This window comes from Pleurodeles waltl, chromosome 7, assembly GCF_031143425.1.
Source record: "Pleurodeles waltl isolate 20211129_DDA chromosome 7, aPleWal1.hap1.20221129, whole genome shotgun sequence".
Classification (NCBI taxonomy): domain Eukaryota; kingdom Metazoa; phylum Chordata; class Amphibia; order Caudata; family Salamandridae; genus Pleurodeles; species Pleurodeles waltl.
Window position 1 is genome coordinate 1,331,249,616 of NC_090446.1, and position 144,179 is coordinate 1,331,393,794.

Consider the following 144,179-nt stretch of genomic DNA (forward strand, 5'->3'; position numbering starts at 1 on the left):
TGTGTTACAGTAAGCAGAGACATGGCATAGTCTTAAGAGGTAGGTTAGCCTATTGAGCCATGTTACAGTGGTTTTGGAATATTTCACATGACATGTGTGAAGCTTGCCTGTACTATTGGATTCAAGCTGCTCATTAGATGTGCTGATCAGTTGCACTTTGGATGAGGGAATTAAAATGACATCTTGCCAACAGTAAAGCCAACATAGTGGAAAGACAAAATGTGCATTTGACCATTCAGAGGCATAATTGAGAATGGTACAGGTAAATACACTACTTTGTTGTATCTGTATCTGCAGTCATCATGTGTGCAATGCTGTGTCAATGTGTTTGCCGCTACTACCAATCTGCTGATGCAGCTTATGACTTTAGGAATACTTGGTGTACACTCTTGATAATGTGTCATTCCTGTCCTCAATGGTTTAATCTTGGGATACCAGGTAAATATGGAACTAGGTAGATAGGCACGTCTCGGAGTTGAGCATGATCTGTATATTGCTCACTCCCAGGTGAGTAGACTTCATTTGAGAATTCACAAACAGGTGTATTTTGGGCAAGTGAACCCTGGGCTGGTGTCTGGCGTTACAGAAACAGAGCCTCCTGGGAGTTGCAGTCAGGTCACTCCCTCTACTTCCCTACGCTTGATAAATGGTATACTTTCGGTGAGTAAACTTCATTGGAGAGTTCATAAACAGATGTATTTGGGCAAGTGAACACTACACTGGTGGTTGGAGTTACAGAAACAGGGCCTCTTGGGAGTTGCAGTCACATCACTCCCTCTACTTCCCAACACTTGATGCATGGTATACTCCCAGGAGAGTGAAGACCATTTGTGACTTCACAAACGGATGTGTTTGGGCAAGTGAACAGTGTGCTGGTGTTTGGAGTTACATAAACAGGGCCTATTGGGCTTTTCAGTCAGATCTCTCCCTCTACGTCCCACTTTGACAAATGGCATACTTCCCACTTGACAAGTGGTATACTTCAAGGTGAGTAAACTTAATTTGAGAGTTCATTGACAGGTGTATTTGGGCAAGTGGACACTGGACTGGAATTTGGAGATATAGAAACAGGGCTTCCTGGGAGTTGCAGTCAGATCACTCCCTCTACTTCCCAACACTTGACAAATGGCATACTGTCAGGTGGGTGAAGAGGTTTTGTGAGTTCACAAACAGAGGTATTTGGGCAAGTGAACACTTGGCTTGTGTTTGGAGTTACAGAAACATGGCCTATTGGGCTTTGCAGTCAGGCACTCCCACTACTTCCCCACACTTGACAAATGGTATACTCCCAGGTGAGTGAATGCCATTTGAGAGTTCACTAACTGGTGTATTTGGGCAAGTGGATACTGGGCTGGTATTTAGAGTCACAGAAACAGGGCCTCCTGGGAGTTGCAGTCAGGTCACTCCCTCCACTTCACACACTGGAGAAATGTTGGGTATTACATATCTGTTACCAGACTGCATTTAGGTTGGAGCATGCATTCACATGTTGAGATATACCATGAGTCCAGGGATGAATTTTTGATATTTGAAACACTTACAGGCATAATTCCAACTTATGCCATGTGATGGCCTTTGTAGCTACAATGTGAAGTCCAACAATACACATTGACAGTCTTACATCGCAGATAGTATCAGATAGTCTGGGTTTTGAATGTTGTTAAATTCAACACAGCAGCAAGAACTGAGCTGTGAGTATGGATGGCATTGCGGTTTTGCAACAATTTTTGTGGTGTTACCTACTAAACTCCGCTCCCCCAGGCATTCCTGTCAAGCCCAAAAGGAAGCACGATGGCCAAGACCTTCTTTTCCCAGGGAAAGAGTTGTAATGGGGCAATGGAAGGGCTACTGTCAGTCTTGTTGACCTCCATCTGCTGCCCGGAGGCCAGGGAGCACACCTTGCCCCTCAGGTCATTCCACCTCTTTCTAATGTCCTCCTTTGTGCATAGGGTGGTGCCTACAGCATCCACTGTATTGAGGATCCTTTGCCACAGATCCATTTTCCTACTGAGAGAATGTGATGGAATTGGGCCCCAAGCAATTGTGGCTCTACTCTTATGATTTCATCCACCATGACTCTCAACTCATCCTCTGAGAAATGTTTTTTTTTCAAACGTGACATGGTGGGGAATTAAAGTGAGTGACAGGGAGTTAGTTACATAAGCAAAGTGATGTGGTGGGGAAATGGAACAAAATGTGTATGATAGGGGTTTTAGGGATGGTGAAAACAGGGTTGCCTTGTCTCTCTGATCAAATTTAATCTTGGTTGCAGCGGAGATTCAACGGATCATGGTCTGTGAAGGGGGCGTGTTTTATAGTGTGATTTACAAATGTGTCCACTGGGCCCATGATTGTCAGCTGTGTTGTTTTTGAATTCATTGAATGGGCACTTGTCTGTTGCTTTGCTGAACACATATTGCTGTGGTTGACCACTGTTACTATCCACAGCAAGGGGACCCCCAAGTAGAATGTGTGTTTGTAAGCGCCTCTGCAGTTGGCCGCAGCTCTGATGGCTCCAGAGTACAGACCGACAAGATAACAGACCGCTGGTAGTCAGGACTTTGGCTTGTTGGGCGGCAGTTCTGCCTGCATACATCATAATGCAGAGGTCTGGGGACTGCTGCTGCAGCAGTCTTTTTACCACCACTACCGCAGGGAACGGCGGTCTGACTGCCAAATTCATGATCAGGCCCTAAGTCCTATATATTCTATCTGTTTTGGGTGGGAATTTAATATTTTATTGTTCATGCAAATATTATATGATTGTTATTTGGAAATGTGTGGTTTACATGTTGTATTTATTTTATGTGACAGATTGAGTTTGTTCTTTGAGCTTTTTGGTTGAAGCGGTTTATATTTTTCATGTGAACAATGCACACAATATTTTATTATCTCAGTCTGATTAAACATTGGAGTTTATTATGTTTAATATTATATACAAAATGATTTTTGAAGTTGGTTTAGATTTTGTGACAATGTTAGGGACTTTTGTAATTTACTTTTTATGTTATAATTTGCTTTTGGCTATATTTTCTAAGTAATCTGTTGCTTATGAAGATTTTGACTTTACATTGTGGTATCCTGTACGTTCTTTTGATTTGTTTGCTACGTTTTGCTGCAATTTGGGTAAGGGATTTCACCATTTGTAGTTGTTGGTATCTTTGCTTTTTTGTAATGCTTCTAATAATGTATAGATTGTAGGTTGTGTTCTGGCTAGTGTGAATTGGAAAGCATTGTGCCATCCTTACACTGCATTATGGGTTTTGGCTTCTTGTGCTGTCATAGACATTTTAAAATGGTAGTTGGAATTTAGGTTGATGACTGTGCCCACAGCGATGCATAAGAGTTCATAGTAAGTGTTGCTTTGTTTATTTGGTAGTGGATCATATTTAAAAGATGGTCATATCTGAGTGAATGGTTTGGAACACATTTTGGAGGTCCCACCCATCATTTATGTTCGATAACGGCTTAGTTTAAGTAAGTTATCCTCTGTAGGAAGTATTAGGATTTATTTATCATTGCTTAGGTTCTCATATAACAGGGAAGGTTCCTCATTATGTGTCATTTTAAATGTTGAGGTGTTTCTATGTCTTGGTATCTTCTAGATACTGGTAGCTTTTTCAGTTCATGCAATTAGAAGTTTTAAAGTAGGTATGGGTGGTAATTGGAATGTGATGTGTTCAGGGACTTTGTGAAGTATATCTTTTAGGAATCTGGTTGTCGGTTCCTGGAAATCAGCCCTCCTTTATTTATATTTCTGTAAGATTTGGGGGGAGATTGTGTTCCCTTACAATAGTTACATCATATTTTGTAGTGGCCCTCCCATAGCATCCATTAGAAAATATTTGGTATATTTCCAATTCACATTTTCTGCCAATGTACTTTCTTGGTTTAAGGTGTAGCACATGTGACTTAGTAACTATTTTTCCTTTCTGGGATGTTATATATTTAGCTCTCTCTGTCATTATATTTGGAAGTAGTATAATAATATAAATACATTCAATTTATTAAAGTTTAAGCAATTCTTAATTACATATAAAGTTATGCAACTAATTCTATTATTAATAATTACATATATGTTCTTTTTTAGATGTTTCAGACTGTTTTCCAGCTTTTCTGTTGGGGGTGTTGTAACGTGGAGAAAGGGCTTTCTTTCCTGTAGAAAAAAAACATCAGTTCCATTTTAAATGTTTGTTTGTTAGTAGTTTGTAGAGCTTTAGGTTGTTAGGATTGATTTCTATGCGCTTTTGAGGTGAGTTTCTAATTTTTAAATAATTTTGGTATACTTACTTTGTTACATATTTTTGCTGGTTTGTGATTGGTGTTTTTTTCCAGCAGGTTAACACTTTTTGAACTTGTAGTGATATCTTTTAGGAAGTAAATGTAAAGAGGTAGTAGTTAGAGAGTGTTTTTGGTAATTATTTGCTATTTTACATTTTTTATTTTACTTGGTTAAGTAGTTGTCGAGATGTATATATTTCTTCTTTAAGGGTCTAGTCAGAGAATCTGGCAAAGTTTCTTTGTCTTGCAGTAGTTGTTGATTTTGAAGTATACAGTTGATACAATTAGTGTGCCTTTTATATTGTTGATTTTGTTGTTTGCCTAATTTTATTAGTTAAAGTTGTTTATAGTTTGATTTTATTGGTTAGTTTAGTTTTAGTTTGAATTTTCTTATCAGCGATGTCTTTCTAATGTAAATGCTAATTTAGGTTTTCTTTATAATGTTTGATAAATATTTAGATAGTTTTGAATACAATTATACAGTATATATATATATATATGAATACATATATATATATATATATTATTGTACAAATGTTTGTAGGGAATGCAATTTTTTTGTTATATTGCTATGAATTTAAATATAGATGTTATTGGGGTGAATTATAAATATTTTAGTATTTTTTATATAAACATTTGTAACAATGTTTTATGTTTATTTTAAATAACCATTGTTTGTAAAAATAACTTTTTTAAATGTATTATTTGTAAATGAATTATTTTAGTGATTTTATTGTAGTAGATATTTTGTGAATTGATATTTTTGATATATTATATGTTTATTTAAATGTGACAATATTTTGGTTTCTGATATTTGTGTTTTAGATATAAGTAAAAATCAATATTTTTAACATAATAATATGTGTCCTCGAACAGATATTTTTGAATTATTATATGTTTATTTAAATGTGCCAAAAGTTTGGTTTCCGATATTTGTGTTTTCAATATAAGTAAAAATCACTATTTTAAACATTGATATTTGTGTTCTCGATAATAGTATCGTTATTTGTAAAGAACAGAAAGGCAATAATTTTCTAAATGATATTTATTTTCCAATATTTTTGTGTTTTGATATTGTATGCATCAACATTATGTAACTGATCCGTCGCGCATAACGTAGAACACAATTAAATAATTGGCAATCAATAACACTAATCCCAGACAAATAGCTGCAGGTACCTTGAATGACTGATCACCCAAACAATGCAAAAGTTTAGCATTGACCATCATTAATATGTCCACCACAAGTTGACAACCACTTAAGGTTTGCCACTCGAACTACAAGTCTGCACTATTTTAAATACACCACCCCTTTCCATTTCCAGTCCACAGAATCCTCTTGTTTTCCATAGAAGTATAGGCATTGGTTCTTCTTCTACACATTGTTGTTGAAACTTGCAGATTGTATTTCTTCCAATAGGAGGTGGACCCATTGAACAAGAAAATCAAAAGAATGTTAGTCTAGAAAAGTTAAGATTTTTTAGAAAAACAAATGATGCTGGTGTGCAAATTACCAAAATGCTAATCAAGTAAAACTTCCAGCTTTCATCTTGAATCAAATATTCATCCAGTATAAAATACAAAGCGGCATATTTATACTTGTTTTGCGTGAATTTGCGTCATTTTCTTAATGCAAATTCAGTACAAAACTAACTCCATATTTATACTTTGGCGCTAGACCCGTCTAGCACCAAATTTATGGAGTTAAAGTCATTTTTTGGACATGGAAACCTACTTTGCGTCAATGAGATGCAAAGTAGGTGTTCCTGTGCAAAAAATGACTCTATGGCCTTAGCGACATATTTATCCCCTGTGCTAAAATCATGCATGGGGGATAGGGTCAAATAAGGATGCAAAGCTTGCTTTGCACCATTATTTACCGCCTGGTCAGGTCAGGCGTTAGGGGACCTGTGGGCTATTTCCATGGTGGAGCACCATGGAATAAGCCCGCAGGTGCCCTCCCCAGACCCCAAGGACACCCGCATCCACACCAGAGGGACAGCAGAGGATGGGGGACCCCATTCCAAGGAAGTATAAGTAAGTACAGGTACGTATTTTGCAATGGGCTCCCCTACATGGCACTGGGTGCAATGGTCATACCCAGGGGACCCTGGTCCCCTGTGCTGGCCATTGGGAAGGTGGACATGACTCCTGTCTTTCTAAGACAGGAGTCATGTGGTATGAATGGTTTTGCGTCAGAAAATGACGCTAGGCTGGTTAGAGTCATTTTTTTTTACTCTGACCTGCCTAATGTCATTTTTTGGTGCAAAACCCCCTTCTTCCATACTTTCAGCCCCACCCGGCTAATGTTATTTTTTTTTTTAAGTTAGCCTACCCTTTGCACCGGCTTGCACCATTCTATCAATAAGGTGCCGGGCTGGTGTTCAGAAATGGTGCAAGCCAGTGCTAAACTTTTTGGTGCAAAACTGCGTTAGTGCAGTTTTGCACCAAAAAGTATAAATCAGGACCAAAGTTTAGCTAAACTAAGCCAATCATATCATCATATGTTTAATCATTTGTCATTCATTAGAGGACGTTACTGTTCTAAGTGTGGCATCCATGTACCTATCTATGCTGCATTTTTTTCCCATGGAAGTGACTAACATAAGCTGAGTAGTGCAGTCCTTTGCATCGTCACTTACAGCTGAGCATAGGAATGCAGGTGTAGGCACGGGAAGCAGGCATCTTGTTTTTTTCAAAATATGGTCTGTAGGCATCCATTGTTGTCTTAGATACCATTGATTGCTCACTGCAAAACTCACAGTTGACTTCAAGATTACATCCCTTTTCTTTTTTGTCACTGCTCAACACTCACTCACTAAGCCAAATGGCTGCATCCTATATGATTGCTTATTTGTGCCATGCACACTGATCCATTTAAGCTTTTTTATATTAGCAGCACACCAAATCTAAAAATAAACATTTTTCATGTTATTTTTTAATAGTGCACATTTCAGATGTGTTATTGCTTCTTTTTTTCTCTGGAAAGTAGCGATCATCCCCATATTCAGGAGGTCCTCTGGAGGATGATCACTCACCGTACTTCTGATGCCATCGAAACTTCCTTCTTCAATAGTTGTGCCTTCTAGAGCCTTATCATTTTTTAGCATGAAATGTTATATGTTTTAATCATTGTCAATCTCTCCATGTTTTGGGGAGAGAGACTGGTCGTGCTGAGATAATTGCAGCATTTGCACTGAACATGCGATCTGAAGATACACTGCTATAGGACATACTACATTCTTCGGGCCAAATTTATCAAGGTTTTAAGTCACCCTTGCGTTCACAGTGTCTTAAAACCTAGAGTGAGATTTACGACCCTGCATGGGTCAGTAAATCTGGAGTAATGCATGGTAGCATAAGTCACTGCCTTGCATTATTCTGCCCTGGGAAGGCAATCCATGGGTGGAGTTAGGGTGTTCTCATGCATCTACCCATGGATTTTAGTGCATTCTCAGCTTTATCAAGACAGGTAAACCTGGGATGCGTCAAAATGCTACTCCTTCCCAGGGGAGGACTGACAAGTAGAAATATTTGTATTTCTGTTTGTTGTTTCTTCTTTCCAAGTGCGCTGCATTCTGCACTTAAAAAGAGGAAATTGCCTCTGAGACACCTTCCTGCACAGAGACAATCCTGCCTACAATGCAGGCACCCTTGCATCATGATGGGAGAATGCCTGTGTTGGCACAAGGCAGCACATTGGGGGTTCATAGGTCAATGGGTATTGATCCAGTTAGACCTCTGTTGGGCCATCCGAATAGTCCTTCACCATCTTCTCAAGTGTCATTGTTGTTGATGAAGGTTGTGTCTGCATTGCATGTACTTGTGCATTGCAGATGTTGGAATTGAAATGGTTAGTGCAGTAGGTTTAGTAGAGGACAGTGGTGTTACTACTGGTGAATGCTGCTGCTTCTTGATTCTTGGCCAGGACTGTGCTCTTTGGAGTATGAAGGCAGCGCTTCACTTCTACTAAGGCTTGGAACTTGCAATTTTTCATTTTCTGGGCCACCCTCTTTCTTGATAATACAATTCTTGTAAATTGTGTCATTGACTTTTGAAAAAATTGAAGCGTGCAGCACTTTCTCATACCCTGGATCCAGTATTGTGGCACAGATGTACTCTTTGGAGACCGAAATACCTTTTTACATGAGGAATTAAGCTGTTGACCAAACCAGCTGCTTCTTCTTTGACTTTGGTGAGTATTTGCTCCAACTTTTGTAAATGTTACTGCACCATGTAAAACTATGGTATCATGGCTCATGGTACTTTCCTTGTTGCTGATTACCTGTGTCAAAACCTAAAAAAGGGAACTTACTTATGGATTAGGCACTCCACTAATCCCCATTTGCCAATCCCTATCACCATTGCTCTGGCAGTTGCATTTCCTCTCCTTTGCAGTATATAACCATTGATAGACCTTTTATGCTCAAGCATGTCAAAGGTGGAGGTCCAACAGTTTGGTACCACCTGTATAAGGGATTTTACATAGACTCCATTAGCTGAACAATCCTATATTGCCTCCGGGCTATGAAAGAATGACTGAAATTAGTGCAAAGGTGACAAGAATGTTGTTGATGTTGTCTTTTTCTAAGGCATGCACAATAAGGTTGATGCAATGAGTTAAACATAGAACTCCTCTGTGTCCTCCATCATGCATGGCTTTTTCCTAGATAATATTACTTCCATTGTCAAAAAATCAATTTCTGGGACCTCTGAGTTGAAATAATTTCCAGACTTTGCTATTAAATCCTTCCAGGATGTTGGCAGCTGCATATGATTTCTTCATGTAGCACATTGCAAGGTTTGCATGGCGCTGAAACTGTGAAAAGCATCTTCAATCGTGAGGCCAGTGACTAGCCTTTGCTTAACCCTCTTAAAGAGACCCGTGTAAAGTGATGTACGTGTAGTCTATTGCTTGACAACTGGTCCACATGTTATTAGTGAGGTCAATGCCCTGAACTGCTTTCTCCTTCAGTGCTTATCCAACTAATTGCAGCCCTTGAAGGTGCAGTGCTGGCACAGCGACAATGGTAAAATATTTCCTTTTTGGAACCTTGGCTTTGGACAGAGGCTTTCCACAAATTCCATAAACGCACTCCTTTTACCAATGATGAAAGGTAAGAGATCAATTGCTAACATTTTGGCCAGATTCTCATTGTAATAATGGGCACTTTCGTGGGTTCAGTGAAACAGCACCTCCTTGTTGAATATGAACTTGATAGAGGGTTGTTGTGACTGTTTTTGTTTCTGAGGATACCTCCACAAGTAACCTATGGGTAGCAAGTAAGCGGCTTGGACTCTTTGGAGTGACTGTAACTCTATTTTCCTTGTGCTGTGCAAATCTGAGGTTGCTTTGGCCGATGACTGCACACTACCGGCAAAAGTCACAGGGCTGCGTCACATGACCTTTTCTTCTTCCTCACCACTCACCTCTTATATCAGTTCACCTGCTACTTTTCTCTCACCAGCCACTATCTTTCTGAGGTGTTTTCCCACATGATTGTGGGTCAATTGTGTTCATTTTCAGATGTGCTATTTGGCCTCCAGTACCATTATGCCCACATTGCTTCCCACGATGCAATAGTTAACAGTAAAGTGAGCATATATGGTGTAAGAGTAAAGAAGTATCAATCTGGCGATAAGCTGTTTCTTATCAAGCCAATGTATAAAGAATTTGTTGAGGTGGAGCTAGGTGGTAGTATTTGCCTTTCTCTAGAGATGACTGTGACTGAGGTAGGGGTGGCGGTACTACATGACTCCAAGCATGCTGAATAGAGGGGATATGCACATTTCTGTACCGCCCTCCACATCGACAATCACTAGTTCATCAATGTCCTCTCTTCCACAGCTCTCAGGAACCTTCATTTTCCCTTCTCTCTCATGGCTAGATTCAGTCAGGGTCCAATCTGGTATTCTGCCAGGGCCTGTGGGGCTACAGTGGGATGCAGGCAAAAATCAAATAAATTAGTTAAAAACAACAACTATGTATTATAAACTACTACAATCCGCCACAAAAACAAATAAATATAGCAGGAGAAATATATTAGGAAAAAACAAAAAAAAACAAAAATGGCAAGAATTTCTTCTACTATCAATGATTCTAGAACATGAAATTTAAAAGTGGAATAAAATGATTCAGATTCATAATCGGAAACATACACTGGCTACACAAAATAATGGTCAATCACCACATTACTAGCAAATAAGGATCACATAAAAGGAAACATAAAATGGCCACACACACACTCACACACTGTCTCTACAAAATGGCTGTCACCACATGGCCTGCAAAGGCAGAAGTATGGAAAACAAAGTGAGCATGGATGACCTCCGCTATTGTTTGGTGAAATTTTTCTAACTGTGTCTTCATACTGTGATGTGTTTTATCTTTTGGGACGTAGTCTGCTGTAGGCCTTGGATGTTTTTTAAATGCATTTTTCACATTCTCACTGCTTCTGTGTATGAGATATTTTTATGATGTTATGGACTTGTGGGTGGCCTTGTATTCATGCCAAATTTAGGTATTTTTATGTGTATGTTCCTGTTGGTAACTAAGATCCTGGTTGCATCAATCAATCAATCAAGTGGATTTATGTAGTGCGGCTATTCATTCAAGAGGGTATCCAGGTCCTTGAGGGTCATGATCGTGCATATGACTCAGTTGAACAGCCAGGTCTTAAGTGATGTCAGGACAGGAATTCCAGTAGAAAGGTGGGGTTTGTAGCTGCAGATGGAGGCCGTTCCAGGATTTTGAGTGAGATTGGAGAAGGAGCGTCCTCCGCTGTTGCTTTGGTGGATGTGGGGACTATGGTTGAGTAAGAGGGAGGCACAGTGTAGTTGTCTGGTAGGGTGGTTGAAGTTCAGGATATAGTTGATGTAGGCTGGTTCTTGATTATGCAGTGTTTTGTAGGCATAGATCATCAGCTTGAATTTGCACCTTTGTATGGGGAGCAAGTGGTGTTTATTGAGGCAGGGTGATGTGGGTCTGAGGAGGTTGAGGATGAGTCTGGCAATGGAGTTCTATATGGTCTGCAGTCTCTGCTGAAGGAGTGTGGTGATCCGAGTGTAGTGTGTGTTGCTAATTAATCTAATTAGCTGGTGGTTAGGTTCTGGGTGACAGTACATCTAGTGTTCAGGGGGAGCCATTTGAAGACTTTTCGTAACATGGGAAGTGTGTGAAAACAGGCAAAGATGACTGCATTGATGTAGAACGTCATGATCAGTTTCCTGTCCAGGATTATGCTGAGGTGCCTAGTATGGTCAGTCAGTTTGGGTGATGGTCCTAGTCTCAAGGGCCACCAGCAGTCGTTCTAAGGAGTGGTGGTGTTGCCAAAGATCAGCATTTCCATTTTGTCTGTGTTGAGCTTCAGGCAGGTGTCCTTCAGCCAGTTGGTGATGCTCGTCATGCACCAGTGGAAGTTTGTTCTTGTGCTGGTGGGATCTTTCTGAGAGTGAAAGGATGAGCTGGGTATTGTCTGCATAGGATATGATGTTTAGTCCATGGGATATGACAATCTTGGCCAAGGCAGTTAAGAAGGTGGGTTTGAGGGACGATCCTTCAGGGACACCGCAGATGATGTCCTTTAGTTTCGGTTCAGAGGTGAAAGGGGGTAGGCCAACCTTCTGCGTTCTTCTGGTGAGGAAGGAGGCAATCCACTTGAAGGTGTTTCCTTAGATACTGATTTGATGTAGTCTTCTTATCAGGACATTTTCCTCGTTCTTCCTCAGGTGCTTTGCCACCATTTTGTGTATCTGAATGCATGTTTGTGTGAGTTGGTTGTTTTAATGTTTTACTTCACCATGTAGAGGTATGTTTCTTGGATAATTATAGCCATTTGCTGTTTGTGTTTGGGACATCTTTAAAGCTTATTTTGATTGTTTTCTCATTGTGTCCATTTTGATATGTTGTTCAATTTTCTTTTACATTGTTGTTGCTGTTTTTCTGGAGGTACTTTATGGCCCACGCATAGGCCCAGTTACACTTAGGCTGTATATTTATCCAATCCTTTCCCTGAAATCCTGCAAGTTTCACATTTTTCAAACCCTTTATTTTGGACTTAGAATTACTATAGATTCACGATACCTCCGAGAAAGAGGAGGAGGTCAAATATTAACATTTTGGCTAGCTTCCCAATGTGTAAATGGACAATTTCATAAGTTGTGTGGTATAGCGACTCCTTGCTGAGCATAGCCTTGTGGTGGGTAATTGTGGCAGTTGTTTTGTACGTGAGGATATCACCACTTCAAGGTAGACTTCTTTGACACTTTGGGGTAACTACTACATCTTTATTCTGCTTGCGCCATGCTGAGGTTGCTGCAAGTCATGACTTCACACTAAGAGTGACAGGGCTTCTTCACGTGACTGTGTTATTCCTTCCATCACCTCTTTCAAACTGTTTGTCAAATTATTCTGTCTCTGCAGCAGCCTATGTTTAAGGTGCCCATCCCATAGAATTCCCAGTTGGCTTTTGAGATGGCCCATCAGTACTTAATACCAATCTGGCTTTCCGCAATAGTAAGTGGAAAATCTTGCAATCTGAAATGTAGTCCTCATGTGGCCTAAACCTAAATAAGCCCCAAAGCCAGAGGAAAGTCTTGTAATGGAGCTAGGCAATTGTTTTTGCCTTTCCATATGGTGAACTGTGGTAGGAATGGTGGTTGTTACAGGTCTTTGGGCTCTTGAAAAGATGAGCTGATAGCACATGATGGGAGCAGGGCCGGATTAAGACTTTTAGAGGCTGTAAGCACTTTTTAGTGCCCCCAATGTATATCATTAACCTCTGTTATTACTATTGTATTAGTATTTTTATTAATGTGAGTATATGTGTGTTATTATTTAATTTATTGTGGGAGCCCCTCTTTGTGGATCCTGATTCACCTGCACCATTTACAGTTTTGCATCATTTGGTCCATGGTAAATCCAGCAATGGAACATTTCTGTGGCGCCCCTCCCTGCCTCCCCTTGATGTCCTAAGCACGTGCTTATTTTGCGTAATGGTTAATCCAGCCTTGGGTGGGTGATACCCCTGTGCAGTGTGGGTTTCCAGCTCATATTTGGAGGCTGGACACTTGATGTTAACAGTGAGTTTTGTAAACTCCCCAAGACACTAGCAGCAGCCTCGAAAGCTTTAGTTTTGTGATAGGGACAAGAGTCAGTTCCTGGAACAAAACCTGTCCACACCTCTTGACTAAACGCCATGCCTCGAAATAGCACAGCCCCCTCAACAAACCCCACCCCTCAACTCCTCTGAGGAGTGTGAATTAGCAGCCCTATTATCTACTGCATATAGCGCATTCCCCCAATTTATTTGCTTCACGTGTTTATGGAAAGTTGTAAAACACTCAAATGTCTCATTGGCAAAGTCTGTGCTGTAGAAAACCATATATAAACAACTAAATATATTACACCTTTTGTGCTGCATATCCTCACTCCCAATAATCCATCTCACCAGATGCTGTTGGCTCAGAGCTCCTTCTAGACAATTTGGCCCATATTTATACTTTCTTTGCGCCGCATTTGGGCCGCTTTTTGATGCAAAAGCGGCGCAAACTTACAAAATACATGTGCCAGGTATTATTCTGCCAGCACAGCTTGAAGCTAAGCCAGTCCCTGATCCACCACCATGTCTATGAAAAGTCTGGGCTTGGCAGGAGCTGGGGTGCCAAGCGAATGGGCCAGGAAGTCACTAACAGCCTGCTGTGAAGGGCTGTCAACTGATAAACCATTGGTTGAGGAAGGAGACAGAGGTGGCACTGATACAGTTATACTGAAATTCCGCATTCGGAACTGAAGAAAGTGTATCTTCCTTTTCAAAGAGACAACAACTTCAAAAACTAGAGCATGTGGTATCATGATGTTGCTTTGGCACAACGGATATAAGTAAAGCGCGTGGGAGACAGAGACCAGAGGAAGGAGATAGTTTCCCATAAGACCAATAAACGGATCGCGTAATCATTTTCCAATTTTTCAGCCAAAAATTAATAACTTAGTCCTAAAAACGAAGAGATGATTTATGAGATCTACAATAGTCTCCTTTACATTTCCGGATGGCTCTGTGATGAATGTTCTTTTCATCAGCATTGTTATTGGCGCGGAAGCATCTATTAATCCTTGTGCTGGGCCTTCTACAAACCTTAGCTCGCTGTCTTTTCGTGTGTCACGTCAGTGCAACTATGTCACACGTATAAACACACACACACACAGTCAGTGAAATTCAGTCATGTCCTGCGCACTTTTGATACTCTATTAACTGACCCACATACACGGTCCTGCAGACAGTGATGTGATTTTTACAGCAGAAACCAAGATGTACAGAAAATGGGAACTATACAAAAGAAGGGCATTAGAAAGGGTAAAAGACAGTGGCAGAAAGGCATGGTATTGGAGCTCTGTACACTTATCCACAGAAGGAATTGTCATTAAGTAACCCTGTAGGGAGAATACACCAGGGGCGGCGCCTCCGTTAGGGCGGATTAGTGTCACTCCACCCCCCCTCCCCACAGCAGAGGCTGCAAAACTTTCACAACCAGGGGATAATAAATCTTGTTTATTATCCCCTCGTTGTGAAAGGGGCTGGGCATCTGGGATGAGGAGCAGTGGCATTCCCCATCACTGTGCATGTATGTTTGGCCGGCTGTTTCAGGCCAGCCAAACACACATGAGCTGTAGGCTCTCTCCAGCCCAGCAACATAGTTGCCGGGCTGGAGAGAGCCTGCACAGGCTCCCAATCTGCCTGGGCACTCCCAGCCAATCCTGACGCCGCTTTGAGCAGCGTCAGGATTGGCCGCAGGGCAGGCTGGGAGCCTGTGCCTGTGGGCAACCTGCAGGGAAGAGGAGTGTGGTGTGGGACGGCGTCGAAAAAAAGGTAAGTGTTCATGTTCTTTTTAATTTCATTTTATTCAATTTTAGATTCCACTCCCACCCTCCACTCCACCCTCGTGCTCCGCACCCTCCCTGCTCCTTATGAGCGAAGCAAGCCGTGACTGGAAAGCACCCAAAAAGGGCAAGGACATTCCAGCTTCTCTGTCCCAAAAGCATGTACTGCTGCTGTCTCACAATGTTGTTTCTCTCTGATTTTTAACTGCCAGACGCATGTTCAGCAAAATCCATGTCAATTACTCTAGATGTTTCCCGGTTCTTGCATGTCCTGTGTGCTTTGGCACCCATGGGTGTGTACATGAGGGCTCATCTGTGCCTTCATGTTTGTGTACCATTACTTATGCACCATTTTGAATGTATCTGTGGTGGTGTGGGCATACATACCTTTCTGTGAGTCTGCATAGGCCTGTCATTCTGGGGAGTATGAAAATGTACATGGAAGTTTGTGCTTTCTGTGCTGTTGCAGGCTAGGGTAAAGCACTAAAATTCAAGGCAATATGTACTTTCAAAATAGCACCACTTTAGAAACTGGCATGTCATTGATTCGTTCTATACTATGGCCAATGGCATTCTAAAATCTAGACCAGTAAAAAAGAGTAATGCAAGAGCAGTGCTTTACATATGGAGAAATGGGGAAAGTGGCATGTAGTGTGTGATTTACATACCCTGGATGTGGGAAAGCTGCTGCAGGATCTGCTCTTAAAGGACATCCGGTTGCAGGAAGTTGTCTACAGAAATGTCCTAGTACCTATCAGTAATCTTCATTACTCCTCGTCCTGTAGTTCTCATCCAATTGATTACAAATGGAGATATCTCCCTCAGCGACGGTAAAAAGAACACAAGGAATACTATAAACTCCCTACCGCACCCCACTTAAGGGGAGTATTTAATACATACCTTCCAGCATTCATTCTGAAATACAAAACACAGGAAAGTGGTTTTGCCTCCATAGGTTGCCGAGCCTGAGAGTGAGGTGGGGCTTAGATTGGTCCTTGTTGGATGCTAGGCACGCTTTGCTGGTGTATTTGAAATGGACGAGATCTTTCAGGAAGTCCGATTCTTTTTTTGTTTCCTTTGGCGCCTCCTCCAAGGGTAACAAGCACTTCTCCTTGTCTATCAGTAGATGGATCAAGCAGCTGATTGAGTTTGGGTATTCTTTGGCACAGGTTCCTCCTCCAGCAGGGGTGCAAGCAGTGCTGAATTTGTGCTTGTTGTTTCCGGCGCTGAGCACTTATTTTTGAGGGCCGGGGCTTATTCTTCTGCCTCAAGCATTTGTTGCGAGCAAAAGACACGTGGGAAAGACAGAGGTAGACAAAAATGAAAAAGCGTCACTAAGGTAGAAAGCAGAAAGCTTCAGAGTGAGCTGAAGGGGCAGGGAGTGGCTTTATGTGTATTGAAGAGGCCAGGGATGGCTTCAGGATTACACTGCCTCAGTATTCCGTGCTCGTACATTTAAATGCAGCAGCTGCATGTTTAAGAGGAAAGCTTTGGGCACCGGCACGTTTTTATTTACAAATTAAGCACTGTACAGGAGTGTCAGGGATTTAATGGGCAGTTTGTGTCTTCCGACTGCGGGGAACACCATAAACAGTATCATGACTATTCCGGCCCTAGTCTTAGACACACAAGCAGTGCGGAGTTACTCCCAGCTGTGAAGGGCACAGTCCAATCCTTCTGACCATCTGAAGCACAAAGCAATTTCTCGACCACTCCAGTCCCGTGCACCAGTACGGATCAGCGACAGAGTGAGGGACACCACACAACCCCCTAAACTGCTCAGGTCCACAGTTACAGACTCGGGTGGGGGGAAGGGCAAGGTGGGGGAACACTTTCAGTACCTTTTTGGTGTGGGACAAGATAGATCATGAGCTCCCTGTGCTGGCTGGCACCATTGGTGGTGTTCTCGGGCCCCAGGACATGGTGTTGGTCCTCGGATGGAGTGGGAAAGCAGAGTCCGGCCTGCCGAGATTGGGTGCACTGGTGGAAGGGAGGGTGGGCAGCGCTGAGGGGGATTTTGTGGTGTGATGCCAAAAAAGGATGGCTGTTGCTAGGGAGGCACTCGGCGCTTGGTGCTTGTTGATAGAGATGTACGTGAGGAGGCCCCAGCAAATATCTCCCCATGCTCACAGTTCAGCAGTGCCTGTTTTTCCCTAGCACGTCCTCATGAGGCAGAATGCTGATGGAGTTGAACGAGGTAGGGAAAGGCTGGCACTTACAACGTCTTTGCTGTCCCAAGCAAGTGATGAGCAGGGGCAAACGAGCAATTCGTTGGAGTCACTCTGGAGGGGATCTTAGGTTTCTGTTTGCAGAATAGAGGGCAGCAGGCAGCAGGGCAGCACAGCAGGACAGCTGTTCCTGGGAACAGTCAGTCACAGCAGAGTGTCAATCCTTCTGCTGCAGCAGTCTTTACTCCAGCAGAGATTCTTCTTAGTTCAGTACTGGGCTGATTTGATAGGCCAGAGCCCTCATACTTCTACTCCAAAATGCCTTTGGTGTAGGGGTGACCCCAAAGGGGCGTTCAGGAGTGTGCAAGGGTCCCTTCCAGCCCAATCCTGGCCCCAGACTACTGGTGGGGGGGTAGATTAGCCCTTTGTGGCAGAGCAGGACACAGCCTATTCAAGTGTAGGTGTGAACCACCTCTCCCTCTCCCAGCCCAGGAAGACTATCAGTATGCAGATGAATGCAGATGTATCCCCTGGCACCCAATCCTTCCTGTGTTTGTGGCTGTCTAGAGAGTATACACAGAAGTGTAGCGGTCACGCCGACCAGACATGGATTGGAGGCAGGCTGCAGGCACTCAGAGCAAAGTGAAGAGCAGAGAAACGTCCACTCTCTAAAAGTGGCATTTCTAAAATAGTCATGTAAAATCAGGAATTACCACTTGCACATATATAAGGAAATTCCCAATGCAGACCTATGACAGGAGCAGCATTCACAGTAGTAAGAAACAAAATAGGCTGTTTGGCACTATTAGGACATGTCACACATAAAGGTATATGTCCTACCTTTTACATACACAGCACCCTCCCCGTTGGGCTATCTAGAGCCTACCTTATGGGTGACTTAGGGTAGTAAAAAGGGAGTTTAGGCCTTGACAATTAGTTTGAATTGCCCAGTCAGTGTGGCAGTAAACTGCACATGCAACACTGCAATGGCAGGCCTGAGACAAGTTTGAAAGGCTACATCGGGTGGCGCAATCAACGCTGCAGACCCACTAGTAGCATTTAATTTACAGCCCTGGGTATATGGTATACCACTCTACAAGGGACTTCCATAAAAATTAAAGAAGCCAAACAGGTGAAAGTCAATTATACCAAGTTTTTAGGGGAGAAAGCCCATGCACTTTAGCACTGTTTAGCAGTGGTAAAGTGTCCTGAGTATCTAAAAGCCAACAAAAAGAGGTTCAGAAAAATAGAAGGATAAAGGCAAAAAAAAGTTTGGGAGAACCCTGCAGAAAGGGCCATTTCCAATATGCAATCTCATCCTCCTTGTGCTTTTCAGATCGGGGAGAAGGAGGAGGGGAAGAGGCTGAGAAAGTAGAGGCGGCAAAAGAAGAAACTTCTGCATGTTTCCTCCTATAACACCCAGGAATATACCAGAACACAGGCAATGGACAGCACAATTCTCCTAACTTTTCGGACCAAGAAAGAAGAATCTGCAATGCTGTACTCACCCCAGGGTCTCTGAGTTATAAAGCTGCCGCAAAACCACTGGAAGGGCTGCAAATGCTGAAGCGGCATCACTGATGCAGGCCCAATCCGCCTTGTTCCTGCGTCACACCCGGAAGTCAGGCAATGCGAGTCCAAGCCGGTCCTACTCAGTGCACTCCCCACTCCGCCGTGGGGGAGTGGAAAGGACTGCCACTCAGACAATGCACCTCGAAATCTCCAGGCACTCAGCACACGGGTCCCCATCAGGTCGCCCTACTGCAGCCTTAGGGGCGCACACTGTAAGATCCCAGAAGCAATCCCATGAGCCGAAAACAAAGAACCCGCCCCGCGGCTGTCAGGCTCTTCCACATGCAAGTAAATTCCTGCCAGATCAACATGTAGGAAAAGCGCCACCAGCAACACAGCCCTCACCACCAGGCTGGAAGAGGGACAACAGAATCCTTCAGCCGCCCCACAACGGCAGCTCTACACCAATCCTTGTGCCAACCTGACGCAAACAGAAAAAGAACAGAATGAATTGTCGGAAGGTAAGTATTAAATGCTCCCAGTGGAAGAGGGTGTGGTAGAGGTTTACAGCATTCCTTGTGTTCGTTTTTGTGCCTCGGAGAGAGGGATCTCCATTATTAATGAATGGGACCAGGACTAGTGGGACCTGGGGGTAATGACAATGACTGAGCAGTGACAGTGCACCGTCGGCGCTGGAAACTTCAACTCGGATACATCTGGAGCATTTAGTCGGGAGACGTCATGCAACTTCACCTGGGCAAAAGTCAGGGCGTCACAAGCGAAGTAAATGCTTCCCTGCCCTGTCTTCTATGGGGCACATGCATTTCTCATGGAGCACATATGATTTTCTTTTGAGGAAAAATAATTCCTTGGGTCTCTAATACAGAAGGACAGAAACATTTCATTACTTCTTCAGAGCCTCCTATAATACCTATTGTTTGCAAATTTACTTACCAAATTTTGTTGCAAATGAACTATTTAGTACATTTTTTAATTCTAATTTGTTTTGAGTTTAAAACGCCACTCACTCTCACCCCAAACCTTGGACAGAATTATGTTGTCTGTTCTTAACTACAGTCACTTGCTATGGTACATGGCAGCTATTTCAATATTTTCCAGGGCCTCTGTTAGCTCTCACTATTAACCTGGTGCTAAGCTACTCTGCCATATTTTTGGGGGACATCTTTGTCCTTGAGCATGGATGTCAAATACACAGATTTGCCCATGAACCTCAACCAGCATCTGCATGTTGGGATTCACTCACAGCTCCGCTTATGCATTGATGACGCAGAAAAAGAAGGTCCGACATATATTCATGTATACCGTGTGATCAATACGTGTAATGTAGTGTGATTTTAGTAAAAGAAATAATGTACGAGGGGAATTGTGCCCTCAGGTTAGTTCGCCATCATTATAAACGAGCTTTATTAATCACGAAGTATTCAAATTGTAGTAATCCGTCATAATCGCAAATGTATGCCATGATTTCTTGTTTGAAAACTGTTTTGCTTAGCTTAAATTTAGTACAGGCTTTGGCCTAGTTGCCTGGCTTCAAATTCTAACTGCGTGATTCTTTTTTTCCTTGAACTAATGAAACATATATTCTTGCTTGTAGTTGTATTTTTCTAGTAGAAACTGGCTGGTACACTTATCTCCAAGGTTTCGTGCTAGGCCGGTTACATCCCCTTTGATACAAGGTCAGTCTCTGCAGGTGCGGACAATGAAGGTACAGATACCAAAAATAATTGGCAAACCATGATACAACTTGTGTTCCAAGGCTCCAAGGCTAATGTATGCACAAATAAGTTCTAGTAAAAGACAATTTTCATTGGACAATTTGAAGCCAACCTATGAACCCTCCAATGGAGGACCCTGCAGAATTCGGAATGTTTCTTACTTAAACCCACCGGACAAAGAGAAGTCAGCCATTTTCCTCGATGCCAGTTTGAAGCCTGATGCCAGACTCCATTTTGGGACGACACCCTGACGCCCTTTTCTCTATCCGAGAGAAAGAGACTTTAAGAATTCTCACCCTAGAGACTTTAACTTTGAATTGCCCCCGTCTTGCCCATGCAGTAACTTTGCCCTATTCTCCTTGCCGTTGCAAGGAAGCTTGCCTTAACTTTGCCCCTTTGAACTTGCCCCATGCTGATCGAACCGGTACCTGAAGGACGAAGACTTTTCTTGAATGCTGATTGTATTTGGTAAATATGAAAGGATAAATGTATTATGCATTGTGTTTTTCCCTTTAGGTACCAACTGCTATTTTGATAGGGTCCTAGCTAGAACTTTTCCAAATTTGTGTTGACTAAATTCGTTTTGCATGAAGTCCCACATGCCAATGCTAATTAGAGGTTAGTCAAGGTATTCATTCAATGTATCATGAAGAATTGAAATCTTGTTATGCTGACCGAATGTATGCAATTAGTCAAATACAGTTAGTCACATTGGTGATTTGCATTGCTATAACAGAGTGTATCATCATCCAGATTTTGCGTAGATTGCGTTTCTTCCGCCGTTATGGACAGCTAGTAATGTTCATATACATATATCAATTGGTTTTGAGACACATATATATCGTGCTAGCTTTGTTAATATAGGGAAATAAATTCACTAACTTTTAATAAACTGGTGTGGTTATTCATGACTGAAAGGTCATGGTGCGCCGAAATACCAACTGTTATTGATTTCTGATGTGCTATATTGACCTATTAATTGAGTATTGATTACCGATTACAATAGTCATTGATTATTGATCTGAGTGACTCGACTATTGAGGATGAGGAGAGCCCGACTCGGTTAAAAGATTCACCGACCTCCAACGTGTCCAAATACAGGTAATTTTATAAGGGCTGGACGCGTTATCAGTAGATGGTAGCAGAGATTGATGGTTTAGCCCTTTGGGACCCCATCCGAACAATAGACAGAGTCAGGTTAGAATTTTCTTTGATAAAACAAGTTGGAGGGATGATGATGCCCTAAGTCCCCAATGACTTTCCCGGGATCTCGGAGCTTGCGAATGAGGAATATAGAGGTATGAGAATGGTCTCAGCATTTCTAGTGACGGTATGAGTGAAGTTAGGGTTTCGCGCTTGCACAGCTTATCGCCGCAGATTAATTGAGAAGTTTGTGAGGATTTAAGGGGTTAAAAGATATTAGAGGACTGTTCCTCCAAAGGTGTGAGAGTAGGGAAGTCGTCGAACTTCACGTGTGTGTAGCGCTTTGAGCAGAAAAAAATTGTCCACGTGGTTGTTGATGTTGAGACGGGCCCTGCGAGGTCAAGAGTCTCCGGAGTATGTTGAAAAGTGTATGTGACACTTGTTTGATGTTGTGATCTGGTCGGTTTAATAGGTTGATCGGGCGTGGTCAACAAGTCGGTATGAATGTTGCAGACTGAAAGAAAATTTCGATTTTGAGATTTGACGAATTCTAAAGTGCACTAGAATAGTTCATTGATCAGTCGAGAGTAAAGTTTGCAGGTCAAATTTTGCTTGCGAAAGTGGGAAACCGAGAAAGATGGAATAACTGCCGAGGCTAGTGAAAAATCCCTAAGGTTTCTGAAGCGATTGTATTACCTTTCCTGTAGTAAACCGACAGATCTGTTTTATTCTTTTGGTTAAGTGCTCGCGTTATATTGCAGAAATTAGTTTATGAGTGAAGCCGAATGAAAAGAGGACAAGCCGCAGGACTTTGTCAGCCGCAGTGTGTGAGTGTGACATCACTAGGAGCCGCGCTGGGATAGGTCGGTTGGTGAGAAGGGTCGCGCACGGATTGGACGCAGTCCGTGAAGCGCAATTGGAAGGGGGAAAGGCAAGCGAAGAGTATCCCGGGAATTAAAGTCACTTATTGATTATATATTTTTTAGAAAAACAAAAGACGGAAAGATGAAATTTTTCAAAGCATTTAAGAGTGCCATGAGGGGAGATGTTTATATTAAAACAAATGTAGGAGAAGAAACACCGCCTGAGGGTACACCAGCTTACATCGTCATTGAAGAAAAGGGTGTAGCGCCATGTCTTTGGCTAAAGCAATGGTGCAATTTAACAGAAAAACATGGAAGTGTAGCGTTCCCTATCCACGGGTCGTTTAACCTAAGGGTTTTAGAAAATCTGAGGTTTGCGCTATACGACATGAAAGTACCCCCAAGGCCAGCACAGTTTGAGGCATTGGCAATTTGGGAGCTAATAGCTAGAAACCAACAACAAAAGAAATTTGAGACAAGAATAAGAAAAGTAGAAAAGACACTAGCGGATGCTAGATGGGACAGCACACAAAAGGTTTGGAGATCAGACGTATTGGAGGGAATTAAATTGTTTCCAGCGATTGCCGAGGAAGCGGAGACGGAAGGAAGGAAAGCCACCTGTAAGACAAACAGGAGTCAGTCCAGAGAGGGAGAGAGCAATAGAAACTCGAAAAGGGGAGACGAGTCAGATGATGAGGAGTTCATTATACAATTGCTGAATGATCGCCCACCGCCATATGTGGAAAGCGAAAAAGGCTCAAGCATTAGTACTGCCATTCCAGAACCAATACAGGGTAATGTAACGCCAAATTTGAGAAGATCTCAGAGGCCGAGCAGTTCTGACATGCCTTTCTCACCACGAATACCACGGGTTCAGAGGATGTACCCAGACATGCCAACATTGAAACCTGCTGATAACTATCAGCCACAGGTTCAAAGGCACTGTTGTGATGAGCATAATGTGGGAATGACTTCCGATTCAATGGCGCAGGGAGGACAAAACTATCAGAGACCGACATTGATTCAAGCTGAATCAACACAGTTCTCGATGCCCCAAAAGCAGACACAAGAAGTGCGAGTAGTAGAAAGCCAGTTAGGTATGCCAGCAATGATGAACCACAATGTGGGGATTAACATGCCACAGAATTCGGGGAACAGACAGAATCCAGACGCGATATCCCTACCTATCACTGTAGGTCCACCAGTACCACTGTACATACAGGCAAATCCAAGCACCAGCGACCAAGGGTTAATGATACAGAATGGGACAGGGAGAAGATGCATAGAAACCACTCCAGAGACAACTCCGATAGCGGCACTGCCAAATGGATCTGGGTCCTTGTCGGAATTTAGTCCAATTCCAATTTGTGCTCCGTCAACCGTGGTAAGGTCACATCCACCACTATTAGTACCGTTAACCTCACAGACTGAAACATTACAGAAACCGTCAGTGGCAGTTGATGTAACTGCTACACTGATGGGACTGAACGCGCAACAGCTAACACAATGGTTCAACAGCCTGAACTCCCCACAGAGTGTATCTAGCGGGAAGGGAGAAGAATACCTGAATAAAATAAGGTTGGGTATGGAGGCAGATGAACTGGTTGAGGGAACAATGGGTTTGAACAGATTAGAATCATACACGGAGGAAGAACTAAGATACATGTGCCCTAGGATTACAAGAGAAGTGAGCAGCATACATAAGAAATTACAAGAAATTGCAGACAGACACGAGATTGATATAGGTAAGACTAAACACCTGAGTAGAAGTTACAGGTTAGATTTCGACACAAAAGACTTCGAACACATGAGATCCGCAGGGATGAAAACACACCTTAAAGAGATACTGCAGAGTGCACAGGTCTGGAGATGTTTAGATAAGTGGGAAAGCAGGTGGGTCAAGAAAAAGGATAAAAAGAAGGAAAATACTTCAGAACGAAGTGAGAAAAAACAACAGAATGACGATCTGATAACCATGTTACCAATGAGAGAGACAGCAGGGGGAAAACTTGTGCATGTACCATGGCACAGGTGCGATATTCAATCCTTTACGGACGACTTTCCCAAATTGAGAGAAAAACCGATCGAGTGGTATCAACAAACAGATAGATTTGTGAAACTCGCGAAGTGTCTCTGGGAAGACCTGAATACCTTATTTGAGATTGTGGTTCCGGCTGATTTGTGGGAAGATTGTAAAAGGGCTGTAGGTTGGCCGACGAGTGAACCAGAGAGAGATAGGGACACAGGTGCGCCATCACCTACGGTAATGAGTTTGTACCACAAGGTGATCGAGCACTTGAAAACCAAGGTTGCGTCGAAAAATGTGGATTGGCAAAGGATTGACAGGACCGCCCAAGAGATTAAAGAATCTATACACGGATATTATGAGAGGTTGTTGAAAGCGTTTAAAAATTACAGTGGCACGGAAAAGATTGAGCCAAAGGACATGCTTCATTTTGTGTTCAGGTTTGTGGAAGGGCTGAGACCTGAAATTAGCCAGATGATTAAATCGCATTTGATTTGTTGGCAGTCAAAGTCGATCGATGAAGTGTTGAATTATGCAAAATACTGCAGTGATGAGATTGAGACAAAGCAGAAAAGATTGAAGGAAAAGGTGATGGTGATGCAGCTCAGAGCAGCTCAGACAGGTTTACAAGGTTTGCAAGGTTTTCAACAACAGATGCCGCAGCAGCAGCAACAGGGAAATGCTATGTTTCAGCCGCAGATGAGAGGCAGAGGCCGAGGAGGTTTTGTGAATAATGGTCCTGATTTGAATACCGTTATGATTCCAAATGGTATACAGGCAATGAAGAAGGTGATGCCATGTCACACGTGCGGAATTGTCGGGCATTGGAAACGGGAGTGCCCAATGATGGTGCAGGAAGGTGTAGGTCAGCAAAACAATGATGTCAATGCATTTCAAACTATGAGAGGACCGAAACTGAGAGGTCCGAACCCAAATTTTCAAAACAATATGAACCAGATGCAGGGTCTACAACCCATGCAATCGCAGCAGGTGCAAATGCCCCGTGTGCAAATGACACAATTGCAGCCAATGCAACAGCAGTTTCCCATGGTACCTAATCAGCAAATGCAAATACCCTTAGCACCAATGAATCAGCAGCAAGCAATGCTTCCTCAACAGGTCACGGGTCAGGGAATGAGTCAAAATGACACAGTACACCAATTCCCACTACACAGCGAGAACGGAATAAACGATGTATGGGAGAGTGGAAGTTCAGATGAGGAGGGAAATTGTGTGCTTGCAGCATCTTTGGAAGTTGATCAAAAGGGTCCGTATGTGGAGGGAAGAGTTATGGGTCATGGCGTTTCATTCTTGGTTGACACAGGAGCTACACGTTCCACTGTTAGGAGCATTGAAGTGCCAAATCTGCCACTTTCAGGGAGAACAGTTCAAGTAGTGGGAGTAGCAAACAGGTACCTGACAAACCCAATCACAGATCCAGTACAAGTCAGAATTGTTAACTATCAAGGGTCACATAATTTTGTGGTATGTGACTCAAGCCCGATATCACTGTTAGGGAGAGACCTATTGTGCAAATTGGGATGTTCGATCATGTGTTCGAACAATGGAATTAGAATTCAGACGAGCAGTGATGGGGAAGAAGAGGACAGTGTAGAAGGGGATGAGATGGAGACTGTCGATGAAGAGTATCCTCTGATTACCCTTTTTCCGATGATCACTGAAGCAGATATTCCAGCTGAGTTACAGGAAACGGTCGGAAAAGAAGTGTGGGATATGACAGGAAAAGAGGTGGGACTGGTGAAAGGAGTGGAACCAGTGAAAGTGACTGTAAAACCCAATGTAACCTTTCCTCAGACCCCACAGTACCATATGGCACAAGACACCCTCATGAAAGTCGCCCAACTCATTGATGAGTTTGTAAAGCAGGGAGTACTGAAAGAAGTGTTAAGCAGTCCATGTAATTCACCAATTATGGGACTAATAAAGCCAAGTGGAAAGGTCCGAATTGTGCAGGACTTGAGGAAAATAAATTACATAATAATTAAATGCTGCCCTGTAGTACCAAATCCAGCTGTGATAATGTTTCAAGTCCCTTGCGATGCCGAGTGGTTCTCAGTCATCGACTTGTCACAAGCATTCTTTTCGGTGCCTCTTCATGAGGACAGCCAATTTCTCTTTTGTTTCAAATTCTTAGACAGAGTTTACAGTTGGTGTCGAATTCCTCAAGGGTTTTCGGAGTCACCGTCAATTTTCAATCAGATTCTAAAGAAAGATTTGGAAGCGTTGGAATTACCTTTCGAGTCAACCCTAGTACAGTACATTGATGACTTACTGATTGCATCCAAGACAGAAAGTGACTGCACAGCTGACACCATTGCCCTATTGAACAATTTGGGAAGAAATGGACACAAGGTGTCTCCTTCAAAATTACAATTCTGCCAGAAGAAAGTGAAATATTTGGGTCACCAAATAGAGAAAGGGTCACGGAGAATAATGAAGGAAAGAATAACAAGTGTACTTCAAATGAGTCCCCCAAAGACGAGGAGGGAAGTGAGGAAGTTTTTGGGAATGGTGAGCTACTGTCGCCAATGGATTCCCAACTTCTCAACTCTAGCAAAATCTTTGCTGAAATTAACCCAGAAAGATGCGTTGGATGAGATTGAGCTGAAAGGAGATGAGATGGATGCTTTTATTGAATTAAAGGAATGCATGTGCAGGGCTCCAGCTTTGGGTATGCCTGACTACACAAAACCTTTCACATTGTTTTGTCATGAACGTGATGCATGTTCCTTGTCTGTCTTGACCCAAGCCCATGGTGGCGTAAACAGACCAGTAGCATATTTTTCAGCTACTTTGGATCCGGTCGCAGCAGCACTGACAGGGTGCTTGCGCGCCGAAGCCGCAGTTGGTATCAGCCTCACTCAGAGTGAAGGAATAGTGATGGGACACCCTTTAACAGTCATGGTCCCTCACTCAGTCGAGATACTTTTGACACGTTCCCGAACACAGCACATGACTGGTGCTAGACTCACAAGGTACGAAACAATAATTCTGGGATCACCTAATGTGCAGCTGAAAAGGTGCACTACGTTGAATCCAGCAACCTTGTTTCCCAGTGAAAATGCTGAAATTGAGAACGCTGAAGACATCGAGCATGACTGTCTTCAGGTGACTGAATTTTGCACCAAACCAAGGCCTGATATCAAAGATACCAGATTAGAAGAAAATGATCAAATCATTTTTGTTGATGGTTCATGTTTAAGAGATGCACTGGGTGTATTGAAAGCAGGGTACGCTGTATGTACTGTAACAGGTGTTCTGGAAGCCTCTTGGCTTCAAGGGGTTTACTCAGCACAGGTAGCAGAATTGGTAGCCCTTACTAGAGCTTGCCAACTTTCTGCATTGATGAAAGTTACTATTTACACTGACAGCCAATACGGGTTTGGAATAGTGCATGATTTTGGACAATTGTGGTCACAGAGAGGCTTCATGACCTCTTCAGGATCACCAGTGAAAAATGGTGAAAGAATAGGAGAATTGTTACACGCCATTCAGTTACCAGGGGAAGTAGCAGTGGTGAAATGCAGTGCACACTCGAAGGGACAAGACTATGTTTCCCTAGGAAATGGATATGCGGATCAAGTCGCAAGGTTTTGCGCATTGAACTGTATATTGCTCAGGGATGAATGGAATTTGATAAGTGAACCAGAACTTGAACAAAGCGAAATATTTGCTCTAAAGGTTATAGATACAATGGACAAATTGAAATCCCTACAGAATGATGTCAGTGAGGATGAAAAACTCTCGTGGACTAAATCACAATGTGTAAAGAGACTAGATGAATTATGGGTTTCAAGTAAAGGGAAATTCGTTCTTCCAAATAGCCTTTTGACACAGATAGCCAGATTTTACCATGGACAAGCTCATCTTGGGAGGGATGCCATGATTAGGTTATTTAAAACTGATTGGTTTAACCCCAAATTCCGTCAAGTTGCTGAAGCAGTTTGCCACCGTTGCGTCATTTGCCAACAGATGAACGCAGGGAAGGGAACCGTAGTAAACTTGAGCCACATTGGAAGAGCAGGGGGTCCATTCAGCAGGATGCAAATGGATTTCATTGAGATGCCTGTGCATGGAGGCTTGAAGTATGTGTTGGTGGTTGTGTGCATTTTTAGTCACTGGATTGAAGCATACCCTACACGCAGAAATGACAGTCTCACAGTTGCAAAACTACTCTTGAGAGAGTTAATACCACGTTTCGGATTCCCGATCTCTTTAGAATCAGATAGGGGAAGTCACTTCAATAATGAAGTAATAAAATTGCTTTGTGCAGCACTGAACATTGAGCAAAAGCTGCATTGTAGCTACCGCCCTGAAGCATCAGGTTTAGTGGAGCAAATGAATGGCACATTGAAATCAAGAATGGCGAAAATATGCGCATCAACAAACTTGAAATGGCCCGATGCATTGCCTTTGGTGTTAATGTCAATGAGAAACACCCCTGACCGAAAGACTGGACTGTCTCCACACAAGATTCTCATGGGCAGAGCTATGAGACTTCCAGCAGTTCCTGCAAATGCACTTTTGAATATTACAGATGATATGGTGTTAGACTACTGCAAAGGTCTAGCTGATGTGGTTCGCTCTTTCTCTCACCAGGTGGAGGCAACCACCTTGCCACCGATCCAAGGTCCAGGACACACCCTAAAAGCAGGTGACTGGGTCGTGATAAAGAAGCACGTGAGGAAGTCGTGTTTGGAACCCCGTTGGAAAGGACCTTTCCAAGTGATTCTGACGACTACCACTGCTGTGAAGTGTGCGGGAGTTCCCAATTGGATTCACGCAAGTCACACAAAGAGGGTATTGTGTCCCACAGACGAGGAAGTTGAAGCGCTGAAATTACCAGTACCTGATAACAAAGTGCCAAGCGCTGAGACAGAGCGAAAAAGGACTAGAAGCGAACAGGCAGAAATAGAGGAGGGAGAAATATTCTCTGAGGACGAAGCAACTGATTCACTTGGGGAATACCAAGGAGAAGCCTCAGACAGCGACGAAGCAGCTGAAGGTAACAAAGAGCCTGAAGCAGCTGAGAGTGACAAAGAGCCTGAAGAAAGTAACGGTGACAAAGGGCTCGAAAGAGGTGAAGGAGCAGGAAAGTCTGATCAGAGGAGGGCTTTCCCAGAAGCAGACGATACAGGAAGGGAACAAGAAAACCTGATTGATTTCCCAGAGGGAGAAGACGAAAACAGACAGACTGAAACTGTTCAAACTCCTTCGGAAGAGGTTGCAGGTCCGTCAAGTGGACCCAGTGCAAAACGTAGACAAAGCATATCACCAGTAAAACTAAGAACTAGAGAAACGTTGAATGACAGTGAAGGGCCAAGAGTGAAAGAGAAAAGAAAGGAAGTGTCTGTCGTAGTACCAACACCAAGTGAAGAAAAAGACTTGGCCAAAGAGGAAAGTACGAGTGAGAAAGAATCAAAGAGAGATGCAAAATTGAAAAGAAAAAGGATACTGAGCAGAAGGTATTCCGGTCCGGAGTGGGCATACATAGCCAATAACGACTGGTCAGACGAATTCGTATCCCTCAGTCTCGAGAACGAAGAAGCAGAGCTACACTTTGGAAACAAAAGTTCTATGGACTCTGTTGATTGAAAACATTGATAACCTGATTGATTTTTCAACCGGCTAAGACATTTCTAACTTGATTGACTTTGAAACCGATTTTGAGACAACGCTGCTAACCGATAAGAGACTGAGCTGCTAAAGCAAACTGTGTGAACATTGAACTCGTTCAGCTTTGTAAATATCTGTAAAACCGCTTTGATAGAGTGCCTTCAACTTTCTGATTCTATACAGATCATGACTAGTTTCACTACACAAGGGCGTAAAATGAAGTATTGTAAATACATGTGTATAGGCTTGATAACCGCATGCGTACTAATAATTGTAGCAATAATTCTTGGAATGCATGGTAAAAGTGAGAGTGAGACGAATGATGCTTCTACTTCTAAACCTATTATCGTTACTGAACTAACAGCTCTCAAGAGACTCGAGCAAGACGAGAGACACTTACATGATAAGAAGGAACTTTCATCTAACGTTTTCTATCGCTTACTGAGTGAGTATGTTGAGACCATGGATGCGAAAGATTGTTATGTGTGTACACAAATACCTACCTCAGTAGTGGAAGGGGTAACGTATCACAGCATGCCTCTTACGTATGGAATAACATGTAGTATAGTAGCTTCCAGATTTTATGCTCAAAAGGACATTCATTATTTCTATACTAATTACGATGTTACATTTGCATATGTCCCCATAATAGGGCATTTAAGTAAGATAGCTCGAGATTATTATGCCAAATTAATGAGGGAATTCTTCGAACCGATGTCACCTTTTCACACAGCTCACGCACATAGAGAGAACATTACATGCTTGCTTTCACCAGTAGAAATAGAATTTTTAGATGGCACTGATGATAGGAAGAATGAAATGAAGGAGAAATTAGAGAGGGAATTACACGAAAGGACGTCTGTGGATAATTATGCTTTTGCTGCAATAAAGACACAAGGGAAAATAGCTTTAGATACATTGCATGTAGGCAGATTTTGTATACATAGATTTCCATCATATTATGACACAGTTTTTGTGGGAACGAGTGAATGTAAACATACGTATGCATTTCAATCTAAGTGGACGTTCATGCTGAATGGACAAGATCCAGTTATTCCTGGAGTATATTATATTTGTGGACTCAACGCCTATTATCGTCTTCCCAAAGGATGGTATGGGAGGTGTTATTTGGGAATAGTGTTCCCAAAAGTTTACCAACTAGATGACTTAAAGAAATTTCCAAAGCTGTCTGAATCACATCGTGTTCAGAAAAGGGAGACAGCTTCTGGTGTGGTAGGAGACATATTTGGAGCATTGATTCCTTCAGTAGGAGTCATATTGAATTCAATCAAAATACGAAAGTTGTCTACTATTGTGGATAACATGCTGACAAAGTTTTCAGGAGCTATAATCCTGATGGATGCTGAACTTGCTGCAGAAAGAGCTATGACTCTTCAAAATCGGCTTGCCTTAGACATTCTTTTAGCAAAGGATGGCGGCGTTTGCAAAATGCTTGGTACACGTCACTGCTGTACCTATATACCAGATAATAGTGGAAAGATTAGAACAATGCTTACGAACCTAACAAAAGAAAGCGTAGATTTGAAGGAATTGAAAGAGCCCGGAGTTTGGGAGAAGGTTGGAAAGGGATTTGCTTCCGTGGGAAATTGGCTCAGCAACGTTTGGAACGGATTGTTATTAAAGATAATAAAGGGAATATTAATAGTGTTAATTTGTTTATTAGGTCCTTGGGGAATATGGAAAACTATTAAAATAATAAAAGCAAGGAACAAAAGAAAGAGAGAGGAGAAAATAGAAAACAAAATGGTGGAGATCTATAGAGAAAAATCAAAAGGGACTAAAAGAAAAAGGGAATTGACTGAAGTGCCAAATTACTATACAGAATTTTAATGGAATAAAATTTGTGGGTGGATTTGATGTGATGACATAATTAGTTATCAGAGGAGGGATTGATGACGCAGAAAAAGAAGGTCCGACATATATTCATGTATACCGTGTGATCAATACGTGTAATGTAGTGTGATTTTAGTAAAAGAAATAATGTACGAGGGGAATTGTGCCCTCAGGTTAGTTCGCCATCACTATAAACAAGCTTTATTAATCACGAAGTATTAAAATTGTAGTAATCCGTCATAATCGCAAATGTATGCCATGATTTCTTGTTTGAAAACTGTTTTGCTTAGCTTAAATTTAGTACAGGCTTTGGCCTAGTTGCCTGGCTTCAAATTCTAACTGCATGATTCTTTTTTTCCTTGAACTAATGAAACATATATTCTTGCTTGAAGTTGTATTTTTCTAGTAGAAACTGGCTGGTACACTTATCTCCAAGGTTTCGTGCTATGCCGGTTACATCCCCTTTGATACAAGGTCAGTCTCTGCAGGTGTGGACAATGAAGGTACAGATACCAAAAATAATTGGCAAACCATGATACAGCTTGTGTTCCAAGGCTCCAAGGCTAATGTATGCACAAATAAGTTCTAGTAAAAGACAATTTTCATTGGACAATTTGAAGCCAACCTATGAACCCTCCAATGGAGGACCCTGCAGAATTCGGAATGTTTCTTACTTAAACCCACCGGACAAAGAGAAGTCAGCCATTTTCCTCAATGCCAGTTTGAAGCCTGATGCCAGACTCCATTTTTGGACGACACCCTGACGCCCTTTGCTCTATCCGAGAGAAAGAGACTTTAAGAATTCTCACCCTAGAGACTTTAACTTTGATTTGCCCCCGTCTTGCCCATGCAGTAACTTTGCCCTATTCTCCTTGCCGTTGCAAGGAAGCTTGCCCTTAACTTTGACCCTTTGAACTTGCCCCATGCTGATCGAACCGGTACCTGAAGGACGAAGACTTTTCTTGAATGCTGATTGTATTTGGTAAATATGAAAGGATAAATGTATTATGCATTGTGTTTTTCCTTTTAGGTACCAACTGCTATTTTGATAGGGTCCTAGCTAGAACTTTTCCAAATTTGTGTTGACTAAATTCGTTTTGCATGAAGTCCCACATGCCAATGCTAATTAGAGGTTAGTCAAGGTATTCATTCAATGTATCATGAAGAATTGAAATCTTGTTATGCTGACCAAATGTATGCAATTAGTCAAATACAGTTAGTCACATTGGTGATTTGCATTGCTATAACAGAGTGTATCATCATCCAGATTTTGCGTAGATTGCGTTTCTTCCGCCGTTATGGACAGCTAGTAATGTTCATATACATATATCAATTGGTTTTCAGACATATATATCGTGCTAGCTTTGTTAACATAGGGAAATAAATTCACTAACTTTTAATAAACTGGTGTGGTTATTCATGACTGAAAGGTCATGGTGCGCCGAAATACCAACTGTTATTGATTTCTGATGTGCTATATTGACCTATTAATTGAGTATTGATTACCGATTACAATAGTCATTGATTATTGATCTGAGTGACTCGACTATTGAGGATGAGGAGAGCCCGACTCGGTTAAAAGATTCACCGACCTCCAACGTGTCCAAATACAGGTAATTTTATAAGGGCTGGACGCGTTATCAGCATCTCATCCGTAGCCTGTGGCACACACCGCAAGGCCAGTATTGGCACCAACATACAGCGCTGCAGGTGCACCTCATATGTGACTTGCAGACAGCACCCACTATTTTTCCAGTCCTGGCTTTCTAATGCACTTGTCAGTGCACCACAACTGTTTCAGCATCCCTACTTGTCCAGCAACGGGACACGCAAACTGCACTTTCCGTGCTCTGGTACCACGCCTATATTTGAAATATGAGCGTAATTTAGAGTTTGACAGACGGGGTACTCTGCTGCAAATGTCGTGGAGTATCCTCTTTGACAACCTAACGGTCTGACCACTCTCTTGAGAGTCGGGTAGACTGTTCTGTTTCAGAAAGATGTGCTCCTACTGGCTTCTCCGTAGAAGCCCAACATTGACAGACCAACAAATTTGGGGCTGTTGCTGTAGGTACATCAGACTACCCACCCTATTTGGGCTAAAGATAAGCTTTAGGGAAAGCCTGTAGCCTCGAACACAAAAAAACATTTAAATTACCCCATTACCCTGCGAGAAAAATCCCAGTTTCATGGGCCACTAGCTATTTTCAGTAAAAACCTGGAACTATGAGAGTTTGTTGGAAAACATCCAAAATATGGCGGCCACTCACCCAAACCTTCAGAGAAGCCAACGTGTCAGCATCTCCTCTGAAGGCACAGAGATCTTCACAGGACAGGCAGAGATCTCAAATATGGCAGACGTTAATCCAGCCAGGATGGAGGAGAAAATGACTCCGGCTACCTCGAAGGGCCCTTGGTCTGCAGTATCAATTGTTACTTAAGCACTAGCACATGTAGGCCTGCACAACAATGCTACTGCACATCAGTCTTCATCCACATCACAAACACATGAACAAACACACACCTCCGCTAACGCAGCTCAGTCATAAGTGAGTAACATTCTTGGCCGGGACAATTGCCCTACTGTAACTTTGGCTCGAGATTCCTCATACCGTTTTGCAGCACACTGCAGTATAGTAGGGGAAATCACACTCGTATGTCTAAATATACCCTGTGTCCTGGAGGAACATTTGTATTTTCAATGCTGTGACTCAAGTACAGCTCTGGAGATGCACCTCGGCACTATCTTAGAGCAGCCTCTGCTATGCCAGAGCCCTCTTATAGCAGACTTCTGAAAAGACTGTCTTTTTTAAATTAAGAATGAGCAAAATATTAGCATTACCTCCAGAGAGGACATTTTGCGTCTGCTAATGACTAGATAAATTAGTGGCCGACATAATCACTTTCTGCAGTCAGTCATTAACATCCGCACACGCCTTGTCCGAAGGTCATTCATTCATAACTACTGTACAGCACACTGAGGCACTCCGAGGAGGAAAGAGAGAAGTAAATGTAGGAGGGAATTGGTAGGGCTAGTGGGAAGTGAGGGGAGAAAGTGAGATTGGGGAACCGCGGGGGTGGGGGGCAGGGGTTAACGAGGAGTGAGGAAGAGAAGCAATGGTCATCAGGCTCACCGCCATAGCATGGGTATCGTGCGCTAAAGCAAGATAGAAACACTCTCAGGTCGGTATTAAAACACAGCAAAATCTGGAGTTCACAGCTCCAATGTAGCCCGGTGCCACTGCACCAACTGCACCATGACACATTACGAGCCTCTTGAGTTACCCGTTCTACCAGTCTTTCCCCTGTCCTTTACATCTCCATCCCTGTCACTTGTCACATTCTTCCCTTTCACTCTCCTTCCATCTCCTATTCCCTCCCCCTCGGGCCCTGATTGCAAGTATTGTGGGGTGGTGTCCGTGAATGGGACGGCCTTCTACCACACAGGGAAGAAGGGTAACACTCCCTGCCGGCCCAAAGACTCCCCTGCACCCTGGTGTCCCCCCGGCACTGCACGCCCCACCCACTCTCACTTACAACAACCTGCAGAGAGCGGTTTCTGAATGGGAGCGGGAATCCTTAGAGGACTGGAATGTAACCGGGGAGAACAGGGTTGTCAATTGCTTGAGGGAATGAATACAAGATAGATTAATGGAACCTGGAAACAGTATTTCTAGACACGGGTCATTCCAGCACAGAAATCGGCAAAACTTGTAATGAGGGCCTTTTTATCTCAATAAACCCCTTTTCTTATTTATCCTTATCTCCTTCCTACCTTTTCATCTCTCCTCTTTGCTCCCTCTTTTCCCCTTATTCTCGCTAACCCACTTCTCCCTCATCCTCTCTTCTCTCCCTCTCACTTCTTAACTTCGCTTTCATCCAAGCTCAGTTTAACCTACCTGTCCTTCCGTCCCTCCTTTTATCTTTCTCATCCATATCTTGTCTTTGCTTCTGTCAAATTTCCTCACTCATCACCTTCCTTTGGTGACCTCCAACGCCCTTAGGTCTGCCCCCTCTCTGTCTCCTCCCTATACCTTCCTGCTTCTTTCTGCCTCCTTTCGCTCACTCTTTTCCTAACCTATTCCCTCTTCTTTCAGTTTTAACACTTCTTTGCACCTTTCACACTTTCATTTTTACCTCTATGTCATCCTAATTTTATATTGCTCAATTCTCCACCATTCTCTTTTGCATTTTCTGGCACTTCTAAAGCCTACTTTTTTCTCTGCCCTCTCCATTTCAGCTCTCTCTTCCCTCACTGCGTGTATCCCCCTTTCACTTTCTCTTTCTTCCCTATATCTCCTTCCTCCTCCTCCTCCTCCTCCAGCTTTCTTTGCATTTTTTTGTCTTCATATTTTTCCTCATTTCGTCTCCACCCCTTTCTCTTTTCATTCACTCATCTTTTATTTTGTATCCTCTGCATTCCCTTTTTCTTTAGCCACAATGTCCACCTCAAAGAGCCCTTTAAGTCTCCTCAGCTCCCAGAGGAAGTGTAACCAAAGCTCTAAGCTCCAGGCAGGCACTCATAAAATTGGAATAGAGTTGACTTTTAATAAAATGCAGCTGGTGAAAGGAATTATGGGGCCCCGGACCACTGCCCGGTGACACAGCACCGGCGAACCACTAATAGTTATGTCAGTGTTTGGGATATAGAATGGAGATGGGGGGATGGAGAGAATAGTGAACACATAAATGAGATGAATTGGAAGAGTAAGCTACAGGATGAGTAAACCAAATCACCAATGCACACTTTATTGTATTGTATTGTAACAGTATTTATAGTATTGTATAACTAGCAATGCAGTCCATTAAAGTGTCCAGGAAATAGAGAATGAAGACTAAACGGACTGAAGTGTCCTTCGGCAGGTCGCAAATAGTGGGTGCAAACTGCACACCAATCAATCAATCAATCAATCACATTTATAAAGCACGCTACTCACCCGTAAGGGTCTCAAGGCGCTGGGGGGGGGGGGGGGGTCAGTGCTTGAAGAGCCAGGTCTTGAGCTGCCTTCTGAAGGAGAGGTGGTCCTGTATGGCGCGAAGATGGCTGGGAAGAGAGTTCCAGGTCTTCGCTGCCAGGAAAGAAAAGGATCTTCCTCCGGCGGTGGCTTTGCGGATGCGGGGTACGGCTGCCAGGGCTTGTCCGGTCGAGCGTAGGGTGCGCGGAGGAGTGTAGAAGGAGACGCGGTGGTTGAGGAGTTTTGGTCCGAGGTTGTGCAGGGCTTTGTGCGTGGGTGAGGAGTCTGAAGGTGATCCTCTTGTTGACTGGTAGCCAGTGAAGTTTCTTCAGGTGTCCGGAGATGTGGTGGTGGCGGGGTATGTTCAGGATGAGTCGTGCGGCAGCGTTCTGGATTCGTTGAAGTTTCCTCTGCAGCTTGATGGTGATGCCGGCGTACAGAGCGTTCCCATAGTCCAAGCGACTGGTGACGAGGGCGTGGGTGACGGTCTTCCTGGTGTCGGTGGGGATCCAGCGGAAGATCTTGCGGAGCATGCAGAGGGTGTTGAAGCATGCCGAGGTCACCGAGTTGACCTGTCTGGTCATGGAGAGGGAAGAGTCCAGGATGAAGCCGAGGTTGCGTGCGTGGTCGGTGGGTTGGGGAGTGCTGCCTAGGGCGGGAGGCCACCAGGAGTCGTCCCAGGCGGTTGGTGTGGGGCCGAGGATGAGGACCTCCGTCTTCTCTGTATTCAGTTTAAGCCGGCTGTCTGTCATCCAGTTCGCTACTTCCTTCATGCCTTCGTGTAGTCTGGCTCTTGCTGAGGTGGGGTTGTTGGTGAGGGATAAGATGAGCTGGGTGTCGTCGGCGTAGGATATGAGGTTGAGTCTGTGTTTTCGTGCGATGTTCGCCAGGGGGGTCATGTAGATGTTGAAGAGGGTGGGGCTGAGGGAGGATCCTTGGGGGACGCCGCAGATGATCTCCGTGGCTGTGGATCTGAAGGGGGGGAGGCGGACTCTCTGAGTTCTTCCGGAGAGGAAGGAGATGATCCATTCCAGGGCCTTGCCTCTGATTCCGGCGTTGCTGAGGCGGCGTATCAGGGTACGGTGGCATACCGTGTCGAAGGCTGCAGAGAGGTCCAGGAGGATGAGGGCCACAGTTTCCCCTTTGTCGGTCTGGGATCTGATGTCGTCCGTGGCTGCAATGAGGGTGGTCTCGGTGCTGTGATTAGCCCTGAAGCCGAACTGTGAGGGGTCGAGAGAGTCGTTGGTTTCCAGGGCGGTGGTGAGTTGAGCGTTGACGATTTTCTCAATCACTTTGGCGGGGAACGGTAGGAGCGAGATGGGCCGGAAGTTTTAGAGTTTGGTGGGGTCTGCTGTTGTTTTTTTTAGGAGGGCGTTGATTTCGGCGTGTTTCCAGTTCTCCGGGAAGGTGGCGGTGGTAAAAGACGCGTTGATGACGTCTCGGAGGTGGGGTGCGATGATGTTGTCGGCTTTGTTGAAGATGTGGTGCGGTCAGGGGTCGGATGGTGATCCTGAGTGGATGGAGTTCATGATGCGGGTGGTTTCCTCGGTGGTGGTTGGGTTCCAGGTGAGGATGGTGGTGTTGTCGGTGGTGGGTTCCAGTGGTGGGTTCGTGTTGGTAGTGGTGAAGCTGTTGTAGATGTCGGTGATCTTGTGGTGGAAGAAGGCTACGAGGGAGTCGCAGAGGTCCTGTGAGGGAGGGATGGAGTTGTTTTCTGCGTCGGGGTTGGAGAGTTCTTTGACGATGCCAAATAGTTCCTTGCTGTTGTGGGCGTTGTTGTCTAGTCTGTTCTGGAAGGCTGATTTTCGTGCGGCGCGGAGGCGTTGGTGGTGTTGGCGGGTGGCGTTCTTGAGAGCAGACATGTTCTCTTCGGTCTGGTTGAGGCGCCAAGTCTTCTCGAGGGTGCGGCATTCTTTTTTGGAGTCCTTGAGGTCGGGGGTAAACCAGGAGTTTTTCTTGTGGTTGTTGGTGTTTGCTTGGGTCTTCAGGGGGGCCCGGAGGTTGGCGCAGTCGGAGATCCAGCTCGTGAGGTTGTTGGTGGCTTCGTTGGGGTCTGTGGTGCTGGTGGGTTGGTTCTGGGAGAGGGTCGATGTGAGTTGTTCCGTGGTGATTCGATTCCATTGTCTTCTTGGTGGTTGCTGGGTGTGGTGGCGCAGGGTGGTCTTCTTGAAGCTGAAGTGGACACAGCTGTGGTCCGACCAGGCGAGTACGGTGGTGTGGCTGAAATAGATGTGTTTGCTGGAGGAGAAGATGGGGTCGAGCGTGTGTACGGCGTAGTGGGTGGGGGTGTTGACTAGCTGTTTCAGTCCCAGGTTGGCGAGGTTGTCCAGTAAGGCGGTGGTGTTGTTGTCGGTGTGGTTCTCCAGGTGGAAGTTGAGGTCCCCTAGGAGGATGTAGTCGGTGGACGGGAGTGCGTGTGGGCTGACGAAGTCTGCGATGTCTTCGCTGAACTTAGTGCGTGGTCCTCGTGGTCTGTACATGAGGGTGCCTCTGAGGGTGGTCTTGGGGTCGCTGTGGATTGCGAAGTGGAGGTGTTCGGCGTCGGGGAGTGAGTCGTCGACGTGGGTCGAGATGCGGATGGAGTTTTTGTGTGCGATGGCGATGCCTCCTCTGGTGCGGTTGGTGCGGTCTTTCCGGATGATTTTGTAGCCGTCGGGGATGGCTATGGCGATGTCGGGTGCCGAGGAGGGGTTCATCCAGGTCTCGGTGAGGAAGGCAATGTCCGGGTTTGTTGAGTCGATGAGGTTCCACAGTTCGGTGGCGTGCCTGTAGACGGATCGGGTGTTGATCAGGATGCAGTCGAGGTTGTTTCCGTGGGAGTCGTTCTTGATGGGTGCAATGTGTGTTCGTGGGCAGGTGAAGCGGCAGTTGCGGCAGGTGAAGGATCCGTGGGTCCGCTTCGGGGTGGCGCGGTAGCAGCCCGGCGTGCGGCCGGGGTTGAGGGCGGTGAGGGTGGTGGTGTCGTAGGTCAGGCGGTGGTGGAGGGTGGGGTGGGGCTCGTGGGGATGCGCGCGTCCGCTGCGCGGCCTCGCAGCGGCCGCCATTTAAGGGGTAGCCGGGGAGGCGGGGTCAGCTGGGAGGCGGGAGGCGGGAGGGTAGGGAAAAAAAAGCGGGAAAAAAAGCGGCGGGAGGTCTTGAGAACGGCGAGGAGGCCTGAAAAACGAAAAGTACCTCAAAAAGGTACGAAAAAGAGGAGAAAAACGGCGGAAGGACGAGGGGGACGGCGGCGGCACTCGGGCGAGCAGACACTCGGGAGACACGGAGTAAAGGGGAGCGCGATCACACACAGACAGGCACTCGGGAAGCAAGGATCACACACAGGCAGACAGCGAGGGGGAAGGCACGCAGGATCTGGTGGCGCTGTGAGGACAGGGGAGCGACCTACCCTGGGGTCACCTGGGGTCACCAACGTTTTGTAACCTTCCCATCATTTTGTGATGCCACTATTTTTCATGAACATAAGGCAGGTTCCATTTTGCTCCCGTCTAGAAATGTCTGTGAATGTAAGGAACATTCCTGAGTTTGAATTCCTAGCATGTTCACAATTTTTAAAAACGAATTTTGTGTTAAGGGACAGGTGGTGTTGTCTTTTTAATGTTGACATACTGGGCAAACATCGGCGAGAGCATGCAGCGGTCCTTTGCACCACTGTCTGCACTCTCCAAGGCTGCGTGGCTTGATTCCCAAAGGTCCATTTGCAAATCAGCTACTACCCAATTAAGGTGAGGCTGAATGAAATATCTGTTTGCAATTCACTGGACGCTTGTCTAATGCCCCATACTGTTTGTGATTTGGAGAGGGTCACCAAAACTGATTTTTCCTACTCACAAAACGATTTTTTGTAGATTGCAAAAAGGCATTTTGCCGTCACAAACCCAATGAATTTGCAAATCGCATGCTTTGTTTCCGCCAAATACATTTGCAGTTCTGGGACAAAGAGAAGAGGGTGGGATGTAATTGAGAGACACCAATCGGGAGAAATAGTAGACTGTGGGCTATAATGAAAGAGCAGGAATGCAATAAAAGGAGAGCAGTGGGCACCTGAAGGAGAGAAAGAGAAAGAAAGGAAAATAGATGGAGAGGGCGCGAGAGTGGAGATTTGAGGGATGTGGGCAAAGATCTGGTCCATAGGTAGAGGAAATGATAACAAGGACCTGTGGCAGAGGAGAAGAAAATGGGGACTAAAGAAGAGGAAAGAATGGTGACTAGCAGAAGGTAGAAGAGAATAGGTGATAAAGTATTAGATAGCCGAGCTAGACATCTAGAAATTAGATATTAGAGCTAGTTGAGGAGAATAGTAATGGAGAGGAGATGCAGAATGGGGAGTAAACAGAGAGGATGTAGAGAATGAGTAATAGTGGGTGAATGAAAGAGGATGAGGAATAAAATACCTCATGGTCATACGTGCGAAACCCGTCGGGTCCACTGAGCCTTTCATCTTACCGAGGTCAATAAAAATTAGTACTATTGAGTTCAAAGGAAAAATACACATTTTATTTTAGTGCCAAAATATCCTTCAGGGGGAATCCGTACTTTACCAATATATGTTATGTTATGTCATCTTTTAAGAGGAGGTAGAGCATGCGTGCTACACTAAGAGGAAGGAGAGGATGAGGAGGAGAAACAGGGAGTAGAGGCAAGAATGAGAACTACAGGAAGATGATGTTAAAATGATGGAAGAAGAAAGAAAGAGAGAGAATGAGGAATAGCGTGAGAGGAGAGGAGAGTTCAGAAAAGAGTAAGAGGAGCTAGAAGGTTGTATGCAGTGGAGGCAACGAATGAGGACGAGGAACAGAGGGATGGGAGCCGCGGTAGGTGTCAGTGAATGAGAACCAGCGCAGGACATGGAAAAGGGATCAACACGGGGCACATATAAAGTAGGAGGCAGAGGGAACAAGTGAAACATATGGAACATAGAAAACGGGGCAAAACCCAGAATAAAAAGTTAGAAGAAGAAGACGTTTGGAACTGAATATGATGGCAAATGCTTTCATGGTATTTATTAATTTCAAAGTATGCGAATAGCTCCAATAAAAAAAAAAATGTTGATTGTTTTTAAATGCATGTGGGTGGGATATTACGATGAAGTTCTGTGATCACAGTAGGCTTCAACAGCAGTAAGTTTGTGATTATTATAGCTTGGCCTGGGCCAAATTAAAATTGCGCAAAGTGCAGTTTGATTCGTTTGGGAAATTTCGCATTGTACCTTTTGTGATCAGTTCCCAAAATTACACCATTTTGCCACATTGCGTAAGTACGTGCCATTCACTGTAAATCTTTACAGCACCATTTGTGGTAAAAGCTTACCATAAATGCAACTAGCAGGAGAATGTGAGTGGCTGTTGCTCATGGTGGCTTTGTTTTTATGCATTATGTTTAGCGTAGAATGAGTCAGGAATTGACATAGGAATGCATGTTTCTCTAAAATATAGCACTAATTATTCATAATTTTGACACTTTCACATAGTTATGCAAAAGCAAATTACATGATTTTCACACACCCCTAATCATAGCGTTCTGTGGGCTAGGAAGGGAAGAGCCTGTCAAAAAGCCATATAGTTTGATTGTTGGTACAAACGGATTTATCTTTTAGGAATAATACTCACATTTTCTGATACCTCAATGAGCAGTACCCAAGTCAGCCATCCTTTGCTGTTTGAACGTAATTAACACTGTAAGGACAACCCGAGTATGAATGGCTTAGTATTAGGTCTGAGCAGAATTTTGATTACGCCGGAGTAATCTGAGAAATTTCTATAATTATGCAAGACTCTTTTAATGCAGAATTATAGACTACCCCTGTTTGCATAATTAAGAGTCATTTAGAGAAAATAAATTCTACAGCGAGAGCACATTTAGCTAGTGTGAGCAGCTATTCATGCTCACTATTCATGTTCTGATGCATTTAGTGCTGCCTCAGGGCAAAATGCATCCTCACATCCATTTTGGATGCAAGGGTGCATATTGCACTACGAAAATAGCGTTAAATGCTGATGGTAAATTGGTGGAAAATCCTACCCCGAGAGCACATTTAGCAAGCGCGAGCAGCTGCTTGTGCCTCTTATTCTTGTCCTGCTTCATGCTGGGCTATTTCTTAGCCTAAAAGGCATTCTTGTGTCCATTTTTGATGTAATGGGGCATTTTTGCACTAAGAAATAATGCTAAACAAAGAATTACCCTTCTTGAGTAATTCAAGCACACTTCTTGCAGAATTCATAGGTAATTTTGCATGATTATGCTACACTGAAATAAATGAGCAGCCCACCCCTATTAAATATCACAGGTTCAGTAATTTGTAGATTTATTTCAAATCATGTCATTGGAGTAAATGCCAATAAGAAAAAAAGCCATAAAAGTCTCAGTCAATGGAACACTGAATTGTTATGGAAATCAGCTGCAGCCTTGCAGTGGATCAGGGTTTTAGTTATTTTTTGGTTGGATCGACCACTTTATAAAAATCAATTTCCCAGAACAACAGAGGTCTTCTGTTATTAGACTCGTTTGATAGACGGCCATCTGTGAAGTCACCTTTATAAAGAAAGAGCTCTGGCTTCGAATGATGAGACGGAGCCAGCCGCTTCACCTAAAATAAGGTTATTCTAGTTATTCTTCAAAATCCATAGACAACGGTTGGCAGAAATCACAGAATAAGACCCATTGCCTCGTTTATTAAGAGAGCAACTCAGACAGACAGAACAGGTAAATCATACACGACACAACTTGTCAAAACAAAATAGAAGCAAAAGTACCATGAATAAGAATGCGGTCACACTGGACTGAAATACATACAAACTACTGCGCCTGCTGCATAAGAACATCTACAGCAACACCAAACAAGCTCCCCACCACACAAGGCCTAACAACAGAAAGGCCACTACACACTGGGGCACGGCTATGCTGTCATCCATGGGTGTGGTGTAACTGCCTAAGCTGCTGACATCAGAGCTGCTAGAAACCAGGTTTGAGTCCAGGCATCATCATTGGCTCAACACCGTGTGATTCTGGGCAAACCACTTAGGGGTAGATTTAAGAGCCCCTTGTGCCACATTAGAGTAAATCTTTTACGCTAACGTGGCCCAATGAGTCAAAAATCGCTGCACTAAATTTACAAAGTATATAATGCATGCATTGCACCACTGTGTAATTCTTTGCGCTACATTATGGTTGCGCCAGGCTGAATGTATGCAAAGGAGGCGTTCCCCCATTAGGGGGGGAATAAATGGTGCAAAGAAATCTAAAAGATTTTTTTGCATCATTTTTTTCGGCACTTTTAATGCCTGCTAAGAGCAGGTGTCAAAAGGAGGCTTCCATTGCTTACAGTGGGCCTCAATCGGCTTTGCAAGATTAGCATAAACATTTTTGGTGCTAATCCTGCAAAGCACCGAACTAGCATAAATAATTATGATCCTAGTTCCCTAACTACTGCAATGGTGTGCCGTATGTTAAATATGACACACACATGGTGGCGTTAGGGGGACGCTAGAAAAGGGGTGCTGCACTAGGTGCAGCACCACCTTTCACAAATCTGCCCCTTAATCTATCAGTGCCTAGAATTTGCACACCTTAAGACCCTCAAGGGTGATTTGTCGTGCTTTACCAATCCTGGATTATTATTATAAAATGAAAGCCTAACACGCAGAATAGCCAAGTACACACATATCTAGCAGGAGCTCAACAAATACACTGAGGGGCATATTTATACTTTTTGGTGCAAAACTGCACTAACGCAGTTTAGCATCAAAACGTTTTGCACCGGCTTGCACCATTTCTGAGTGCCAGCCAGGCACCAAATTTTTGGAATGGTGCAAGCCGGCAGAAAGGGTGGGCTAGAGTAAAAAAAAATTAAGTTAGCCGGGTGGGGGTGGAGGTATGGGAGAAGGGGGTTTTGCACCAAAAAATGATGTTAGGCAGGTTAGAGTAACCCCGTGTGTGATTTCAGCACGTGGCGGTAAATATGGCACTGAGGCCATAGAGTCATTATTTGCATGGGAACGCCTACTGTGCATCTCATTGATGCAAGATAGGTTTCCACATCCAAAAAATTACTTTAATTCCATAACTTTGGCACTAGATGGGTCTAGCGTCAACGTATAAATATGGATTTCGTTTTGCACTGAATTTGTATAAAAAAAATGACACAAATTCTGGGCAAAACAAGTATAAATATACCCCTTAATTACATGAAAGTGCAAAGCTGAATGAAACTGCGCAATTGAAGGCAGGGTTTGTCCTAGATCCGTGAACTCCATACATTAAAGGGCAGGACACGCTAAAGGGCATTGTGCTCCCCCGATTAAAGACTGAAATCAGTTAATAGTTAAAACTGGAATGGAGGCTCTCGCGGAGAGAGAGACACGGTCTAGTCTCTCCGCAGGAACATTCGGGAGAGGAAGTGACTGGGGACGACAGGATTGGTTCCAGGTAAGTGGGTGCGGGGCATGGGGAAGGGGTTTATTAAGAGCTGAAAGGGGAGGGACCGGCCTCTTCTGCGCTGCTCATCGTGTGGCCAAGAAGTTGGCAGGTCCCCGGGGGAGTTTTGTAGATAGGCAAGTCTTTTTCGTTGTGTCATGCCTCAGTGCCATGGCAACCAGCCAGGATGCGGAGGCTGTCAGGGCTGCGTTTTAGGCGAAGCCGGCCAGGCTGATTTGCTCAGGCCTTGTGTTTTAGACCAGGCCTGGGTCGACATGACTCGTCCGGCGCGCGTTGCGTCGGGCAGAGTAGCAGCAGTTGTGGCCATGTGTGGGTCACCAGAGCGACCCAAAAAAAAGACATCTGTGGGGGGGGAGGGCGCGTAGTGCGTCCACCCCACAAGGGCCCAAAATAAACTTATGGACAGCCAGGACTGGGGGGATGCAGATAGGGAGGAGGAGGGTGAGGCCCTCGTGGTGGATAATGAAACCGGCCCTGAAGGGCAGTTAGATGTGGTTGAGGCCTTGGGTGTGGTAGACTACTTGGCCCAGGAGGAGGCCGGGTCCAGTACTGGCATTATGCCACTGGACCTCTCACTGCCCAAGAATGGGCATGTCATGGGCAAGGCAGGGGTCCCCTTCCAAGAGGAAGACCAAGTGTACTGGCAAGGCAGTGGGGGGGGCAGCCAAGAGTAGAGTGCAGGAGGTTGGAGGGGGGACAGTGCCCCCTAGGGATGTGAGTGTGCAGGTAGGGCAGGCTCGGGTTATTCCAGGGTCAGCACAGGAGGGCACAGAGGTGAGCAGGCCTAGCCAGCATAAGTTTGATGTTGGGGATACATGGGATTTGGATGCCAGGATACAGGAGCAGAGGGGCATTGTGGCAGAGATAGAGGAGAGATGGGCACAGTTGTGTAGAGATAGGAACGGGGCAAGGAGCAAGAAACTGAAGCGGCCAGCACAGTTAGTGGGTGTGACAGGGCATCCGGTTCAGATACCAGGGCGAGGCAGTTTGGTATGGGTGCCCCAGGTAGAGGTGGGGAGGGGTCAAGAGACTTGTGCGGCCGGGGGGTCTGGCGGCACGATGAGCATGAGTGGCGCACACGGCTATAAAGGGCGTGGAGAGTCAATGCCAGTGGTGGAGACTGGCAGAAGGAAGGTGCTGCCAACGGGGCGCAACACGGCCTCAGGACATTGGTCTGAAGCACTAGAGGGGTCTTCGGCGGCCTTCTCTATGACACAGGAACAAGGTCATCGCAGAGATGGTTTGCGCCATGGGGGCATGCAGAGGATTTGTCAACCAATGTGCTGATGACTGGTGGAGACGACAGCAGGTGGGAGATGGATGATGAGGATGTGGTAGAGTTCGATTATGAGGAGGAGATGGATGAATGGGAGGACGGGGAGATTCGTGAGCCTGAAGTGAGTGGTGGTAGAGGGATGGGGAGAGGGCGCAGGAGCGGCACAATCCCTTCTTCTGTTTCTATCTTGCAGGAGCACAAGGTTGGTGGTGAACCACAAGAGGTGCTTCGTGGACTGGCACGTGGTCATGGGGCATGGAAGGGATCACAGCCTTTGGTGTCACGAGTCATAGGTAAGGGCGGATGGTGGTCAGTGTTGGGGGAAGGATCAGGAACGGGTGGGGCTCACACACATAAGTCTATTGGGGTCAGAGATTTTTCAGTTAATGAGACCCCTGCAGTTGGGGTGACGCTAGAAAGTGACAGCACAAAGACACAGGACACAGGTGCGGCAGTGGCAAGCGAGACTGGGGTTAATCGAACTGGAGAAACTATGGGGTCTGAGGACAAGGATGGAGGGGGAAACAAGAAGAGGCTTCCTTATATGGGTTTGGCAATGCCACTAGGCTCCCACGTAGCAGAGAAAACAAAGGCAAGGATATGGAAGCACAAGTATGTTGATGTTTTCAAGCTCTTATATAGAAACATACAGGTCAAGGAAGGTTCTAAGGAAGAAGAGTGGGAGCTAGCTCGCAGACCGCGAGTACCAATAACAGTGGATTATTGGACCTCAGCCTTTTTGATATTCGCTAGTATTTATTGTGAGATGTTCCCAGATAGGGCCATAACATTGTTTAAATACATGGACATTATATGGAAGGCCCAGAAGCATTTCGGGGGCTTCGCTTGGTTGAGCTACGATGAGGAGTTTAGGGCGAGAGTGAGTATTAATCCAGAGAAGCCATGGGGGGATGTAGATACCAAATTATGGATGCAGTGGATGGCGTTGTCGCAGTCCACAGCCTCTGCGCACATGGTGAGTGGCTTATCAGTAGTATACAAGCCATTTCAGGCCCATACCGCCCAAGGAGGGGCGGGTGTGGGTCAACAGGCCCTGGTACCCACAACAGGAGCCTGCTGGAACTTCAACAAAGGTTTTTGTTCCAGGCAGCCCTGTAAATTTAAACATGACTGTTCCAAATGCTGTGGTCATCACCCAGTCACTCTATGTTTCTCACTCTTTAGCCCATCCAAACAAAAGAGAGCGACCAAAGGAAGAGGCATGCAAGGCGCTCCTGCGCCAAAGAGCTACAACGCCAATTAGGCTGGAGGCTGTTCTACCCTGGCTGCATGGTTACCCGGAAAGGGACATGGCTTGCAAATTAGAATGGGGTTTCAGAGAAGGTTTTCGTGTAAGCTACCTGGGCCCGAGAATGAGGAGAAGGGCAGACAACTTGCGGTCTGCAAAAGATATGCCACAAGTAGTGAGGGACAAAATAGCCAAAGAAGTGTCCTTGGGCAGAATTGTGGGCCCGTTTTACGATTGTCCAACTCAGGATCTCATGATCTTTCCGCAAGGCTCTATTTCATGTGCGCTGTTTGAAGCATTCAGTACCTTCTTACAGAGGGTTTTTGTCAAAATTAGTGGGCATTGTGCGTTGACTCACTATATAGATGATTTCATTTTTGTGGGAGCAGCAGGATCTGGGGCTTGTGGGCGAGCCCTGGTTTCCTTTCAATCAATCAATCAATCAATCATTAACATTTATAAAGCGCGCTACTCACCCGTGCGGGTCTCAAGGCGCTAGGGGAAAGGGGGGGGGTTACTGCTGCTCGAAAAGCCAGGTTTTTAGGAGTCTCCGGAATGCGGAGTGGTCCTGGGTGGTCCTGAGGCTGGTGGGGAGGGAGTTCCAGGTCTTGGCTGCCAGGAAGGAGAAAGACCTCCCACCCGCTGTGGAGCGGCGGATGCGAGGGACGGCAGCGAGCGCGAGGCCAGAGGAACGGAGGAGGCGGGTGGGGACGTAGAAGCTGAGGCGTCAGTTGAGGTATTCCGGTCCCTTGTTGTGGAGGGCTTTGTGTGCGTGGGTGAGAAGTCGAAAGGTGATCCTTTTGCTGACTGGGAGCCAATGCAGGTGTCTCAGGTGTGCGGAGATGTGGCTGTTGCGGGGTACGTCGAGGATGAGGCGGGCCGAGGTGTTTTGAATGCGTTGCAGGCGTTTTTGGAGTTTGGCGGTGGTCCCAGCGTAGAGGGTGTTGCCGTAGTCCAGGCGGCTCGTGACGAGGGCGTGGGTCACGGTTTTTCTAGTGTCTGCGGGGATCCAGCGGAAGATCTTGCGGAGCATGCGGAGGGTGAGGAAGCAGGCGGAGGACACAGCGTTGATTTGCTTGGTCATGGTGAGAAGAGGGTCCAAGATGAAGCCGAGGTTGCGGGCGTGGTCTGCGGGGGTCGGTGCGGTGCCGAGGGCCGTGGGCCACCAGGAGTCGTCCCAAGCGGATGGGGTGTTGCCGAGGATGAGGATTTCCGTTTTGTCAGAGTTCAGCTTTAGGCGGCTGAGCCTCATCCAGTCTGCGACGTCCTTCATACCCTCTTGTAGGTTGGTCTTGGCGCTGGCGGGGTCCTTGGTGAGGGAGAGTATAAGTGGGGTGTCGTCGGCGTAGGAGGTGATGATGATGTCGTGCTTGCGTACGATGTCGGCGAGGGGGCTCATGTAGACATTGAAGAGTGTCGGGCTGAGCGATGAGCCTTGAGGTACGCCGCAGATGATCTCGGTGGGGTCTGAGCGAAATGGTGGGAGGTAAACTCTTTGGGAACGGTTTGAGAGGAAGGAGGCGATCCAGTCCAGAGCCTGGCCTTGGATCCCGGTGGAGCGGAGGCGGGTGATTAGGGTGCAGTGACAGACGGTGTCGAAGGCAGCCGAGAGGTCGAGGAGGATGAGGGCGACTGTTTCACCGTTGTCCATCAGGGTTCTGATGTCGTCTTTGACCGAGATGAGTGCGGTTTCCGTGCTGTGGTTGGTTCGGAATCCGGTTTGTGAAGGGTCGAGCAGGTTATTGTTTTCCAGGAAGGTGGTCAGCTGTTTGTTGACGGTCTTCTCTATTACCTTGGCTGGGAAGGGCAGGAGAGAGATGGGGCAGAAGTTTTTCAGGTCGCTCGGGTCAGCCGTAGGTTTCTTTAGTAGGGCGTTGACTTCGGCGTGTTTCCAGCATTTGGGGAAGGTAGCAGAAGAAAAAGAAGAGTTGATGACGGCCTGGAGGTGCGGGGCGATGATGTCGTCGGCTTTATTAAAGATTAAGTGAGGGCAGGGGTCCGAAGGGGCGCCGGAGTGGATAGAGTTTATGATGGATTTGGTGTCTTCAGTGTTGATGTGGGTCCAGTCGTTGAGGGTGATGGCCGGGGGTGCGGGTTCGATGATGCTTGGTTGGGTCTGGTGTCCGAAGCTGTCGTGGGGGTCGCTGATCTTGCGATGGAAGAAGGTGGCGAGGGACTCGCACAAATCCTGTGAGGGCGTGACGGCGTTGGCGTTGGCGTTGGGGTTGGAGAACTCCTTGACGATGCTAAAAAGTTCTCTGCTGTTGTGGCTGTTTTTGTCCAGTCTGTCGGTGAAAAAGTTCCTTTTGGCAGCGCGGATCAGGTGGTGATGTTCGCGGGTAGCGTTTTTGAGGGCAGTCATGTTGTCAGCGGTGTGGTCCTTGCGCCAGGCCTTCTCGAGGGCGCGACAAGTTTTCTTTGATTCTTTGAGGGTGTCAGAGAACCAGAGAGGTTTTTTGGTGTTGGCCTGTCGATGCGTGCGTTTGAGGGGAGCAAGGTTGTCTGTGCAGTTGGAGATCCAGTTCGTGAGGCTGAGGGCTGCGTCGTTGGGGTCGGTGGTGAGGGTGGGTTGTTTGGCGGCGAGTGCGGAGAAGAGTTGCTCTTCGGGGACCTTGTTCCACTGTCGACGAGGGATGGGTTGAGTGCGGAGGTGGCGGGTCTCGCGTCGGAATGTGAAGTGGACACAGCTGTGGTCGGTCCAGTGTAGAGCGGAGGTGTGGCTGAAAAAGATGTGTTTCCTGGCGGAGAAGATAGGGTCAAGCGTGTGTCCGGCGATGTGGGTGGTGGTGTTCACCAGTTGCTTGAGGCCGAGGTTGGCGAGGTTGTCGAGCAGGGCGGTGGTGTTGGGGTCGTTGTTCTGTTCCAGATGGAAGTTGAGGTCGCCTAGGAGGATGTAATCCGGCGAGGCGAGGGCGTGCGGGGAGATGAAGTCGGCGATGGCGTCGCTGAAAGGGGCGCGCGGTCCGGGGGGAAGGTAGACGAGGGATCCTCTGAGGGTGGTCCTGGGGTCGGTGCGAATCTGAAAATGCAGATGTTCAGCGGCGAGAGGGGTGTCTTCGGTGGATGTGGTGACGCTGATGGAGTCTTTGAAGACAATGGCGATACCTCCTCCTACTTGGTTGGAGCGGTCTTTTCTGGAGATCTTGTAGCCTTCGGGGATGGCAGTGGCGATGTCTGGAGCTGATGAGGCGTTCCTCCAGGTTTCCGTGATGAAGGCGACGTGTTTGTGGACAGAGCGAGCGTTGACCAGGATGCATTTGAGGTGGTTGATGGCGCGTGGGCTGGTGGTCGTGGTAGTTGCGTGGTGGAAGATGCGTTTGCAGGAGTTACAGGCAAAGGGTCCATGGGTGCATTTGGGGTGGGTTTGGAAGCAGGTGTTGGAGCGCCCGGGGTTGAGGGCGTGGAGGGTGGTGGGGTCGTAGCGGGTCAGCGGGGTACGGGAGAGCTGGGGACCAGGGGTCGTGGCGCTGGGCGCGGGCCAGGCGCGGACGGGCGCAGACGGGCTTGCCTCTGGCGCGGCGCGGTCGGGCAGCGGCCGCCATAAGAGGGAGGAGGGGGGGGAGGGGTCAGCTGGGGGCGGGGGTGTGCAGGAAGTCGCGGCGGGAAAGCGCGAGGGAGGGGGGACAGGTAGAGTGAGAAGAGCTGGGGGAGGGGGATTTAAGGGTGGAGGGGGGTGAGTGTTAGAGTTTTAGGAGAATAGGGAGATAGATAGGAGTAGGGTTGAGAAGATAGGGGAGGAGGGGTGGTAGAGGTGGGTGAGGGTGAGAGGTAGAGTGAGAGGATAGGAAGATAGGTAACAGAGGGGGTGTCGGGACGGGGGGATAGATAGGGAAATAGATGGAGAAATAGGTGGAGAGATAGAAAAATAGGTAGATAGGAGGAGGGGGTGAGTGAGGGAGTTAGATGGAGGGATAGGTAGAGGAGTGAGGGAGGCAGGTAGCGAAAGGGTAGATAGGGGTGATAGTGAGGGGGAGGCGAGTGAGGGAGGGGGGTGAGGCAGGAGCAGGAGGGCAGAGACAGGGGCGGGAAGAGACAGAAGTCGGAGAAAAAACGAAGAAGACCAGAAGAACACAGAAGAACAGAAGAGAAGAACACAGAGGAAGATACAGGAGGCGAAGAAGCAGAAGAGCAGAAGAACACAGAAGAACAGAAGAGAAGAACACAGAAGACCAGAAGAACACAGAAGAACAGAAGAGAAGAACACAGAAGAACCGAAGAACACAGAGGAAGATGCAGGGGACGAAGAAGCAGAAGAGCAGACGAACAGAAGATCACCAGAGAAGATACAGAAGACGAAGAGCAGAAGGCAGAAGACCACAGAACAAGATGAGGAAGAAGAGAGGCGACAGGAGAGGCTGAGGAGCACACAGAAGAAGAGAGAAGACGGGGAAAAGAAGAGTACAGAAGAAGATTGCAGAGGAGGAGCGAGGAGGAAGAGACAGAGAGGAGGAAAAGAAGCAGGAGCAGGACAGAGGGTGAGTAGCGCGGGGCAGGGCGAGGGGCTGGGAGGTGGGGGGGAATTACTGTGAGGTGGGTCTCAGGAACTCAGGAACCTGGAGGAGCTGGAGGAGCTGCAGCGGCAGGGGGAGCGACCTACCCTTGGGTCAAGGGTCGCTACCACTGTCGCGCAGCGGGCACCATAAGAAGGGAGGGGGGTCAGCTGGGGGCGAATGGGAGCTGGGGGGCGGGGGCGTGCAGGAGGTCGCGGCGGGAAAGCGCGAGGGGGGGACAGGTAGAGTGAGAAGAGCTGGGGGAGGGGGGTATAAGGGTGGAGGGGGGTGAGTGTTAGAGTTTTAGGAGAATAGGGAGATAGATAGGAGTAGGGTTGAGAAGATAGGGGAGGGGGGGTGGTAGAGAGGTAGAGTGAGAGGATAGGAAGATAGGTAACAGAGGGGGTGTCGGGACGGGGGGAGAGATAGGGAAATAGATGGAGAAATAGGTGGAGAGATAGAAAAATAGGTAGATAGGAGGAGGGGGTGAGTGAGGGAGTTAGATGGAGGGATAGGTAGAGGAGTCAGGGAGACAGGTAGCGAAAGGGTAGATAGGGGTGATAGTGAGGGGGAGGCGAGTGAGGGAGGGGGGTGAGGCAGGAGCAGGAGGGCAGAGACAGGGGCAGGAAGAGACAGAAGTCGGAGAAAAACCGAAGAACAGAAGAACACAGAAGACCAGAAGAACACAGAAGAACAGAAGAGAAGAACACAGAGGAAGATACAGGAGGCGAAGAAGCAGAAGAGCAGAAGAACACAGAAGAACAGAAGAGAAGAACACAGAAGAACAGAAGAACACAGAAGAACAGAAGAGAAGAACACAGAAGAACCGAAGAACACAGAGGAAGATGCAGGGGACGAAGAAGCAGAAGAGCAGACGAACAGAAGATCACCAAAGAAGATACAGAAGACGAAGAGCAGAAGGCAGAAGACCACAGAACAAGATGAGGAAGAAGAGAGGCGACAGGAGAGGCTGAGGAGCACACAGAAGAAGAGAGAAGACGGGGAAAAGAAGAGTACAGAAGAAGATTGCAGAGGAGGAGCGAGGAGGAAGAGACAGAGAGGAGGAAAAGAAGCAGGAGCAGGAGAGAGGGTGAGTAGCGCGGGGCAGGGCGAGGGGCTGGGAGGTGGGGGGTACTTACTGTGAGGTGGGTCTCAGGAACTCAGGAACCTGGAGGAGCTGGAGGAGCTGCAGCGGCAGGGGGAGTGACCTACCCTTGGGTCAAGGGTCGCTACCACTGTCGCGCAGCGGCCGCCATAAGAGGGAGGAGGGAGGGGAGGGGTCAGCTGGGGGCGAATGGGAGCTGGGGGGCGGGGGCGTGCAGGAGGTCACGGCGGGAAAGCGCGAGGGAGGGGGGGACAGGTAAAGTGAGAAGAGCTGGGGGAGGGGGGTTTAAGGGTGGAGGGGGGTGAGTGTTAGAGTTTTAGGAGAATAGGGAGATAGATAGGAGTAGGGTTGAGAAGATAGCGGAGGGGGGGTGGTAGAGGTGGGTGAGGGTGGGAGGTAGAGTGAGAGGATAGGAAGATAGGTAACAGAGGGGGTGTCGGGACGGGGGGGAGAGATAGGGAAATAGATAGATGGAGAAATAGGTGGAGAGATAGAAAAATAGGTAGATAGGAGGAGGGGGTGAGTGAGGGAGTTAGATGGAGGGATAGGTAGAGGAGTGAGGGAGGCAGGTAGCGAAAGGGTAGATAGGGGTGATAGTGAGGGGGAGGCGAGTGAGGGAGGGGGGTGAGGCAGGAGCAGGAGGGCAGAGACAGGGGCGGGAAGAGACAGAAGTCGGAGAAAAACCGAAGAACAGAAGAACAGAAGAACACAGAAGACCAGAAGAACACAGAAGAACAGAAGAGAAGAACACAGAGGAAGATACAGGAGGCGAAGAAGCAGAAGAGCAGAAGAACACAGAAGAACAGAAGAGAAGAACACAGAAGACCAGAAGAACACAGAAGAACAGAAGAGAAGAACACAGAAGAACTGAAGAACACAGAGGAAGATGCAGGGGACGAAGAAGCAGAAGAGTAGACGAACAGAAGATCACCAAAGAAGATACAGAAGACGAAGAGCAGAAGGCAGAAGACCACAGAACAAGATGAGGAAGAAGAGAGGCGACAGGAGAGGCTGAGGAGCACACAGAAGAAGAGAGAAGACGGGGAAAAGAAGAGTACAGAAGAAGATTGAAGAGGAGGAGCGAGGAGGAAGAGACAGAGAGGAGGAAAAGAAGCAGGAGCAGGAGAGAGGGTGAGTAGCGCGGGGCAGGGCGAGGGGCTGGGAGGTGGGGGGTACTTACTGTGAGGTGGGTCTCAGGAACTCAGGAACCTGGAGGAGCTGGAGGAGCTGCAGCGGCAGGGGGAGCGACCTACCCTTGGGTCAACAGATTGTCAGAGATTGTCTCAACAGATTGGGGTACCTTTTGCTCCTGAGAAGGCGGAAGGGCCGCATTTTGTACTGACATTTTTGGGCATCGAACTGGATGCAGAATCCTTAATCGCAAGACTACCAGCCGGTAAAGTGGCTGAGATATTAGGGTTTTTGGGGCGCATACGGTCCTTGCACAAGATTGATCTGCGAACAGCACAGAAGCTGTTGGGTTATCCCAACTTCACTTGTAGGGTTGTTCAGGGGGGCAGGACTTTTTGTAGGCAGTTAGGGCTTGCCATGTCTGAGGTTGCTCCTCCACACCGCAGGATATGTGTGTCCATGGGACTGAGAGAGGACATGAGGGTCTGGGAAACCTTTCTGACACATTTCAAAAGTGTCTCCATGTATTTCTGTGAGGAAGACAGGGTCTGGCAGGTGCAGATATTCTCTGATGCAGCAGGCACCACAGGTTATGGGCTTTTTTGGGACAGTAGATGGTGTGAAGAGACTCGCCCAAGACAATGGCTTCAGCAAGGCAGGAACATTGCTTTTCCAGAATTTTTTCCACTACTGGTGGCTCTGGCAGTATGGGGTGAAGAGCTTGTGAACAGGACTGTAGTTTTTCATGTCGACAACATGACAGTTGTAGAACTAGTGAACAGGCACACAGCAAAAGATCTCTGGGTTCTGCGTTTATTGCGGCATTTCATGCTTAGATGTTCATCCTTGAATGTTATTTTCAAAGCTGCACACATACCTGGGGTGTACAACGAGATTGCAGATTCCCTGTCTTGTTCACAGTGGCAACATTTTCGCAGCCTGTCACCAGGAGCAGAACAGACCAAAACAGCGGTCCCAGCAGACATTTGGGAGTGGGGGGGCGTGATGATCGCTGGGCTGGTGGAGATGTCTTTAGCGGAATCCACCCGGCAGAGTCACCAACTGGCATGGTTGGAGTCTCAGAGTTCAGAACGTTTTTCAGGCTATTTTTGGCTACAGAGTGACAGAGAGCTTGAGTTGGCAGTTTTGCGTTTTGTACTTTTTCTGATAAAAAAGGGTTTATCGCCCGCCAGGATATGTGGCAAGATGGCAGGTGTTTCTTTTTATAGGAAGCTGTTTTTTGGTTGTGATCCAGCTAAGGATGACCTGTTGGGGGAGATGATGAAAGGTTGGGGTCGGGTCAGAGTAGGGTCAGTTAGGGCAGTCAGGGAACCGATTACGTTCAAGCTGTTGCTTGAGATACTGCGGGCATATTTATACTCTGTTTGCGCCGGATTTGCGTAGTTTTTTTTTTACGCAAATCCGACGCAAAGCTAACTCCATATTTATACTTTGGCGTTAGACCCGTCTAGCGCCAAAGATCTTGGAGTTTGTGTCATTTTTTAGCGTGGACACCTACCTTGCGTTAATGATATGCAAGGTAGGCGTTCCCTTCTAAAAAATGACTCTAAGGCATGTGCGCCTTATTTAAACTCCCGTGCAAAAATGACGCACAGGAGTGGGCGGGCCTTAAAAAATGACGTCCAGCCGCTTTTGCGTCATTTTTTAACGCCTGGTCAGGGCAGGCGTTAAGGGACCTGTGGGCTCAGAAGGAGCCCAGAGGTGCCCTCCCATGCCCCCAGGGACACCCCCTGCCACCCTTGCCCACCCCAGGAGGACGCCCAAGGATGGAGGGACCCATCCCAGGGAACTTAAGGTAAGTTCAGGTAAGTATTTTTTTCGTTATTTTTTTGTGGCATAGGGGGGCCTGATTTGTGCCCCCCTACATGCCACTATGCCCAATGGCCATGCCCAGGGGACATAAGTCCCCTGGGCATGGCCATTGGGCAAGGGGGCATGACTCCTGTCTGTGCTAAGACAGGAGTCATTTCAATGGGGGTTGGGTATAAAAAAAAATGGCGCAAATCGGGTTGAGGCCAAAATTTTGCCTCAGACCTGACTTGCCCCATTTTTTGATGCCCAAGCTCCATTTTCCCCTACGCCGGCGCTGCCTGGTGTGAGTAATTTTTTTTTACGCACACCAGTCCGCAGCGCCGGCTAACGTCATTCAATAAATAAGGCGCCCGCATGGCGCTTTGGAATGGCGTTAGCCGGCATTCAAATTTTTGACGCACAACTGCGTTGGCGCAGTTGTGCGTCAAAAAGTATAAATATGGCCCTGCATGTTTTGCCAGAATGCTGTGTGGACTCCTATGAGTTGGCTCTTTTCCATTTATGCATGGTGTGGATGTTTTTTGGCGTTTTTCGAGTGTCTGAGCTTTTGGGAGTTGGAAAGGCTGTGGGAGTGAAGATTGAGGAGGTTCGTATGCAAGGAGAACGTTTAGGCATTTGGCTTGGTAGGTCAAAAACCGATCAGCTAGGGAAAGGGAAATGGGTGTGGTTGGAGAAAGGTGGTGATGTGGCTGCATGCCCGGTTTCAGAATGGATGAATTTTTGGATTTTGAGGGGGTCCTTTGGGGGGAGTAGGGTTTTTACTCATGAGACTGTTGCTAAGCTTATGGCCTTCCAGTTAATGCAGGTGTTACGAATGGCATTGCGGTGGATGGGTCGTCAAACTTTAGGTTTTGGCACGCATTCATTCAGAATTGGGGCGGCTACAGCTGCAGTGCATCTAGGATGGGACTGGACACAGATTAGGAGAATTAGGAGATGGAAATCTAGGTGCTGCAAGCGTTACGTGAGGCCTTGAGGGTGGGTATTGAAATTCTGAGCATGTCAGCTGAAAAAAGGGGGATTTATTTCTGTTTTTCTGTAAGGGAAGGTTGGTAAAAGGCAATATTACAGTTTGTTTTCTTTTCAGGTTGTGTGTCCGTTCCAAGGAAAGAAAAAATGGTCACATGGCTGGTTGGGCACTCGTTTATCCACTGGGCGGCAACATTTGCGGAGAAGCAGATTTATGGATGTGCTTTGGGACTGCCTATTAACCAGCATGAAGCATTCTGGTGAGGGAAGAGTGGCATGAGGTGGGGTAATTTGCTTCCATTCATAACATCTGTTTTGCCAAACTGGAGTTGTCCTGACTTACTATTGATTCACCTTGGGGCAAATGATCTGGTGAAACTGTCGGGGCTCACACTACTGCAACATATGCAGCGGGACTTGGAGCTGCTCAAGCAGAAATTACACAGCACATGCTTGGTTTGGACTGAGTTTGTGCCTCGTCGAACATGGAGAGGGGCTATCAAGCAGGGAGCCATGGAACGGGCTCCAAGGAAGCTCAATCAGGCTATGAGGGTTTTCTGTTGGGCTCATGATATCAAGGTTTTAAGTCATGAGGACATCACAGAGCAAGATGAAGCACTTTTCAGGGTGGATGGTGTGCACCTTTCTGAATTGGGAAATGCATATTACCTTACGGATCTTAGGCTACTTGTGGGTGACTTGTGGGGTGAAAAGATGTTGCTCAAAGACAAGGTTTAAGGATGTCATGTTGCAGTAGTGTTTGTGGTGGGGCAGCAAAATGCCAATAGGGTTTGTGCTGGGTGGCAGTAGATGGGAGGGTGGAGAGTGACATGCGGGTCTGGCCACCCTTCCAGGGGAAAAAGAAGCTGGTGAAGGATGAGATTGTGGGGGATGCCCAAAACAGGTTGGGCATGAAAGAAAAAGGGTAATGTGTGGGGGAATGGAAGTGAAAAGTGAAGGGATGAGTGAAAAGGATGATCAAAGAAAATGTAAAATGGTGGGGTTCCAAAGTTGGGTTTTTTGTTGAAAGTTAAAAGTTATGTATAAGTTGCAATCCTGTCCTAAATAAATTGCCTTTTACACTAAATGGACTGTGTCACTGAATGGGTCCCAATGGAGGGTCCCGCGGAGAGAGAGACACAGTCTAGTCTCTCCGTGGGAACATGCGGGAGAGGAAGTGACTGGGGATGATAGAATTGGTTCCAGGTAATTGGGGGCGGGACATGGGGAGGGGGTTTATTAAGGGCTGAAAGGGGAGAGACCAGCCTGTTCCGCGCTGCTCATCATGTGGTCAAGAAGTTGGCCACCCACCCTCCCGGCAAGAAGAAGAGGTCTTTGGAGGAGTGTCATGATGTTTTAACAATAGGAGGAGAGCGTAGGGTGTTCGAACGCCAGTTAGAGCAGGTTGTGACTAATTACGAGCCAGTAGATGGGGGAGGGTGGAGAGTCAGATGCGAGCCTGGCCACCCTTCCAGGGGAAAATGAAGCAGGTGAAGGATGAGAGTGTGGGGGATGCCTAAAACAGGTAGGGCATGAAAGGAAAAGGGGAATGTGTGGGGGAATGGAAGTGAAAAGTCAAGGGATGAGTGAAAAGGATGATCAAAGAAAGTGTAAAAGGGTGGGGTTCCAAAGTTGGAGTTTTTGTTGAAAGTTAAAAGTTATGTATAAGTTACATTCCTGTCCTAAATAAATGGCCTTTTACACTAAACAGACCGTGACACTGAATGGGTCCCGATAAACCGCTGCTGGCATCACACCAATAAAGTATTATTATTGGTGCATTAAACACTGAAGCTCAATTGCACAAGGGCAGCTCTCTCATGTTCTGCAGCACTCTCTTCATCGAGAAAAAACGCAACGGCAGCATTCTCTATCTTGTTAACAATTTCTTCCCTAAAGCAATATTGAATAAAACTTATTTTAATACGAGAATGTGCAGACCTCTGGACTCATTGGAGCACAATGGATTACGACACGTCAACATCCCCTCTATTTCTATCATACCTCAGCAGCCACACGGAGCCTAGGCAAATATGGTACCCGAGTCAGCATTTAGTGGTACAGAGCCTCACAGGTCTGTTACTGCTGTTCTACTATCGGAAGCAGCTGTGCACTATCATTTTATTCTCTTTCTTTGTGGTTTCTGTACCTTGCTGCTTGATCGAATGGCTCTGGTGGGGCATTTTTGTATTTCATTTTGCAGTTAGCAAATTACAGCATTACTTGTTGCAAGCTATAATATATTGTTAAAGATTTGTATGCATCTGTGTTTTAGTGCACTAGCATTGTGCAAAATGTGGTTTATATTTGATTCTGTATGCACACATTTATATAGTGTAGATTTCTTCACAACGGGTTTTCTATTACATTTAGAAGTGTGTATTTCTGACCTTTGCTAGTAAGGGCTCAGTTATGGGCTGTCAGCCATCTTATTCAAAATTAATTCATGTATCTTTCCCTCCCCCCTCCCCATCTCTCTCCCCATTGTTTCTGCAGCACACAGTCAAACATTTCTTGTTTATTTCTACTGTCATTGTTTATGCAGTTTTCAATTGACTCTCGCCTGCTCACTTGTGAAAATTTAAATTTCCCAGTCCCTTCCACTGACGCACTGTGCCCTAGTCATTCATAAAACATGCTGTTGTTCATGTAACTAGTTTGTTCCACCATCTCTGGATAGCATTAGCAAAGAATGGGCACAATAAATATTTATTTAGTAGCATAATATTTAAGTATTAAGGCAATTCAACGTTGAATCAATTTGTGCTCTGATTTGCTTAAGAATTTATACTTTTTGTCACAATTATTCACATTTTGGTAAATTTCATATGCGAAAATAATGTATATGTTAGAAATTGGGTTTCTGGTTGGCAGTGGTATGCACCCTGTCCAAGCAGAAACCACAATCCTAGTCAGATTAACTCACAAACACACCCTAAATTAACCTGTGCTCACCTCCTGTTAGCGTGGCACAGCACTATGGTGGAAATGTATAATTTTTGTGCAATACTTCAAACAGTGAAACAGTGAAAACAGCACACACAAAGATACCAGACGAATAGAACATAATGTAATAAACAAGACAAGACCAAAATAACAAAAATCTAATAAGTAGAACTTGAGATATGAATTTTTAAAGAGTAAACTGTGAAATAGCGCTTAAAAACAAGAAGAGACAACTGTGGATATCTGGTGGCAGCGGACCGGTACAAAATCAAAGTTCATTCCAATCACAGTGGAGCATGGCCCAGCTACAGGGATCCCGTTAAGCCCGCTGAACAAAATTACCTTAAGCATGGTTGTGCTGGCTTCAAAGATGTGAAGAGCAGGACAATTATTGATTTTTGTTGCTTGGGAAGGAGCTTAAACTTGGAGACACATTGCCTCGTGAAATTGAGGTTCTCCAATCCATTGAATTGTTGGCAATTTATTGAGGTAGCATTTTGGGGTGGCTATGTTTTGGACCCCATAAGACCCACAAAGACCCACCAGGTGCACTGATACTATGATACTCAGCACTTCATCTGCTTGATGTGTGAGAGAAGGGGCCAGGGCCTGCTGAGAGAGTGGACCCTCAAGCCCATTAATGCATGACCAGTTGTGGTAGGCCAACAAAAAGTGCTCTGGGCCTGGATATGTCAAGAGCCACACTTAGGACCACTCAAACAAAATAGAAAATAAGTGTTTCTGAGGCTGCCAGCAATGTCCTGGAAATCAAGCAGCTACAGAGGGACATCCATAGAGTTATGTGTGAACAGTAGAAGGCTCACAATATCAACATGGCCTCCCTAAGAGGGGTGAGGAGGGACATTAACACCACCCAGAGTAGGGCTCTACAACACTACTCTACCTCTTCCTATGGTGCATTAATACCAGGCTCTTCGTTATCGGTGCCAGCCACTGGAAGGGAGGCCCTGCCAGAGGAACAAGCCCCAAACAACTATGCCTCTGTAGCAGCAGATCCCCTTCCACCAAGCAAGTCGGGATATTAGAGAAGAATTCAGGAGGTGTGGATGACAAGACACCCACCACTGCCAGCAAGTGACCTCTTCCTAAAGGAACTCCTGTGTGTGCCACACATTCACTCTGTGGACTGATCCTTAACTGCCCACCAGTTCCAATGAGAGGAGTACTTTGGACTTTGGACTCCCAATGGTGTGGCATCTACTCCAATTATTTCATTCACCATGCCTGACATTGTCACTTTATTATTTTTCTTCTCTTCTGTCCAAATTGTATTTACTGCATCAGCGATGTCATAAATTCACCCATCACAAACTCATTGCCTGCTTGCTTAATTTCAACATTTTCCTATGTAGAGATGCAAGACTATGTGAACCATATGATGAAGACATAACTTACTTGTGCAAGGAGGGATATGTTACAGCTACACAGTGTCCTGCTCAGGATTACAACCATTACACACAAACACATCAGTACAAGTGTCTGGTCACACCAAACGTTTTATTCAAGTGTACAGAACATAGGCTGCCCATATGTCTGGACCATTGTGACATAAAATTGTGTGACTCATTCTGAGTCAAAGTACATATTCCAGGTTTAATCCCTGCCCAGACCACAGAAGGGAGGAATTTGTCAGACATTGTCCTGTAGAATAGGCAAACATTAAAGTGGTTAATGTCACCAGTTTGAGCCTTATCACATACCACACCAAAGTAATCCAACATCACATGATCCAAGATACAGACAGACGGCAGTACAACAGTCCCTGATCACTGGCCCATCATAATCCAATGACCATGCATCTGGTGGTATAACACAAACATATGTCATTACTGTGGAACAGGCACTGCCGCCTACAATGGTGAAACACATCTACAGCTACATAAAGGTCTTTCAAGAAGAGTATTTAACCAATGTGAAGGGTGAATGACTCACTCACAATCAGTGACTACATATTTCATGCCCATATGATGATACACATGATGCAATTGGCTCAACACAGCACACAAAACAAGTGCAACCTACACTTCAGACATTCCACTCAAACATTGTGTAAGCTGGCTTGGCACAGGTCTAATACACCCCAAATCTGTGACCTATCTTACCTGGAACAATCCATGTCCACTTTGCATATCAGAACAGCATCTGATACCTGCCAATGTCACAACTCTGAAATACCCACATGAGGATCTCATGGTGATGGCACCCGTACCAAGACAAAACAAGGAGTATAGGCTTGTAAACATACCTATTACACAAATCACACAGCAAGAATCTTGAAATATAATTGTATTGCAAGGAATCTGACACAAACAAACTAACATCATCAAGGTGGGGGCATGTCAAAGGCTAACTCTTCAAGTACCCTTTGGCTGAAGTTTGCAGAGTATCAGCTCCCTAGTTGTGGCTAAAACACCCAAGTCCACACATTGTTACAACTACAGTTCATTCATAGTCATTACATCACATGACATACTTGCACTCACGAAAAGTAGCTGTTGAGATCATCGCACTAGTCAGCTCCTTCCTCTTCACCTCTGTCATCCTCACTTGGCATTTCAGAGGGCTCACCCGGTGGCACTGCAGTCTCCCCCTCCTCTGTGATGTACAGGATATTCCTCTGCAGGCTAATGTTGTGGAACATGCAGCATGCCACAGTGGTCTGACAGACTTTTCTGGGTAAAGGAGGACTTCACCTGTCTGGTCCAGACACCCAAATCTGCCCTTCAGGAACTCAAAAGCCCATTCCACCACCCACCTTGTTCTTCCATGGGCCTCATTGAAGCGGACTTCCGTTGGTGTAGTTGGATTCCTTATTGGTGTCAACAACCAAGGGCCGTTTGGATATGCAGAGTCTCCTGTTAAGCAATGGAACATATGTGCAACAATGAGTCACTCACTTCATGATTATAGCAACAGACATTGCACACACACAAACAGGACAGACGTGGCTTACCAACCAGCCAGGCCCTCTCTTGTGACATCAGCTGGGGTATAGTGCTGTTCTGCATTATGAAAGAATCATGGACTGAACCCAGATAAAGGGTACCAGACCTGTGAAATGTGGAAATCCACCAAACAGACAACTCGCACAATGATGGAATGAAATGGAAGTTCTTTCTGTTGCGATATACGTGTTCATTGGCCTGGGGTGGGACCAAGCCAACATGTGTGCCATCAATGGCCCCTACCACATGTGGGATGCGTGCAAAACCATAAAAGTCAGCCTTTACATGGGCTAAATACTCACATTGGGGAAAATGGATATAGCTGTTCAGGTGTTTCAACATTGCTGAGAGAACATCCTTCAATACCAGACTGAACATAGGTTGGGACATACCAGCAGCTAGGGCCACTGTATGTTGGAAGGACCCTGTGGCTAGGAAGTGCAGTACTGACACGACTTGTACAATGGGTGGTATGCTGATTGGATAACTGATAGCTGGCATTGGATCTGGCTCCAACTGACGGCATACGTCCACTATTGTTTGCCTATTCAGATGGGTCAGCAGTATGATGTGTCCTTCTTACATAGTCTGATGGTCTGGCAGTGAACGGTAGACAGGAGGTTGTCGCATCCACCCTCTCCCTGGGCACCTATTTCTGACAAGACATGATTTTAACATTAGTCATTGTGTCCACAGCAATATACATGATGAAGGTCAGAATGGATGGACATGGCAACCAGTACACATCACAGCTAAGAAGAAACCCACAAAGGTTACATGAGACCACCATGGTTTCCCACACATGTGGTCACAACATGTATATCGACCAAACTCAAAGATGTGCAATACAATTGCCCTTCAAAATGTGATTGGATAACCCTACCACCAAAATGACCGTTAGCTCTGGTGGACTGTGTCCCACTATTAAAAGCCATTTGTGCTCTGCAACATACTACAATGATGTTTAAGGAAGAGGACCTGCATGACAAGATAAGGATAAGCATGCTTGTGAGGTCAAAAATCCACTTTCGCAGGTGTGATGCAGTTTATATAGCTCAATGCAGCATTTCAGGTTGCCAAAATGGCTGCTGCCTGACCTAATTCACTGGACATTAGGAACCGCCCGCAACCACCGGTGGAGGTCGTCATGGCAGTAGGCGGTTTCAGCCGCAGCAGACACAGCCATAGGCTAACATTGTTACCAGTGGTGGTCGCTGGCCAATGGCTGTGCCCGCCGGCAGTGATGACTGAGTACATGGCAGACGTGACCGCTATGTTGTGCAGATTCCCTCACTTGACTCCTGACACTGCTGCCAGCAAGACCTCTATGACCTGAGCTGCTGTGTGCCGCCTCTGGGAGCAATCATTCCACATCCAGCAGGTGATAGGGCCCCTGCCTTCTCCCCAGGGGAGCTGGAGAGACTAGTTACTGAGGACTTAACCCTGTATGGACAGCTCTATGGTTTAACCAGAGGAGCAAGTAAGTCCCTCATGTGCACAATTTTCTTGTACTTCACTATCCTTTCCCTCCTCACAGGCTAGAATATGCCTATGTGTACCAGTTTGATTACTTGTGTGCCTGTTGTTGCAGTCTTTGTGCCATCTGGAATTGGTGGCCAGTGCCATATGTTAAATTCAGTCACATTGTTTTGTGTGAGGTTTTTGGGGTCCTAGATCATCCTTGTGTTGGATGCACATAATTAGGTAAGGAGACATTACAGCCATCCACTGACATCTCTTTCCTCATTATTGTTGTAAACGTTGGATGCCATGTATGTGCATGACAGCATGACATGTACATTCATGTAGTGTGAGTCAGTTGAGAGCTATGTGAGCAATGTGTATAGTGACACACCTGCCCTTGCTAAGCTGGTGTGTGGAAGGCATAACATGAGGTCCTCTGCCCTTCAGGTTACCACACACACACACCACATGACAGATTGCTGTTGGCTACATGAAGTACTATCATGCATGGAAGTGATGGGAATGGAGTGTCATGTACGTTCTGCCAGCTCAGCCTGCAGAGACCAGGGTCTGTCACATGTATCTCCCAGTATGGGACCTAGCCTAGGCTATGAGAGAGTCGCTGTGGCTATGCAACTGTGGCACTGTGCCCACTCCCTGTACACCAGCAAATCCTGTCATGTGGCCATTATGAGGCTGTGGTGGCAAAACCTGACCTGAATGCCCAAGTCCTTTGACTAGATTAGGAATGGGTACAGAGGTAAATTATTAATCTAGTCCATATGTGCACTTAGTATTATTGTCAGTGTGTGTCTTGCACTCATAACAGGTCCCTTACTCCCACAACTCTGTTGTCACCTTCCCACAGGTCATATTTGTCCTGTACAGACATATTGCATGACTGACAGTCCCACAGTGCAGACAGTGTGTTCATTTATGGGAGGCCACGACATGTGAGACAGTTGCTTGGTTACAGAGCAGAAACGGTACAACGCATGCCTTTGTTTGTTGGATGCCATCTCTGTAGGATGGACACATAGGTCCAAAGAGTTGTTCTGTGGTACAGGTACATAGCACATAACCCCACCCCCTGAAGTGGCATGAGCATGCATTTGTTAGTCCACATGTCCACACATGGACAGGGAAGACACTTTCTGTACCCACCATGCCAGCCACTTCATAGTTATTTATGTGTAATGTTGGAGTTTGTACTCTGGCAGTTGCCTGTAGGGATTTCATGCAGTGAGCCATTCTCACAGAGTGTGAATGTGTTGGTCCATTCATTCCTAATGAGTTTAACCTTCAGAAGCCACACAGGTGTGTAGTGTTCCATTGTGGCTCACCTCACAGTACAGGTTGCTAGATCATGGGATACCTGATGTCAGTAAGCTTGCTTAGTCATTGTAGGCCATGAGCAGGTTAGAGGGTTAGTCTGCAGATGGAAATATATATGTCCGTAGTCATGTCTCTGTACTTATTGGCTTGTGTGTGACAAATTGGAAAGTCCTAGCTTGATGTTACTGACTCAACTATTTGTACTGAAACTTGTGATTATAATCTTTTGATTTGTCTTTTACATCCAAGCAAATCAAAGCCCAAGAAAGCACTAAGGAGAGCCATTGCCCGGGAGGTGCGAACCCTAGAGGTTCACTGTGGCGGATCACCCACTGCAGGAAGAGGTGGGAGGACCTGAGACGCTGGGCCCGGAAAATCGCTGAGATCCAGCTGGGGATGTCCTCCCAAAGTGGGTGGGGTGCCCGTTGGACCATAACCTTCCTAATTGCCCACATTCTGGCAGTGGCCTACCCAGAGCTTGATGCGCATTTGAGGATAGCACAGCAGCCACAAGGGGGTGAGTACAGGGCATAATCCTGCCTGTCACATTGCCAAGTGAATGTGTTTAGGATCTGACAACTCCCCCTAACAATTAGGGATGAGCCATGTGTCACACAATAGACGGGTGATAGTTTGTATAAACACATCATGTGTTGTATACTGATGTGCCTTGCCTATTGGCCCAGGGACCATGGACACAACTGTGCACAAGCTACAAACCACTTGCTCTCCAGGGACAACATATGACTGTGTAAAGTGATTAGTCGAGTATTTTATGTTGTTGTAGTGTGTAAATTCTATGCAACAGACCACTTCTCCTCACTATTACAGGCCAAAGGTAAGTGAGTGATGGATCATTGCCCTCAGTCATGTGTCTGTGTAAATGAGTATATTGGCATCTGCCACCCAGAGGCTAGTTGTCTTCAGTGTATGACGGATGCTGGTGCCTCACTGCAGTCTGTAACATGAAGATGGCCATCATACATGTGACAGATCCTATATTGTACTTTGGGTGCAGCTACAGATCAGTACTTTCCCTTGGTAAGTGGGGAATGTCCATTGACATGATTTATGTGCCATCACTGTTGCCAACATTCCTTGTGCGTACATGCCAGAATGTGTCCCTTTCTCATAAACAAAACATTTTTAAGCTGCTGTTTCATTCATGGTCTGCCTGTGCTGATGGGATGATGTTTGTATTCCCTCACATATATGTGCATGGCAACCTGTGTGTGGATTAAGCCGTTTACAATGGTGGTACGTTTCATGTTGTGCCACATACAGGAGTGTGTCACCATTGTTTATGGGCTCACACATTCCCTCATGCATCATAGCATGTCATGTGGCATGTACAACCTCAGTAGCAATGAGGTACATGACAGGTTGGCCTAGAGTTTTGAGCCACAATGTACATTCTATGCCTTTGATGTGGCAGCATGTATCTAAGTGCACTGCACATGTGTAATGGGTAAGGTTTGTGACCTGACTGTTGAGATGCATCATGGAGTGACTTGCAGTTATGTTGAAATCACATGTGTTTGAGTACAAGCATTCATCTAGCTTCCAATTGGGCAACATGTTGAGAGCCTTCAACATGTACTGGCAAATCTCTGGGCCTCTCCAACATCCAAGAGACTAATGGCATCTACTAATGCACTCAGAGTATGTCATTGTAAGGGATGCCAGACATTAGTGGTGATTACACTGGGAATTGCTGATTCATTGTGTTGTAGATTTCCGGGACATCTTTCCCTGACATTGGAAGAGGGGTTCTAAATTGTCCATTTCCATGCCACATGTGTGGCCTATCCGAGCAACATTAGTACTACCTTCCTGACTCTAGTGGGGGAAATATCATTTGGTGAATTGTTCATAGTGGAACTGCTTCCAGTGTTACATGAGCATTTCCCTGTCACCTTCTCCAGGCTATCGTACTTTTGTCAGTAACATGGCAGGATTTTGGAGCATCATTTCTCATCGTTGGATCATTATTTATGCGACAAATAGATGTGTGCATGACCTTGTGTGGGATCTGTGGGAACACAGTTGGCATTGCCATACTATTGTATGACAACAGGTAACTGAGGTCAGCTGTATGGGGCAAAGCTTAGAGGGTGATGAGGTCTCCTATTTGTTGAATGTGTTAGGGTTTGTACACAGCAAAGAGCATGTCCCCTCTCACTGCACTAGTGGGTTCTGTAATAGCTCCCTTTTAAACTTACTATTGAAAGCCTTTCTTGTTATCTCACCTTCCCCCCCCCCTAGGCTTCTGTGTATGTTGTTTAATGTGCTGTTTTGTTTACACATTGGGCCTTGCTTTTACCAAGGCTTCTTTAAAATACTCCTCCCTAGGCCATGTGTTAATCCAACTCATTTGCATAATAACTGAAACTCTGCACACCTTTCAAGAACATGTGCAGCATGTGAGGACCACACCCAGCTCTTCAAACCACACCCAGCTCTGCACACCTTCCAAGAACATGTGCAGCATGTGAGGACCACACCCAGCCCTTCAAACCACACCCAGCCCTGTCTATAAAAGGCATCCCCTGAGCCTCACCCAGTGCTTGTGCTCGTCTACCTCCCGCTTACCTGAGAACAGATCCCTCGGCGCTGGCACTCCTGACTTTCATTGGCTTCAATGGGCGCAGCTTCTGGCTCTTCCTTCTTCCGGTTTCCGGTTCCTCCTTGCTTCAGCCTCTCTCCTATGAGTAACCTGCAAAAGAGAAAGAAGACAAGGTTAGACTGATCAGTATCTCTTGCCAGCAACAAGTAAGTGCAAAACCTTTTATTACCTGAAAGAACTTTGACAACAATTTCTGGATTCCTGTATAGACAATTTAAAAAGGAAATACCTTCCACGAACATTGTGATTCAAACTCTTTGTTACAAGAATATTTTGCAGAACTTTGTGAAGCAAACATTGTTTTTTCTCATGGAACTTTTAAGAATCGAACAGTGGAAACCATTAACAGCAAGGCAAACAGTAAATCAAGGACTTGCACAAATTACATGCTGTATTTTGATGTAATAGTACAGTATTTGTTTTATAAAAGATTCTGGAAATATGGGAAAACTGAGTCTGCTATTGGGAATTTAGGCTTTAGTTATATTATGTTGAATGTTTGATATTGGTAATTCTAATAACGGTATTTGTTTAATGTTTTAGAAGCTTTACAGTAATAGAAAACACATCCCAGAGCAGTAACACATTCCAAACCTGGAAACTAGAGACCAGGATCCAAGAGGTACTTTTAGAAGAGAATTTCTAATAAATAAAGGGATAGTCAGGAACCCATTTAGGAATAGGTTGCACTTATCTGTTCTTTGTTTATGTTTCATTAGGCACCAGTTTCTACAGAAGTCAGAAAGGGCCGCAGATTTGTGCAGCACTTCAACAGTGGAAACGCAAGAACGGTGTTGTCTCTCTTTTTTATTTTATCCACTTCCCCCCTTCCCTTGAGCTTCTGTTCTTAGTGCACTGTTTTAAAAACTAGTGTGCTGGAACAAGCAGTTTCAGGGTGGGGTCGGATTGTCTTCAACCTCCATCAGAACTGAACAAGAACTCAGGTGAGCTGGGCTTTGACAGAATGGTTGCGGTGATTGCATCACTTCAGCCACGCAATTGTAGTTGTCTGAGATCCTAATTTTCATGTGGGCAACTGTTGACAGTTCAAATGGCATGCATGTATATGGTACGGTACATCTATAGGCCACTTAGGTTGAGTTTTTTGCTGGGACCTACTTGCCATCACAGTAATGTTTGCTAATCAGAGCTGCTGTTCAAGTGTGATCATGGACATGTGATGACCCTATTTCTCTTTTTATTTGTAGCTTGAGCACTGGCAAGCAAAGGAGACAGGGCACAGCCGAGTAGGAACGCATCTGGCCCTGGGTCCCCGGGTCAAGACACTACAGACACAGAGGGATGCAGTGGCCCAGAGGGTGAGGTGAGTGCCACAGGGGAGATAGAAACATCCTCTTCACCATCTGATTCTTCCTCCAGTGGACACTCACTAGAGGTGGTCATACCCCTATACCATCTGTGCCCACCATCCCCGTTCTATCACTGCCCTCCTTGTTGCTCCCCACCCGATTGGCCGTATCCGATCACACAAGCGGGTGGACATTTCCTTTGCCACAGGCACCTCCTCCCCATCTCCTGTCATCCCTGCTGCCCTCAGTGAGGAGGATATTGACCTCCTGAGGAGTATCTCTGTGGGTCAGACAGCCATTGTGAATGCCATCCAGGGACTGGGAACCCAACTCCAGCAAACAAATACATTCCTGGATTTTTTCAGGCATTGCCCTCCATATTGACAGCAGCCAGTCACCCCCACCTTCCTTCCCCCTCCATCTCACTCTTCCCAATCCAAATCTCCCATTCCCCTACCTGCCCAAAGCAAATAAACCGAACCGCATGCACCCACCTCAACACACAAGAGCAGCACACACAGACACTAACACCACAAAACACACAACACACAAGCAAACAGACACCCACAGACACAACATCAGTCACCACTTCCCCAGACACCCCCACAACCCCCAGCGTAACACACACAACATCAAGCATACCCACAGGCACCATCACAACAGTCAGTGACACACCCAGTATACCTAAAGACACCACACCAACAGACATCTACCACACCCACCATACCTGCAGACACCACACCAACAGACACACACACATCTACCACCCCATCACCCAGCACCTCCACCTCCCAGCCCTCCATGATACACAAACGCACACACTGGCCCATGCAACAGACACCTCCCAAACACAAGCATACCTCCCACATGCACGCACCCATGACAACCACTCTCTTGACCTCCAAATTCCCACCCTCTTCTGCTGACCGTCCCTGTGTACCTAAGAAAGTTTTTATGTTTGACCTTGACCTTTCCCACTGTTCCCTCCACCCTGTCCCAAACCCAAGAGGCCCCGCCCCACCTCCTAACCCCTCCCTTCCACCTCCAAGTCCTCCTCTCTCATACCTGCCCCCCTGCAAGCACCCATACCTCTCCCCCAAGAAATTTCCCACCCCTCCGAAGAAGTAGTCCACTCCTTCCAAACCCAAGACCAAACCCAGCCTTCCCAAATCCGACCCCCACCAAGATGATCCCTTAGGTGCCTGCCTATCTGCCCACTTGATGCCCCTTTCTATGGAGATTCCCTGGTAGTTAGGAGTCAAGTGATGGCACCATGATGTGCCTGTACAGGGACATATGGACTTTCCAATGGCCTTGGACTTTAAAACAATTACAGTTAATAAACCCAAACAGTTGAGTTTTTTGGGTATACATTTGTCCTGCAATTCCTTTTCCACCTCTATGTTGTTCTTGAGTGACTTGTGTTGTCTGCCTACAGTTGTGTGAGTTCAGCCTGCTTGCTGATCTATTTGCTGTTGTGTGCAGTATCTGACTTTGTGGGCATTGCTGGTGTCCCCCAAGACAAGGGTATATTTTGACTGTATGAATATGCTTGGGTAAATCCAAGGTAGGTTTTAGGGTTTAGGGTGGGGTGGGGGTCAGGCTAGTTTTTAGGACAGGGTGGGGTAGGTTTTAGGGTCCAGGGCTGGGTCAGGGGTCGGGTTGTTTTTAGGAAAGGATGGTGTGCTTTTTAGGACAGGGTAGATTTTTAGGATTTAGGGCGGGGGTTCAGGTTCGTTTTTAGGACAGGGCAGGATAGGTTTTAGGACAGGGCAGGGTAGCTTTTATGGATTAGGGCGGGACAGATGGTTCAGATAGTTTTTAGGACAGGGCGGAGTAGTTTTAGGTTTCAGGATGGAGGCAGGGGTTAGGGTAGTTTTTAGGACAGGGTGACGTAGTTTTTAGCATAGGTAGGGTTCAGGTCAGGGTAATTTTTAGGACAAGGCAGGGTAAGTTTTAGGAAAGGGTATGGTAGCTTTTAGGGTTTAGGGTGGGAGCAGGGGGTTGGGGTAGATTTTAGGACAAGGCAGGTTAGGTTTTAGAGCTTAGGGCGGGGCCGGGGCTTCGGGTAGTTTTAGGACAGGATGAGGTATGGTAGCTTTTAGGGTTTAGGGTGGGAGCAGGGGGTTGGGGTAGTTTTTAGGACAAGGCAGGTTAGGTTTAAGAGCTTAGGGCGGGCGGGGCTTCGGGGTAGTTTTAGGACAGGATGAGGTCTTTTTAGGACAGGTTAGGGTTTAGGATTTATGGCAGGGGTGAGAGGGTCGAGGGGGGTTGTATCACACAACCACGCATGGCGTTCCAAAATATACCTTTACTAAGCATGCTTTTACAACAAAATTCATTGTAAATGCATGCGTGGTAAAGACGCGGTAGTGGTTCCGACCGCATTGTTAAGCCAGGCGTGGTTCTGTCATGCGTGGTTCTGTCATACAACCTTAAGTAATGTATAAAGTATAATCTCTGAAAACTGAAAGACCTTTTTACACTAAGCTAGGTGCACATTTCAGTCAACATTTCATTGATGGTTTCTCTATTTAATTTTTTTGTTCCCCAGTTAGGCGAATTTTTAGGGAAAAAACATTTATGGGGCAGAAATAAAACATAAAAAGGTAGCTCAGAAACATGTGAAAAGCATGAGGAGCATGAAAAAATTATCAATGGAAGCATTAAAATACGTCAAAGGACAGCAGTAACAATACGTTTGCACAGAATAACACGTTTTCATTTTTTTAATTTTGTTTATTCATTGATATAACCACATGTCAGGCACTACAGCATTACAATATATCAAAGGAGAGCACCCACAGTAGGGATGCAAATAATAGCATGTTTTTATTTTGTTGTAGCTGTCATGTATCAATCATACCCTTCTTGAAAAGCGTGCAAGGTTTAAAATTCAGTTAACGTTCCGTCGATTTATGCTCCATTTATCTATTTTTTGATTTACAGCTCGAAAAGTGAATACTTAGGGAAAATAACAGTTGTGGAACCGAAAAGAATCGCATTAAGGAAGTACTCTAACGTGAAAGAGGACTAATGTAGCATTACAAGTTTGTAAAGTATCAAAGGATAGCATTGATAATAATTTAGCAAAGAATGACATTTTTGGGGGGATTTAATACACTGATCATAACTTATTTAAAAATCATTCTTTGCAAATAACCTCTTTTGTTATTAAAAAAGAAAACCCTTTATTGACTAATGATGTGGATTGGATACATATTTTCTTTAGAGTACTCCAGGAAAGCAAGAATTTCTGAATGTGAAACCAAATGAATGAAGTATTACATTGAAAACAAAACACACATTTTCTACAAGGAAAATTAGGTTGGCATTTACTAAGGTCACAAGAGCTCGAAACAAAGGACCAAGGGCCAGATGTACGTACCATTTTCCCTGTTACAAACGGCCCGATACGCAGAACCGGACCGTTTGTGACAGGAAAAAAACATTTTGGTATGTACAGACCCTATTTTGCAATTCGGTAATCTATTTACCGAATCGCAAAAAGGACGTGCGAGTCGCAATTAGGAAGGGACGTTCCCTTCCTAATTGTGAGTCGCAGTCCAATGTATGATTGTTTAAACAACCGCAGTTAGCACCAGTCTCAAATTGGTGCTAACCCATTCACAAAAGGGAAGGGGTCCCATGGGACCCCTTCCTCTTTGTGAATGGATGCGAAAACATTTTTTCAGAGCAGGAAATGGTCCCACGGACCACTGCCTGCTCTGAAAAAATGAAAAGAAAACGTTTTTTTTTTTTTTTTCTAAATGCATTCCGTTTTCCTTTAAGGAAAACAGGCTGCATTTTTTTTAAAAAATACTGCTTTATGTAAAAGCAGTCACAGACATGGTGGTCTGCTGACCCCAGCAGGCCACCATCCCTGTGAGTGCCACCATTCCCAATGGGGTCACAAATTGTGAGGTCATTTGCGACCCCATTGCAAATCGCAAACAGTGTAATTGACACTGTTGTACATCCGGTTTTGCGACTCACAAATTGCGAGTCGCTAAGACTCACAGTTTGCGAGTGGCAAAACCGGATCTTCATACATGCGGCCCCTAGTAACTATAAACCAATTGGAACACCACAGGTCACCTCGCGCAAGAAACTTCATGGAGAAATTTCAGTTTTGAGTATTAACAGCAGTGCTTGAAATTAAAAAATAGAAGTGCAGGTACCCTGTGCCAGAGTACCTGCTTGTTTCTGAGAAGTGCCGGCACTCCCCAATTGAAAGTATTGGGTTTTTCTGTGGAAGTGCAGGTACTCTCCCTCTCAAAATAAAAAAGTGCCGGTACTCAGTACCGGACAATACCGGCCCATTTAAAGCACTGATTAACAGTAGAATTAAACGCCAGACAATGGAAACTAGACAAAAAGCAACTGCAGCCACTTTTGATGGTTTCAGCATCTCCACACTTGATTTATATTTAAAACAGGCAGTCAAACCAGCACCAAGATTAATGAAAGAATGACCCTAATTGTGGAAAGGCACAACTTTGAAACAACCCTGCTTTGTTGCTGACATTCAACAAAGGGCTTAGGGCTTCCTAGTAGACTGAGGCCCTGATTTATACTTTTTGACGCAAACCTGCGCTAGCGTCAAAAAGTTTAACGCCGGCTGCCGCCATTCCTAGATGCCAGCCGGGCATCATATTTAAGGAATGATGCTAGCTGGCGCTAAGGCCCGGTCAGTGTCAAAAGAAATGATGCTAACCGGCCCGGGTAGGCGTAGGGGTTGTGCAGCAAAGAATGACGCTAGTCATGTTAGCGTAAAAAATATTGACTCTAACCTGATAGTGCCATTTTCTGACGCACAACCCCCATGGACATGACTCCTGACTTAGCAAAGACAGAAGTCATGCCCCTATGCCCAATGGCCGTGTCCAGGGGACTTCTATCCCCTGGGCATAGCCATTGGGCACAGTGCCATGTAGGAGGGCCCAAGTTAGCCCCCCCGTACAGCACTTTTGAAAACAAAATGGAAATACTTACCTGGACCTGCCTTGGATGGGTCCCACCATCCTTGGGTGTCCTTCAGGGGTGGGTGGGGGTGCCAGTGGGTGTCCCTGCGTGCAGGGAAAGACACCTGTGGACTGCTTCCATGGTCTCTGACCATGGAAGTGAGCCCACAGGTCCCCTGATGCCTGCCCTGACCCAGGTGTTAAATAATGGCGCTAAACAGACTTAGCGCCATTATTTAAGGCCCTCCTCTCGTGCGTCATTTTTGCACGGGAGGATAAATAAGGCGCACATTCCTTAAAGTCATTTTTTGCCCGGGAACATTTACCTTGCATCTCATTGACACAAGGTAGGTTTCCACAGTAAAAAAATGACGTTAACTGTTATATTTTGACGCTAGACGAGTCTAGCGTCAAAATATAAATATGAAGTTAAGTTTGCGCCAGATTTGTGTACAAAAATGATGCAAATCCAGCGCAAACAGAGTACAAATATGCCCCTAAGATTCTTGGGATATCCAAAGCATAGGTGCTCAATTAATAGTCTTCTATAATCACACGTTGGGGGTTTAATAGGGTATGCCGGAACAACATCAGAAATGAGTAAACTAAAACAAAGAAGGAATTTAAGACCAACAATTGGGGGGAAGAAGTTATGAGAAATCATGCAATTCTGAATAATGTGAAAAACCTGTAGCAGAAAGAAATGAAAACGAGGCAATCACAAACAGGCAAAAGATACAAACAGGATTATTCTAGAGACAAGATCCATGCTTTAGGGGAGAAGCTTGGATAAGGTAATACATATTTACACCAAAATAGGAGAGATTCAGAAACCCTTTCTTCACCTGATACTGCATATCTGAATAAATAGTCTGCCTTTCAAAGGAGATTCATATATTCAGAAACGAATGAGAACATAGGATTCTGGTACGAGTCAAATACATACAGAGAGAAAATTAACATCAGATGGGGAACAAAATGGAGTGATTACTCACTCCTACAAAACGGAATTTGTTGCATCTAAAGATAGCAGGCAATTGCCAGTGGTAAAGTAAACATTCTAACAGAGACCTTGCAAAGGAGAAAAGTCAAAGCTTATATGATAATACAGCTTACAACATGGATGTACTACAGAAAGAAACTGATTTACTTAAACACACTTAAGAAATGTTCTTCAATGCAATATGAGTAACAGAGAGAAATTAAAACCTAATTACAGTTAGCAATGGAAAGTGAAAACATTGAAGATAACAGAGGTGTAAGGCGATAAGGAAACCATACCACACGTTGTTGCAAACCTGAGCATAAGTCTAAATTAGAGTCAAGTGTTGACTAGGCATCTACTGTGCCTTTATTATTATGGAAATCTTTTTTAATCGATACCCTTAGTTCTTCACAAAAAGCTATGTCCAGCAGTACCCACTATTGAAGCCTGCAGGGCCAGCAGGATCGTTAAGATCTGAAATCCACCATGAGGATCAGTGAGTGGTCGAGATATGTTAAAGGTTAGAGCCTAATTACGACCTTGGCGGATTCAATACTCCGTCACAAATGTGGCAGATATTACACCGATCGTTTTACAAGTTCCATAGGATATCATGGAACTTGTAGTACGCCGGACCGGGTAACCTTCACGTTTGTGATCGAGTATCCCATCTGCCAAGGTCGTAATCAGGCCCTTAATGTGTTTTGTCTTTAGCTCAGCCTCAGAAACTGTGCCATGCTGCCAGTTCTTAATTTGTAAAATAATAGGTGGCAGGGCCCAGTATATTTCTTTGGAGGCTACTGCAGCTTGCACCATCTACTGCCCCTGCCAGCGCTGCCAAATACCAGTACCAGCAACACCTGCTTTCCACTTCTACAAAAGTGACATTTTGGGATTATACTAGGTGACCAAAGCTGTAAGAATGGTATGAGCATGCTGGTATTATTAATTTGTTATTTGTATATTGTTTTTTTGTTCAAATAATGTTATTGGAGAAGGAAAGGTAATCGAATACAGATTAGGTGATGAGTACACACTGCAGGGTACAGAGTATATCATTATGCAACAACCTGTTTGGTTAATGTACCGAACCACATTCAAACATGTAAGGTATTGTACAGTTATGATGGCAATGTCTATTAGTACAATTGTAATACATTGAGTGGACTGTACACATATGTTGAAAAGCAAAGCATGGGGCACCATTTGGTGTGAAGTGTGAGGACTCTGTGTGTGCCCAAAGTGTATGGGTAAAGAGGAGATAGATGAAAGAGGGAATAGAGAGAGAGGGAAGGAGGAGGAAGTGGAGGTATAAGGGGAAAGGTCAGCATGGTCTGCTAGGATAAGGCGGATCTGCTAGGTGCACATTGGAGAAGTGTGTTTGATCCTGTGGGAGGTAAGGATTGTTGTTGTAGCATGTAAGTGGTAGTTACGGAGGGTCCACACATTGCAGGTACAGATTAAGTGTGTCCCAAAGAGAGCACGTGTGAGATCTGCTATGTAATTGCTTATAAATTATGTTATCTGCACGTCTGGTGAAGCAAAGGATGATTTACCACTTATTAAATGATATTTCTGTGGAAGCCTTCTATTCTGTTAGGACCGTTTTTGTGCCTAGGGCTAGCATTAAATCTATTAGTAGTGAATTGTGAAAGGGGAGGTCCAGGGAGGATGGATGTGCCGCAATGTCTAGGGTAGTGATCAAGAAGGATGGTGTGAATCAAACCTTAAATATATCAAAGATCATTTGGTGGATTTTGGTCCAGAGGGGATGGACCATTTTACATGTGAACAACATTTGTTTGAGTGTACTGGGGGACTTCTCACAGTGCCAGCATTTGTCTGATTTTAGGATTCCTAATTTGTGTAGTCTGGATAGTGTCCAGTATGTTCTATGAATTGCCCAAAGTCTAGACAGTGGAATTGCAGGTGTGATTTTGGCAAGAAAGGGGGATTGCCAGATTTTGTTCCAGGTGGCATTCAATAAATGAGAGGAGAGCTCCTCAGTTATGTATGGAGATCACTTCTTTTTCAAATTTTTGAAAAGATGTAGTCTAGGAGGGCGAAGTAGTTTATAGATACATGATGCTGAGTGATCTAGACATTTAAAGATACTCAATAGGCGTGTAAGATCGGGGGTATGAGGTTTTTGTAGTTTCCTAATGGTGCATTTGAGTTTTAGGAAGTTATAGAACTCGATTGGTGGGAGGACGTGATGTCTGCTTAGGCAAGAGAAGGAAATTGGGTTCAATGTTGTTCTTAGGTCTCCAATGGTGTTTATTCCCTTTTTGACCCATTTATCCCAGAACACAGTTTTCCCTTCCAGCTTAATTTTATGGTTGTACTATAGGGAGGCTAGAGTAGTGAGGTGGTTGCTTAGGGTTTTGTCAACCCACAGAAGAGCGGACACCATGTCTGCAATTATGATGTACGAATGAGCTAGGGATAGTTTCTGAAGGCCAGAAATAGTAAGGGTCAAGCTTAGGGGCAACAGTGATAAAAGTTGTTCTTCAATTTTAAGCCATCAGGGGGACCGGTCATCAGGCCCTCTAAATCACCAATGCTTGTTGGTATCTTTGGAAGTCTGGTATGTTAAGGCCACCCCTGTTCTTATTAAAGATCCTGACTCTTTTCTCCTTCCAAATAAAGCCCAAGATTTGTTTATCTACGACCCTCCTACCCCACCACGTTATCTGTTTGGGAGTCCAAGAGTTAAGTAAATCCTTGATTTTGGACAGGGTTTTGTTCTCATTAATGGCGAGGGAGGATATTAGATCTTTGTCAAACCCAATGCCAAGATATTTGAGTGTAGCAGGTTGCCATTTCAGGCCGGAGTTACCCACAATTGAGGATGTGCAGTGGATTTTCATTGGGAATATTTTTCTTTGTGTGGTTGAGCGTGTAGCCGGAGACTTGGGAGTATTTTTCAATTTCTGACATAATGCGGGGAATAGCCATATCTGCATCTTCAGTGAAAATTAGATCACCATCAGAGTAGGCTGTGACATGTTGTCTGCCTGAGTGGAATGGTGTACCTTTGATGTTGACATTCCATTTTAGGAAGGACAGAATGCATTTGATAACTAGTAGAAATAGAAGCAGAGAGAGAGGGAATCCATTCCGAGTCCTCTGGGCCAGTTGGAATGTATCAGATAGTTGAACATTTCTCCTGACTTTCGCCACTGGTTCCTTGTACAGTGCCATGACCATATGGATAAAAGCCTTGCCAAGGTTGAATTTGTGTAATACCTCTTGCAGAAAGATCCAAGAAACATTATCAAAGCCTTTTTCTGCATCAAGAGCCATTGCGGTGGTTGGTGTGGGTAGTGTCACTCTCTTGCTAATGCATGGCAGAAGACTCGGATATTATCAGTGGTATGTCTGCCCTTCAGAAATCCTGTTTGGGATGGGGAGACAGGTTTTAATATCACTCTCTCTAGTCTCCACACCAGGACATTGGCGTTTAACTTACAGTCGATGATGATCAATGAGATCGGGCTGAAATTTCTAACATCTAGGGCATCTTTTCCTTCTTTCGGGATATCAACTATTGTTGTTTCAGAAGCTGACCCAGGTATGTGTCCGCTGGAAGCATATGAATGAAAAAGGGCTAGGAGGGGATCAGAAAGTAAACCAGCATAAGTTTTGTAAAACTTTACAGAGTAGCCATCAGATCCTGGGGCCTTCCCTGGTGTGAGAGATTTGATGGCAGAGATGATTTCTTCAGCTGTGCTTGAGCTGTTGAGAAGGGATCTATCTTCTGGGAAGCTGAAGGGAGGATGCAGGAGTTGAGATAAAATGAGCAATCATTTAGAAAAATTCCTGTATTTGGAGTGTATAGTTCAGATTTGAATTTATGAAAGGCCTCTAGGATTCCTTGTGGTAAGGTGATTGTTACACAGATGCTATTCCTAATGGCCGAGGTGACGGTTGTGTTTTTAAAGTATTTTAGGTAGTTTGTTAGCCTTTTTTGGCTCTATTTCTGCTGATTGGCTTCTCCGCACTAGCAATGTCCACCCATTTCTGCTCTCTTTTGCTTAGTATTTGGTCATACTGTACGTTGAGCAATTAAGGGTTGTCTTTTCAGCCAGTGGGGTGCCTGATGGATTTGTTTAGATTTTTAATTGCAGATTCGCAAGACTCAAGACGTTTATTCAGAGATTTGTTTCTGGTTGCAGATAGGTTCATCAAGGACCCACTAAGGCATGTTTTCAAGGCATCCCATCTGGTGGCGTCTGAAGTGTCCCTTCTTTTGTTTTCTTTCAGGAATTGGTGTGTTGTCTCACTGACCTTGAGTTTGGATTATTCGTACAATTTTGGGATTGTGCAACAAGCGGACGAGGGATTTGTGTACATAAGTGTAGTCAATTTCACTGAATGTGCAATAGGGTGGAAAGTAAAATGTATTGTTACTGCAGGATGGGTTATGAAGCCTCCAGATATCAAACGGGTTATTATTTTTACAAAAAAGTACAAGAAGGTACCATTTGTTTGTGAGGAGAGTCTATCTAGGACGCCATCCATTGGCAGATTGAAGTCCCTACCTATGATGATGCTGATGTTCTCTGGAATTTCTGAGAGACATTTGTCTAGTTCTTTCCAGAATTCGACCGGATTGTTGTTAGGGGCATAGGTATTTACAATGGCAAGTTCTCTTTTTTTGTCGAAATCCTGGTAATCAGCCATCGTCCCTGGTGGTCATGTGAGTGCGAGAGAACATTGACTTCTGAATTTCTTGCATATACGGAAATAACCCCGTTTTGTTTGGTCTACGGCTGGTGAAATTAAACTTTTGGCAGCCCATGTGGAATAGAATCTGTCATCTTTGGTGGACTTAATATGAGTTTCTTGCAGTAAGATTATGCTCCCCTTCCGTTTATTTCAGTAATCCACAATTTTTTGCGTTTTATTGGATGCAAGAGGCCTTTAGTGTTTAGTGAGAGAATTCCCAGTCAAGTCATATATAATGGTGTAGAGGCCTGGTTGTGAGTGAATAGATCATGAAGTACGAGAGGGAGACAACTTGGAAACTAAGGTGTATGTTTGGTGGGAAATAGGTGAGAGTCCATTGCAGCATCACCACGAAGGCCATGTATGTGGGACTGGCATGTACTTTGAGGAGGTACGAGGTATCAGTATAGATCATTTTGTATCAAATACCCAGTAGAACAGACCATGGCTATACCAACCATTTCATATTATGCTCTATAGGACCAGTGAAGAAAATTTCAAGATATTTTAAGAGTTCATTTCAGTTTGGGTGGAAGTATCCATAAAGACCTTGAGCTCCGCTGTGGAGCTGAGGTATAGAGCTTTGCCTTCAAAGATGATAAGAAACCCAGCCGGGACAGTGACGGAGAAGGGAATGTTGCGATCTCTCAGGGCTTAACAAAAAGCCAGGAAGCCTTTTCTTCTAGAGATAGTCTCCTTTGAGTAATCTTGCGATATTGAAATGTGAGCTCCATTCCAATTGATTTGTTGTACTTTCCTCCTGTGGGCAAGGATCGCCTCTGTGTGACGATAGCGTAGAGGTTGGAAGATCATTGTTCTTGTGTGTTTGGAGCTTCCAGGAGATGGGTTTGTGGGTGTGCCTGAGAGAATCCTGTTCGCCCTTTCGATTTCAAAGTTTGTCTCAAATGTGATGCCCGAGATACGTGGGATCCATGATTTTAGGAATTCTGTGCAGGAGTTGGCATTATTCTCCATGTTCTCTGGTAGACCAAAGATGCTTAGGTTTCCTCAGCCGTTAAGTCTTCAAATTCCCCAAGCTCTTTTGTCATAGATTTCCAGGAGTGATATAAGTGGCCCATGCGTTTTAGAGTCAAGCCGTTAGAGACTTCCAAAGAGCTGTTTCTAGACTCAGCTTTGGTAAGTCTGTTTGTGAGTCCCATGAGATCATCATTGGATGTCATGATGCATGGCATCAGTGTTGTTTTGGTTTCTTGTACCAAATCATGTAAGGCCTCAAGATGCTGTATGATGACCTTGATGTTTGCAGTAATTCACCCTTTGCCTCTGATCAGGGATTCTGGTAAGGGGAGTCTGATTTGGTGAGTTTGTGTGAGGCCTTTCTGTCTTTATGCTCCTTTGGTTCCCTTCCTTTGTTTTCCGCCATGGTGAAGATGGGCTCTGGGGTAATTAGTAAGCTGATGAACACTGTTATGATGGGGGGGAAGGTCAGTTATAGCTAAAGGGTGAGGCCAATGGTGCTATGACCTACTAATTAAGTAGGAAAGGAGGCTCCTTGAGGCTCCTTGGTTTCTTGGATACATGTTTGAAGTTCCTTGGGTCTATTAGGCAGAGTAGAGGAGAGCAGATTTATTTGGAGTGATGAAAACTAGAGATGCGACTAGGATAGCGAGCTGAGTGTGTAGAGACGTAGCGTGGTGCAGTCTCTTCTTCATGAAGCATGCAGCACAGTGTAGGCAAGTTGGATGGCAGCCGCCATATTGGAGCCAGGCATCAGAATATCCCCTTACATTGATTGTAAGGTGTTGAGATCCCCAGGGGTGGTGTGTCCTTTGACAGTCGCTGCGGCAAGTCTGTTCTGTTCTGGGGAGTTCTGGGGAGAGAAAGTGACCACCGAGGTGTGCAGAAATATAGTGTACTGTGATTGCCCTGTTAGACATCGAACAGCGTGATTGCCTCCATTTCAAAACCTAGCAAAAGGTAATGCAGGCCAACAGGTTCCGTGGAGCTCTGAAAGGTGAACTAAGATGAAAACAAGCAGCCCCTAGAGCAGGTAGAGAGGAGCGCTGTGAATGCCAGGTGAGTAAGGGGTCGGCTTTTGTCCCAGTGGTGTGAGAACAGCAGGTGTGGTGATAAGGAACTGGACCGTCGGTGGCCTGCAGAGGTTATCTAGGCCTCTCTGGACCAGCTTGTATTCCGATGGTTGAAAGAACATTTTAATGGCTGAGAGTCCATCAGGAGAGATATAGAAGCATGTGTTTAGGAAGTGCTGAACTGCGTGTGGCGTGGCAGTCACACCATGCAGGAGTGATCTGCTGCAGACATGCAACACTTATCAGATCTTTTGTGCACAACAGCTGGTGCATTGTAGAAAACTGTGAGAGCCTGCGGGCATCATTTTGCTGTCTGATCATAGGCTTCTGTGCTGGTGTAGTGGGGGTGACGTGGGAATGGCAATCACCATCTTGAGTCCCACTCTGCCAGTAGTCCGAAAGAAGAAAACTTGAACACGCAGCTGGTTCAAGTGTTGAATTTCGCTGCAAAAAGTATAATGAATATGTTGTAGTGTTTTGCCTATGTTGACATGCTTTCTTTGTTAGGATGGATGAAAAGGGAGTGTAATGAGAAAGGGTGGAGTGCGAAGCTGGCAGATTAGTTGGCCATCCTTGTTGACGCAAGCCACGCCTCGTTATATTGATTTGTTTAACCCTTTGCTCATGTTTTTTTAAATAAAATTAACTGATGGAGCCACCATGTGGTGGTATGCCATAAATATGTGCAGTTGTTATGAAATAAGTGCTGGTTCTGGGCAGTGGAAAAAAACCAGGATAAAATAATGGAAGTAGGGTAAGTCTACTTTCACCACATCATCTCTTCTGCACCCTGAACTGAGACACTGTTCGCGATTCCCAAATGGATTTCAAGGGACCTGCCTCTCTAATATTCATGAGGCAGGTCTCAATTTGCGATCCATTAGGGAATGGCCGCACCAACAGGGATGGTAGTGTGCTGGGGGCAGTAGACCACCATGTCTGAGACAGCTTTTTAAATAAAGCATATTTTTTTTCATTTCAAACATAAAAATGAAACATTTCAGTTTAATTTTTTCAGAGTAGGCAGTGATCCCTGGGTAACTGTGCTTGTTTTGCGACTGAATTCACAGTCACAAAACAATCATACATGGGCCTGCGAGTCGCTATTAGGAAGGGACACCATTTGAAAGCCCCTTCTTAATGGTGAGTCGCAATCCCTATTTTGCCAGTCAGGAACAGGTTACTGACTCACAAAATAGGGAAGGTACATGCTACTCAGCCATTTTGCAGTCGCAAAAAGCAAATGCTGCTGTTTGTGACTGTAAAATAGTTTTGTACATTTGGCCGTAAGATCCTGTGCCCAAAACACTGCTCAGACACCCACAGCCAGTGCTATAAAATGTCAGTGGGCTGAATACCAAGGGTTCATAGCTCTGAATCCACCTCAGGCCTCTTTAATTCACTGCCAGGCACTCCTTGCCATATTATCTCACTCTTACAGGTTTCTGCTTTTTCCACTTTTGAAGGATTTTCTGTCTTTCTCTTCCTCTGTCTTTCTGTTTTGTGTCTTTTTCCCTCTCTTGCTGCCTGGAAATATCAGATGAGGAAAAAAAGGTGCTGGTCCCTGTTAGAAATGGGGTCTTTGGTTGGCAGTCAGGTTACCCCCTGTCCTAGCAAGGACCCTCACTCTAGTCAGGGTGGAGGAGAATCACACTCATTTAACCCCCACTCCCCCCTTGGTAGCTTAGCACTAGCAGGCAGGCTTAACCCAGAGCCAATGTGTTAAGTATTTGTACAAACACACACAGTAATACAGTGAACCACTACAAAATGACACAATACAGGTTTAGAAAAATAGTAAATATTTTATCTAAATAAACAAGACCAAATATGATAAAAATCCACAATATACAGTTAAAAATACGGATTTAGCAATCAAAAGCAAGGAAACAGTGCCTTGCGGCTCAAACACTGGAAGTGGGTATTATGCGGCATTGTGACAGAGTCGTTTCCTACAATGCAACGCCAAGGGCACTGTTTACAGAGTCGTTCAACCCCCAGGTATAGTACCTTAGTAAACAAGTATTAAAGAGGCTGGTGCACAGAGTCTGGGAGGAGGGCTTTGCTGGGTCCGATGCGGCGGTGGTTACGGTGCCAGGGGGCAGAAGGACTGCAGCGTCATCGGGTCCTCACTACAGGGTGGTGGAGGTGAAGCGGCATCAGTGCGAAGTCGGTCCCTTGGTTCCGGCAGCTGCGAAGTCCGGTGGAGTTACGATGCTGCGTGGCAACCTCACCCAGTCACGATGACGTAACAGGGCCGCAGGCACTCCGATGGCGTCAGATTGTCACGGATGTTGGACTTATGACACTCTGGTATCAGCAATGTCGGATGGGATCCCCGGCTGCAGTGATGCGAAGCCTACAGGGTCGTCAGATTTCTATGAAGTCCACAGCCTCGAGGCTGGCGGCGTCATGATTCCGGGGCAGCGGGCACTTTGCGAAGTCACACAGCATTGTCCGGCGTTGTCAGACTGTTTTTTCTCCAGGAATTCACTTCCAGGGGTCCAGGAACTTTAATGGCACCCTCTGGCATGCTAGAGTCCACAGCAAGTAGACTCAGGTCTGGTTCTTGAAGCCTTTGCTGTCCCTGAGGCTTCAAAACAGGAGGCAAGCTCTACTCCAAGCCCTTGGAGTCACTTCTCAAGCAGGAATGCAACAAAGTCCACTCTCTGTCCCGTTGCACAGGCAGGCAGAAGCAGCAACTGCAGGATAGCCCAACACAGCATAGTCACCGGCCAGGGCAGCACTTCTCCTCAGCTCTTCTCCAGGCAGAGGTTACTCTTGAATCCTTGCAGTAATCTAAAGTCTGGGGTTTTGGGTCAAATACTTCTACTCCTTTCTGCCTTTGAAGTTGGCAAACCTCAAAGCAAAGTCTCAAGTGTCTGTAAGGTCCTTTCTTGTCTATGCCAGGCCCCAGCCACACACCAGGAGGCTGGAGACTGCATAGTGTGAGGGCAGGCACACCCCATTCAGATGTGAGTGACCACTCCTCCCCTCCAGCCCAGATGGATCATCAGGATATGCGGGCTACACTCCAGGCCCCTTTGGGTCACTGTTTAGAGGGCGGTGCAAACAGCCTAACTGTCAAACTGACCCAGACAGGGAATCCACAAACAGGCAGAGTCACAGAATGGTTAAAGCAAGAAAATGCCTACTTTCTAAAAGTGGCATTTTCAAACACACAATCTAAAAAACAACTTCACTAGGAGATGTATTTTTAAATTGTGGGCTCGGAGACCCTAAACTCCATATTTCTATCTGCTCTCAATGGGAATCTGAGCTTTAATAACATTTAAAGGCAGCCCCCATGTTAACCTATGAGAGACATAGGCCTTGCTACAGTAAAAAACGAATTTGGCAGTATTCACTGCCAGGACGTGTAAAACACATAAGTACATGTCCCACCTTCAACTTACAATGTACCCTGCCCATGGGGCTATCTAGGGCTTACCAAAGAGGTGCCATACATGTATAAAAAGGGAAGGTTTAGGCCTGGTAAGTGGTTACACTTGCCAAGTCGAATTGGAAGTGCAAGACTGCACACACAGACACTGCAGTGGCAGGTCTGAGACATGTTTACAGGGCTACTCATGTGGATGGCACAATCAGTGCTGCAGGCCCACTAGTAGCATTTGATTTACAGGCCCTGGGCACCTCTAGTGCACTGTACTAGGGACGTACTAGTAAATCAAATGTGCCAGTCACGGAAAGCCAAATACACATACATTTTACATAGGAGCACTTGCACTTTAGCACTAGTAAAGTGCCCAGAGTAACAAAAACAGCAAACATCAACAACCTGGGAAACAGAGGCAAAAAGATAGGGGAGACTACACCAAGGATGCCAAGTCTAACAGTTCCCAAAAATAAGTGCCTGTGGCCTCCACCATGAACCAGTGGCTCACATTAAGACTACTTGGGGAACACCACTCTGTTAAAAAAATTTGGCTTCCTCTGGCATAGCAGCAGTATGTGAAATTAGGGCCTTTTAAAGAATATGTAGTTTCTGCTCAGGTTGCCAACCTTGAATGATCTTCCATGTCCTTCCTTGTTCATGGGTTGTATTTGTTCAGCAGTGGACAGCACCCTTGCATTTAGAAAAAGTGAAAACCTACTTCTCATGTCATCAATTCCAATTCAAAATGTTGCCTTTCAAACACTTTGCAGCATATCTGTCTGGCATATATTGTCCCATGGATTACTGGAAATTCTCTCATTCCCTTTTATTCTTGTTATGGCCAGAATAACCAATGACTAGCTTGCTTCTCTGTAGATGTTTATATGGGTTAGTCCTTACAAAAAATATAATCAGCACATCTATCGGTCACATACCCTCACCCACCACACTGCCAGGTACTGTGTCTCATAACACAAACAGCTGGAACTCCTTACTAAAATTATAACCAGCACATCTATCGCTCACATACCCTCACCCATCACACTGCCAGGTACTGTGTCCCATAACACGAACAGCTGAACTATGCCAACTGAACTGGCAGACAAGAAGTGCAATGCTTACAACCAATAGCACATGGTGTTGAAGAATATTATGCTGTAGATCGACAACCAGTACGGAGCACAGAGCAGGGTTGAAATGAGATCACGAGGGAAGAGGCCAGCAATCAGATGGGCTGAGGCATTCTGGACAAACTACAGTCTACAAAAGGGCTTTTTCTGGTGTGGCAACATAGACAGAGTAGCACGGCTATAGTGCAAGAGAGAGTGCACCAGGAAATTGACAATTGACATATGCAGGTGTGATTCAATAAATAGAAGAATGTGTTTGAGGATCTTTATTTGGAGGATAGAGGCACTTGCTTTTCTAAGGACTTAGGGCCAGATGTAGCAAAATCTTGCGAGTCGCAAATGGCCCGAATCGCAATTTGCGACCTCGCAAAATCGGAAATGGGATTCAAAAATCATTACAGACTCGCAAATTTTCTGACCCAATTTTGCGACCCGCAAATAGGAAGTTGCAATTTGCGAGTCGCAAACCATATGAAAAAGCCACTCGCAAATTGCGACTAGTCGCAAAAAGCCCATTTTGCACACCCAAATTACCACTAAGTCAGAGCAGGTGGTAACCAGAACCAAAGTATAAAAGGAGACCCAGAAGGCATCTGGGTTACTTAAAATGGCTGAAATATATGTGATAGCAAGGAGGAGGAGAGTCCACGCCGCCCAGCAGAGGAGGAGGAGGAGCCAGAGACAGGAGAGGATATATAGAACCAGGCAGACACTTTTCCAACAAACTTGATGAGGAGATATAGGACAAATACAGACTCAGCAGTGAAGCAATATTAGAATTAATTGATCTATTCAATCTGCAGCTTCAACGCCAGCAAGTGCTATGCCCACTGCACCTCTTGGCCTCGGGTAGCTATCAGGGGGTGATTGCTGTGGCAGGTGGGGTATCCCAAAGTGCACTCTCACGGTTCTTCAGATGTTTCCTAGATGCCATACTCACACACATGTCCAGATACATATACCTACCCAGGAATGAGGCAGAAATTAACAGCACCAAGTTGGAATTCTACAGAATTGCCAACTTCCCTCATGTAATAGGATGCGTGGACGGGGCACATATACAAATTTGCCCTCCTGTAAATCTGGAATATCTGTTCCGCAATAGGAAATGCACCCACTCACTGAACATCCAGGTGGTATGTGACGCCCATTATGTCATCACTGACATGGCAGCCAAATTTCCAGGGAGTACACATGACTCTTACATTTTCAGGCACAGTGGGATACACCAACGCCTAGAACGTGGGGAGTTTGGAGACGGATATCTCTTAGGTATTGCTGAATACACCCGGAAGACATACACACAGGTCACTGTAGAAACCATCCATGCCCTTCTAACATTGCTTATTTTTGCCAAACAGGTGACAGTGCATATGCGCTACGACCATGGATACTAACCCCGTACCTAACACCTAGCAATGAGAATGAGAGGCGATATAACAGTGCATATCGGCGGACCAGAAATGTCATAGAGAGGACCTTTGGACTGTTAAAGGCAAGATTCCAATGCCTCCACAGAAGTGGAGGTGCACTCCAGTATACCCCAATAACAGCATTCAAGATAGTTGGCGCATGTGCAATACTACGCAACATTGCCACCAGACGTGGGCTACATCTCACCCCTGCAGACCCAGATTCGGAGGATGAGGAGCAAGAGCTACCACATCGGCAGCCTGGAGATAGAAGCATTGCAAATCAAGGCAGACAGAGACGAGACCACATTACAACCCAGTACTTTGGAAGGTACGTGGCAACTGACACCACACTCACTAATGTCACACACAAAGAGCCCAGTTGTGTAGTGGAACAAACAAAACTTTTTAATTAGTGAACCAAATGTCGAAAGAACATAACTGTCCGTAAGGGGCTGCACATGTCCACCCTTTATGAGGACACATTAACTGCATGTGCCTTATTAGTCCTGCTGTGTTCTTGCCTACAGCCTCCTCCTGGTTCGCCCAGCATGGCTCGTCCCAGGTGGGTCAGCTGACCCCTGACATGCACTTCCACTCCTGAGTACACGTGTGTCAGTGGCAGATACACTGCTGATAGTGGACCCCTCCTCACTGTCCTGAGGGGTCTCACCCGTGCCCCTTGCCACCTGCCTGGCCTCCAGCATGTCCACTGCGTGGCTAATGCAGCCCAGTCCCCGCGCCACATCCCCTACAAAGTGGCCCAGTTCCACCTGCAGACTCACAGTCCATCTTGACAGGCCTGTAGTGTTCATGGCAAGACGGCCAATGGACGCTGCCATGCGGTCAAATCTGGTAACTAGGTGGCGCTCCCGGCACCTTGCGCTGTGTCTCTCAGCCACCAGTTCTGTCACCAGTTGGCGGATTGACTGTGTAAATTCGCTGACATTGTCATTTAGTCTTGTGAACTGTGTGTTCACCTCAGCCAGGCCATGTGTCATATTGTTTTCCAGTCTCTGCATTGCACCTGATATAATCCGTAATTGCCTTGTTTGCAGGCGCTGACCGGAAAGGAGGGATGCCTCGACTGCAGACATTGATACCTCCCCTATATCCTCCTGGGGCACCACCTGGACCTGGACTCTGCGTCTGCGATGCGGTTGTGTTGCTGGCTCTGGATGTCTCACTGTGTGGCTGGGTCCAGGTGTTGTGTTTCCTTCCTCCATGTCCTGTACTTCTTCTGGAGGGGACTGTGGTGGTGTCGTGCTGGGCCCTGGAATGGCTGCTGCAGCCTCCTGCACTGCCTGTGGCCTGCTGTCTTCACCCTGGATAGTGTGGCTGGTGGGGGTGCCTTGTGGGAGACCTGTGGGACATAGGGAACACACTGTCAGTCTCTCACATCTGTTGTATGCCTCATAATAAACATTTGCCTATATGCCGACTACTGTACTACATTGCCCATAATGCACCATTCTGGTGGTTGCTAGTCTGGAGTGGAGCTAGTCTGGCTGTGCCTGCTGCTGTGTACTGGGAGAGTGTGGATATAGCAGTTGTGTTGCTGGCTCTGGATGTCTCACTGTGTGGCTGGATCCAGGTGTCGTGTTTCCTTCCTCCATGTCCTGTACTTCTTCTGGAGGGGACTGTGGTGGTGTGTCATATTGTTTTTGGGTCTCTGCATTGCACCTGATATAATCCATAATTGCCTTGTTTGCAGGCGCTGACCGGAAAGGAGGGATGCCTCGACTGCAGACATTGATACCTCCCCTATATCCTCCTGGGGCACCGCCTGGACCTGGACTCTGCGTCTGTGACGCGATTGTGTTGCTGGCTCTGGATGTCTCACTGTGTGGCTGGGTCCAGGTGTCGTGTTTCCTTCCTCCATGTCCTGTACTTCTTCGGAAGGGGACTGTGGTGGTGTCGTGCTGGGCCCTGGAATGGCTGCTGCAGCCTCCTGCACTGCCTGTGGCCTGCTGTCTTCACCCTGGATAGTGTGGCTGGTGGGGGTGCCTTGTGGGAGACCTGTGGGACATAGGGAACACACTGTCGGTCTCTCACATCTGTTGTATGCCTCATAATAAACATTTGCCTATATGCTGACTACTGTACTACATTGCCCATAATGCACCATTCTGGTGGTTGCTAGTCTGGAGTGGAGCTAGTCTGTCTGTGCCTGCTGCTGTGTACTGGGAGAGTGTGGATATAGCATTTGTAGGGGTACATGCATATTTCATGGTACTCACTTTTGGATGTCCCTTGCACTGACGTGTCCAATGCTCCCATTCCTGTCACTGCCTCAGGCTCCAGTGTCTGCTCCACCAATTCCTCCATGGCTGTGGGTGGTGGGATGGTGGATGGGCCTCCTCCTGTACCCCTCATTTCCCTGAGGTGCTCTGCCACCCTCTCCTTTGTTCTTGAGCGCAGGTCGTACCACCTTTTTTTGATTTCATGAAGGGTTTGGTGGCTCACCCCAATGGCATTGATCCTCTCCTGGATTTCCAGCCAGATCCTCCTCTTCTCAGTGTCTGGGACACTCAGGGCGGCCTTGCCAAAAAGCTGGTCATGGTGCTGGCAGCATTCTTGTGTCAGCACCTCGAGTTCTTTTTCTGAGAACTTTAGTTTCCTTTTCCTTCCTGCACTGCCTGTGTCTTCCATGGTAGCAGCAGTTCCTCTCTCCAGGTAGTTGCACAGCAGTTTGAAAAGGGTGTGGTCCTCCCTCCTCCCAGGTGTATTTGATGACTTCCTGGTGCTGATGTCATCAGCAAGAGCCAGGAAGTGTTTTTCCAACTGTTTTGGTGCACCTGCATGCAATTTGCGGGCCAGTCGCAAATTGCGACACCGACTCGCAAATTGCGAGTTCGCTTTTAGCGAGGTTGCAAAAAGCGACCTCGCTAAAAGCGAACTCGCAAACTGCAGTGCGACATCATTTGTGAGTCGCAATTTGATGACGCTTTTTTTTCTTGCATCCCATTTTGCGAGTCGGAAATTGCGATTCGCATTGACTCGCAATCTCTGACTCGCAAAAAAATGTCTACCTACATATGGCCCTAAGACACTTAAGGGTACCTGTGAAGGCCGTGTACAGCTTTATCAGGGGATGGCTGTTGATCCTTTATTGCTGGACAGAGAGTTAGGTTCCAGACGGTGGTGGACTGTTTAGTTGTCAGAAAATCAATTATCAGGGTATTTAGATTAGGAATTCTTTTCTGACTCAGTGGACCAACAAAAGGCATGCTGATAAGATAAGGATAACGGCTCACCCTATCCAGGCTGATTGCTAGATAGTTGTGAGACTAAAGCTCAGTTCATCGTTGGTGTACATGTAAAGCATGACCCTTGCGGCTGACAGCAAATGTCACTGAGGCCCATGGGTGCCAATTGAACAAGAGAAGGGACATACTACATCCCTGGGGACATCACCAGTGATACTTTTGGACTATGGGGAAAATAGTGGTAGAGCAATAGATCGATTCCTGTTGAATACGAATAATTGCATTCAATTCTGTGTACATTTTTCTTTCCCATATAGTCAAACCTTGAGACACGAATGGTATGGCAAATAGTATCAAATGTGGGGGAGAGATCCATTACTAGCAATGGTATTACGATGCCTGAATCTACTGTCCACTATATGCCACTGATTGCTAAAATGACAGACAGTTCAGTACTCATTCCTGGCTGGAGTTCTTTTGAAAATTGGTCTGAAAGCTCATTTTCTTTCACATGTATTTGCAGTTGACCAAAGACATGTTTGTCCCTTAATACTGAAGTAAATGGAGGGGGCAAGAGTTTTCAGGGTCACCCAAACTCAATGACTTTTTTTCAATAATAGTTTCATAACAGATATCATATGCAGATTGTGCAATTACGTTCTCTTATGCCAACAGTTTCATGAGTTGCTGTGACAGTAAAATAATTGAGTAGTACCCATTTAGGGAGAGAGATCGTTTATTTGACAATGATCTGGAAACGTTCAAACTTACAAACAAAACGTAATTGAGTGTAGTAAGTTCACATCAACTTAAAGTAAAGAATCAATCATTCTTATAGGCATATAAGTTTATGTATGTAACGTAACAAACTATTGGCGCCTAGATGGTACATGAAACTGACTGCCTTACAAATGCAATTTTAAATGCTAAAAGAATCACCCTTCCAGACTAATAGATAGTATCAGACAATACAGTAAATCACTTGAGGAAATTAGAAAATTACTCAAAAAGAATTGGTACCTTTTCATAACAAATCCAATATTTCCAGCAATCATGTTGGCTCAACCTGTCATAACGTACAGGGGATGAAAAATATAAAAGAATATCCTTTGTCCATATGGAATGAAAAGGAACAAAAGTAAACATGACTTCAGAACATACCAATAAGCTGCACAGCTGTGAAAAACGTCCAGTGTGAAACATGGGCAGGAACAGGATCTTTGATTATAGTTTCGTGGGTCCATGGAAATGTCACATAAATACATGGATAATGTGCACCTCATCCCTTGAAAATTACGTGCTGCACCGTAAATGAAACAAATGTTAATTGGGAGCATGATATACCATCTTAGGAGCAGGATACACAAACCTGGAAAAACATCAGTATACAAGTCCCCAAGCATCCATTGACCCAAAATTCAACTGATAATCTTCTGAAATCACGTGAAATCACAAAATTACATGTTTTCACATCTAATATGTGGGTCAAACAGCTAGAGAAGTAATTTCTAAAACAGCACTCCTTAAAAAGAAAGGCATCTGAATTTTGCAGCTAGAGTAGGTTAAAGGGTCGAAATAAGGATCACTGCATAGACACTTATGAAATAGAGCCAAAGTACCTAAATATACATGCTGGAACTGAACACTATCTAAGAGGTTTCGTAGGAAACATGCTTTCACATTTAAAATAGTAACTATCTAAATGTGTAACATATTTCAGGTAATACATAACACTGCAAAAAAGACGTATGAAAAGCTTATTAGGCAATTACATTTTAATAAATAGATGACACTTTGCTCTTGCACAGCAAACTTACATCGCAGAAATATCCATGAATGAATAGCAAATCAGCATGTAATTGTTAAGAAATCGTAGGTAACCAGCAATAACTCAAAGCTTTGAGGATAGATTGTATACAACAGAAAAACAGGCTACATGTATATGACATGCATACTAAATATACAACTGTAAAATAGTGACCGATAGGTGAGACTGAACTAGTTTAACATGGACGACATTCAGGCGGTCATTCCGACCCTGGCGGTCATGGACCGCCAGGGCCGGGGACCGCGGGAGCACCGCCAACAGGCTGGCGGTGCTCCCAAGGGCATTCTGACCGCGGCGGTACAGCCGCGGTCAGAAACGGAAAACCGGCGGTGTACCGCCGGTTTTCCGCTGCCCTGGGGAATCCTCCATGGCGGCACAGCTTGCTGCGCCGCCATGGGGATTCCGACCCCCATACCACCATCCTGTTCCTGGCGGTTTTGGCCGCCAGGAACAGGATGGCGGTATGGGGTGTTGTGGGGCCCCTGGGGGCCCCTGCAGTGCCCATGCCAATGGCATGGGCACCTCAGGGGCCCCCGTAACAGGGCCCCACCATGATTTTCAGTGTCTGCCATGCAGACACTGAAAATCGCGACGGGTGCAACTGCACCCGTCGCACCCCTTCCACTCCGCCAGCTCCATTCGGAGCCGGCATCCTTGTGGAAGGGTGTTTCCCGCTGGGCTGGCGAGCGGCCTTCTGGCGGTCGCCCGCCAGCCCAGCGGGAAACCCAGAATACCCACGGCGGTCTTGTGACCGCGCAGCGGTATTCTGGCGGCTCCCGCCGGCCCTGCGGATACCGCGGCCGGCGGGAGTCAGAATGACCCCCTTAGTGTTTTAGTTATAGGCAGTAGCCTAAAAAACCCAAACACACATATATATATATATATATATATATATATATATATATATATATATATATATATATGTATGTATATATATATGTTGTATATATATATGTATATATATGTATATGTATATATATACATATATGTATATATATATATATATATATATATATATATATATATATATATACATTCACTTAAAAAACAAAGGTTAGAGGAACATTATAGTTAGGCTCACATTTTAAGCGTACCAAACCGTAGAAATTGACCTGTTATAACTAGAGTTATCTAAAGTAACTATAACTTGTGCCCTAAGGTAACTATAACTCGTGCATGTAGAAGCAATGTTTTCATCTGTCTTTCCTGCACTCATATTTGGGTGCGGGGAAGACAGACAAAAACTCTGCTTTCTTGCAGAAAGTGAACTTTGTTTTCTTTTGCTTGGTGGGAGCTGTCAAAGCTCCCACCAAGCAAAAGGAAACAGCTATTTCTGGGGGTGGGAACTCAAGGACAAAGCAGGAGCCAGCCCTAGGGGGTGGCTTTCCCAAGCTCCATCGGTTGCTCCACATGAGGGGCTACACGGACCCCCACCAACAGGTATAGCCGCGCGGAAGTGGTGGTCCCTGGGGCTGCGGAAGTTGTAAACGGACCCCCTAAAATTCTTTTTATTATAGCCCGGGGAGGTGGTGGTCCTGGGGGCTGTAAGGGGGCCACACAGCTCCTGTACTCTATAAAATATAGCCCTCGGGAGATTGTGGTCCCTGGGGCTGTGGAGGACGGCACAGTCATCTGCACTCTATTTAAATATAGCCCCAGGGAGGTGGCAGTCCCTGGGAATGCAGCCGCATTGAATTGCATTTAAGCCCTGGTGAGGTGGTGGTCCCCAAGGTTGCAGGGGGCCGGGTAGCCCCAAAACACATTATTTTATTTGCTCTTGGGAGGTGGCAGTCCCGGGGCAATGGAGGGGTTGGGCCCCCCCCCCCCAAATTAAAATATGAATGCCCACGGGACTTGGCCCACCCGGGGGCTACAGTTAGACAACACAAAATGATGGATTTAGGCCCAGATCACTGTACTGGGGGTGAATGTTTGATAATGTTCAGCATTCCGTCCATCACTTGTTGTTTTGCTACAGTTAGACAAGCATTAGAGATTGCGCTTGATTTAAAAAAAAAAAATTCAATGGATCAATGGATCTTCTGCAAATCTTGGCAAAAATTCAAAGCAAAAAGTTTTTTTAGCTAACGTAGGGGGGGGGGGGTTCCAATGCAACCCCAGCACCAGAGCTAAGGGGTCAAGGTGACTCTATGTTGGTCCCTTTTGGTTTTTTTTACACTTTTTTCTGGGACTCAGCTGAAGCCGAGTCCCAACATGACTGCCAACACTTCCTTGTTGAAGTGCTGACAGCCAATCAGATCTCAGCACGAGATTGGGATGGTTCACAGAGTCTTTGCATCCCTATATATGCAAATATGGATTTTCTTTAATTTCTCTAAAGCTACTGATCGGGTATAAACCAAATAACAACCAGTCCTGTTTCTGGACCAATAGTTAACTTTCTGCCAAGTTTGGTGTAATTCGATCCAGTGGTTTGGGCGCTATCGCTGTTCAAAATCCCTATGGAAAAACAAATATGATACAAGCGTTTTGGGGCTCCCTTTTTTCTCAGCCCCCGCTTGACGAATCACCCCAAAACTTTCTCGACAGCAGTTGAAGTGATAACCATTTTTTATTTTTTATTTCAAGAATATTCATCAAACAAGGCCAAACTTATTAGCAAAACAAAAAACACTTTTTCTATAGGAACTAGGTCCTAACTATAACTACCAAGTGGAGACTACCACTAGGTAATATATATATAGGTATAGATAGATAGATAGATAGATAGATAGATAGATAGATAGATAGATAGATAGATAGATAGATAGATAGATAGATAGATAGATAGTGTTTTTTGTTTTGCCTATAACCTTGGTGCCGTTTGATGAACCTTTATGAAATTTCCAAAACTAAGTTGCCACTCAGGTGCTATCTTGAAAGTTTTTGGGTTGCTTGTCAAGCGGGTGCTTAGAAAAAGGGGGGTCCCAAAACAGGTTTTCCCTATGCCATTTAACATAGAGATTTTGAACACAACTGCAGTCCGAACCACTGGACGGAATTACATCAGATTTGGGAGAAAGGTAGCTTTTGGTGTAAATCCGTTCAGTAGTTTTTGAGATATTGAAGGAAAAAGACATTTGTATAGCTGGACAGTTCATGTTAAGATGTGCGCCGACTGGCCAAGTTAAAGGAGACTAGTCAATCCTGATTGGTTGGTGACAACTTGAACAATATGTTTTGACAGCCATTACAAGACTCAGGGACTTGGTCCCTGTGTCCTGAAAATGAATTAAAAAATATGGAAGTGGGCAGGGTGAGCACACCCAGACCTCAAAGAGCATATATGGGGCTCCAAATGGACACTCCCCCTTTATTGTCTGGCCACAACATGGACAACATGCTGTGGCAGCACTTACAGAACTCTGAGGCATGGTCCCCATTGAAAGGCAATGTAGTGAAGGCAGGTTTTGAGGGTCACAAAAAGGAGAACACATAAGGAGTGATAACATATTGTAGTTGCATTATAGTTCATTTGTTGATGGTGCCATATTCATTTTAGGAATTGTGTTCTAAGATGATTTTACCCATTGAAAAAGCTTTCTGCTGGGATTTCATGAATCATGTTTGAGAGAAAACGATGGTCTCATGATTTTCCCATAGAGGTTATGGAAGGTTCTCCAGAAGTTAAAATGAGAACATATTTTCTGTAATTTGACACAACCTTTCTCAGTCTTATGGGAGTGAAGTATGACATTCTCAGTAAAACATGTACTTCCAAAAGGAGTAGCCTGTCAGTTGATTCCATTGTGTTCTACTGTAGCCTCCCAGAGTGTTAACAATCTTACTTATGACAAAGGTGTGGCAACTTGAAGACATCTTGAATGAATGAAATTGGTTAAACATAAAGCATTTCGTTTATAAAGGAACAAAATGAGAGGGTTCATTGTGTCATAGAAATTATATTTAGTGCTGTAGAAAGAAAAATTAGAATGTGTTTTAAGTGACTTCTCAAATATATTCCTCTTCTATTTCAATAAAACATTCTGACATGCAGACTAAAGCATGCACTTTCAACACCAGCAGCAGAGTGCCAATTAGCTCCCTGATGTTCAGCAGCTTTACTGGAGTGTTCTAATGAGCAACTAGAGAGCTAACATTCTGAATTATCCCAAAAGTGTGGCACATCTGAGCTCATCTTGATGGAAACAAAGTTGAAAACTGAAAGCATTTTCCATTGAGGATACTGCAGTAAATGAGGAGATTAGGGAGCTTCATAATAAATAAGTGAAAAAAAGAGACCAAATGTAGCACAAATGTCACCCAAATGTACTCCAAGTATAGCTCAATGACAAAAGTGTGCAAAACACTCAGGGCCTGATTCTGATGATGGTGGGAAATGTACCACCATTGTGTTTTCGGCTTTCCAACCGCCACCTTCTCAGCGGTCCCCCACCATCTTATTACGAGCAGTATGATGAAACCACCACAGGACTGCCACCACCGCTGATCCTGTGGCTCCTGTGGTGGTGGCAGGAAAGACAGAGGCGGCACAGGAAGGGGTTGCCGCCATGATTACTGCTGGGAACATTGAGGACTGCCATTCCACCAATCTTTTTCTGGCAGGGACACCGCCATGTGCAAGATGGTGGAAAGGCAGTACAGCTACATTGACAAGCAACTTTTTCATCAGTCTGCAATATGTTCTCAGTGCATCTAAGTAAACATGGCTATGTTACAGAGAAAGACACACACAACTTACTGATTGTGATGTTTCTCCCATTCAGCATTATTGGGCCAAGCCCCACATTCACTGACCCTGCCCCATAGCATGCAGCATCACAGTTCACATACTTTTGGGATTGGAATGTTATCACTGCCTCAGGGTCCTGCACTGTGGCAAAACATACTGCTGTGACCACTCCACCACCACCAAATCAGCAGCCCAGAGGGAAACTCCAAATCTGGCTGGTATGGAGGCAAGCTGCCTCAAACCACTGCCACAGCGGGATGGCGATAGAACCGCCAAAGGCTGAATCGGGGCCTTAATTTCTTTTGTTTTTTTGCAGTTTTATATTGCACAGACTTGAACCAAAAGTATTGGAATGCTTTACATGAGCATCAGTTACGTTACACAAGGACACATTTATTTTGGTTTTAGTTGTGAGAAATTAAGGCCCTCATTACAACCCTGGCGGTAAAAGCCACTTACAGCCGTGCAGAAGACCGCCAACATACCGCTGCGGCCACGGAATTCCGCTACAGCTATTATGAACCACAGCTCGGATTCTGCCATAATTCAGACACCCACACAAGTCCGCCACGCCAAAGGTCAGTGATAAACTGGTGCTAATAAAACCTCCACCGTCACACCAACAGGAATATGCCCACACTATCGTGACCCACGAATCCACGTGGTGGTCTTTCAACCGCGGTATTCCATTGGCGGTACACACAACCGCGCTCAGAATACACACACATTTACAGAACACAACCACATTGGACAATTCAAAATACACACACCTGACACAGATACACACACCACACCCACACTCCCAATCCAATATAAAGCACCCACCCACATCACCCACAAACCCTTACTACCAGATTTCTGAAACCATGCCAGAGAAAGACACCACCATAAACAACACCAGCATCCACAGACACACAACACCATCACTTACACAACATCCACACACCTCAAACAACACACAACAAAAAATCCCCTCACACCTCACAATACACACCACCTCACACATCACCCACACCACATCATAGCACCTCAACAACACCCCAGGTTCTCTGAGGAGGAGCTCAGGGTTATGGTGGAGGAAATCATCCAGGTAGAGCCACAGTTATTCGGATCACAGGTGCAGCACACCTCCATTTCAAGGAAGATGGAGCTATTGTGCAGAATTGTCGACAGGGTCAACGCAGTGGGACAGCATCCAAGAACACGGGATGACATCAGGAAGAGGTGGAACGACCTACGGGGGAAGGTGCGTTCTGTGGTCTCCAGACACCGGAGTGCTGTACAGAGGACTGGCGGTGGACCCCCACCTCTTCCCACACAACTAACAACATGGGAGGAGCAGGTCTTGGCAATACTGCATCCTGAGGGCCTTGCAGTAGTAGCAGGAGGACTGGACTCTGGTAAGTCAAATCTTTACTACCTCATCCTCCCCCACCCTACCTGCATGCCATCACATACTCCCACCCTCACCCTCACCCCCATCACTCCAACACCTCACATATGCCTCACTATCACAACCCACCCATCCCAATTCCAAGCCCTGCATGCAACACTAAAGCATGGATACCCATCACCAAAGCATGTCCACTACAGATACCCACACAGACCCCAAACCAAATATCACACAAGGACCAAGACAAGAATGCAAGCACTGGAGTACAGGGTCACTAACCCATTGCACATGATGGCACACACAGATGCAATAATCATGCCTTTACACCCCTGCAGGACCCCAACCCAACGTCACCGGACAGGAGGTACCAGACATATCCAGTCCCCCCACAGAAGAGACCCACAGTGATGACAGCAGCTCTGCACAACTGGATCAAGATGACCAGCCCGGCCCATCAGGGACCTAAGGACAGTCGGTTCCCCTGACACTGGCACAAGCCACCACAGAGCCTCCCCCTCAGGAAACACCAGCACAGCACCCACCCAGCGGGCCCATCCCTCTGTCCCCAGGACACATCAATCAGCAGTGTGTCCATCACTACGGGGAACCCAGGCAAACCCACCAACCCAAGAAAATCAGGGACCTGGGGGCAGTGGCAGTGGGCACACGGATCAGGGGACAGAGGCTCAGGAAAACAGGGAAGCTGGGAGGACTGCTGTGCGACAGGGAGAGGACAGGCCCAGGGAACCCACTCTCCACGAGGCCCTCTCCAACATCATGGGAGCTTATCATCATTCCCAGGAGACAATGGCAACGGTACTGGCCAAGTTTCAGGAGACCCAGCGGCTGCAGGAGGAGCACTATCTAGGGATCAGGGAGGACCTGAAATCCATAAACAACACCCTGGTCACCATTGCAGGGGTGCTGCAAGACCTTGTCAACACCAGGAGGGACCCTGACAATAGTCTGGCCGATGAACAGCACTCCACCTCTACTGGCGCTAGTGAACAGGAGGCACCACCGCAGGAACACAACACCAGCACCCCACCCCCTGCAGATGGAGAACCACCCCGCAAACGGTCCCTGAGATCCAGGAACAAGACAGAGAACATTGCCAAGACCCCCGCCAGGAAATGAGACCCCCAAAATGTCACCCTTCTGTCCCACTTTGTCACCCTGTCCATCCTTCAACTGCCATTGCTCCACTTCCTATGCCACTTTGGACAATGCACCTGTGAAACAAATAGACTGGACTCTGCCATGGACATTCCTCCACCATCCCACCTGCCCATTTTACAACCCCCTCCACTTACTTGTACAGAAATAAACACACTTCAATTACAAAACAATCTGGAGCCAGTCTGTGCTTTCACAAACGTGTAATTACAATAACAATGGATTATAGCAATGTCAATTTATTTGTGCACATACTGATGTAACACAGCTGTAGGCCAGGAGGAAATATAGCAGAGGGCACAAAGTCGGACCCACATCTGTGAAATGGAAAGGCAAAGTGACAAGTCAGAGTCCATACACTGAGTGAAAATGACAGACTTATGCTAGCTCCAATAATAGTATGAGATATGGGAGGCAGTGACATCTTCTTACCTGTGTCTCACTGGAAGTATTGCATGATTATGTTGTTCCTGTTGTCGATATCCTCTTCTTCTGCCTCCTCTTCTTCACTGTCCACAGGCTCCACAGCTGCCACAAGACCACCAGCTGGCCCATCCTCCTGCAGAAAAGGCACCTGGCGTCGCAAAGCCAGGTTGTGCAGCATACAGCAGGCCACGATGATCTGGCACGCCTTCTTTGGTGAGTAGTAGAGAGAAGCACCTGTCATATGGAGGCACCGGAATCTGGCCTTCAGGAGGCCGAAGGTGCGTTCAATCACCCTCCTAGTTCGCCCATGTGCCTCATTGTAGCGTTGCTCTGTCCTTGTCCTGGGATTTCTCACTGTGGTCAGTAGCCATGACAGGTTGGGGCAACCAGAGTCACCTGCAAATATCGAGGGACAACTATTAGACACACACTAACCCTTAGGGGCAACCCCATACCCAGACACCTATTCACACTGTATAGGGTCCTTGTCCTCACTTATTAGCCACACACGGTGCCTCTGGAGTTGCCCCATCACATAAGGGATGCTGCTGTTCCTCAAAATGTAAGCGTCATGCACTGAGCAAGGAAATTTGGCATTCACATGGGAGATGTACTGGTCTGCCAAACACACCATCTGCACATTCATAGAATGGTAGCTCTTCAAGTTTCTGTACACCTGTTCACTCCTGCGGGGGTACCAAGGCCACATGTGTCCCATCCATGGCACCAATGATGTTGGGGATATGTCCCAGGGCATAGAAGTCACCTTTCACTGTGGGCAAATCCTCCACCTGAGGGAACACGATGTAGCTGCACATGTGTTTCAGCAGGGAAGACAACATTCTGGACAACACGTTAGAGAACACTGGCTGGGACATCCCTGATGCAATGGCCACTGTTGTTTGAAAGGAACCATTTGCCAGGAAATGGAGTACTGACAGGACCTGCACTAGAGGGGGGATTTCTGTTGGATGGCGGATAGTTGACATCAGGTCTGGCTCCAACTGGGCACACAGTTCATGGATTGTTGCACGATCAAGTCTGTAGGTGACTATTATGTGTCTCTCTTCCATTGTCGACAGGTCCACCAGCGGTCCGTATACCGGAGGATGCCGCCATCTCATCACCTGCACCAGCAGACGTGCCCTATGGAGGAGAACAGCGAGCAGAGAGTCAGCCAACACTGAGGTATCACAAAATGTCATTTGCCCCCCTTTATTAATCTGCAATGTGCCTGTAACTGTGTGTATTCAAGGCCTACATTGGTGTGACGCAGATAATATTAATGCCATGTGGCCCCCTGAAATTGCGGCTGCCTCACCTGCAAGGGGATATGAGGTAACTGCGCTGTCATTGTACACCGTCGCGGTGGGCAGTCAAAGACCGCGACACAATCCAGCATTGGTTAACATGAGACCCTATGGGTCCGAGGAGCCAATGACAATGTATGCTGGCGGTGATGGTACGCACCGCTGCGGGCGTGACCGCCATTTTCTGTCTGTTCACTCACTTGATACCTGACCTTCAACAGGAGAGGACTTACAGTGCAAGTGCTGCTGTGACCTGTGTCTGGAAGTGACAATGGCTCATGTGTCTGGGGAAAGGGCCCCTGCCTTCACTTCGGAGGAGTTGGAGAAACTAGTGGATGGGGTCCTCCCGCAGTACACACAACTGTACGGTCCTCCAGACAAACATGTGAGTACACTGTGAGCATGCTGCATGGGCAATGCCTGTTTGGAGTGGTGTGGGTGGAAAATAAATGGGGAGGGGGCTGAGGCCTGCATGTGCAGACGGTGAGTGTATGTGCGTCAGCTCAAGGTTGGGAACGTGGGTCAATGAGTATGATGGTCCGGTCGGGTAATGATTTTCCTTTCCCCCTGTACTATTCCTCTAGGTCAGCGCCCACCAGAAGAAGGCTATTTGGCGTGCCATCGCCAAGGACGTCTGGACCCTGGGGGTCCACCACAGACAGAGCACCCACTGCCATAAAAGATGGGACGACATGCGCCGCTGGAGCAAGAAGACGGCGGAGGTCCAGCTGGGGATGGCCTCCCAACGTGGGAGGGGTGCCCGTTGCACCATGACCCCCCTGATGTTCCGGATCCTGGCGGTGGCGTATCCAGAGTTGGATGGGCGCTTGAGGACATCACAGAAGCCACAAAAGGGTGAGTACACTCTCATTCAGCTGACTCTGCGCGCATTACGAGGTGTCTAGTCAGGCTCCTGTGACTTCCAGGTGTGCAGCAATCGGGCTTAGGCCATGTACCCCATGGACATGTGATTAATCTAGGAACTATAAGTGCATGTTGTACTGCAGAGGGCTGCTGTGTCTCTTGTGTCCGCCAACGGTAGTGGTGTTGCATTCACTGAACATGTCTTTCTCCTGTCTCCCCCTCCCTTTTTGTGGCCTCCCTGTTCTTTTCTGCAATAGCAGCATCAGGCGGAGGAGCATTGGCACCGGAGCAGGAGGGAGCTGCATCCCACTTGGCCCTGGTAGGCGAAACAACGGAGTCTGAAGCCACCAGTGGGACAGAGGGCGAGGGGAGCTCCACGGCGGTGACAGGAGCAGAGACAAGCGACAGCGACTCCTCCTCTGATGGGAGCTCCCTTGCGGTGGTAGGCACCTCTGTGCCCACCGTATCAACAGGCACAGCCGCCACCCCCCACCAGCACCGCCCTCCCAGCAGCCCCTCAGTGTGTGTCCCGTGCCCGCTCACCCAGGAGGGTGGGCATCTCCTTCGCCCCAGGCACCTCAGACCCTGCCCCAGTCAGCCCTGCTGCCCTCAGTGAGGAGGCTATTGACCTCCTGAGATCCCTCACTGTTGGGCAGTCTACCATTCTGAATGCCATCCAGGGTGTTGAGAGGCATTTGCAACAAACAAATGCATACCTGGAGGGCATTCATTCTGGCCAGGCAGCCAACAGAGAGAATTTCAGGCTCTGGCCTCAGCACTGATGGCAGCCATTGTCCCTGTGTCCAGCCTCCCCCTCCAACTTCCTCCACCCAGACCCAATCCCCTGTACCCCAGCCTATCCCAAGCACACCATCAGACCAGCATGCACACATATCAACACACAAGAGTGGCTCAGGCAAACATAAGCACCACACATCTCACAGGCACTCACACAAGCATCATACCCATGCACACATACCAACATCCACTGCCTCCACTGTGTCCCCCTCCTCCATGTCTCCCTCCACACTCCCTCTCTCGTCTCCACTCACACCTGCATGCACTACATCCTCAGCCACTACCTCCATCACTAGCACGCCCATCACTACACACCGCTCACGTGCACTCACCACCCCACTACCATTCACACATCCCCAGTGTCCTCTCCCAGTGTGTCTGTGAACCCTCCTCCCAAAGTACACAAACGCAGACACACCCACCCAACAGCCATCCACCTCACAACAGCCACCAGCCCATGCACCTTCACCTAAATTCAGCAGATGTACAGCTCCTACAAACACTACCTCTACCTCCACTCCCAAACCCCCTCCATCTACCCGTCCAAGTGTGTCTAAAAAACTTTTCCTGGCTAACATTGACCTCTTCCCTACACCTCCGCCCCGTCCTTCCCCTAGGGCTAGGCTTTCCAGGTCCCAGCCCAGCAGCTCAGCTACCACATCCCCAGGCACAGTGGTGCCAGCAACTGCGGGGTCATGGAGTGCGCCAACCATCAGGGCTGCCAGTGTGCCACGGAGCGAGGGCAAGGACATTCCGCCACCTGCTAAGGTGAAAAAGGTGCCCATATCCCGGAGGGAGAAGCTGAAAACACCTGCCACCAAGGGGTCAGGGAAAACAAAATGGGATAGGGGCAAGACAGCTGCACCACCATCAAAGGTGGGGAAGAGACAAAAACTGAAGGGCAGGTCAGGAGAGGACATGGTGGAACCGACTGAGGGACCAGTGTCACGCCTTCTGTCCACATCGACGCCAACCTGTAAGGCGGAGAACACTGCCACCTGCACCGCCACCTGCACCGCCACAGACCCCGCCGCCAGCACCGCCGCCACAGACCCCGCAGCCAGCACCGCCACCTGCACCGCCACCTGCACCGCCACTGACCCCGCCGCCAGCACCGCCGCCACAGACCCCCAACCAGCACCACCGCCACAGACCCCGCAGCCAGCACCGCCGCCACAGACCAAGCTGCCAGTACCACCACCACAGACCCTGCAGCCAGCACCGCCGCCACAAACCCTGCCGCCAGCAACACTGCTACAGACCCCGCAACCAGCACTGCCGCCACAGACCCCGCCGCAAGCACCGCCACCACAGACCCCACCGCAGGCACCGCTGCAACTGACACCGCCGCAAGCACCGCCGCGACTGACACCGCCGCAAGCACCGCCAGCGGCCCCGCGACATCCTCAGACAGTGGCACCACCACTGACATGGCTACCATCCCCAGTGGTCAGTCGTCCGAGGCTGGTGGTGAGTTCCAGGACCCTGGGCAGCTTCCATGAAGCATCACTGTCATCACAGTTGTCACCTGCATATGGAATGCGAAGCCGCAGCAGTGTGGAGTATGTCTCTGCCTCCATGGCGTATCATGCTACCTGTACCTCGGCAATCTCGTGGCACACACACCCATGCAAGTTTATTGTTCCGGCCACACTGCACATGGAGCACTCTGGGCACCAAGCCCCCTCCAGAACCAGTGGAGAGATACATCTACTACCTCAGTCCTTGGCAGGATGAAGCACTCTGGGCACCAAGCCCCCTCCAGAACCAGTGGAGAGATATATCCACTACCTCAGTCCTCGGCAGGGTGAAGCAGTCTGGGCACCATGCCTGCTCCAGAACCAGTGGAGAGATACATCCACTACCTCAGTCCTTGGCAGGATGAAGCATTCTGGGCACCAAGCCCCCTCCAGAACCAGTGGAGAGATACATACACTACCTCAGTCCTTGGCAGGATGAAGCACTCTGGGCACCAAGCCCCCTCCAGAACCAGTGGAGAGATACATCCACTACCTCAGTCCTTGGTAGGATGAAGCACTCTGGGCACCAAGACCCCTCCAGAACCAGTGGAGAGATATATCCACTACCTCAGTCCTTGGCAGGATGAAGCGCTCTGGGCACCATGCCCCCTCCAGAACCAGTGGAGAGATACATCCCCTACCTCAGTCCTTGGCAGGATGAAGCACTCTGGGCACCAAGCCCCCTCCAGAACCAGTGGAGACTGTTATCCACTAGAGAGACTGTGGCTTTGCAGTCCCCAGGATAAAGCAGTGGGCAAACCACCCACTGGAAAGACTTGAGAGACTGTGGCTCTGTACTCCCCTGCACCAAACTGTGGGCATGGAGCCCTCTCGTGGAGCAGTGGCGTCATGCGTTCATCAGGCAGAGGTACCCCCTCTCCCCCTCCCCCTGAGGTGCCTGTATATTTTCTATGTGATGCCCCTCCAGTGTTCTCTCCGTTTGGAGTCAGGTATCTAGTGTGGGCCTCGCCCATGCATTTTGGGCACAGTGTTCCACGGACAATGATTGGTGCACTATCCGGACTTGTGTATTTGGTGTACATAATTGTATATAGTGGATTTTGCATTTTGATAATGGTATTTCACATGATTACATTTGTTCAAATCATTGCCCTTTGTCCTTGTGTTCTTCCAGTGGGTTGGGGGGATGTATATGTGATGTTGCAGCATGTGTTTGTGTGTATGGTGTTGTGGGTGAGGGTGGGGGGATTTTGTGTTGCATGTGTGTGTCACTCTCTTTTCCCTCCCCTCTCCCCCCTCCCCCCTCCCCTGTGTTGTAGGTGCAGTAGTCACCGTGGTCGTCGCCGCCGTCGTTGGAGCTCCTGATAGAGGAGCAGGAAGACCATCACCAGCAGTGTCTGCAATTCGGGCTACATGGCGTCCTGGTTCCTCGTGGGGTGTGGAGAGGTGAGTGTTTTCCCTTCTGTGTACTGTTTCCGCCGTGTTTTTATTTGCGTTGGTTCCGCCCCGGAAAAGGTGGTGGATAGGCGTGTTGTGATAGGGTGGGCGGTACATTGTCTCCCGCCTGTCTGTTGGTGGTGTCCGCCGCGCGGTTTGTTTGTACCGCCGTGGCAGTCGGAGTGTTAAAGTGGCTGTCTATGTTGGCGGGTTCCGCCACGGTCGTAATCCCATTTTTTTTTCCGCCGGCCTGTTGGCGACATTACCGCCACTTTAACAACGACCGCCAGGGTTGTAATGAGGGCCTAAGTGATTTGCCCACAATCACTGGATGTCGAGCTGATGCCGAATTTCGAACCTGGTTCCCCAGTTGCAAAGTCTGCAGCTCCGGCCGTAACACCACATTCTCTTCCATAAGTGTAACATATACTCCTGTGATTAACTGGATAAAAAAACATCCAGATAGCAAATAATTTAGAAGTGCTTCATTTCTCTTTGAGAACTCAGAAAATATATCTTCAATTTCATTTTTTAGAGCACTAATATCTATGGGATTAAGACCCTTTCATTTTTATAATTTCTAAAGGAAGTGCTTTAGGTATCACAGTTCTGATTACATCCAGATGACATCACACTTGCCACACTCTTGTTAGCAATGTAGTTGTCCATTATAATACTACGGTGAGGCAGAGGCCAGGGGCACGGACTTGGATTATTGAGGGCAGGGAGGAGGGTGCAGAGGCAACAAGCGTATCACGCTGGGCAGGCAGGAGGGGCAGTGGCAGCACAAAGGATTATGGAAAGGGGAAAGGGAGGCAGGGCAACCAAACAACGATACAGGACACACAAGAGATGTTGAAGCAATATAACAGACCATACAACATAGGACAATGAATCAGCCCTTTTTAGCTGTTGGGGCTCTTGCACTGTTAATCAAAGCATTTTGCTAGTCTCACATGCTCATTCACCTAAAAATAAATGTACTTTAATGACCAGGCTGCTAGGCCAATACTTTACTTGGTCAATGCTTATTTCTATCCATTTCTTATCCTTGTGTGTTTAATCTGTTTCCAGCTTACAGTAATTGAAAGCTATCAGTCCCCTTTTTTGCAACAGTGATCAATCAACATTTCCTTTAATGTTGATAAAAATAAGCACACGCACCTAATATGGAACAGCCATACTGCTTTGTTAAAATCATATGGCCACCACGTTTAGGTAGAGGCAGTTTTCATTTTTTTCATCTTCTTTTGAAATAATATGTTAGACCTATCATGCCTTAGGATGGGCTTCCCCTAAACTTTTTGACTGATCTTGTTTTTGTTGGCCTTAAGACTCTGTGCACCTTACCTCTGCTAACTAGTGCTAAAGTGCCTCCGCTAGCTACCTTAAACATACTAACATTACTTTACACTCAGTTGGCACTTTTAATGAGTCCTTAGTAATGTGGTACTACACATACCCATGGCCTGTAAATTAAATGCTATTAGACGAACCGCAGCACTCATTGTACCACCCACTTCAATAGCCCTTTAAACTTGTCTCACGCCTACCATTTCGACCCAGAAAAATAAACCCTTTTTTCCAGGCCCAAACCTTCCTTTTTAATACATATAGGTCACCCCAGGGTAGGCCCTAAAGATCCGATAGGACAGGGTGCAGTGTATTTGTGAGAAAGTAGCCTCTTTCTAGCATGGTTCCCCCATTTTTGGCCTGTTTGTCAGTGTCTGTGAGTGTCTTTTTACTGTCTCACTGGGATCCTGCTGACTAGGACCCCAGTGCTCATAGTTTGAAACCTATTTTGTCGGTGTGGTTTTACTGTCTCACTGGGATCCTGCTAGTCAGGATCCCAGTGCTCATAGTTTGTGGCCTATGTGTGTTGCCAGTATGCTTGACTGTGTCACTGGAGTTCTGCTAACCAAAACTCCAGTGCTTATGCTCTCTCTGTGTACCATATTTGTCACTATAGTTTGGTGACTCCATATTCCAATTCTAATTGGCACACCGGACCCCCCTTATAAGTCCCTAGTATATGGTACCTTGGTACCCAGGGATTGGGGTTCCAGGAGATCCTTATGGGCTGCAGGATTTCAGTTGCCACCCGTAAGGAGCTCATACAAACCTTTCTTCAGGACTGCCACTGCAGCCTGAGTGAAATAGTGCACACACCATTTCACAGCCATTTTTCACTGCCACAGGTAACTTATAAATCACCTCTATGTCTAACCTTCATTTACTGAAGGCTAGGTGCAAAGTTACTGTGTGTGAGGGCATCCTTGCACTAGCAAAAGTTCCCCCATGTTGTCCAGGGCCAATTCTCCGGACTTCATGAGTGTGGGGACACCATTATAAGAGTGCACTACATATAAGTCAATACATATATGTAGCTTCCCAATGGTAACTCAGAATATGGCCATGTGAGGTGTCTAAGATTATGGAATTGAACCCCCAATCCAAATCTGGTATTGGGGGGGCAATTCCATGAACCATGGGGTCTCCAGCATGGACCCCCAGTATTGCCAAACCAGCTTTCTGTGGTTTCCACTGCAGCCCCAGCTGCTACCACTACACGGACAGGTTTTTGCCATCCAGGGGATTGAGCAGCTCAATCGAAGGAAGGCAGAACAAAGCATCTCCTTTAGGAGAGGGTTGTTACACCCTCTCCTATTGGAAATAGGTGTTACAGGCATGTGAGGGAAATCCTCCCAGAGCCTCTGGAAATGCTTTGAAGGGCACAAACGGTGCTCTGCCGTGAAACTGGAATAGTGACTACTCCCCTGTCCATCACCACCCCAGGGTGATGCCCAGAGCTCCTCCAGAGTTTCCCTAGTGTTAGCCCTCTTGGATTCCAAGGTGTGGGGACCTTCTGGAGACCTCCGAGTGGCCAGTGCCAGCAGGTAATGTCAGAGACCCCTCCTGATAGGTGCATACCTGGGTAGGTAGCCAATCCCCCTCTCACAGCTATTTAGGGTCTCTCCTCTGGGTGTTTCCTCAGATTCGGTTTGCAGGATTCCTCCAGGACTCCTCTGCATCCTCTGCGTCGGCTTCTGACCGTCAGTTCAACCGCAGACTGCTCCAGGAACTGCTGTAACTGCAACAAAGTATCCAGGAAGACTCCTGTGACCTGCAACTTCAGCTCCAGCCAGCAATTGCAACAGTTTCCAAGGTGTGCACACTCTGAGGACTACCTGTCTTCACCCTGCACCAGAACAACCAAAGTAATCTCCCGTGGAGTGACGGAGTCACTTCCCTCCTTCAGCAGGCACCTTTCTGCGATGACAACTGGTACTCTGGGACTCCTCTCCTGTCGACGAGCATGATCCCTGCAACACAGGTGTGGACCGAAGTGACTCAGACTGTCCAAAGGTCCAGCTGTCCAAATTTGGTGGATGTAAGAGCTTGTCTCCCCATGCTGCGAGAGTACCCCTGTGTACTGTATCTTCTGCTGCTCCTTGGGCTTCTGCGCACTTCTTCCAAGCTTTCTTGGTGCACAGCGTAGCTCAGGTCCCCAGCACTCCATCCTGCGACGCACAGCTCTTTTAATTGTTTTCCTGCGGCATGGGATCCTCCAGTTCAGTACTGCGACAACCGCACTTTGCAACTTCTTTGTCCCCATGTTCTGGGACTCCTGTGGGCACTACCTGGTCTTCTGAGGGCTCTCTGAAGTGCTGAGAGCCCCCTCTGTCTCCTCGGCCTGAGTTGAGAACCCCAGGTCCCTCCTGGGTCCAGGCAGCTCCTCTTTGATTCAAACTGCATACTTGCGTGAACCAAGGCTTGTTGGTGGAATCCAGTGACACAAACAACCTGCATCCAACAACTCGACGCCGGAGATCTCTTGCACCAAGCAGGAACCTGCAGCTATCTTCTGTGGTGCATTTCTGTACTTTTCTTCCAACCAGAGAATCCACTTTTGCACCTTCTTCCAGGTTGGCAGGGGCTCCTGCTCTTCCTGGACTCTTCTATGACTTCTGAACTTGGTCTCCTCTCTCCACAGGTCTTCAGGTCCAGGAATCCATTGTTGGTTGCTTGCAGTCTTGCTCGGTTCTTGCATAATTCTTCATCACGACTTCTAGTGCATTCTGAGGAAACTCGCTGTACTTTATTCCTGCTTTCCTGGGCTCTAGGATGGGATACTTTACTTACCTTTGGTGTTTTCTTACACTCCCAGCACCCCTCTACAAACTACGCTTGCCTGGAGGGGAATTCGACATTCGCATTCCAATATTTTAGTATATGGTTTGTGTTGCCACTAGGCCAATTGCAATCTACTGTATTTTCTACTGTTTGCACTATTCTATGACTGCTTACTTACCTGATTTTGGTTACTAGCGTATATATCGAGTATAATACTTACCTTCAGAAGGAGTATTGCCTCTAAGATATTTTTGGCCTTGAGTCACTAAAATAAAGTACCTTTACAGTGAGTATTGTGTTTTATTGTGCATAAGTACTGTGCAAGTATAGTGGTATTGCAGGAGCTTTTCAAGTCTCCTAGTTCAGTCTTGGCTGCTCTGATACCCCTGTCAGCCTCAGCTGCTATAACACTGCCTGCATTTCACAAATAAGGGATAACTGGACCTGGTATAAGGTGTAAGTACCTTAGGTGCCCACTACAAACCAGGCCAGCCTCCTACAGTATTTAAAAAGTTAGACATGTATTGTTAAGTTTTACATGTCCTGATAGAGATAAACCTTAAACTCATTTTTCATTATGGCATGGACTGCCTCTTGCCTAATGTAACATTGGGTGACTTTATTACATTTAATAAGTGATAGCTTTTAATTGGGAGCAAATAGGACTGTTGAGTTTGATGTCTAAAGACCTGCAATTTAAAATCTTCTTTAATAGTGAAGCCAGTCTTGAAGTCACAATTTTGAAAATGCCACTTTTAAAAGTTGGCATTTTCTTGTCCCAACCATTTAGTACCTGCAGCCTGTATCCTGGGTCACAAGACAGCTGTTTGTGTATTGTTCTCAGTCAGTGAGACAAAGGGGGAATAGGTGTTGACAAGATGGGCCATCTCTGACTTGACGGGGGGAGGAGCTGTCACCTACCACACTTAAATATCACAAAGGCCCTACCTCTGCAGGCTCTCAAAGAGTTTCACACTAGTCTTGTGTGCCCTCAGACAGCTGGGCCAAGGGGAGGGAGTCAGTAAATTCCAAACAACTCTGGGAGTGGAACCTTCAGAACCTTCACCTAATTAAAAGCTGGAACTAAGGGGCATATTTATACTTGTTTTGCTGCAAACTTGCATAATTTTTTTAATGCAAATTCGGAGCATAACTAACTCCATATTTATACTTCGGCGCTAGACCTGTCTAGCACCAAATTTCTGGATTTAAAGTCATTTTTTGGATGTGGAAACCTACTTTGCATCAAGGAGATGCAAAGTAGGCATTCCCAGCAAAAAATGACTCTATGGCCTTAGTGCCATATTTATCCCCCGTGCTAAAATCCCGCACAGGAGGGGTCAAAAAATGGTACAAAGCTTGCTTTGCACCATTTATTAATGCCAGGGTCAGGGCAGGAGTTAGGGGACCTGTGGACCTATTTCCATGGTGGAACACCATGGATTAAGCCCATAGGTGCCCTCCCCAGGCCCCAGGGACACCCCTACTGACGGCAGACCGACAGCGGAGGATGGGGGACCCTATCCCATGTAAGTATAGGTAAGTACAGGTAAGTATTTTGTTTTTTCAAGTGCCATTGGGGAGACCCTGGTTACATGTGCTGGCCTTTGGGGTGGTGGGCATGGTATGGTTTTGCATCAGAAAATTACTCTAGGCAGGTTGGACTTTTTTACTCTAACCTGCCTAACATCATTTTTTGGTGCAAAACCCCCTTCTTCCATACCGGCAGCCCCAACCGACTAACAGCATTTTGTTTTACGCTAGCCTACCCTTTGCACCAGCTTGCACCATTCCATAAATATGATGCCCGGCGGGTGCACAGAAATGGTGCAAGCTGGTGCTAAACTTTTTGGTGCAAAACTGAGTTAGTGCAGTTTTGCACCAAAAGGTATAAATTAGGGCCTTAGGATGAATAGAGGACCCACAGACCCAACTCTTCAGTTCACCTCTGGACCTGTGGAAGACTCAGAAAGACTACTGTGCTGCTCTGCTACAAGAAGGACTGTTGCTCTACTGCCCTACTACTCAGCTGCCCTTCTGCCTGCTGCCCTGATGCCTGAGTAAAAAGGCTTAGACCTGCATATTGGACCCTACCACAGTGACTCCAAGGGCTAGTTGACTGGACTCCTGATCAGAGCCTCAGGGTCAGAAAAGGCTCCAACCACCTCAAACCCATCACCTGGGCTCTGTCTGCTGTGAGTCTTGCCCCTCAACTAGTGCTGCCCCATTCCTGAACCCTTGGAAGTAGGTCCAAAGGTGCTGTGCCAGTCCAGATGTGGTCTCTTGGGCAGAAACAATTCAGTGTGATGTGTCTGTTTGCAGCTCTTCATCCCAGATGCAGGACCTTGCATCGATGTCCGCAGGTCATCGGAACCGCCGCTGCACGATGCATCCGGAATGCAGGACTTAGCATCTCAAGTCTCTGACTACAGCATCCTCGACAATGACGCAGGACTTCACATTTTCAATCCTCGTTGATGGCGTCATTGGAACTGCAGCTGAGTGAAGCATCCTAGATGTAGGACCTCACATCGCCATCCGCAGTTCATCAGAACCCTGCTGCACGGTGCACACTCAACACGAGATCTTGCAACGCTCTGCAACCAGGATTTAATGTACTTTGTTCGGTGTGCCTAACTTGATCCCTGTATCTGGCCCACACTTGATGTGGGCCTGAACTTGTGACCTTGTCCCAGCTGGGTACAACCAGATAAGCATAGTTGGCACTTTGTGCTTTAGGCACTATTTTCACGTAAACTTTTAAAATTGCAAATCATCAGTTCTAATGACTGTATGTTTTCTGTTTTGGTCTTAAATTATTTAATACATTTTACTCAATTTTTTTACATTTGTGTGGGATTTTTCTTGTGTTTTGTTTTCACTTTATTAATGTTTGATGTGCTGCATAAATAATGTACACATTCCCTCTAAGATAAGCCTGACTGCTTTTGTGCCAAGCTACTGAGTAGGTTAATTTGGGGTTTGGTTGTGACTTCACCCTGACAGGATCTGTGGTTGCTGCTTGAGTAGGGTCTCACCCCCCCAGTCAGTAATTAATTTCCTACAAAATAAATTTGAGGGCGGGACTAAGAACAGAGGAGGGGCATCATAGGAGGAAATCCATGAAGAAGGAGGACATGGGAAAGGACCAACAAAGACTGCTGTGCTGGGCGCCACCAGCGCTAAAGTTGGCCATAGTTCAGGAAAAGGCTGAACATAACAATCAACTGCCCCCTTTAAAAACTGAGTCCTGAATTTCACACCAGAGCTTAGCAAATGTGTTTTTGTTCGTACTTCCTTTTTCTTCTGATACATATTGGAAGCATGTATTTTTATTTTTGGAGAGTCGAGCATTTTGACATTATCGATACCCAAAATTTTATCAATGACCATGGGCCATTACAAACTCTCAAAACACTAGCCCAGCTCTCTATTTTCAAATAATTGTGTTATTTGTCCATATCAGATGACATAGTTTCCTTGTTACTTCTTACAGAAACAGCACAATCATTTATTCAAAATATCTTCCCCAATGTGAAATTTATGTTTATGTATTTTGGAGAGGAAAGTCACGTGGTATCAGAGAAGTGAATTCCAAAGACTGTGATGCAATTTTCAGTCACTCACACACAATTATTTATTCTTCTTCCCTTTTTAGAAAACAAAAACTGTTTTGAATTGTTTGCTCTCTTCTTTCTCCTGCCATAAACACATACATAATATACTACAAATCCTGTGCATACAAAGCACTAGTCTAATACTAAATTCAAAATCTTCTTTTAGCAAAAACACAACAAAGTAATACATCAAACACCTTCAAATAAAGAAATAGCCACAGTCCCACCCACCACAAGAAATTAGTAGAAATGTTGTAAAGTCCTGTCTATGTCACACACACCCACTCATAACGAGGCCTGGGCAGAATTCTCGAAGTTTTACTCTGTTAAATTCCGTGGAATTACAAAAAAACTCAGCACAATTCCGTGGGATTCTGCCAATGGGTGGAAAAATACTCTTCCTGCTTTACCTTTATTTTTTTTTTCACGCCGGAAGCGCATTCCATGCTGAAAGCCAGTACCAACGGCAAAACAATGTGCTCATTGTTGCGGCTATTTTGTTTTACCTGCTTCTTCTTTTACTCCTGTGTTGGGCCTGCTTTTCTCAGTCCTACTTAATCCTCACCATCCGATCATGACTCCAATCTTGCACCCTTCATTTACTTGTTTTAATCGCTGTGTGTCTTTCTGTGTGTGTATTTTATGTTTCTGTGTTTTTTCTAACTTTTTCGTGACTTTTTTGCACTTTGTTTTTTTTTCTTTTCCTCCTGTTCAATTTCCTTCCTTTCGCCACTGCACTAAGGCAAAAGCAAACAGCAGTGTCGCCAGTGCCACCCGCACTTTCTATGGGCACTGGCCCCTCGTAGGGCTGCAGCCACACCTCACTGTTAGCAAGATGGACATGGTCGCACTCATGTTTTGGGTCCAGCATCACCTCCTCCTCATGTTGGCAGTAGGCCCGCCAAGGGGTACACCGTGCAGGAACGTTAACTGCTGTGACAGAGAGTGCAGAAGTGCCTGCACTGCAGTCCCTGGGTGCAGTGCGTCACGCAACAGCTGATGCACCTCTGGGCTAACACAGTCAACAGGGAGCAGGACCTATTTGACCTGCTAGGTGTGAAGGTTGCAAGGCTCAGAGAGTAATATATATTCCTTGTTTTCTAAAATTTCATTTTTTTCGAGTAGCATGCTCACACTCAGAGATAAGTTAAGTTTACGTCATGTGATTGACTTATATATATGTATATATATATACATATAGTTTCTATTGAAAAAACATTTTATACTTTCCTATATGTTTGACGCCAGTTGATGAATCTTCACAACATTTTCTAAAAGAATATGTAGCTCACTTCAGCAGCTGTCTAAAAAGTCTTGGGATGATCCGTCAAGCGTGAGCTGAGAAAAAAAGGGGGTCCCAAACATGTTTTCTCCATGTTAATTTCCACAGGGATTTTGAACAGGATTAGAGGCTGAACCGGTTGACAGAATTACACAAAATGTGGCAGAAAGCTAGCTTTTGGTCCAGAAAGAGCCCTTTTTGTTATGTGGCGTACATCTGTTCAGTAATTTTTGAAATATTAAAGAAAAAACTAATTTGTATATAGGGACGCTAAGGCTCTGCGAACCCCCCTGATATCCTGCTGGGATCTGATTGGCTGCCAACACCTCAACAAGGAAGTGTTGGCAGCCATCTTAAGACTTGGCTTCTGCTGAGTCCCAAAAAAAGATACAAAATAAGAAAAGGGGCCAGGGTAGGAACACCCTGACCCCTTAGCCCTGGTGCTGCGGTCGCAGAGGGAGCCCCCCCCCAGTGCAAAAAAGTACTTTTCTTTTAAAAAATGTTGCTGCAAATTTGCAATGGGGTTGTAAATAAGTGGCAAAAATTAAAACAAGAAAAACAAACATGGTCTCCCGCGCTGGTTTTAATAAAGCCCCCGGTAGGCCAGGTCCCAGGTCCCAGGGAAATAGCTAAAATAAAGGAGGGGTGCAACGGGGCCCCCCTCCTAGGGCATTTTTATGCCTCAGGGACCACCATCTCCCAGGGCAAACCATAAAATTATTGTGGGGGCCCATGTGATCTGCCCACAACCCTGGGAACCACATCTCCCCAGTGCTTTAATGAAATAATAAGGGGGCCATGCAGCTTCCCACGCTGTGGGAATCACCACCTCTCCTGTGGCTGTTGCTTTTTGCCACCTCCCTGGGGCAATTCATTTCACAAAATTGGGGGGGCGGCTGTGTGGCCGCCACAGGCCCGGGGACCACCACCTCCCTGGGGCTGGAAAAAGATCCTCTCTCCAGGGCAAAGTTTAAAGATGGAGGGGGGAGACACATGACCCCCTTAAGGAGACAATAATGGCCCTGGGGACCTTCCTTCCCCCCAGGGTCAGCTCCTGTTATGCCCCGAGTGGCCACCCCTGGGATATAGCTGTTTGACAGTTTCCACCAAGTCAGAGGAAACACTCCTCTTCCAGCAATCAAGAGCTGTCAAACTGCTCTTGCTTGTTGGAGCAGACGTTTCCTCTGTTTTCCCGCCCACAGACATGCAGGCAGGAAAACAGAGGGAATGAGGTGCAGCCTCCGTCACCCACACTGGCCATTAACCCAACAAGGTAGCAATTACTAACTAACCAGTAGCAATTACTCCAGTTGGGTAGACATTTTGTGCAAAACTGTGGACTCTAGTTGGATAAACGAGCAAGTGAACTTCGGTTCTGCTCATTTCACAAAAATTAAACTTCAACAGGAAGCACTTACAAATTTAAACGTAGCAGGTGCCCCAGTTGAAGCTCCACTTCTAGAAAGGACAAATGATCCTAACTCGGGCTTGAGGAAGGCAAAGCAAGTGTGCTTATTCACCGATTCCATATTGAAAAAGTATATGAAATCATTTGTGGATGTGAATGCATTTTTCATCTAATGGTGAACAATCATACACTCACACCCAGACAGAAACTCTCACAGCCACTCTCACACCCAGAGACAACCTCTCACACCTATTCTCACACCCAGAGAGACAGGCTCTGCGGGCAAATCCTGCAGCGCACGGCCAAAGGACGTGAGCAGCATTGGCCGTGTGCAGCATGTGGTTGGGTGGTTATGGGGGTTGGCCACAGGGTCTGGCCACAGACCAGGCCCTGCGGCACAGGGTTGGGTGCTTATAGAGGGTTGTCCGCAGGCCCTGAGGGCAACTCCCACCGCACATGGCCAAAGGCCGAGCACATCGGTGGTTGGATTAACATATCGGAACGAAAGTTTACAGGGACGGTATAGCTAGGTTCTGAATTTACTCACACAAAACAAGAGAAATTCAGCAGTTATAGTTATGGTTATCTAAAGTAACTATAACTTGCACCTAAGGTAACTATAACTTGTACCCCTGCCATTCACAGTTTTGTCATTAATAATTTGACTGCTAATGTTACCTTGATATTTTTCATGATGTTATAAAAGATGTCAAGATTGCTGTAATATCTGGGGTAATTAGCAGTGCATTTTGAGGTCGCTCTACAGCAGGGACCCAACACCTCGCAGCGACGCCTCCGCTCCGCAGCACCGAAACCAACGCTGCACTGGATACAATGATGCCTCGTGCACAAGGTACTGTACCTGGGGGTCCGTGTGACTCCGTGACTGGCACCATTAGCACTGGATTGTTGGGAACAACTCCATCATGATGCCATGTTATCACCAAATCAAAGCACTGTTTTTAAGCGCTACATTGAAGTTTAATCTTAAAAAATTCATAACTTGGCTTGTGTATGCTGGATTTTTGTCGTTTTGGTCTTGTTTTACTCAAATAAATATTGGCTATTTTTCTAACCTGATTTTGAGCCCTTTTGTGGTGTTTCCACTGTATTATTGTGTGTGTTGGTACACATACTTTACACATTGCCTCTGAGATAAACCTGACTGCTTGTGCCAAGCTACCAAGGGGGTGAACAGGGGTTATCCTAGGTGTGTATCTCCCTTACCTTGACTAGAGTGAGGGTCCCTGATTGGAGAGAGTGCAAACTGACTGCCAACCAGAGACCCACATTTCTAGCAATAAATTAACTATATACGGACCCAGGACTTGGGCCATCCAGGGGATTAATTTTAAACAAGCATGCAAAACCGCTCTTGTTTTTTTAAAATTCATGGCAAAATTGGTGAATATTCACAAATTTCACTATGAATTGAAAACATTGCTTTTATGCTGAGGCGGGGTCCCAGGGAGACCCCAGGACTAAGGCTAGGGGGCTAGGGTATTTGTACTGTGCCCACTTTTCTTTTTTGTCGCATTTCTTGGGGACTCAGCTAAAGCTGAATCCCAGAACGACTGCCAACACTTCCTGGTTGAAGTGCTGGCAGCCAATCAGTTCTCTGTACGAGGTCTGGAGTATTTGCGAAAGTCGACTCAACCCTAGATATTCAAATTTGGATTTCCTTTAATGTGTCTAAAACTACTGAATGGATTTACACCAAATAACAAAAAGCATGCTTTCTGGACCAAAAGCTACCTTTCTGCCAACTTCAGTGTAATTCTGTCCAGCATTTCAGGGTGTAGTTGTTTTAAAAATCTGTATGGGAATAAAAGATGGGAAACACATTTTTTGACCCCTCCTTTTTTCCCCGACTTGAAGGACCACCCCAAAACTTTCTATATACAACAAGACCCTCGGGCACTTTTGTTGCAAAATTTCATAAAAAAAGATTCATCAAACGACTCCAAAGATATAGCCAAGTTAAAAAACTTTTTTTCAATGGAAATTAGGTTGTAACCATAACTACATACTAGCGACTGGCGGTCACAATCCAAGTCATGGTAAACCACAGAAAGTCATTAATTTAACCTGTGCTTAAACCTCTGGCAGCTTGGCATAAAAGCAGACAGGCTTAAGTTAGAGGCAATATGTATAATATTTATGCAGCACACAAGCAGCAATATAGTGAAAACACAACACAAAAAAATCAAATTATAATTTAGAACAATTAGGCCAGCGATAGGCAATTTCAAAGGTTTAAGATGAGTGTACTGCCTAAAAGCAAGAAGTGCCACTCACGTTTATGGTCATGCTAAAAAGGGGGAAAATTACAAGTTAAGGCTGACCATGATGGAGCACGGGATGAATATAGAGACCAGGTCAGTCCTGATGATAAAGTTACCTTCTCAAAGTCCAGCGGAAGTAGTCCAGTTTACTGTAGAGAAAGCCGCGAGGAGCAGGGAGACTGTCACAGAAGGTCATCACTGTATTGAAAAGAGCAGGCCCAGCGTTGCTTTAACAGAAAGATCCTGTCAAGTGTTGTGGTCAAGTTGAAGGTCTAAGCAAGTCAAGTTGCAGCAGGTGAGCTGGGCAGTTGCCTGGTGGCCTCTGAAGCTTGGTATGTCCCTGTAGCTTTGAACAGGAGGTCAGTCAACTGACTGAAGAAGTCACTTCAGGTAGCCTAGGATGAAGGGAGCAGGTCCAGTCTTCCTTTATAGTCAGCAGGCCTCAGGAAGCAGGGCAGTCTTCTGGTAGCAGGACAGTCCTTCTTCTACGGTATCCGTAGGTCCAGGAGTGCACTCAAGGATGGGTTTGAGAGCCATGATTTTATAGCTGGTGCCAGCTTTGAAGTACAAGTAAGTTCTAGAGTTTTGCCCCACAAATGGTGTTGGAATTTCCTTCCTCCCAACCCTTGTCACAGGATGTCTGGGGCCACAAAATGCTAATATGAAGTCCATTGTGTCTGAACTGAGGTAGTGTCTTTGAAGTGCAAGTGGGGCTGTGTGCAGCTCCACCCCTTCCATCATGTCAGAATGTCCATCCTGCCAACATCCAGTCCCCATTTTTGTGACTACCCATGAGGAACCAACAAAGTGCAATGGTCATCTACACCTTTTCATGAGACCCAGGATGTATGCTGCAGGCAGCAAATGGTTAGAATGTGAAAATGCCAACTTTCTGAAAGTGGCATTTTCAGAATTGTCAGTTAAAAACATGTTTGGTGTTCTTTAGATACAAAACATGACCTTTCTGCCTTATCCCAAGCAAAAGTTATCACTTATTAAATGTAACAAGGTACCTAATGTTAGTCTATGGGAGAGGTAGGCCTCACAGTAGTGGATCAACCTTAAGGGTGATTTATATTTATTAAAATGGGAGTTTTAGGCTTGTCGAAAAGGTTATTTTGCCAAATCGAATTAACAGTTCAAATGTATAGGAGTCATGAGCCACACACACACACATACATACACTTGCTGTTTACGATTGATATGATATGGGAATACTTGGGGGAAGCTTGCTTTACCAAATGAGATTAAATATATCCATACTCCTTGCAACCACACCATTCCATTCACACCAGTATATGATAACAACAGAGGATAATGCTACTTTACTTGCCGAAGCCAGAGTAAAGCACTACCAGGGAGATTTTTTAAGAGGAATTCCTAAGACTTTCTGCTACTAATAAACAGTGAGCACAAATTTGGGAAATTTTAAAATGAGAAATAAATAATACTGGAAATTGCATTATTATTATGCAATTTATCTAGTTAAATAACAGCAGTAAACATATATAAAAAGGCTCATTAAAAAAAGGAATATTGAAAATTCACTAATGCTATTACATATAAACCTTGAAAAGTGAAATAAAGTGCACTTTTGTTCCATTCCACATAATGAACTGGGTAAACATATTAAGGCAGCAGCCTAGAATTTGATCTCCTTCTACGTGAATTTCTTATGGAACGGAACAAAAGCAGAATTATTTGACAGTAACCAATCCATTAAATGAAATGAAACTCATAAGCAATTGAGTGAGCACTAATGTAGGCTTACAGCATTGTACACCATAAAAGGGCAGCTTTCAAATTATTTTTGCAAAGTATCACATTTTTTTTTATTTGCATTTCATGATCATATATTGCTGAAGACCTTGCTGCAGGCAATAACGTCCATAATATGTGTGTCTTCATTAGAATGCCATCCAGCAGCTCACGTTTCTGGATGGAAAGCCAACTGCACAGAACATTACCCAAAACAAAACATGAGGTCGTATTTGGGCATGTGTGCGAGGAACAATATGCAGACCGACCTCAATTGGCTTGAAGGACCTCAACTTGATAGCCTCATCCTTGTAAATTCAGCAAGCCAAGATAACACACATATACATAATACTTTGAATCAACACCTTTAGCTTGTGATAAATTGGAATAAAGTCAAGATAATGCCTGTAGCTGCTATCAACTCAACAAGCACATTTACCTAAACAACCAGTGAAGCATCACCCTGATTTGTAATGTACTTTTGTACTTAAAGTCAATCCTCTGCTGCACCACACATGCCACAATAGGAAGAAGGCATCATAATCAATCGCACTGCTGGTTCTCCATAGTTCATCGTCCTCATTTATTCTGGGTCATCTCACCTAGATGCAGGTTCACCACTCTGAGCACATTTCAGGACCATTCTGTTTTCTATCAAAGTGGTCCCTGCGACTCGACATTGTTAGCTTTATTAGAGTGCAGTGCATTTGAGATGCTTTCATCTTTGTGTCACCTGCACATCTTTAATCTTTGTAAGTGAAGATTTATTTAAGAAAACAAGCCCGAACAATAGAAAATAATGATTTTCTTTTAAATGTGCAGTACTTTCTGAAATGTTTCTCTTTTTATAGTTAAATATATAATAAGTCCTCATTTAGTCCCAGGTGGGGGGTCTCTGAATTTAAGACTCTTGCTATGCTATGTGTTACTTAATTGGGAAATAGCAGATCCTGATTATCACATTTTGGCAGAAGGTCATTCTCCTTCTTATATGCCAAGAAAACCTTGTGATACAAGGTATTCTACTACAAAATGAATGATTTGATATTGATCTGCTCTTATGTTGCAGCAACAATATTGACAACCAACATGAAGGAGACTTTGGTGGACTGCAAGTCCCATACTGTGTTGCCCGGTTGTTTGGGAGTAGGTGGGAGACCCTCACAGTGCCATTTGGGCGCTCCACAAAGAGGCTGCTTCCCTCCCACAGCACAGGACCTGAAAGAGACTCGAGTGGACTGAAAGCCCCATACTGCACTGCCTGGTTGTTTGGGAGGCGGAGGTGGGAGAACGCCACAGCACCAGTTGGGTGCTCCATAAAGAGGCTGCTTCCCTCCCAGAGCGCGCAATGGGAAAGAGACTCGGGGCAGACTGCAAGACCCATACTGAAGTACCTGGTTGTTTGGGAGAAGGAAGCGGCGGGAGAACATCACAGCGCCAGTCTGAGCCTCCATTTAGAGGCTGCTTCCCTCCCACAGCACGGGACGCATGCAGGACATGCCTGGGTGTGTGCCCGAGTGCGTGCCTGGGTGAAGACTGGGCCAAGAGAAGGCCTGCTGTGCCCGTCTGTGGCCGAACGAGGCTGGGCCCCGTCTCTTGGTTTCTTACTTTTGGTGGTGGCCTTATTGGTCCTGCAAGAGGATCCCCTCATAAGCAAGGTTGGTCATCATGCTCTTTTGTGTTTCAACTATGTGGTTGACTACTGAGTGTGACAGGCATTCTTTATCCCTTTCTCCCCTTAACCATCTTCGAGGGTGACTATATTTTGATTGGGAAGAAAAGCCTCTCAGCTCCTAAGGGGGGAGACCCCCTCCATTACTACTTATCTTACCTCAGCAATGGGGACAATCTTCACTGAACCCAGTTTGGTTGAAGACCGCATAGACGCTGTATAAACGTTGATCACGGACCTCTGCACTGACCAAGATCCAACTGAAGGCCCCTGATATAGAATCTAATTTGGCTTTAACTGTTATTACTGAGAAAGATGGTCCACCACACATACTTTCACTTTGTGCTTTTATGGTCATGTTTTTGACTGAAAAAAGATAGTTCACTGACTGACTGACTACCAATCTAACATGAAGGTAAGTGGATGTGGAGTTAAGCGTACTAAATCCATACTTCCTTTTGAATGCTTACCATGACAATGTGTTGGTAGTCGATAATGTGGAGTCAATACAGTTGCTTTATATATTGTGATATACAACCTGGCATGTTAAACTTGAAATTAGGGTCTTGCAGGATTGCCAAAAACTGGTGTCAGACCATTTTGTACCGATAAAGGCATTCACCAGATCCCTATGATGCTGTGACATGGTTTGTTTTCTTTATTGCCTTTTGTGTTAGTGAAGTGTGTATGAGCATCTTTGAGCAATTACATCCACACGTGGAGGTCAACATGACAATTTCATCAGTCAACCCTAGTGGCACCAAAACTCTGTGCTCTTTTTTTAAATTCCGAGGCTTGCATGTATATTGTAACAAACATTTTCATGATTTCAGAGTTGTAGGATGATATATACAATTGCCACTTCCCTGTGCATTCCCTTGTGCAAGTGTCCTTCTCCACGGGTGCTGTTTGTGTAGTAATGGATATGTAAGTGGCTCTTTAAAAGAGTATGAGAATGTTAGCATGTCACAGAATTGATGCGGTAATAGTAACATGAACTGACAGTTGGAGGGCAGTTCTGATGGAGTGAAGACACTTATGGTGTGAGGGGCTGTTAAATAAAGACTTGTTACTAACTTCCAGTGTGGGATCATTACTACAGAATTGGCAACGAGCGAAAACAGCATTTTCAAGCATTTGCAGCCCCTACACCACAAAATGTTTTGAACAATTTACAGGGGAACCACTCCTGAACGAAGTACTAACTCGGTGTTTGGAAGAAAAAAACGATACAAAGAGCGGATGGGTCCAGATACCTGACACCATACGCCCGATCACCAACTTACAAAGGTATAGGTTTGTGAAGTGTTTATGCCAGTATGATTGGAGTGGTTGATGACGCTTTCATCGTGAGCTACTGTAGGCGTGAACTACAGTGAGAAGGACCACGCTCTGGAATCCTGTCAGCGCGCTGTTAGAGCTGAAGTGTCGCATCACGCTGTGTCAACGCAGAGGTTGCAATTGCCACTTTCTTGTGCATTCCCTTGTGCAAGTGTCCTTCTCCGCGGGTGCTGTTTGTGTAGTAATGGATATGTAAGTGGCTCTTTAAAAGAGTATGAGAATGTTAGCATGTCACAGAATTGATGAGGTAATAGTAACATGAACTAACAGTTGGAGGGCAGCTCTGATGGAGTGAAGACACTTATGGTGTGAGGGGCTGTTAAATGAAGACTTGTTACTAACTTCCAGCGTAGGATCATTACCACAGAATGGTTGTGTACATTCACATTCAAACATTATTTATGATGAGGTCTTACTTTTGAAACAAAACGGAGAATTAATCATAGCCACAGACAATCATCCAGGATTCTCACTGTGCCACTCCAGACTGGGACCACTTATATAGCAGTTTTTCCGCTGCCTCCAAAAGGGAATGCCCAGGACAAACTGTAATGACGAGCTTGAAACAGGATAGTTTTAAGCCTTTATTCCGTGTATAATAAACCCCACACACCATGAAACGTCCTTCTCTCCTCCCAGCTTCCAACTGTCAACTTCCCCGTGTTCCAATTAGAACCCTGCACAATACATTCTAATCCAACCCGTCACTACACACCTTCCCTCTGAACATACAAAAACATATATATTTTGAAACTATACAACACAGTAAATCCACTAGTGAAAAAGAAACATTTTGAAATAGAACATTGTATCACAATCACGTTCACTTTATATGGCGTAACAGATGTAAAACTAATGTACATAATCTCTCAATTTCAGTGGTGTTCTGATATTCCTTCCGAATCTTCCCCTTCTACCACCAGAATTAACATCCAAGAATTCATTCTCAATTCTAGCTCCATTCTCATTTCTTACTTCTCGACTTCCCACATCACCTCCAATACTATTCCCATCACGCTCATCATCCATCCAGTCATAATTCCTTCTGCCCTTATAACACACATTTTTACATTTAGCCAAGCGACTTAGATGCCACACCTTCCCATCACTCAATAGTGCCGAATTACAAAATAACTGAGTAACTTTCAAAGGTTCACTGAACTTGCTTTCATCCTTACGCACTTAACCATTCTTTTTAACTCTTACCCAGTCACCCACAATCACAGGAACCATTCTCGCATTCTGTTTCCGATCATAATTTAACTTGTAATTTTTTTTTGCCTCAAATAATTTTTTTTTAATATTTTCCAAAGACCATTCAGAAAGTTTTCCTTCCCGAATCCATGCACACTCCTTGCTAACAGGTTCCCTGCCTCTCATGATAACAAACTGACTTTTACCAGTGCTACTATTGGGTGTTATCCTGTAAGCCCAAATCATTTTGTATACTTCCTTTTCCCAGTTCAAACCGCTACTAGCTGCCAATTGTAAAGTGCTTTTAATTACTGGGTTAAAACGCTCAACTAAACCATTGCGTTCTGGATGATATACCGAAGTTAATTTATGTAATATTCCATTCCTTTTCAAGAATTTTTTGAAAATGTCAGCAATAAATTGAGGGCCGTTATCAGAAATTACACATCTTGGTAGCCCCTCCTTAATAAACAACTTATCTAGAAACCTCACGACATCCTCATTCTGTACGTTATCAGTGATTTTCACCTCCGGCCATTTAGAAAAGTGATCCATGGCTACAATAATGAATTTCTTTTCACCCTGAATGTTATCTACCGGTCCCATGATATCTATACCAATTGTGTCCCATGGCATATTAGGACAAGGGATGGGAAACAACGGTGGGTTGAAAGTCTTCTGTGTTTTGTCAGCATTCTCACACATGGAACATTCTCTTACTAATCTCTCCACCTCAACATCCAAACCTGGCCACCAGTACATATTCTTCATTCTCGCTTTGGTTTTAGAAATGCCTAAATGCCCTTCATGACACACTCCCAAAATTTTTGTACGAAGTGACTTTGGTGGAACAAACCTACCGCACCTCAAGAGGATATTTTGCTCCTCACTCAGCTCATTGCGAACTTCCCAAAAGCTACGCTCTGTTTCACAGAGAATTTTTTTGTTCGGCCACCCAAAACGCACATATGTCAATATTTTCTATAAATCTTTATCAGTTTCCATGCCCATTTTCCATTCATCTATGTTGACTCCATCATGTCCCTCATCAAATAACAAAGCAACCTGTTCATCCTCGACAAACTCCTCATCCGAATCCTTCCTAGAATCAAAAGGTAATGGTAAACGACTTAGAAAATCTGCAACCCTATTCTTTGTACCTGGTATGTATTGTACCTCATAATTGAAATCTAATATTTTCACCGACATTCTGGCTAATCTAGGAGAAGCGTTCTGTAACCCCTTACTGGTTAGAACTTTCGTCAAGGGCTTGTGATCCGTTCTTACAATCACTTTAAGTCCCCATATATATTGCCTGAAATGTACTAAAGCCCAAGAACACACCAACATCTCCTTTACTATTACAGAATATTTAATCTCTGCATCCGATAATGATCTGGAAGCAAAACCAACAATCCATTCCTCATTTTCATCATTCTTTTGTGATAACACAGCCCCTAAACCTTTTGCGCTGGCATCAGTGGTGACAAATATTTTACTTAAAGGATCAAAACCCTTCAAGAAAGGAGCTTTACTAATTTCAACTTTTAGTTTGTCAAATTCCTCCTGACAATTTCTGGACCATACAAATTTAACTCGAGTCTTCAATAGTTGTCTTATGGCAAATGTTTTTTCAGAAAAAATTTCTATGAATTTTGAAATAAACTCCACCAGACCCAAAAAAGCTCGGACTTCGTCCTTATTGTGGGGAACAGGTGCCATCATGACTGCTTTCACCAATTCTTCCTTGGGTTTTATGCCGTCCTCACTGATTTCATGACCAAGATATTTAACACTCCTACTAGCAATTTTGCACTTTCCAAACTCCACAGTCAAACCTTTCTTTTCAAACACATCCAATACCAGAAGTAATGTCTCATCATGCTCATCCTTAGTCTTACCCATTATTAAAACATCGTCTTGAAAGAACATAACACCATTAATACCAAATAGTAAGTCACTCATGATTCTCTGGTACATCGCAGCGGCCGAAGCCAACCCGAATGGTTCCCTTGTGAATTGATAGCAACCAAATGGCGTTATGAACGTTGTTAATTTCTTGCAATCCGAATCAAGCTTAATTTGGTGATAAGCTGATTTTAAATCAAGAGTGGAAAACCAACTCATACCTTTCGTGCATGCAAACATCTCATTTATCTTTGGTAGAGGGTACTGATCAATCATTATGCTCTCATTCAGACTTCTTAAGTCGATACACAATCTGATCTTACCATTCGTACGCTTAACTACAACCAGGGGAGAAATCCACTCTGCTGATTCCACTCGCTCTATTATGCCCTCATTCGTGAGTCTTTTAAGTTCACATAAAACTTCGTCTCTGACCGAGAAGGGTACATAACGAACTTTGTGAACCACTGGTTTGACTCCACTTTTCAACACAATTTTGTGTCTAAAATCGTTCAAACACCCCACTTTTCCTGAAAACACTTTAGGATATTTTTGAACAATTCCATCATAATCAACGCTACTAACAGTTGATAATACTGGCTCAGAACTATTGGGGTTAAGGATTATCCCTAATTTCCCTTGGTCAACCCACCCCAAAACAAATGGTCCTTTTTCCGATATATACAATTTGCACATAGCTTTTTTTCCTTTAAATTCAAATTCCATATTTTTGTACCCTACAAAATTTATTCTCTCCCCAGTATAACTTTTTGCTTTCACCTCTGTTCTATCAAGTATGTCACCATATGTTACTTTGAATTTTTCTGACCAAATTTTTTGTTCAATTATTGAGAAAGGTGAACCCGAATCAACTGTTACATCGACATCTATACCACCCATTCTCAGCACACATACAGGTTTTTTATTCCCTCCTTGTTCAATATCCAGCAAATCATATTCAATGCAAAAGATCCCATTCTCATCATCCTGATTCTCCTGACACACCAAATCATTCTCTTCTTCGATAAACGTAATATTTCCTTTTCTTGCACTTTTGCAAACTCTTGCGAAATGCCCAATGCGACCACATAATGAACATTTCTGATTTTTAGCAGGACACTTCTTGTTATCAGCAAAATGGTCAGCGCTTCCACATCTAAAACATTTTTTTATATTGTGTTTATCTCGCTGATCCTCCTGTTTGTAGCGCGTAATATTGTGTTGATCTCGCTGATCCTTCTGTTTGTAGCGTGTACTCTTCGTGTCGAATTTGCTAGTAGAATTTCCTTGGGTAACCAAAACTTGCTTTACCTCTTTCGTATCCTCTTCCATGGCTTTGACGCATCTACCAGTAAGTTCCGCTTTTTTAACTAGCACTATAACTTCCCTCAACGGTGCTTCTCCATTTACCCATAATTTATCTTGAATATTAGGATTACTGGTATGCATTACAATTTGATCACGTATGAATTCATCTTGCAATCCACCAAATCTGCACGTTTTAGCTAAGATCCTAAGAGCTGACACATACTCTTCTACAGATTCTGACTTAGATTGTTTTCCTTGAAAAAATTTGAATCTGTCCACCGCTACACAGACCGTCGGAGAAAAATGAGCGTCTAAATCCTCTAAAGCATGAGTAAATACATCCCCACCATCAGAATCACTCCTAGATTTTTTTTTTCCATCTCATTGTACAATTTCAAGCCCCCAGGACCAATACAATGCAATAGAATTTTCTTTTTCTTTTCCGCAGAAAATTCTTCATCTTCAAAAGTTTCAATGTAATTGCAGAAATATTCTTTCCATTCTTGCCATTGTATGACAGGCTCCCCTTTTGCTAAAAGAAATGGTTGTGGTGCATGTAAATTCAAAGTAGACATTGTCTCAATAGAAAGATGAATAAACCGTAACTAGTGTATTAAATTTGTAAACTTAAGATTCTTTCCTTTCAATTTTCTCCGTTTACTTCCAGATTCAAAGATCAGTAAACAAATACCTCCTGGGCGCTGCCTTAGACTTGACAGCTGCAGTACACAATACTTCCTGTGCGCAGTCTTCGCACGCCCTGGAAACACTGCTCCCAAACTGATTGCTGCCACAGCGAGTGCAGCCTTCGTACGCACTGCCTTTGCGCAATCTCGAGCTCCGAATACAGCTTAGTTTTAAAAGTTGTGAAACGAAAGTACCATGAAAATCCTATATTAAGTTTGGTTAACTGAAATAAATCAGCAGACTCATTAGTATGTTACACATATTTGCCTGAATATGTGTAATTGTGAAGACTATCATTTAGCTGTGCCTGTCAGCGTGCTTAACAGGCTTCGTTTGCGCTTTGAGCTCAGTGAAAGAATGTGTACGATTGTGTGGAACGCCTTTCAGATGCGTGCCACGCTGACTGACTTGAAGGAATTTTTTTTTCTCCTCAGAGAAAGATTAAAAGCGTTTGTTCTCCGGTTAAAAAAAAATATGCTTAAAGCTTAAATTGAAAACTGTGCGAGCCCGCCACCTGCTGTTGATATTAGGCTAACGCGTACTCTCTGCGACGCGCACACTCGCGGAAAGGTTACCTTAGATCAGTGTCAGACGGAGTTCTCACCGCCAGCTGCTCAGTCCTTAAAATGTACAACGACGAAATTCTAATTCACGAAGTCTCCAGACAGCAATTGAATAATACCGGAAAGAGGGGTGAAGATGGCATCACACACCGACTCGTCGCCTCGAAGTAAACCGGAAGACTTCCAGTCAGAATATGTGAAGAAGGATCCAATCCAGTCGAAGTAAACTGGTGTGGGGGCTGTTCTTTACCTCGTCGCCAATTCCTGTAATGACGAGCTTGAAACAGGATAGTTTTAAGCCTTTATTCCGTGTATAATAAACCCGACACACCATGAAACGTCCTTCTCTCCTCCCAGCTTCCAACTGTCAACTTCCCCGTGTTCCAATTAGAACCCTGCAGAATACATTCTAATCCAACCCGTCACTACACAAACTACCAGGCCTTATCCCCTGTAAAGGGGAGCCAAATTAATCATAGAAATTTTTTAGCCTTGTTGGGCCTCACCATTCCACTGTAGTTTGAATGCCGTGCCATAGTGAGCTATGGAATGGGACAATTTGGCATTTCCATTGCACTCAATGAAAAATAAAACAAAAATATTGATGACAGAGATGATTGAATTAATCTCTGCAAAGCGTTGTCTCTGGGCCCCATTCCAGTCAATCATTTTGCACCCACTCTGCCACAGACAGGGACCTACCATATGCAAACTAGTCAAGCCCAGACCAAAAGGCCATGTTCCTTCAATTAAGCCCGTGAAAAAGGGGTATCAATCTTGTCTGCACCTTCAGTTGCGGTTTGCCACCTTTTGTGCTTTATCTGAGAATTTGTGATTCACGCACAGCATTAAGTTTGAAGTTTCTCAACAACTTGCTGCTGGAATATGTAATTCTGTACAGAATAGTAAAACGTTTGAGCTTTGTTAATACAACGGCTCCTTGCCATGGCCTAATGTTCGGTGTATGATATTTGTAACCACATGTTCTACAGAGACCTTACTCACTCAAGGAATGCGTACCCTTTCTAATCTCACTTTTGACTAAACGCGTATGTCTGGCATACCCCTTGCACTTAAGGCGGGTTAAACAGAAGAGCTGCAGTGTAGGAAATATGCCTCCACGACCAAGTTCCAGCTGCCTAGAAATGCTTTAAGTCAGGGCCAGCATGATCATCATAAACAATAGAAGCAGGTACACAACACCCCCTGAAAACTGTTACTGGATTCGTTATAGTTCGATACTGCTACAGAGCAAGTGCGCCCATTGTCAGATATGGGAGAATGGGTATGAATCAAACAACTTTCAGCAATACAGTAGCAAATAGAACCAATAGTGGTGAGACCTATCGCCTATATGCCTGCTCTACGTGAATTCCAGTCCATAGCTCCTCACATCATGGCCTCATCAAAGAGAAAGGACTGGTCACTTTCCAACCCTCTATGTATCCAAGCAGTGCATGGTGGTATTGGTCCCATGCCACCCCAAACGTAGTGCTCCAGCCTCACGTCATGTCCGCCTATCTCTGCTTACCAACTAATAGCAGAGGTAGCCTCTGTGATGGAAATCTTGTACAATCATAACGGACCATTCTAGGTGCACCTAGAAGTACTGCATGGCCAGGTGGTGTTACTACCCATAAGTATCCCTCCTAGTGCAGCATGTACAATAGCTCCAGGGGCACTCTGATGAAGACTTTATTTTGTGATCAAGCAAGAGAAGCTTATCCAGGAAGAAGACAGCATCTTCTGCAGGACCGCTTTTCCTACCTGAAATGGCTATTTAGTTCATTGTTTGGTATCCGCTGGCTCATCATTTTTTCATGTCATTTTTAGTCAAGGAGAAAAACCTGAAGTGCATCCAGGCAAGCAAATCACACGCCTAGTACCAGTACTCTAATCTTAATATTTTGTGTTTACGAATATACATAGTATTTATGAAGTTTCAAACAAACACCTTCACAATGACAAATGTATAGAATGTCAACACAAGATGAAAATGTTTAAACCAGACCCCGCGAGATGCATGTTTTCATCTCTTTGGGGGACTTTGTATCTCAAGGATCCTAAGTGATTCACTTTCTTGCCTTCGTGCCCAATATTTCAAGCATTCCCAAGGCTCAGCACCCTGGACCACAAGCAGCAAACTGTGATTCTTTCACGAACACACTGAAAATGATCAGAACTCTCAGACATCCGCTTTGACAGAGAACTGTCTGCCTGTCATCCAGTCTCAGCCTTCTTTCATGATTGAGTACCTGACATGCCAAAACACATTTTCGACTGGAGCTATTACAGGTCCTGGATTGTAAGGCGGTGCTTGGTGTAAACAACTTTCACTACCGTGTTATGAAGGCAGACTTCTGAAGGAGGTAATATGTGCCAATAATGTTTATTCATATTGATGTGCTGTATTTTGTTGTGTTAGTGAAGTATTGCGTTGTTTTTTGTAGTGTTGTTTTTTGGTTGCATCACTGCATTGGGTTATTCTATTTTCTATGGATTTTATGGGCATTCTGTTTTTTAAGTGCTGTGTTGTGTTTTGCCCTGTCATGTTTTAGTTGAGTTACAATATCGCTTATTGTTATGATATATTGTTGTATTATGTTGTTTCTTTAGAAATGGCAACAAATCCTACGAAATTTGCAGCCAACTGGGGTACAGTCATTGAGAGTTACAATTATAAGCAACCACTGATTAGTGTCTACTTTGTAAAACACCACTGCTCCAGTTCAGCTATTTGACACACCATAATCCGAAAAGCTGTAGCAGAGACCTGTTTTAAATAACACTTCCAGTGCTAACTTGATGTGATAGGGCCCGGAGGTTCAGAAAAAGGTTAAGTGTTGAAATGATTATTTTGAGAAATGTTCCGACTAAAATACATTTCGGGTCCTTATAGTTACAAAGTGGCAGAAACCTGAAAATGTTGCAATAACTATGATAGTAGCAATACTCGCTTATGCTGATGCATTTTTCGAATACCAGAGCATGTGTAATGCCTTTGTTTTTTTTTAAATAGGTTCATGAAGAGTGAGTTTTCTCTTCTAAATTATCAATGTACCAGAAGGATGATGTAGCTGTAAGTGTCAGATAACCATATTGCAAGTGGTATGTACTTCGCGCTTTTCAAAATTAGGGCAATATTAGTAAAAAGCTTCTCAAAAGTTGGTACGTTTCTTACCATATTCCAGAAAAATTTTAGGATATTAGAAACAGGCAAATTTTGCGCTCTTTAGGGCAAGCTCAAGATCACTGTGCTATAGACCAGTGGTTCTTAACCTTTCGACTTTTGTGGACTGCAACTTAATCATTACTAGCAGGGCCGGCTTTAGCGTTGGTGGTGCCTGATGCAGCGGTCTTTTTGTCACCACCCACCCCATGACCACCTCCTCAGACACAGACAAGATCCAGGGGAGGGAGAAGAAAAAGAGAAACTATTGTTTCAGTGTGGAGGAGCATGAAATACTGGTGAGAGAGGTGACAGAGCATTAACATCAACTCTTCATCACCTCAAAAATGCCAATTGGTAGGAGAGAGGCAATTTGGCAGCAGATAGTAGACAAGATCAACAGTGTGGCAGAGGTGAGGAGAACCGTGACTGATTGCAAGAAACGCTGGCATGCAATGCAATGGATCGCACATTTGCTTGAGTTAGAGCTATTAGCGTTGTAAATTCCTATCTGGATTTTTCTTGCCACATAAATTGAAAATGAAAACTAAAACAGTTGACATAAGTGAGTCGATTCAAAGTGCCATGGCCACCATGAGCATGAGCGTGAAGGAGAGACACAAAGGGAAAAGAAGTTCACTCGCAGTCAAACGTATCGGCAAAAGAGCAATTATCCATGCAACAGGGTCAATGGCCAAGGCGTTAACAAAACTGCCTCGAGGAAGGACAACCCTAAAGCATTTACCAATAGAATTTTTGAAAGGCAAGCCCTTGAACAAGTGGTAGTGATGGGCAGGTGTGGTTAAAAGCCCACAGATAGATTACAAAACGTCAGAGCGCTTGTGCGCTCGAAATAAAAACTAGGAGAGGAGAAGTAATGGAGAATAGAAGGGTAGGATGGACAGAGCAAAAGAGAAGTATAGAGCCAGAAGGAGTCGGCAGGGGATGAGAATGGACCATAGGTGGGAGGAAATAATAGAGAATGGAGGTGAGAAGGGGACTTGAGCAAAAGGAAAGTGAAGAGAATGAGCGAGCAAGAGGAAGAATGATAAAAAAGAGATGAAGGAGGCTATAAGAGAACGCACAGGTGAGGAAAGCAATATGGACTAGGTCCGAAAGAACAGAAAATGAGGGAGTGCAAGCAAGAGGTAAAGTGCAAATGACCGAGCAAGAATGAATGAACGAGTGGGAAATTAGAGGGAGAGTGCATGATAACGAAAGAGAAAGAGGAAAAGGAAGTAATGAAGAAATGCAGGAAGGAAACAAAGAAGGGAAAATTAAAACAGAGTTAAGCAGAAAGAAGATGGGGAAAGTAACGTAAACATTAGAGGCAAAGCCAATTAGAAATTCTGTCAGCAAACAGTATCTAAAACGTTCCCTTCATGCACAGGCAAGCAGTTTACGGAAATCCTAAAGCAAAAAATCCAATTTGGAGGTAATCACGTTAATGATTCATTTTGATAATTTCATCTGGGCCCTGCTGACGGCGTTTCGGACAAGTGGGACAAAACATCAAGAGGGGCCCCTATTTCACTGGCACAATACTTCTTTAGGGGACGGAGGAGGTGTTACCGGTTTCTCTGAGTGGTCATAAGCAAAGAACAGCTATATTTTAAAAAGGCAACCGAGAAAGCAAAGAACTTTCAAAAACATGCTTTTTTATTTTTCACATATTAAAATGTAAATCAGTTCCGTACACGATTTTCAGTATTAAAGATTTTCACAAATAAATTCTGTTATTCCTACATACACTTTGAGACTCAATACTTATACTAAAAATGCCATAACTTAGTCATGTCCACCTTCTTGCCCTAAACAGAACACTCCCAAAACAATATGGTTTCTAGGTAATGGGCTACTGAACCATATAGTCAATCATGTAATTAGTGCATGCATCTGTGCATCCCTCTTCTTTCGGCCCTCAAATAATGTTTGACAGCTTTCTTCAGGAAAGAATTAATGCAATCTAAATTCATTGCAACACGAATTCAGAAACATATTCCTGTGTGGGAGTTGTCTACCTTGTTATTTTCCAAGCATAACTTTTGGGTGTGTGGAGCAAACCTTTCCAACTTTAACACTGTGAGAACTGAAATAACTATACTAGGGCTTCACGAATATTCAATTTTGGGGGTGTATTATTAGTCTTAACTCTTATTTTTTCCATTCATAGTAGAACACTAAGTAAATCCTTTAAATACATTTGAGATTCGTTATATATCTCAATCCAGTGTAAAGTTACACATAGTGATTCAAGGGGTATGCCTTGCAATTATCTGGTGTTGAGGTTTTCTCTTGGGTTTCTGACTATACACTCACTCAGTCCAACTCAGTTCCAGGTTAGTGCAAAGGGTTCATGAAATGTACGTATCACAAGCACATAATAAGATGAGACACAGTGGTAATAACGGATCTTCAGTCACCTTGCCATTCCCTCCATCCTCCTTCCAAGTGAAAATTAAAGCTACTTAGTGTGTGAAATACCTATTGCTGTAGGCTACAAAATAGTTCTTTAGTTGAAACAGGGGAAGCAATGAAATGTCAAATCAAAAAACAGTACCAAAAGAAAAACAGATCTTGGTAGATAAACGTATGTTACTGTGACGGACCAAGCGCCCACACCTCAGGATTGTAATACATAAACGAGTTAGAGCTATTAGCAGTTGTAAACTCCCAAGCAGACTTTTCTTGCCACATTAAATGGAAAAAAGAGCGCTGCTACAGTTCACACGTAGTGAAACCTATTGGCAAAAGTGCAATTATCTACGTAACTGGCAAAAGTGCAATTAACTATGTAACAGGGTCGATGTCATGCAAAGCGCTCGACTTCTGCCAAGCGAGATCGCACTGCGAAAAAAGAAAAAAAGTAGTCCACAAACCGGATGGAAAACAGCGACCCTTGTATGTTTTTAGTACTTGGAGGGCTAACCACCGGAAAAGGCATGACGTATGCATGCCTTCTACTAATGAAAGCAAGTAGATTTTAAAAGGCAAGCCCACAAACCAATGAAAGACACTGACGTGACATGGAGGGGTTCCGAGCCCCTTTCTAACTACTAAAGCGTCTCGCAAGCGCAGTCTCAACCCTAAAAATGGCAAGGAACAGGAAGGCAGCACTGCAAACTGGAGGTGGGAGTCAGGCACCACAAGAGGACTTGGATGAGATGGAGAAAATGGTTGCAGCGGTCATCCTGGAGGAACTCGTCACTGGAATCGCAGGACAGGACAGCACAGACTACCAGGAAACACTACAAATGCAGGGTAAGTTGCATGGGGGAAATTAATGCTAAAATGTCAAGTGCAAGAAGGGGGAGGCACAGAGGACTCACACTGCATGTCAAAGGAGTGCAGAGGGACACATTGCACATAAAGCAAGTTGCACCATGCTGACGTAAGCTACACGTACCTACGCCTTGGTAGTGCCATGCAGCATAACACATACACAACCTGGATATATGTCGATCACCAGGCCTAAATACCCACATGTACATATGCAGCACATGGATTGGATGGCATGTATAATGACTGTGCCTCTGGTTGTGTCATCACAACATCCCTTGCATATAGTCACATCAACCCTAACAACACGACCAAGACTTAAGGGACTAGGTAGTCAGTCAATACCATTCTTGGGGTTACGTCATGCTGGTGTCCCTTGCAGTAACACCTTGCAACTGTCTGGCCTCATTTCCCAAACATGTGTGCTGTATCCTACAGCACATAAGTCGTTGCAACTGTCCCAACAACACATCCACATAAGGCAGCCACCACTCCATCATGCAGTCATGATGCCCCCTGGGTTCAGGGAACAATAACCTCAGCAGGCACTGGGAGAATAGCAGACTAGTCCTGTATTATTAGTAACATGCCACTACCCAGACCAGCGTAACTGGTGTAGTGTTGAACCGCACATCTTGATGCTGAACAGAAATGTGCCACTACAGAAAATATGTACCATGGTTAACAAACTATCGATTACAACAGTCACAGGCTGAGCCCACGACTACTCTGACACAACCATGTGAGACACATAGGAATGGGGAAATAAACACACACATACAACACATGGTGTATGACTGTGAACATAATGGCGTATAATTCCACATTGATGGGCGGGGATGGTGCATGGGCAAGTCTGGTATTGGTAAGACTGTACCATTTGAAGCTGGCATGACGAGTCACACATTGGGATGGTGGGTAGAAATCTATCTGCTCATGATAGCGCTGTGGTTCACTTAGCACCACATTGTTGATAGATCAAATAGAGTCAGTGCCAGTCTTGGGGTGCATTGGGTGTGACAGGACACACTGCACTTAGCCCTGCAAATCAGGCAGTGAACTGGGCAAAGGGGCAGGGCATGGGACCCCCTGCACTGCCCATGCCAGGTGCATGCACTGTGCAGGGGCACCCAGGGCACACCGCATCACCACCAACCTTTGCATGTGGGTTTCACCCCATGACAAGGCTGGTGGAAATGCGGTAACATACCTGCAGTGTAGCGTTGAACGTAACACTGGTCTGGCATTGCCAGTCTATAAGCTGCTGGAAACTTGCCAGTGCCAGGCCTTTGGCCATGGGCATTCCCCATTGATAACAGTTGCCTCTACCACCTGTGCTCTTGGGGGTGGTCATATAGAAAATGGCAGTCAGGTAGTCATAGGACTGGCGCACTTGAAATGAGCGACCAGTATAACTACCTGCAGAATCACCCTCAAACTAACTTGAGGCCCTGACCTAAGTTCAACTCCAGTTAACTGGCTATGTCCATTAACTCATTTACCATCAGGCACTGTCAGATACAGAATGATGTACACAGCAGAAATATTACACGCATGCTGGCCATCCCTGGGTCTACCCCTGTGCCTGTGTCAAATTAGCTGCACTGCCACCATGCTGCATCTCATGTATCATAGTGCAAGGATGGCTGCATTGAGGGGGAGAATATAGGTGTGTAGGAAGGCAAACCTACCTGCACAGACAAAAGATGCAATAGAACACTACTAGCACACATACACATATATCAACATAAGGAGCTACCAATGGTAACAAGAGCATAGTGTCCTGGCAGTGCCATCCCTGGGGTGGTGCAAGGTCTCAGCACTGCATGGGTGTATGTGAAATATGTAAGACTGGGACAGGGGCAAATTGCCATGTGTGGTGCTGTGGCTTGAGCAATGCAACACCCATTGCAAGGCCTCACCATGCAAATGGATGTGTAGGAAGTTTTGACAATGACAAGATGGTGTCAAGTCACAAAAAGGATATCCATCACACCTAGTGGATATGACGCAGCCAATTGCGCCACCCGAGCTTCCCTTTATGTGACACGCAAGTGGGGCAAAGGGCTGATAGACTGCAACCATGATGTACAGGAACAATGTCTGGGAACTAGGATGACAATGAGCCTCCAATAGCAAGTCAGTGACGTGGCATATCAACTGCCACAACACAGAAAGATTGATTTTACACAATCTCAGAGGATGATGGCTTTCCTGTGGATTTGCCTGTCCTCGAGTACCCCGATGACCTAGATTACCAGCTGACAACTATCAGCCAAGAGACCCTCCAAGAAGTCCCTGTATCCCTCCAGACACCACCTTTAGTCACAAGGAGGAGTATTAATGTAGCAGCCATCCCAGAAGCCTCACCAACACCCCAACAGTACCACCTGCCAGCATTGACACACCTGAGGACACCGAGGACACAGGGACCAGCTTTGAGAGGACAATGATAGGAGTCCAGCGGGAGCTGGCCAAGGAGGTGCAGGTGGTGATGCAACCTATAGCAGCCAGCCTAGAGGGTATGCACATGTGCCTCATTATGGCCAATGAACACACTGCAGCCAAACGAGGCACACCCTCCCCAGTGCCTGGAGTCCAGCAGTATCTGAGGACAAGCTGGGCTCCATGCACCGCAAAGTGGCCTCACTCAGGGAGACATAGCTGCCTACCACAGGGATGTTGCTGCTATCCTCAAAAATCAGCAGCTCCTCCTTGCTGCAGTGATGCCACATGTAGTTCCACAGATGGCAGCTGCCGGGAATTGGGAGTCCACATCTCCAACCACTGAAGTGTGTGTGGCCTACTCTACCTCCCCACCACCACCATCAAGGGCAGAGGAGACCCCACACACTTTGGAAGATGAAGATGTGGAACAGATCATCTTCACCCATAAGAGTTCCTGGTAGCACCAGCCCATTCCACATGGCCAGTGTTTTCCTTTGTCCTGTGTTTGAGATCATGCCAGTGTTAGCACAGTTAGAGATTGTAATGGGTTCTTGTTGAGACAGGTTTGTAAAGAACTATGGAAACACCTAAGTCAGTGGTAACACTACTTTATTGTGGTATGGGTTAGGTGAATTGTATACATGGTTTGGGGTTCTTCGTGACTTATGTCTCTGTTATTGCATTCTTCTTGTTTAGTCAGGAAGATGATACTTTCTCTGTCCTTTCCTTAGGGATTCCAGGCATTCGTTGTGATCCCAGTCTCAAAAAGGAAGGTGACGTTCCCCAAAAGAAAATGAAAAGAAAACCAGGTAAGTGAAGACGTTTGGGTTTTGATATATATATATCTATATAGGTTAGTAGGGAGGTGAGGATAGGGTGTGGGTAGGTGTGGGCAGCTGTTTGGTGTATCGTGTTTCACCCGCCCGTGACTACTTTTCTCTCTCTCTTTCTCCTTTATGTGGTAGGAGGGTGGTTTACTTCACCCCCTCCTGATGTAGTGTTATGGTATTTAAACACATCCCTTTTAGTTTCCCTACTCCCGGTCCCTTCCCTGTTCCTCACTCCCTTTCTCTCTCCGTTTATCTACCCGCATCCATTCGGGTAGGACTTTCACAATAAGGTACGCCCGTACCTGTGAGAGCCACGCCCCTCCTGGGATGTGGCGGCGTTGCGCGTTATCCCTGGGTTTCCCGTGTCCTCGTCGTCGGTTTCCCCGTCCTCTTCCGTGTCTCCCTCCGCGTTCCGTAGTCCAGCACTCAAACTGCTTCCTCGCTCTCCAGGCTCTGCTCCTCCCGTCACTCCTGTGCGTGCCATCCCTCGTCTCTTTTCCTCTCCTTTTCCATCCTGTTCCCAGATATCCGTATTGGATTTCACTTCCGGGTTAGCGCCTCTCGCGGCTGTGCCCCCGGGGTATGGGCCGTCTGGTTCGGGGTTTTGTTGTGTAACCGTGGCGACAGGCTCCCGGTTACAGAGATATTCACTCTTCAACGACACACTGTTGAGCTTCCTTTATGGACCGCAATTCTCTCTCACTTTCCAATTGGCAATTCATGTTCCTCTGCACTGAACGACACTTCACCCAAGCATGTCCCATGACATGTCCCCCAACCCTGGACTTGTGTTTTGTCACAATTGTATGGATTTCAGCAATGGGGTCATTGACCTGGACAATGTATATATAGCACTACGACACTTGTAAATAAACACCTCTTACACAACCAGCATGTCTTTGTGTATTGAAACACATCTACTATGCATAGGAATTGTGATGTATGTAACCATGTCTTTAGTCATAGAGTGTCAATACAAAAGTGTACTAACATGGGGGTACATATCTACACACAAGGTTTCTACATAATAAATGACAACGCTGGTCTCATACCCAACAACGAATTCACTGAGTATGTAAAAAATGTAGAACACATGTATGCTTCAACCACAACATACAGCGGGAATGGCTGTGAAACAGGCTTCGGGCAGTATCGTCAGCTAGGAGTACCAGTAGAACACATTGGTGTGAAACAGAGGTACTTAAACTCATCTGTAATTGCCACTGGTCAGTTCTTCTGGATAGACTTGAAATGTAGGCTGTTGTCAGATGTGCCACAATGTCCAACATTACTACACAGTATCCTAACACTGACAGCTGAATTACCACACCTACCTGTCCAATACAAAGTAAACATAGCCACCTTGAACGGTGGGTACACTGGATGGCAGATGCATTGGCAAGTAGATGAGTTGTTGCTGCCAGTGTGATAGCTCAGTTGTGAACAGGTGATGAACATGTCAAGATTTGGATCAGGATGGAATTCCTAGGCCAACACACACTTTTCACTGTGCACTCCTGGGAAGAGCCTGAGACACAAGCATATGCCACATAAAGTAAGGGAGTACTGGGACCTTTTTATTAACTATGAAACTAAACTAAAATAATCCAGACAAACTATCATAATGTAACCTAACCTATTTTCACTATACTTAACCAACAACTAACCCTAACTACTCCATGATAAACCTACCTAACACATTTAACGACACACTCTAAACATTGGCCCTCCATCCCCCTTATGTTACGAGACACATGCAGGACAACATATACTAAACTACACATATGATAACTATACCTAAACAGATATGTATTTTTGGGTATTTAAAAAAAAAACACATATATACCCCAACATTGCACCCCACCCACCCACAAACTAACATGTAAAAAGTAAACCTCCCCAACCCACTCATCCTAACTAAACTACATACCTATACTAACCTAACACTAACCCCCTAAAACCCACTATAAAACATTAATACAAACAAGGAGGGAGGGGGCAGAACTGGGGGTGTGAGTACCAAAGCCAATCACAGTTTTGGCTTCTTGAGTTTTTTTTTTAATGTACTTTGGTCCCTTCGTATTGGCTGCCACCTCCTTCTCCAAACTGTCCAACCTTTTCAAGGCTAGTGTCGCGTCCCTCCGCTGATATTTCAGCATTTTTTGGTCCATGGCAGCTGGTGGTGTGGGTTGGTGCACAGATGTGGAAGGTGCTGCAGCTGGGGCTGTAGTTGTGGTGGCAGCTGTGTCCCCTGCACAGCTGTGGAGCCGGGTGTCCTATGTGTGGCCACTGTCAGTGTGGGCCCCCTTGGGTGAATGTCCGCCATTCTCCAGGTGATCTCTCTGCACGATAGCGGCGTGCCATCCTCAGGAACCCAGATTCCACTGCCAGGATATGTCTGTAGCGGACTGTCCTCTTCTGGAATGCTCCTGTTGATGCAGATATGTTAATTAAAAATTATTAATGATTGTTTATGCATTTTGAATATTAATAATAAAATGTTGTAGAAAAGTATTGTGCACGTTTGAAAATGTGCTCACGGAGAGTGGCTACCAAAATTCACAAATTATACTAAAATTACAAAAAATATGTGAAAGAGTGGAAAAATGTGTAATAATAATGTAGAAGCATGTCATACTGAGTTATATAAAGTATGTTTTGCATTATATTGTAGAGCTAACTTCGCCAATGTTGTGGCCTAGTGTTGCCAGGCCTCATGCAGAAGCTGAATAATCATGTAAATCATGTAATGTAGAGAAGCTGATGTGTTCAAATGACCCTGAACTACTCGTGTTAATAAAATCTGCTGAGCTAGAATTTTCTGCTATTAACCGACGGACAGGAGATGAGGGAATCAAAATTGTCTCAAGGTCTGTCTAACCAGACGAGATGTACTTTCCCAGGACTCGAACAATAGAGACACTGACTGGAGAAGAAGATGCAACATTTTCGATACCTGATGAGCCGGATGATGAGGACATCATACAGTGAACCAATCAACACCCTGAGAATGGCGTAATATTAGAATTCATAGATTTGTAAAATAAAAGTTATTCGGTAGCGTCATATATGGTGACTAATTGACCAATTAGGATTTGGGGAATAGTCTGGGCAACTTCTATATAATGTCATGACAGGGGGAAAAATCTTCAGAACTTAGTCCGCAATTGATGCGATATTGAGGGAGAAGAGATTCGAGATTCTGTCATTGGGCTCATGCTCTTGAGAGCCTGATGTGTTGCTGATCGATTGATGACCTGAAGACGAAGGCTGACTTTGTTGCTGATCAATACCAAGGATAGGTAGCTATGACAATGTGACTAATTGACTTTTTGTGCCTTTTCTTTCTAGGTACCAACTGCGCTGTGTTATAGTTTTCTCCTAGCTAGATGTTTTCCAAATTCATGTTCCAAATTGTTTTCGCATGAAGTCCCACATGCTAATGCTAAGCTGTGTTAGGTAGGGTTCTGAATTTGAGACATTGACATGCTACACATGTTAACATATTCTTCTTTAATGGCTTATGTTGAGGCATTAGAATGTTTGTTTTCTCAAGTTCTTATTAGGTTTTTTTATTGGTGGTCACTAATGAATTAATCTTGAGTGGAGTGAATGAAGTTTGAATTAACCTCATGACTTAGTATTGTAACTAATAGGGAAATTAAATTGATAAAATGTATGACTGAGTTGTGGTTATTCATGAAATGTTGACTAATGTTTTGCTTATTGGTGATTGGTTTGTGTAATGATTATTGATAGTCATCGATTACTACATAGGTAGGATACTCCATGTGAATCAAAATGTTTGGTGACCTATACGCGTCCCCTTG